Here is a 144,179-nt window from a genome sequence, read left to right as displayed (position 1 = left end):
CAGGGCCTCTGGCTCCCCAGGTCGACTCGCTACTAACCACTCAGCTATGCCCGCCATTATTGTTTGAGTATGGTTTTTGCGATTTTAGTTTGATCGTCTTTCATCTTCGGTTTGACAAAACAATGTGTGTTGGTAGTAGGTATACGCTGAAAAATCCTACGTGTTAAAGCTTCAATCTGTAAGTTTCCATGTCCTAGACTACCTCAGGTTCATGAGTTTCAAATGTAGTCCCACTCCTGCCATGTTGGGGACCAACACAGGTGTTTTAATGTGTCTGATAACTCTGATTGGTGTAGAACTAACACACCTGTTGGTCCCCAACATGGCAGGTATGCGTGTATCAAAACATGGGTAAGGCAAGACCCGCCTGCGGAAGCTTCTGATTGGCTGAACCGGAGGTAGGGATTTCTCTGCTGTGTTCACTTGGATCCGAAAGTCGGGGGGGAAGAAGATTTACTATTCTGGCCGCCTGGTTTACAACTTGTAACGGCGCTGAGTCGGCTCATGAGACCTTCGCAATCGCTCACTCGGCGGTGTCTCACGTGGATCAAGGTCGCCTGAGACGGCGCGCCTCCGTCGTCATCACCGAAAACAAGTGCTCCTTTACAAGAACCAGCCTTCACACTACAGATATATAGTTGAACGTTTTGCTTGGTAATTCAATGTAATCTCAATGGAAACCAGCTTTAAAGGCTGGGCGTGTCGGCTCTCCTTGGAATCCAGCCTTTAAAGCTGGTTTCCATTGAGATTACATTGAATTATCAAGCAAAACGTTCAACTATATATCTGTAGTGTGAATGAGGCATTAGCCCTGTTGCTGTTTTGAAACACGTGGCAGGCATTTGAAACTCATGAATACTCATAAGTTTCAAGAGTCAGTCCCTCTTGTCCAGGGGGACTTGTGAGCTTCAGGCAGTACTTACTGGTGTTTTATCCCTGTGTTGTGTTGTTGACAGAGGCAGCTGGCGCTGGACATGTGTGAGGACTCCATGACGTCCCCACTGATGAGCTTCTACCTGTCCACAGACGAGGAGCAGGAGGTTCCCTCTGGGCTGGACTGTGGACTGCAGGGTACGTTGTCACCATGGGGAGACATGGGGAGAGAGACGTTGTCACCATAGACAGACATGGGGAGAGAGACGTTGTCACCATAGACAGACATGGGGAGAGAGACGTTGTCACCATAGACAGACATGGGGAGAGAGACGTTGTCACCATAGACAGACATGGGGAGAGAGATGGGGAGAGAGACGTTGTCACCATAGACAGACATGGGGAGAGAGACGTTGTCACCATAGACAGACATGGGGAGAGAGACGTTGTCACCATAGACAGACATGGGGAGAGAGATGGGGAGAGAGACGTTGTCACCATGGACCGGGGGTCAGCAACCCGCGGCTCTAGAGCCGCATGCGGCTCTTTAGCGCCACCCTAGTGGCTCCCTGGAGCTTTTTCAAAGATTTATGAAAATTGAATTGTTTTAACAATTTTTTTTATCGTCACTGTCGGGCAGAAACCTTGTATCTCCAAGTTTCAAATTTGTATGTTTTTTCCCCCCGCAAAGTAAAGCTCTGCTTCATCATTCAAGACTGACGCACAAAAGTAGTGAAAACAGCAGATCTACAAGCACACAACGCCTCGCGGTGCGAGGCGTTGTGTGCTTGTAGATCGGCTGTTTTCACTAGTTTAGTTCATTTTTTAAATGATAAATACGAAACGAAGTTTTGGACATACAAGGTTTCCACCCGACAACGACAATATATAAGACTTTTATAATTTTTTGCGGCTCCAGACACATTTGTTTTGGGTTTTTTTGGTCCAATATGGCTCTTTCAACATTTTGGGTTGCCGACCCCTGCATAGACAGACATGGGGAGAGAGATGGGGAGAGAGACGTTGTCACCATAGACAGACATGGGGAGAGAGATGATAGTCGAAAGATAGTCGGGATTGGGATTCGAACCCGCGACGCGCTGTCATGCATCAGAGCCTATGTGGTATGCGCCTGGACCGTTAGGCCAGCTGGCGCCCCCATTTTTTTTTTTTTTTTTTTTTTTTTACTGAAGCAAAAGTATCAATACCCTATTGTAGATCAACCATTTTCAAATTACCAAAGTATACATATACTGTAGGTCTGAAGTGGTTTTGTAATAATAATACAAACCAGTTTTCAAATATTTATAGTGGAGTAAAAGTAAAATATTTGCCTTTGAAAAATATTCCAAAACTGGTGAGCAGGCCGTGTTTTTTATAACATTTTTCATCCTTTATTGTACTTACTTATTTTCCATTTTCCCAAAGAATTATTAAAAATAAAATGAAGAGAAAAAAAAAAAGCTATCGAAAAAACACGACCTGCTCACGTATTAGGAGGGTATTGCTTTTAATGAATCTATCATGGTTAAAATGGAGTTTGAAGTTACAATGGGTGTGTATGGGGCTGTCCTCCTGGATAACATTTACATCAAATATCTAAATATTGAATCAAGCAGATTAAAATCGGTTCAGGGTGTTCATGAAAGCCTGATTAGATGATAAAATTACCAAACGTTTTTTCGAAAGTGAAATATCCCTTTAACTACAGTTACAGTAAGGGGGAGAACTTGAAATGTGAGTGTTCCAGAGACCCTGGTGTAATGAGTTGTTTCCCCTCCAGTAGACGTGAACCCCTGCTCCGTCCCTCTGCTGACCCCGTGCAGCAAGGCCGTGATGAGCCAGGCTCTGAAGGACAGCTTCACCGGCTTCCACAAGGTGCAGCGCTGCTTCGGCATCAACAACAGTGAGTCCTTACGCTGTAGTTAGTTTTAGGTCGTTTTGTTAGCGCACAATACAGTTTCAGTAGGTTATTGTTTTTTTTTTGGGGGGGAGGGACATTTCAGTTGAGTTTTTCTTCCAATTCTAGTTTTAGTTATTCCGTCAGTTTTACTTAATGACCCAACTCTAATAACCCATGTTGTTTGCGTAGACCCGCGCAGGTGGAGCAGGCAGCACGTGCAGCAGTGGCTGCAGTGGGCGGTGGGGGAGTTCAGCCTGGCCGCCCTGGACTACCTGAGGTTTGACATGAGCGGACAGGAGCTGTGTGACCTGGGCAAGGAGCGCTTCCTGGAGCTGGCCCCCGACTTTGTGGGAGACATCCTGTGGGAACACCTGGACCAGATGATGAGAGGTAAAGCAGGGATGGGATGGGACCATAACACTTCTGGCGCCAACCCTGAGTTTCCCGAGTTTGGGCCGTTTTTGAAGAAAAAAAATATTTTTCAACAAAAAAAAAAAATCCCAAAAAGTTTTTTGGACCTCCAGAAATGTAATAGGCATGATCGCGATTGCGAAATTGCATGTTTAACCCCCATACCAACCCATTCTTTCAAACATGGCAGCCATGTTTGTTTACATCTGAAGAAAACATAATGGCTGCTAAATCATGAATGCCTGAACGGATTTCCAAGCGGATTTCTTTGTTTGAAAGCTGTGAACAGTGCACACACGTGGTGCATGATCTAGGCATGGACGTGCACGATCCATGCACTATTAATTACATGGAAGTCTATGGAGACCATGGCATCTTGGACCTTCAAAGAGAATAATTCATTGCAACTTAAGTGTTAAGATGTCATATCACGATTATTGTGACCAAAGAAATCGCGATTTACGATATTATCGCGATAATCAAAATATCCCCAACGTGCATTATCCTGGGGCGGAACATTTGCCAAAAAAAATAGCAGATCTACAAGCTCACAACGCATCGCAACGCAACGCGTCGTGAGCTTGCAGTGCATGACCAATGCATGGCGGAGGACGATTTCACGATAAATTAAATCTCCACACTACGATTGTCGTGAGTGTTTTTTATCGCGATAAACGATAACATCGCTTATCGTCCCATTCGAGTAAGCAAAAAAATATATATATTTACAGCACTGGCTTCTCAACATGCCTTTTGAGAATATCTTTTGAGTTGTAGTCTTCCATTTAAGCACCGAAGATCGCTCTTCAGCGTTCTCACCACCCCCCTGCGTTCTTTATTTTGGCTGAGAAGCAGTGGTCTAGCTTTATATCAACTTTTATTTTTTAAACAAAGTTTGTTCTCTGTGATAACAATGGTCCTTCTGCAGGTTGCCAGGAAACTGTGGTGAACTCAGAGACGCTCAGCTGTGTCGTTCCTGATCTGATGAACTGGATGAGCTGTGCTGGTGAGAACAGGCCTACAGAACCTTAGACTGCATTTACACTGATCCATCCAGAACCTTATTCTCTACATCAGTGGTTCTCAATCTTGTTTGGCTGCAGTACCCCCTTACACTGATTTCCATTGCCAAGTACCCCCTTCCCCTGACTACAAGTACCCTCTTCCCCTGACTACAAGTACCCCCTTCCCCTGACTACAAGTACCCTCTTCCCCTGACTACAAGTACCCCCTTCCCCTGACTACAAGTACCCCCTTCCCCTGACTACAAGTACCCCCTTCCCCTGACTACAAGTACCCTCTTCCCCTGACTACAAGTACCCCCTTCCCCTGACTACAAGTACCCTCTTCCCCTGACTACAAGTACCCCCTTCCCCTGACTACAAGTACCCCCTTCCCCTGACTACAAGTACCCTCTTCCCCTGACTACAAGTACCCTCTTCCCCTGACTACAAGTACCCTCTTCCCCTGACTACAAGTACCCCCTTCCCCTGACTACAAGTACCCTCTTCCCCTGACTACAAGTACCCCCTTCCCCTGACTACAAGTACCCTCTTCCCCTGACTACAAGTACCCCCTTCCCCTGACTACAAGTACCCCCTTCCCCTGACTACAAGTACCCTCTTCCCCTGACTACAAGTACCCCCTTCCCCTGACTACAAGTACCCTCTTCCCCTGACTACAAGTACCCCCTTCCCCAGACTACAGCAAAATGTACATCAAAAGTCCAGTTCCAATACCAATACGTTCAAAATAAAATAGCATAAATGTCAAATAAACATTGCTCTCTATTCAATAACAGCCACTACTAGTCAAGTAATTGATGTAATTTGGTTTAGAAATCTACAAATGAGCAGGTTCACACCATCTCTGTCAATGTTTTATCATTAACCATAACAGTAAAATACATGTTCCCATTTTCTAGTTTTTCCTCATGTACCCCCTGCAGTACCCCCACATACCCCTAGGGGTACAAGTATCCCCATTTGAGGAAAAACTGCTCTACATCATGCATACTGCATACAGGGGAACCTTTGCATTTACAGTATACTCAATTTACCGCAAGGTTACAATGAAGCAATAAGCCTGTGGTTACGGCTGAGAGGCACCACGCCTCTCAGCCGTTAGGTGTCAGGTAGGGATGGGTATCGTCTGCGATACTTTTAATGGTATCGATCGCATGACGTCGATACTATCGGGTATCGGTTCACGTAAAAACGAACGATACCTCGTTCCGATACTCTGGAACGCACCCCTGGCCGGTTGCATCTGTAACAGTTGAGCTACTGAGAGTTTAATGACTGCTTTAGTAGGCTACACTCGTTACTGGGGAAAATAGCCGACAATAGCCTATAATGTTTATTATTATTATGATCAAACGTCTATACTCTCCGCTCCGCCACACTGTGAGATCATCATCACCTCTGCTCTACCGCAGCAGCCAGCGAGTCACCACTCTTTCCGTGTTGAAGTTAAACTTAAATAAAAAGTAGCGAAAATGGTATCGAAAAGGGTATCGTATCGATTCCCAGGTATCGAAAAAGGTATCGTATCGATTCAAAGGTGAACGATACCCATCCCTAGCGGCAGGCGGTGTGTGCTTGTAGATCGGCTATTTTCGCTAGTTTTAAATCATTTAAAAAATGATTAATACAAAACGAACTGTTTTGGACATACAAGGTTTCCACCCGACAACAACAAATGTGTTACTTTTCAATGAGCTTGAAATGGCCTTTCTACCACTTTTTGTGGTCACATGTTCAGATACTGGATTCTGATTGGCTTAAAACAGTGGTAAACCAGTCAACAACCTTGAGTTGGCTCATGGACCCCGCCCACTGTTGTGTTGCAGTTGTAACATTTGCACGTTACAACTGTGTTTTCTTTCATTTATATGGTAGAAGTGGTTGAAAAGCAATTTACCATTCGAGGGTCGTGGGTTGTTTCGCCTCGTGCCACAACCCTGAAACAGTGGTAAATCCGCCAACAACCCACTCCCTCTCATGTAGGGCTGTCACAATTATTACATAATAGTCTAATCGTGATTATTTGACATTATCGCAATTATTTTGTCATAATCGTCATAATTGTGAATGTTGAAAAATGTCCGAAATAGTGGAAATAGCAGATCTACAAGCTCACAACGCGTCGCATCGCGGCGCGTTGTGAGCTTGTAGATCTGCTATTTCCACTATCAAAGTTATTTTTTAAGTAGTAAGTTGTCAAATATGTCAGTAATTTCTTTGTATATTTAGGTTATGTGTCATTATCTACCATGTACAACTTCAAAGCCTAAAAGCCAAACAGAAATGTAATTATCAACGACAAAAACACAATTAAATCGTTAATCGCCAATTATTTGAGTGACAATCAATCGTCACGTAAAATGTCATATCGTGACAGCCTTACCTGTGTCCACAGACAGCCTCCTCCCTGACAGCCAGTGTTCCATGACGGTGCCAGGCAGCAGCAGCAGCAGCAGCAGCAGTCTGCTCAGACAGCTGTTTGAGAGTCCAGAGCCACTGCACCACCCTGAGCACTACACCACCACCACCACCACCTCCACCCCTCTGTCCACAACATGTAAGCACCACCCTGACCCCAGCTAGGGGTGGGCGATATGGTGATAATTATCGTTGAGACGATACAATGTCTCCACGATATGCCTTTTCAGAGGTATCGTATATATCATGATACAATTGAGGGAGCCTTGAGGAAAAATCCTGTTTAATCGTTAATACAGAGATTCATTGCAGAATTCAATTTAAACCTGCATTTTGGTCTCAATCCGTAGTTCTCAAACTTTAAAATGTCAAGGTCTCCACTTAACTCTGACAGTATACAAATGAAACCAAATGAACCCTTACGGGTCCATTTGGTTTCATTTGTATACTGTCAGAATTACATACTTGTAAAGTTCAAATTAGACCTCCCAAAAGGAACCCAGAGAGTCTAGTTTTTGTCAAGTAACTTGAAAAATAACCATAGAAACCAACGTGAAAAAGAATCGTGATAAAATCGTGTATCGTGATACAGCTTGGGAAAATATCATGATATTGTATTTTTCCATATCGCTCACCCCTACCCCCAGCACTACCCCACCACCACTGCTCTGTCCAAAACATGTAAGGCAAGCTTACTGGAGTTCTGCATTTGCATTGGTTTCTTTTTTTCTTCTTTTTTTTCTCTATTTAATACAGATTAGTCTGTGTCAAGATTCAACACGTTCAGAATTAGAAGCTCTATTACAATATGAAAATTAAAGTGAACGTGGCTGTGTGTGTGTAATTGTGTATGTGTGTGTGTGCGTGTGTGTGCGTGCGTGTGTTATAAATATTGAACCAATGACAAGTATGAACAAGAGCTTGAACTACATTTCCTCCTATTGTTGGAACCCAGTTTCTTTTTTACATTACCTTTTTCACAAACAATCTTAAAGTGTCAGTTCTCAATTTAGTTTTGCTAAGAGAGAATAATTGTATAATTATCGGGGTTGTCAAAATGAGCAACTGATTTAAACCATGATTCATTAAAAAAAAAAAAAAATTGAACATTTTGAAACAAGCACGTTTGGCTCTCAAATGATGTCTTTTTTATTTAACCACTTAACCCTATAGGCATATAGTATACTAACCAGGGGCATAGTTCCACCGATTTAAAATGACTCCAATACGGAACTAAAACTTCCTATGATTGGCCGCTAGTTGCGCTGTTTCCCCCCCGGCCGATCGCAAAAAGAATTGTTCTCCATTGGACCCCATTCATTTTCCCCTTTCGTTTTCTAACCTTAATTAACATTTTCATAAATACTTTATGGTTCCTATCGCTAGTTAAAAATTGCCTTTCAATCACGATTAGGCCTATATGCGTTTTGTGAAAATAAGGTCCCATTTATGTTAAAATTGATGATAAAGTTGCGGGGGGCGTGGCCAGCTAAACTAATACCAGCCGGCTGTGCTCTTCTTCGTGTGCTGTATTTCGGGATACTCCGACCACATTCTCCCATGTAGCTCTGCGGTTGCACGTAACCGTTGGCAGCCAATAGCATCCTCCGGTGCCTTTACAATCTATGATGGCAACACCCATGCCAAGGACCCATATTGTGTCATTTGCGCTGCATAGAAACCAATGGCTTCGCTTTGTCCATATCTTTTATACAGTCTATGATACTAACCAGCGTAAAGGTACTAGCTGAAAGCTAAACATCGCATCACTATTATAATCTCTTGCAGTTTCCCTTCCGGATCAGAGTTCGATGGAGAGCGTGGACAGCTTTGAGGGTCTGCGCTCGGACAGCTTTGAGGGTCTGCGCTCGTGGGGCAGCCAGTCGTCCTTGGCGGACATGCAGACGGTCCCGTCCGTCGACGGCTTCGACGACGACTGCAGCGCCGGCACGGCAGCGCCCCTTGGCCTCGGCAAGCAGAAGCGCTCCTTCAAAGACTACGTTCTGGAGAGGAGCGAGCTGCTGGAGCAGGGAAAGCCTGTGATACCTGCTGCTGTGCTGGCAGGCTTCACCGGTAAGATGTAGCGATGAATGATTTATTCATAAGAGCGGATCGCAAGGATGAATCGTGAACGATTCGTTCATTTCCTTAACCCATTAGGCCTAGAATTATGGAAAAATAGCAGATATACAAGCTCACAGCGCGGCACCGAGTGCCGCGCTGCGAGCTTGTATATCTGCTATTTTTGAAAAAGTTGTGAAAATGTGTGCAAATCTTTGACTCTATTAAATCTTTGACTACTATTTTTAAAGCGAACGTTTGTAACTCAAATGTTGCTTCTGGGTGGTCCCTGGAACAAAATATTTTGAGATGGGGGTCCGTGGCCAAATACATATAATTTTGGGGGTCCTTCACATGAAAAAGTTTGAGAACCACTGACATAGTAGTCTCTGAAAAACAGACTAACTCAGCTCCAGTTAAGTGAAAAGGACCTTTTCTTTGATGATGGCTGGCCAGATATTGCTGACATAGAAACACAATCAAAAAACCTTTAAACTGTTTCCTTCACGCTTTCGTTCACACCCCCCTGTCCCCTCCCCCTAATAGTCCCCGGCACACAGGACAGGAGAGTGGGCTGTACGTGCGACGTAATAAAAATGCTAGTATTTTTCACGGTCGTGATATGAACGGTGAACGTGAACGAATCGTTTGAACGGATCATTACCGAGTGTGAACGAAATGATTTGTTCACTGAAATGAACGGGCTTGCCCATCACTAGTAAGTTGAACCCTCTGTTCTGCAGGGATGGGACGATAATTGTTATGATCGTTTATCGTGATTCACAATAATCGTATCATGGAGATTTAAATGTATCGTGATATCGTCCTCCGTCATGCACTGGGATCAATTCACCTTTTATTTGCCGAGTTGCATATCCGGTACCACTTGAAACCTCTATAATTGGTCAAATGGATGTGAAAAACATACTTTTTTCACTTTCTAGTCTACCAAATCTCTTTGCCGAAAAATAGCCGATCTGCAAGCTCACAACGCAACTCACAATGTGTTGCGACGCGGTGTGAGTTTGTAGTTCACCTTCTTTTTTGTTGAAAATGTTCCGGCACAGGATAATGGATGTTGGGGATATTTGGTTATCGCGATAAAATCATAAATCACGTTTTATTTAATATACAATAACCGTGACATGACATTTTCATATCGTCCCATCCCTGGAGCTGAGTTGCACTTGTACTTGAACCACGCTTTTCCTTCTACGCCAAGTTTCTTTAGCGAACAGGGTTTCTCTTTTTAATTTTAAAAGTTAAAAAGAGAAAAACAAAGCCAACAAACACCTTTTACCATGACAAAATACTGTACTGTATTGTTGCACAGGACAGATGGCTTGAAACGGCTGTGCTGCATTGTTATAACCAGGGGCATAGTTCTGCCGATTTAAAATGACTCCAATAGGGAAGTAAAACTTCCTATGATTGGCCGCTAGTTGCGCTGTTTTCCCCCCCAGCCGATCGCAAAAAAAATTGTGCTCCATTGGATCCCATTCATTTTCCCTTTTCGTTTTCTAACCTTAATTAACATTTTCATGAATACTGTATGGTTCCTATCGCTAGTTAAAAATTGCCTTTCAATCACCATCATATTCGTTTTGTCGAAATGTGGTCCAATTTATTTTAAAATAAATTATAAAGTTGCGGGGGGGCGTGGTCAACTAAACTGATCCAGCCGGCTTCGTGTGCTGTATTTCGGGAGGCTCAGACCACATTCTCCCATGTATCCCTGCGGTTGCACGTGACCGTTGGCAGCCAATAGCATCTCTGATGCCTTTACAATTCTATGATGGCCACACCCATTCCAAGGGGTAGAAAGGGCCATTTGCGCTGCATAGAAACTAGGGATGGTCCGATCAGGTTTTCTGGAACCGATCACCGAGCACCGATCACAAAAGTTTGATCACCCGATACTGATCAATCACCGATCCGATCAATTTATTATTTATATATTATTTATATTTTCTAAATGTTAATTTTTTAACTTTAAATAATTAATTCACTCATGAATTCATTTATATATTTGCCTTATAGTTATTTACCAGCATTACTATGTATTTATTATCATAGCAGTAACTAATTATTCCTTCAACACTGTGGAAATCAATACCCCAAAATGGCCTCAAGTGGGCATACTGAACGGCTGGTTGATCGGATGCACCGATCTGATCGGATTGGTGAATTTACCTTTTGATCTAAACCACCGATTATCACCGATCACGCTTTGATCGGCCCGATCCGATCCATTGCCGATTGATCGGTAACATCTCTAATAGAAACCAATGGCTTCGCATCGTCCATATTTTTCTACAGTCTATTGTTCTAACACACGGTAATGAATAACACTTGTTGTGGTCCAGGGAACGGACCCATCCAGCTGTGCTGTATTGTTATAATAACACTTGTTGTTGCCTAGGTAACGGACCCATCCAGCTGTGGCAGTTCCTGCTGGAGCTCCTGACGGACCAGAGCAGCAGCTCAGTGATCAGCTGGACGGGAGACGGATGGGAGTTCAAGCTCACCGACCCTGACGAGGTGTGTATCAGTCATGTCATGAGCTTCTCATCGACTTGTAGCTTTTATTCTTATCACAAATTGAGAGGACGATAAAGAGAGTGCGTACGGGGCTTTTCTTCCCAACATATTCCTTCTGGCGTGAGAATTGGGAGGCATTCCAGGGAACATAAGGGGTTAACCTCACACAAATTGCAACAGAAAGTCTTTCAACTTGTTTTGTTTCATAAATATGTTAGTAATAACATATCAAAAGTCCTAAGAAATCCCAGTGGTGGAACATATTGAAAAAATATGCTGAAAGTTCGGGTCTCATCCACTTACTATACACTATACTATAAAGGAAAAGAATGCCCCCAACAAATCTGCTTTAAGTAGCATGTGAAGGGTCAAACTAGGGTTTTTTTAATGATTCTGAATCCATTGCAAGCATTTGTCACGAACACCCTCTGTAACCCCTGCCTGTACGTGTGTGTGTGTGTGTGTGTGTGTGTGTGTGTGTGTGTGTGTGTGTGTGTGTGTTGTGTGTGTGTGTGTGTGTGTGTGTGTGTGTGTGTGTGTGTGTGTGTGTGTGTGTGTGTGTGTGTGTGTGTGTGTGTGTGTGTGTGTGTGTGTGTGTGTGTGTGTGTGTGTGTGTGTGTGCGTGCGTGCGTGCGTGCGTGTGTGTGTGTGTGCAGGTGGCTCGGCGCTGGGGCCTGAGGAAGAACAAGCCCAAGATGAACTATGAGAAGCTGAGCCGCGGACTTCGCTACTACTACGACAAGAACATCATCCACAAGACGGCCGGCAAGCGCTACGTCTACCGCTTCGTCTGCGACCTGCAGAAGCTGCTGGGCTTCTCCGCTCAGGTGACTGCAGCTTCTGGGATGAAGTTTTGTCTCGTCGCCGTCGGCCAGAAACCTCTCATCTCTGTATTCTAAGCGTTTTTGTTCATTTAAAAAAAAAAATTTTTTTTAGTTTTTTCGTAAATGAACGCCCCACTTGATCACACTACAGTGTCACACAAACACATCAAAAGTAGCAGACCTGCAAGCTCTCTGAGCTTATAGATCTGCTGCTTTCGCTGCTTTTGAATTTGATTCCTGAAAAGTAACAGTTTTGGACATGTGATGTTTCAACCCGATAGAGACGTTTCTTTTTTAATGTTTATTTCATTTTGATTTGACTCTTAATAGTAGTTTAGTTTTTGATTAGTGAAAATACTATTTTTTGGTTTTATTCATTGTAATGTGAGGTAGTCGGGGACAACATTTAATAAGCTCAGAGAAATAGTGAAAATAGCCTCACTTTCTATTTTAGTCTTCAAAACTGCCACAGCTAAATTATGTACGTATGTCTAAAACTATGGACATTTTCTCTACGATCACTTTCTTTTAGTTAGTTTTGTAAAAACACAATACAGTCTGAGTTAGCCATCGTGTTTTTGCAAAGCCAAATTTGTTATTCTTATTTCAGTGATTCCAGTTTGAGTTACTTTTAGCTTATCTATAACTAACCCTAGCCTGGCTCCAGCCAATAGACCCGCCCACTCTCTGAGTGAACTGCATCTCTTGGTCTGGATGTGTCATATGACGTGTCTCTTGCTACCGAAAGCTTCTCAAACCGACCGAAACCGACCAATGAAATCAATGCAATGCGGAGGAGGGGCGCGTCTAACTTTTGAAAATCAACAGAAACAGTGGAGGGAGGGGTGGCTGCGTGGCTCACCAGAGTTCTTAATTGCTCCCTTTGAACTTCAAAAGGGCTCCGAACTGCAGTCATTGATTGAGCCATACAAGTGTTGAATAGCTCGTTAGTGATTCTCTCTAATCAATTAAACATCAAAGACAATGACCTGTTTGGTGCATGTCATCGAGGGGAGGGGGAGGAGGGAATGTTTTGTGTGCAAAAGTCAAACACAACCCCTCCCACCAGATCTCTTGTGATTGGGAATTTCACATTTTAAATCCCCTCCCCTTTTCAATCAAATAGAATGGCCACAAGTTCAGACTCAAGCCTCAGCGTAGAGTCTGAAATCAGGCTAAACTAACCCTGTTCTCTCTCTCCTCTCAGGAGCTGCACACCATGCTGGGCGTCCAGCCGGACACGGAGGACTGAGCGCAGCTCCAGACAGTCGGGACGAGTAGGAGAGAGGAGTCAGCCAGGCGCGGATATGGAGCCACACGGCCTTCAATCCCCCACCTTCTATAGCCACAGTTGTACCAAACACGCTGCACACAGTAAGCCCACCTGATGTATGGCGCTTTCTGGTCAGGCAGGTGAGGAGCCACTGTGAGTCCCTCTGGCCTAACAGATGGACAGACTGATGTCACTTAACCAGCGAGACAGACACTCGCGTCGCTCGCGTTCATTGTAAATTCTTTTGCAACGGGGGGGTGGTCTTTGTGGGGATGCCATTTTGTGAGGGGCTGAAAAATGATCGCGTCCCATGGCAGCTATTGTTTAGCGTCATGGATTGTTAAATGAGCTCAATGGTAATTATGAATGGATTGTTGTTAACGTGCATCTGTCTCAAAAGCAGTCACGGGTGCGGAGTGGTTGAGCGGAGATCAGTGCAGCCCAGCGAGCCGCTGTAGGTCTGTCGCAGTTATTACTTTGTGCCCGATTGCGGTTATTTGAGATGATTGCGGTTATGTTGATCGTTAGAGCGTCTGAGTTGTTTTACCACTGATCTGTACCAAATGCATCCTGTTGAAAGGGCTTTGTCAATTTTCGACAATCGCGATGCACCGTTGTGAGCGTGTAGATCGGCTATTTCTGCTACTTCTGAATGTTTCCAAAGGATAAAATGACCTGTTTTGGGCACATTTTTCATTTTGATTATTGGTAGCGGCCATTGTTATTTCTTTGTGTATTTAAGTTATTTGACATACCTGTCCTGTGCAATTTCTGTTTACAAAGACTAAAGGAAAAGATAAATGTATGTTTTTTTATACCAATGCAAAAAATATATAACACAATTAAATAATTAATCTCAGTTATTTGTATGACAATTAATGGTCAACTACTGTATAATGTCATGATCGGCTAGCATAGCGTTGATAGCACGTTGAGTGGACAGAATTTCTTTAATTATGAGTGTCTGTCATAAGGCATGAGTTAGGAAGGGTGGAAAAAAACAGTTCAAAGCTATTAGCTGTTTTGTTTACTGTTTCAAAGTTCTCATATGTCGTTTGATTGAAAATGCTGGAAGCTGTTTTTTACGGGTGTCACGGTGCCTACTGTAAGCTTATGTGTCGCTACTGTACTTTAAACATCTGGAGAAAATACTATTTTAGATTTGTGTAAGGAGCTTAAAGGTGATACACCATGCATTTAAAAAGTATTTATGTCATATTGTTTATGTCCCAAAAACGTTTTTCAAAAGGTTTGAGACTAAATTACCTGAATAGAGAGCCTCTCATTTTTGAATGGTTCTCAGAGCATTTGCTGAACTGCGCCACCCCCCCAAAATCTTTTTGAAAAAAAAATTGTTTGAAAAAAAAAAAACATTTTTGAAAAAGAAACATTTTTTTGAAAAAAAAATAAATGTTTTCTTCAAAAACGGCCGTCGATGACGTCAGCGACGGCAGCAAATCTGGACAGCCTGTTTTGAGAACCCGTGGGATGCTTTTAACCTCCACCTTCCCAAAACCAGAGAAAGACACAACGGTCTGAAATGGGACTTTGTGAGGATAGAAGGTGCGAGTGGGACCCCAAAAAAAGGTTTTAAAATAGGAAAAGTGAATTTTCATGGTGTATCACCTGTAAGTATACTGTATGCCATGGGCTCGGTTCAGGACATATTGTACTAAAAGCACAGCGAAGGGAATAGTTGTGTGAATGCTGGTGTAATGCTATAGTGAAATCAACATGTTAAATCAGTGATGACATATGATTGTATTTAAAGAATATTTGATACTGGGATTTTGCTGGGATGTTGTTGTATATGATTTATGTATTTTTATTTTTGTATTTTACCAGCATACTGAGGTTTGTCTAAAGCCTAAGAATAGTGGCGTTTATATAGAGCGTTTATAGACATAATGGCAGGGACTTTCAACTGATTGTGAACCAGGGACCACACTATACTATAGGAACTAACCTGGAGACCACTGTTGAGGTGGATATGGGCTAATATGAGTCTTTTTCTTGAGTTGTACAGAGTCTATTCTTGGCTGTAGTGGTGGACAGAGACAGAGTCTTGTGTCTCTTTTCTAGCTCCAACCTTGCCCTCTACTGATTGTTTCAGCTAGTGTGGCAAAAGAACAAAACAAAACCAAAAACAATGTTTTTTTATTTTTATTTTATTTTTTCTGGGAATTGTGCCCTTGTTTCATGCATGTGCCTCTTGTCTGTAGGTCTTAATGAGCTGATCCTCTTCTGTACGGAGTTGATTCCGTCGACTAAAACTATGACTTAAATGTTTGTCGACTGCGTTTTTTTCACTGACGAAAACTAAATAAAAACGTAATAAAGATTAAGCTGTGATGACTAAAACTAAGACTAAATATATTGACAATTTCTTCAAACAAAATTAAAACTAGACTAAAATTTTAAAAAGACTAAAAGGGAGGGACTAGTGGAGAAGAGAGTCATTTTATGTTTGGTTGCTCTCAGGTGTTGCGTGCTGAAAATAGTTGATCTACAAGCTCACAACATGTCTGGCTGCGACGCGTTGTGAGCTTGTAGATCTGCTATTTTCAGCACTCTAACAAGCTTAAAATCAGTCATTACGATGCCATCAAGGCCTGCCAAAATACATTTCAGCTGACTAAATCAACTCTAGATTTAGTCGCCTAAAATCTTATGATATTTAGTCGACTAAAACTAAAAATTTTCAAGTGACTAAATTATGACTAAACTAAATGACATTTTATTCAAAAGACTATGACTAAAACTAAATCAAAATTTGCTGTCAAAAGCAACATTGCTTCTGTATAGGGTTGACAAGCGTCCCTGGGCACAAGGAGGTGTCCCTTTATTTGGAAACTAACGGACGTGTCCCTTATTGAACTGAATAAGGGACGTGCTTTGTTCCTTATTTCTTTCTTACAAGTTCAAACAGCTCATACGCATAATACTACTATAATTATAATACTATAATGCAGGTTGTTAATATACTATACAAAAACTGTACATAATAATATAGAGTGAGATTTTATCTTCAACCCATTAAAACCGGGAAAGCATCCGTGTCGTTTATTTAGATGTTTGCTTTGGCTATTAAAAACAATAGCAGATATACAGTACAATAGCAGATACAGTACAATAGCAGATATACATTACACAGCGCGTCACCTTGTGCCGTGGGGAGAGTGTTTTCTGCTGGTGTTTCAGTCCGAGTGTATCAAAGGGTGCGTTCGGAAATGCGCACCGGGTCTGGTTAGGGTTAGTTTTAGGCATAGTTTTACTGAGGTTATAGGGTTAGGATTAAGGCCCATTCCCACTAGGCCAGATAACAGATAAAAAAATCTCTTTCTCCAGATATGTTTCCATTCAAAGTGGATGGTAGATACAGATAAAAAAAATATCCACCACAGGTAAAAGAAATATCTGTGGCAGATATATTTTTTTATCTGTATCTACCATCCACTTTGAATGGAAAAATATCTGGAGAAAGAGATTTTTTTATCTGTTATCTGGCCCAGTGGGAAATGGGCCTAGGGTTGGGTTTAGGCACTCACTACACTGAGCACACACCCGTTGCGCAATGCGCATTTCCGAACGCACCCTTTGATACACTCGGACTGAAACACCAGCAGAAAACACTCTCCCTTGTGCCGTGCTGCTAGCTTGTACAGTACATCTGCTTGATGTATGCTATGCTTGGAAGATCTTGAAAGTGTGAAAACTATGGATTTAGAAGGCATCTATAGAATGTATAGGTCCCTGGTTTTATGGCTTTATATAATACACATTATCTTTTAATGGGCTTCCCTTATTGATCTTGGAAATACATTCTTATTTGAATTTCAGGTAGTTGGCTTCACTAGGCCTACTTCTGTGGTAGCCTAGTTCCGCTCCAAGCGCAAGCCTCCTCAAACAACCGCTGATAAATGACTTTAATTCTACTCTAAATATCACATTATCTCATATTACACAAATACCAGTTGTGGTCAACCTTTCTCCAAAATAAAATTAAAGTATGGAAAAAGAAAGACATGTAAAGAAGAGCAATTCTTCACTTTCTTACAATACTGAATGCGTGGTCAGTGACCACATGCTATACCTTTATGGACCACCAGTGGTCCGCGGACCACCAGTTGAACACCCTCCTAACACACATACTGTAAAGCATCATTACATTTCTTTGCAGCAGTTGCAGCTGCAGCCACAATGATGCAAACACAAATGATTATTGTTGTCTTTTTAAGCGACTAAAAGAACGTCACAATGTCAATGTGTTAATATGTTCTTCTCGTATTGTTTAACCCATTTAGGCCTAGAATTATTGAATGCTTTAACCAGTGAAAAACAGCAGATATACAAGCTCACAGCGCGGCACCGAGTGCCGCGCTGCAAGCTTGTAGATCTGCTATTTTTGAAAAAGTCGTGAAAATGTGTGCAAATCTTTGAATATTATGTATTTTCAAAGCGAACGGTTGTAACTCAAATTTTGCTTCTGGGGGGTCCCTGGAACTAAATATTTTGAGATGGGGGTCCGTGGCCAAATACATATCATTTTGGGGGTCCTTCACATGAGAACGTCTTAGAACCACTGACATAGTAGTCTCTCATGAACAGACTAACTGAGCTCCAGCTAAGTGAAAAGGACCTTTTCTTTGACGATGGCTGGCCAGATTTCTGACATAGAAACATAGGTTTTTCCAAAAACCTTAGAAGGATTCAAAAGACACTTATAGAAAGCGGGTAAAAATTCAAATTTTCACGATTTTTCAAAAATAGCAGATCTGCAAGCTCGCAGTGAGCTTGTATATCATGCTCTTTTTCAATAGTTAAAGCATAAAATAATAAATAATGTGTACCCATTCTGACAATGGAATTAGGACAATTTCACTGAACAACGTAAAGATGAATTGACTCTTAACTGAGATAAGCCATATTATATCAGTGTGCCTATTTTTTTTCTTTATTTTTTTTCATTTTTTTTACATTTTAATGGCATATATCAGCGGCTCTAAGACGTATAATCACCATGGCAACAGCAGTATGTACTCTGCTCTTTTCACCTTTTGTATTGGCACTGTTGAGATGTTTTGCAACCGAAGCACAATTGTCCAGTTTTACAACGTTTTGAATTACGGTATGTAAAGAATAGTGCATGATTTGTACTCAGTGCTAGCCTTCGTGCTTTACATGAATGCCTTTTAGCATACCTATAGGACCTAAAGCCTGTATATTGCACTGTTCACTGTATACTCATACATTTATATGGTTCAGTGGTGGTTCTCAACCTTTTATTTTTTTATTTCAAGGACCCCCCAGTTTGATGTGCATTAGACCACAGACCCTATGATAAACCCCTTTTTATCTCTGGGACCCCACATCTATAATTCCTCAGTTGTCAATTTAACTCAGTTGTCATTGTCAATTTAACAAATGGACCCGGAAAGGGTCCATTTGGTTCCATTTGTACACACTCTCTGGGTTCCTGACCAATAAAGGGTCACATTTGCCTCAGACCAGACATTGAGAAACAATGTGGTCTTAAACAGTTCATTGTATACTAGGCTACAGTTATATATTGGTGGTAGACTCCTCTGCTTGTTGTATTGTATTCTTTTATTTGAATTAAATGTATATTTGTTTTCTTTTTTTTTTCTCTTTCCTTTTGTCTCTGTGGATGTAATGTTGTGAACCGGTGACAATGACAACGTTGTCTCCTCTGGGAATTAATAAAAGTACTTTGTTATAAAATAAATCATGTTTTTCTTCCTTTCCTTTCGCAGCGAGTTTCAAATAGCTCTGGCAAATCTGTTAAAAAATACAAGACAGGGCTTAAAACCATTAGCCTACACAGTTAAATGGTGTATGTATGAAATATTGACAAAGCAAAGGACATTTCTCTGTGATTTTAGTTAGTTTTGTAAACACACAATACATTTTCAGTTTCAGTGTGTGTGTGTGTGTGTGTGTGTGTGCGTGCGTGCGTGCGTGCGTGCGTGCGTGCGTGCGTGCGTGCGTGCGTGCGTGCGTGCGTGCGTGCGTGCGTGCGTGCGTGCGTGCGTGCGTGCGTTATACTTTACTATAATAACCAGGTAAATCTAAAGGATCATCCATCAGCTTTAAACTTTTAAGTGCCAAGAATCACAAAATGGTAGGAAAGTGGATGTGGTGTTTATCAAACAAAGATTACTGATCAACACACTGGCGACACCTGTTGGGCAGACAGGGTAACGCCTGCTTGCTATTACAGAAGAGGATGAATCTATCTACCGCCATTCATTTGAAATAATCAATTTTTTAATTATAATTGTGTATAATTAATTCGTTTCGGATTATATTCCTAAAGGGCCAGGTCACAATGAGGGAATCCTCCCATAGTAGGCCTACACTATCACTAACAAACAGGGCTGGAATTTCATGGAGGCCATGAAGGCCATGGCCACCGTTGCCCCTCAGTTTGGCCTTGTGCCCCTCAAACCAATGGCATGACTTGAGGCCAGAGGGGTCTTAATGCCCCAGCTGACTGTACAACTTTCTCCTCTGTCTCTTTCTGGTCAATATGTAGACAGTAGACACCGGTGTCTCTTTCTGGTCAATATGTAGACAGTAGACACCGGTGTCTCTTTCTTGTCATGAAGACACCAGTGTGTTTTTTGTTGAGATTCTGAATTCTTAACTCCCCCAGAGTCCCCATCTTTAAACCAATCCAGTGACTTTGATTGGTGCAGGGCTGAGCATGGATCAGATTGTAAATACCATCATTTATCTATTTCACTGCAGATTAGATTATCATCCCTAACCCTTAAATTCAATGAATTCTTTCAATGGAATAAAATCTTGTTCTATGATGGCCCTGGCATTTGGCCTTTGTGCCCTCAAAAAATGGACAGCACCAAAGGCCAAGTTAGTAGAGGCAGTAAGACACATTTTACTTCAAGTCATGATGCAAAGGTCCCCTTTGGTATGGTAGTACCTTAGGGCCATAGGAAAGAATTTATCCAAAGAGACAAGTTAGATCACCCTTCATTTTCTATTTATAGCAATTTTTAAAAAACAGCGACATTTAGAACTAAACGTTGATCTCAAGAATGTTTTTAAAATTATTTTAAGCGAGAAATAGACGACCTAGTATCAGAAAATGGATTCTATCTAATCAGCATTTCCTTGTTTTCCAAGGCGACCGTGTCGCGCTGGGAGGACGCCCAGCGCAACACTTGAGGAACACTTCCAGCCGTCTGTAAACAAGGAAATACTTTGTTTTGTTTTTAGTTTTGAGTAAAAATTATTAATTTTATTTAGTAGCCGGGTAATAAGCGGGATAAATACTGGCTCCTTGGGGGTTGTCCAAATATGACATCCCTTCGAACTGATAACTCCCTCGGCTAGCGCCTCGGGAGTTATCAGGGATGTTATATATGGACAACCCCCAAGGAGCCAGTATTTATCCCTTACATAATTGCCATTACAACTCTTAACCACTTTACAATTGTTTCGGGGTCCCCCAGGGCTTCATGCACCAAATTTCTTTTTGCTGTAAATAACCAATATCCAAAGCTCCACAATACTAAAATAACCAATATCCAAAGCTCCAGAATACTAAAATAACCAATATCCAAAGCTCCAGAATACTAAAATAACCAATATCCAAAACTCCAGAATACTAAAATAACCAATATCCAAAGCTCCAGAATAGGGGAAGCGTGTGAAGGATTTTGGAATCGTTTTGCTTTGCCAGTCAAATCTTTATGAATGTATTTTAGATTAAAGGAGCTATAGTCAACTTTTTCATTGTAGGGCCGACACTTTGTTTACATCCTAGTCTATAGACTAGAATGTAAACAAAGTATCGTTCTGACAATGGCCAAAATGATTATTTTATCATTATTTTACGCTTTTTGTGGTCATTTTTGAATAGAAACACATATATGAAGCTTATTTTTTTATAAAATATTTACAAAACATTATTTTTATTTTAGCAACCGTTTTTCAAGAAAAAGTTGACTATAGCTCCTTTAAGTTAAAGTAAAAGAAAAAAGGAAAAGAAGAAAAAAAAAAGAAATGTATTCTGAAATACGATGAAAGACTGGTTAAAGGACCTACACCATGAATTTTCACTTTTTCTATTTTAAAACCTTTTTTTGGGGTCCCACTGGCACCTTCTATCCTCACAAAGTCCTATTTCTGACCGTTGTGTCTTTCTCTGGTTTTGGGCAGACAGAGATGAAAAGCTTTCCACGGGTTCTCAGAACAGTGCTGTTCTGAGAGTTGACGAGAGTGACGTCACTCTCGGATTCCCGTTTTTTTTTCAAAGTAAAAAAAAACTTTTTTTTTTCAAAACTTTTTTTTTCCATAAAAATGCAATGCAGAGTAAAAAAAACAATTTTTTTTCAAAAAACTTTTTTTTCAAAAACTTTTTTTTTTCAAAAAACTTTTTTTTTTCAAAAACTTTTTTTTTTCAAAAAACTTTTTTTTTCAAAAACTTTTTTTTTTTTCAAAAAACTTTTTTTTTTTTCAAAAACTTTTTTTTCAAAAAACTTTTTCTTTTTCAAAAAACTTCTTTTTTTTCTGGAAAAACCCCACTAGATGCGCCCCTGAGCAAACAGAGGCCGTTTTGGTATTGCAGCTGGTGAGCCTCATTATAGTAGAGCTAGAACAAACAAAAAGAATGGTCAGAGTGTTTTTTGAGGGTTAAAACCTGTCTAAGACTCAATTTTGAGCATATATTTATACAAAAAATATAGTTTTAAAAGCATGGTGTAGGCCCTTTAATACAAATTGGTTCTCATATTATTTATTTGGGAGCAGCATGGGTTAGCACCCCAGCCTGTGTCTTTGTGAGGAAGAAGCCCAACAAACCCACGGCGAGGCCTTTAGGAGGGCCATTCAATATGCCCAGGTGGAGCCTGCAGCACCGCCGATGCCCAGGTGGAGCCTGCAGTACCATCGATGCCCAGGTGGAGCCTACAGTACCATCGATGCCCAGGTGGAGCCTGCAGTACCATCGATGCCCAGGTGGAGCCTGCAGTACCATCGATGCCCAGGTGGAGCCTACAGTACCATCGATGCCCAGGTGGAGCCTACAGTACCATCGATGCCCAGGTGGAGCCTGCAGTACCATCGATGCCCAGGTGGAGCCTACAGTACCATCGATGCCCAGGTGGAGCCTGCAGTACTATCGATGCCCAGGTGGAGCCTGCAGTACCATCGATGCCCAGGTGGAGCCTGCAGTACCATCGATGCCCAGGTGGAGCCTACAGTACCATCGATGCCCAGGTGGAGCCTGCAGTACCATCGATGCCCAGGTGGAGCCTACAGTACCATCGATGCCCAGGTGGAGCCTGCAGTACTATCGATGCCCAGGTGGAGCCTGCAGTACCATCGATGCCCAGGTGGAGCCTACAGTACCATCGATGCCCAGGTGGAGCCTGCAGTACCATCGATGCCCAGGTGGAGCCTGCAGTACCATCGATGCCCAGGTGGAGCCTACAGTACCATCGATGCCCAGGTGGAGCCTGCAGTACCATCGATGCCCAGGTGGAGCCTGCAGTACCATTGCGGCTCAGGATTCCACCACTCCTGAATGAAATGTCTGATGCTGGGAGTCTGGTGCAACACACAGGTCCTGGACCGGGTGAGAGCAGGACTGGACCAGATGAGACATAGGAGGAGCCCGGCCAGGAGTCAACCCACAGAGCCTGGTCTTTCCACGTGCCAGATTGGTTTACCTCCCTGTCTTGGCAGAGTAGTGCCAGACCAGCAGAGTGTGTGGCCCAGGGTTCCAGATTTAAAATGAAGCAAACACAGAACTAAAAGTTCCTATGATTGGCTGCTATAGTTGCGCTTCGGGGGAATAGAATTCCATTCATTTCCCCTGAAGTTTTATATTTGATTTGCTTACCTTAAAGTGCCGCTGACAAGGACCGCTACAGGGGGGCGGCGCCGCTTTTAGAGCACCGCTGCCAGGCGAGCAGGGCTGGATTAACTATTGGGCCGGTGGGGCCCTTGCCAGGGGCCCTTGGCTCTCAGGGGCCCTTGGGGGAACTGGTCCGCGTGGTCATTGACAATTTACTATTAAATGTATACGTTAATTAAAAATCAAACCTCGGTTCGAAGTGAAGCGGTGAACCTTTATTCTATGTGTTCTAGAGTTATGAACTCTGTGATCTATACATCTATAGTTATGGACTCTGTGATCTATTCATTCTTTATATATTCTGAATTCTACATTCTTTATATATTCTGAATGAATATATAAAGAATAGAGGGCCAAATTATCATGTGAAGCTTGACAAATCCTCAAAGTATCCATTCATCAGACCGGGAGGGACACTACACACATATTCTGGACGTACAGGACAGATAAAACCTGTTCATTCTGAACTGAAATGGCCATATATGGACATGGGACTTTTTGAAAAAGCCTATTCATTCTGGACTGATATTCTGGACATACGGGACAGAAAAAACCTATTCATTCTGGACTGGAGTGACCATATATGGACATGAGGTGACATACATTGTGTTTTTGAAAAACCCTGTTCATTCTGGACTGAGATCACCATATATGGTAATTAAACGGACATTCTGTTTTTGAAAAAGCCTGTTCATTCTGGACTGAAATGACCATATATGGGCGTGATACACACAAGGCCACTCATAGGAAGCGGTTTTCACCGCTTCAAAAATCAAAATGTGTGGGCCCCTCCTCTGTTGTCTACAGGTTCTTTCTTGGCCCACAGATGATCATCATGTCTTAAAATCCGAGATGAAATGATCGACCAGGGGCCCTCACAGGGGTTAATCCGTCCCTGAGTGGTCTAATGATCTGACTTTCAGCAGAGAAGTTCCATATTTAAACCCCAGTCTACCTGTAGTTTGATGATGGAGTACTTTGGAATGTTCTCTATAAAGATATGCATCGGTGACTCAAAATGTCTTTGAAAATGCACTGGGCGGCCAAAGTATGTGTTGGAAAAGCTCTTGACTCATCATCAGAAGGTTGTGGGATCAAATCCCAGCACCAGCACCTCTGCTGCTGAGCGATGGACAAACATGGCTTTATTTTTCTCTCCTTTAAATATCCATTGCCATTGACAATGCATTGGGCGCTTAACGTTAAATATTTCAAAAACTGCTAACTGTTTCAAAGTAAAAAATCTCAAGCATGCATGTCCACAGTAAGGTGGAATTTTTGAATTGTGAATCAAGTTGCTCGGTTAAAGTATGTAGGAACAGCGAGGTGCCAAAGTTTTCAGATTTAAGATTTAAAAGTTAAATATCTCCAAAACTACAAAACATTTCAAAGTAAAACGTTCCAAGCATGTGTGTCCACAGTTAGGTGAATTATAAAAAGTATGAATGGAGTTCCTAGGTGAACGTGTTTTTTTAGGTGCACACATCTGCCATTGAGCCCAATGTTAATTTTCAGAATTTTGTAAAGACTATATCTCTAAAACCATGAAACATTTCAAATATTCATTTTCAGGCAAACATTTCCACTGTAAGATGAACATGATAAAGTGTGTACGGTGTTTCTATGTGTAAGTTTGTAGCTCTAGTAGCCTGCAAAAGTTTGTGCTTTTGGCATTAATGCATTGGGCGCTTAAAATTTAATATTTCAAAAACTACAAGTGATATCAAAGTAAAAGTTTCAAGCATGCATGTCCACAGTAAGGTTCAATTTTAATGTGTGATTTTACTTTGAAATGTTTTGTAGTTTTTGAGATAATTAACTTTTAAAACCCACATCTGATAACTTTGACACCTCACTGTTCCTTCATACTTTAACTTAGCGACTTGATTCAATATTCAAAAATTCAACCTTGCTGTGGACATGTATGGTTGAGACTTTTACTTTTACTGAGACTTAAAATGTGCAGTTTTTGAAATATTTAACTTTAAGCGCCCAATGCATTGTCAATGGAAAAAGCACAAACTTTGGCAGGCTACTAGAGCTACGAACTTACACCTAGAAACACCGTTCACACTTTATCATGTTCAGCTTACTGTGGAAATGCTTGCCTGAAAATGAATATTTGAAATGTTCCATGGTTTTAGAGATATAGTCTTTACAAAATTCTGAAAATTAACATGGGGCTCAATGGCAGATGTGTGCGCCTAAAAAAAACACGTTCACCTAGAAACTCCATTCATACTTTTTATAATTCACCTAACTGTGGACACACATGCTTGGAACGTTTTACTTTGAAATGTTTTGTAGTTTTGGAGATATTTAACTTTTAAATCTTAAATCTGAAAACTCTGGCACCTCGCTGTTCCTACATACTTTAACCGAGCAACTTGATTCACAATTCAAAAAATCCACCTTACTGTGGACATGCATGCTTGAGATTTTTACTTTGAAATAATTTGTAGTTCTTGAAATATTTAACTTTAAGCGCCCAATGCATTGTCAATGACAATGGCCTTTTAAAGGAGAGAAAAATAAAGCCACGTTTGTCAATTGCTCAGCAGCAGAGGTGCTGGTGCTAGGATTTGATCCCACAATCTTCTGATGATGAGTCAAGAGCTTTTCCAACAGAGCTATCACAAGTCAGAAGATCTACCGCCCAATGCATTTATAAAGACATGTTGAGTCACCCATCTACTGTATATGTTTGCATAGAAAATTAGAAAAAGTAGTGCATCATTGTACTCTGGGAAGACTGGGGTTTGAACATGGCACCTCTGAGGCGATGATCTAGTCATTAGACCACTATACCACCTCTAAGGCACTCTTGGCATGCGTCTCTTATTTAACATTAACTTTTTTTTCAAGGCTGGAATAATAGAAATGGGAGAAAAAAATAGCAAGCTCAAGACAATGTCCCATGCATGTATCCCTGCGGTTGCACGTGACCGTTGGCAGCCATTAGCATTTCTTGGGTAGTAATGGGTACCATGATGGCGACACCCACACAAGGGCAAAAAAAAGCTTCATCTTCAAAGCATAGAAACCAAAGGGTTCCCACTGTCCATATTTTTATAGTCTATGGCAGGGGTCCCCAATTAGTTTTTCCCCAGGGGCCGAATTATGTCTAGGGTACCAAGCCGAGGGCCACAACATTGCAGGGTTCGACGCTGGCGTTCCCACTACTCCAGCGACAGTTTTCGTCGTTGTCGGGTGAAAATCTTGTATGTCCAAAACCGTTCGTTTTGAATTTATCATTTCAAAACTGATTTAAACTAGTGAAAACAGCCGATCTACAAGCACACAACGCCTCGCTGTGCGAGGCGTTGTGTGCTTGTAGATCTGCTGTTTTCACTATTTTGTGCGACGGCCTTGTATGAATTGTGAAAAAACGTACACATTTGGAGATACGAGATTTCCACCCGACAACGACGATATACTAGTGTTGTTGCTGCTCTTATACCACCATTATTACTGGGGTTGGTGTGGGCCAGACAGTAGCCCCCCGCCGGCCGCAAATGGCCCGCGGGCCGCCTATTGGGGAACCCTGGTCTATGGTGTGGCCCTGTCTTTCTTTCCCTAATGGGACTGATCACGGGTAACTACTGGGTCGTAAAGTCTGCTGGGTCACTTGAGCGAGGGGTATTTGTGGTATAGGTATCCCCATTGACCCATATAATAAAATGTATAAAACCTTTTCCACATTTTGTCACATTTGTTCAAGATATTTTTTAAATAGCGGATGTTGTATAATAGGGTTAAAGGGATATTCCACTTTCAAAAAAACTCCTTTTGCATGAGTCTGCCTCCCCAGGCCCAGGGCTTCTCCGCACACACACCCATTGTAACGTCAAACTCCATTTTAGCCATGATAGATTCATTAAAAACACCCATTATTTTTTTCTGGTGACTCATATTACTCTCCTAATACGTGAGCAGGCTGTGTTTTTCGATAACTTTTTTCATTTATTGTTAATAATATTTTTTTGTATTTAATTCTATCCATTTTCCCAAATAATTATTAAAAATAAATGAAAAACTTTATTGATAAAACACTGCTCACGTATTAGGAGAGTAGTATGAGTCACCAGAAATAATTATGGGTGTTTTTAATGAATCTATCATGGTTAAAATGAAGTTTGAAGTTACAATGGGTGTGTGTGGGGAGAGGCCATGAGCCTGGGGGGGGGGGCAGATATCATTTACATCAAATATCTAAATATTGAATGAAGTAAATTAAAAACTGTTCAGGGTGTTCATAAAAGCCTGATTAGATGATAACATGACCAAAAGTTTTTTTTTTTTTTTTAAGTGGAATATCCCTTTAAAGTGGATATATTGACTTTTGATGCTTTTGCTGGGGACCCCCTGGAACCCCCTCAAGGTCCCCTGGGGGTCCCCAGACCACACTTTGAGAACCACTGAATAGTGTGCTGTGTGGGGGGGGGGGGGGGTGACAGGTTGACGCAGCCAAATAGCTCTGCTGTGTTTTGTCAAAATAGAAGTGTTGTCTCCCTGTGTTGTAACTAGATATACAGTCATTGTTACCACAACAATACCAGAGAGTGGGGCGTTATGACAGCATTCATCTTCTTTCTTTGTTCAAGTATTGGTTCATTCCCTTAGGCAAAGTCTTTTATTGTTGTGAACAGCATTAGAAATATTAACACATTAAGTACTCAGGCATACAGTATGTAGGCCTACGTATAAAAAATAAAGAAAAAAACTTAAAATACAAACAAAAAATGGGCCACAATAAGTATTTGTTATACACCAGCAATAACAGATCTGGATGTTACAGATGATTTTGTCTAGAACCGGTATTGTAAGAAAAAAGGGAAAAAAATAGCCAAATGTAAATGTGTTGCGATGCAACGTGTTGTGAGCTTGTAGATTTGGCTATTTTTCGTAATTTGTCATGCAAGAAGTACATCATTTTGGTCTTTAAGGACGACTTAACCCATTTTCACCCTTATCTTATTTGGACTTCACTCATGCTCATTATAGGATGGCACCATTTCTGTCCACTCACTCTGCGACTGCGTCTCATTGGTGGGTTGGGGAAGTTCAAAAAACGACGACCAATGACATCATTGATGGGGATTTCAAGCTAATAGAAACTCCCTTTCTTTCCCTGGAAAGAGAAGGACCCAGAAATCTATAATGGAAGTCATTGTTCTCATGTTAAATACGATTTTGTAAACCCATTTTTCACCCAGTGTCAATTATCTAATAATGTAATCCTGGACGCTACACAGCCTACACTCCCTCTGCCAACCTGGGGAGACAACGTACTGACCGTCATGCATTCTTCTATGCAAGAGGAGTCCAAGTTGCTTCTTATCACCTGACAGGTGATAGTAGCGTGTGGAAGGAACACGCTATTCCAACCAGTTCCTTTCCCCTCCATTAGGCGGCCCGGCTGGTCAGGGGGAGGCAGTATAGAGACCAGGATTACTGCATGTTTTACTACCTACCCTAGGAGACACGGGGAGAACATGCAACCTCCACATAGAAATGCCCTTTTGCCAACCCCACCTAGGGTGTGGGCGCTGATGACGCGGAGGAGAGAACACGCCCCCCAGCACCCACAGCGTCCCTGACGGCCGGGAATCGAACCCAGGACCTTCTGGCTGTGAGGCGACAGCACTGTGCCACCGTGCCCTCCAACCTTTGAAATCTTGGTAGCATAATTATCATCAGGCGGCATAGCTCAGGGGTAGAGAAACTGGTATTAGAGCACGAAGGGTATAAATCCCGAAGGGTTCCCAGTTCGAATCCGGGCTCCCCCTGAGTTAATGTCGAAGGGTCCTTGGGCAAGACTCTGAACCCCTAATTGCCTTCGGTGAGTAGGTTGGTGCCTTGCATGGCTTCCTCCGCCACCGGTGTATGAATGTGTGTGTGAATGGGTGAATGTAATGCACAATCTATGTAAAGCGCTTTGGATTAAAAGCGCTATATAAATGCACCATTTACCATTTACCATCAGCATTAGTGAGAAGACTGAGAACCAAATGAGGATTGGTTGAAATGGGTGAAGTCGTCCTTTACTAGTTAACATGTCTGAAAAACGTGAGCGTGTGCACATGTGGGGGCGTCTCAGCTTTTTGTCAGATGTTTAAAAATGTTCTCCAGGAACAAAGGAACAGCAGTTGGGAACTACAGCTCCAGAGCACAGGTTGACAAGGATAGGCTACTTTACACTAGGGCTGCCTGGGACTCCATTAAAAAATATAATCGAATTTGTTATAACTTTTTCTTGATTCATACAATGAATGCTTGTTAAAAAACCCAATAAACAAAAGTAAAAAAAAAATATATATATATATATATATATAATCGAATTAGATTGTTTGTAATGAATTAATCAAAATGTATTGCGTGTTTAATCGCATATAAATATTTGACTTGAAAAGCATTTTTTTTTTACGCATTTTGGTGTACGAGTGAGTGAATCAATGAGGGAGTTTTTTTAATCTAAATTTCCCATCCATTGACCAAGTAAAGCAGTCTGATCGGACTGCCCCATTGCGTGAACTGGGGTTTGTTATCTGTTGGTTGGTGCACCGGTATGATCGGTACGCCGGAAACTAGTCCAGTGAGAAAGGTTCTGTGGCGCAAAAAACAAAGCGCAAACAATTTTTCTGTAATTAATTAATCAAAATTAATCTGTTAAAGTTCCAGCCCTACTTTACACGGCTTCTTTTTTTGGCCACATCATACATTATAAAGTCACTTGGGTTCACAGCAACATGACCTGGAAGAATGTGTCCCTGAGGGTTTTAAAGGTCTGAATGAATGAATAACTGAAGGAATGCAAGACACTCTCATTCAGCTTAAAGCTGCAGGTCATTGCAACTTGGACGAAATTTGCATCCCACCTGAAAATGTGTTTTCTATTTATTAACCCATTAAGACCTGGAAAATACCTTAAAATGTATTTTAAATCCTAATGGTTGTCTGAATAACTTTTATGCATTTGACCACGGACCCCCATCTCAAAATGCTTTGTTCTAGGGACCCCAGAAGTAAAGATTTGAGTTAAAAATGGTCGCTTAAAAATTCTTTTTTTTAAATAGCAGATCTACAAGCTCACAGTGCGGCATTGACTAGATAATGGTTAAAGAGCTGGATACCCCTGTTACCATCACAATATAGAGCTGTAACTTTTAACAAAAAGAAAAGAAAAGAGTTAAATAAATAAAAATATCACTTAGAACAACTTTAAATTCTCATTTTCTTGTTCATTAAAATAAATTCAGGATTGCAGTTTCAACTGTCAGCATGGAAGAGTCTTCTTGGCTCTGAAATTACATTATAATATCCCCAGAAAAGTTTGATTTATTCTTCTAGTATTTATTCATTCACATGTAGTACTGTATGTGTGGCAGAAGAATATTGACACATTTCTGCTCCAACAAGTCAATAAGCTACATATTATAGCTTATAGAGGTTGGTTATTTTGTAGGCTATGTACGTCAGGAACAGCCTTTTCCTCTACTGTCTTGTAGGCTGCTCTCCCCATTTCAAGTATCAATAGTAAAACTACTCATTATATTCAAATTTTGTAGAATAGAAATAGAAATGAGCCAATCCAGCCTACAAGCTCACAACGGGACACATCGCGACACATTGTGAGCTTAGTTGTAGAACGGCTATGTTTGAAAGTAAGGTGTAAAAAGAAGGTTGGTCGATGTATGTTTTGTAACAATAATGGCCTAATTTTAAATCTGCAAAGTAATAGTATTCCCCTCTGAGATGTAGTGGATTATGTGTATGAAGTACTTACTATAAGTACTTTTGAGTAAATGTAAGCTACTGTAAGTACTCTTCACTTCACTGACTATGCTGTCAATGAGGTATAGGAATTATAAGCTACTATGCACAGCAGCCATAGTGGGGAGGGTTAGGGTATCTGGACCACACTGTGAGACCCACTGGTGTAGAAGAGTGTTCGCAGTGAGCCAACAACATGCAGAAGGGCATGGTCGTTGTCGGGTGGAAACCTTGTCCAAAACCGTTTGTTTTTATCATAAAAAAAACTAAACTAGTGAAGACAGCCGATCTACAAGCACACAACTGTAGATCGGCTGCTTTCACTACTTTTGTGCAACAGCCTTGTCTGATGAAGCAGGGCTTTACTACGCGAAAAAGCGTACAAATTTGAAACTTGGAGGTACGAGGTTTCCGCAGTGACAAAATGCTTTAATTAGCATCATTGGTAACTCCCCTCCCCTCCAACTGTATATATGTTCCCCATTTTCAACTGTTTTTATTGCATTTGTGATACTTGCTTTGGCAATGTGAACGTATGTTTTCTCATGCCAATAAAGCTCCTTTGAATTGAAATTGAATTGGTAACACCCCAGAAAAGTCCCCAGTCTCCAATATGGCTGCCGCGCACAGAGCCTATACGTCAGGCTCACGTGGGAACGACGTCACTCTTTCTTGTACTCCTCCTCCAGCTTCAGCTTCTCGGCGTTGTTGCTGCTCAGGAGGCCGGCGTCGTTGCTCACCTGCGGAGAATGATAGAGAGAGGCAGGCTCTGACATTTTTAAAAGGGCCTTTTGGTGGAAATACCGAAGATAGACGACCTCCAAGCTCAGAGCTTGGAGGTCGGCTATTTTTGGCGCATGGTACCACACTGAACTAAGCATAATCAAGTCAATACATGGAGATGTGGCGTAACGGCATGGATTTCTGCACAGAGAGGGCAGTTCTTTCAACATGAGATGCTGCGTTCAAGTTCAGGAGAGTTTGGACAAGGCAATTCTCTTTGAATGCCGCCTTTAGGTATGGCGTGGAAAGGAGGCATTTGCATTTCTTTCACAACAGTAACAACTGCATTAGTGGTCTGGAGAGAGGGGGACTTTTTTCCGGACGGATAAAAGGGCAGGGGGCTCGAGCCCCCTTTGATGTCTATGTGTGCATGTGCCTGCTCACCAGTGTTTTCAGCAAATTTAGATTTAGTCTTAGTCTTTTGAATGACACACCATTTAGTCTTAGTCCTGTCTTAGTCTTTGTCTTAGTCTTTTGGGATTACTCTTAGACTTTTTGGGTCTTGGTCTTTTAGGATACGTTTTTAGGCTAAATATAACCACATAACTCTGAACAAGTCATTGTCTTCTACTGCCTGTTACTTGGTCAAAATAAACCATACATAAAAGATGTAGTTGGCTTTAATTTCATTGCAGTTCAGTGTTAATTTAGACTTAGATTTAGTCTTAGTCTTTTGAATAACACAAATAAGCCTTATTCACGGCCCGCCCACTCAACAAATTTCTCAGCATCCCCGGGGTGCTGACATCAATTTAGAAGGGGAAACTATAACAGAAATAGCTGGACTTAAAGCCAACAAATCATTATTTCGAACGGTAAAGTAAATTATAATGCTTTGTGCCTTTTACTATCTTGTGTTCTTGATCATGCTAGCCGTATTTTATACTTTACTATTCGGAAATTGCATTACATTTGCGATTTCTGTGTTAACTCTATAGGCTATAGTAGGATTTTCCCCTTCAAAATGTGACTTCAGCACCCGGGGGATGCTGAGTGGGCGGGCCGTGAATAAGGCTAATAGTCTTAGTCTTCTGAAATTGTTTTAGTCTAGTCTATAGTCTTATCGACAAAATATCAAAATCTTGTCGTCTTTTAGTCTTCGTCTTAAATCGACAAAATGAACACTGCTGCTCACCTGCACCTTGTCGAAGAAGTTGAAGTCGGCCACGTAGCGCCCCCCGGTGGTGCTGAAGAGCACGGGCTTGAACTCGTAGCCCCACAGGATCTCCTGGGGGACGTAGGATGTGCGGCTCTGGCAGGTGGCGGCCGTGGACTCCATGGTGGCGTTGAGCGTCACCAGCAGCTCAAAGTCGCGCGTGTGCAGGTTGTCGGCCGTCAGGCCCGCCAGCGGGCTGCTCTCGTCCAGCACGTGGTAGAAGGTCAGCGGCAGGATGAGGAACGGACACTCGCCGCTGGAGTCCATGTAGAAGTCCACGTGGCTCTGGTGCACGCTGGTCTTCTCGCCTTTAGAGAGAGCCATAGTTTGGTTGGTTGATTAATTGATTGATTGACTGATTCATTCATGCATTCACTCATTCATTCATTCATTCGTTGAATACTGTAGGCCTATTAGCAGTTTGCAAAAGGTACAGAGGCACAGTTATACAATAATACAATAGAGGTTATGCACGTGACATCACTGTTGCTGGAAGTTATGTGGGAACACGCCTACTGAGTGGCAAAAAAACTAATTTCTGCCATTGACAGCCCAGACATCCAAACAGAAATGTCCTATCTGATTGTATTAAACAAAGTTAACTCACCAACATTGCAGCTGTACTGAAAGCTTGAATTATCCTCTTTATATCTGCAAAGTTTTTGTTTCATAAAAATTCACCATAGGCATGTTATGGAGCGACTTTCTGTCAAGACATTCTGTGCAGGTTTTTATTTTTCCAAGTGTCAGAGTTTGGAAGCACTTGTTTTCAACAACACAACATCCAGCTGCCTCCTGCATTATGTGCAAATTAGAAACAGGTGGTATGCAGGGCTGTTGAGTGATTTGCAACTAGCACTTCCAAACTCCATGCTGCTCAATGTTTTGCCACTCAGTCTAGATTAGGGGGGCGGGTCCCAGTGGACGTGCATACCCTCTATACAACAATTGACCAACGGTTCAAGTTATATTCCAGTTATACAGTATAGGCCAAAATGTGAATCAGCCTGTTATAGCGCCACCATGAGGCCGATTTGAAAATGTTATGCTTGCATTTCTTGCTTGACCTAGTGGTAACGTGCGTGTAAAGTGTCACGGCAATCGGACGCTGCGTTTATGGTTTGTGGCATTTTGTTAAAAACGGGCCACTCCTGCAAACTTTGGAAGGCTTTCCTAGCCAATCAGGATGGAATATGTCAAATCCGACGGATCAGTTTGGTTTAATGACTATGGAGATACTGTGTACCGAGTCGCGTGATGTTCAGACAAAATCTGTAGGAGTAATATAAAGAAATGTGTTCTGAGAAAAACGGCCTCATGGTTTCATGTTGATCGGCCCAACGGTGCCGGAGATTAGCTGCTCCCAGATGGACAGACAGGGATGACAAATCTTAGATCATTGGTTCCCAAACCTTTTTTTCTCAGGGCACCCCATGAATATTTTTTTTAAATCCGAGGCACCCCTACATTATATATTTTGTCCTTGTATGTCCAAAACCGTTCGTTTTGTAATTATCATCTATAAAATGTACTAAACTAGTGAAAACAGCAGATCTACAAGCACACAACGCCTCGCGATGTGCTTGTAGATTGGCTGTTTTCACTAGTTTTGTGCGACAGTCTTGTATGATGAAGCAGGGCTTTGCTTTACCAAAATACGTACACATTTGAAACTTGGAGATACGAGGTTTCTGCCCGACAGTGACGATATTTTAGTGATTATGTTGCGAGGAAAACGTTGAGATAATAGCCGTTTTGGTTAGAACTGACTGAAAATAACTTATCTCGCGGCACCCCTGGACTGCCGTCGCGGCAACCCAGGGTGCCCTGTCACCCACTTTGAAAACCCCTGCCTTAGATAACATCTCAGCGACAAGAACAACGACAGAGCAGATCGTAACGTAAAAAAAAGGATCTTGCCTTCCTCCGTCACGTTGGGGTGCAGCAGCTTGCCGGCCAGCTGGCACTGGATGAGCAGGCTCTTCCTCATGTTGGCCACGCGCACCATCAGACAGATCTTGCCCTCGTGGCGGCCCACCACCGCCGAGTGGCTGAACTTGATGGTCTCTGCCCGCTTCTTGGGCCGCGCCAGCTTGGCCAGGAAGGCGCCCGTCACGAAGATCTCGGCCAGGCCGGTGATGACCAGCTGGGCCACCAGCGTGAAGATGGCCAGCGGACACTCCTCGGAGATGTAGCGGAAGCCGTAGCCGATGGTGGTCTGCGACTCCAGCGAGAAGAGGAAGGCGCCGGTCAGCGTCTCCACGTTGACCAGGCAGCGCGTGTGGTTGGACGGCAGCTCCTGGACACGAGGGTGGATTGGACGCGATTAGATGAATCGATTAATCGACACGTGCATTGTTTCGTATCATTTGTTTTCTTTTTTATATACCGGTAGGTCAATGAATCGATGGCAATCGATGCAGAATCGACACAAAAACTGATAGTTCTGTTATTTGGCACTTAAGTACTAATTGCACAATTGTTTTGAAAATAGTCGTTCCACAACGCGTCACAATACAGGAGGTCAACGTGTCGCATTGTGACGCATTTTGAGCTCATCGGCTCAAAAAAGCAACATGCTCCCCCAAAATGTATTATTTTTCATTAAAACGTATTGTTGATTTTAGTTTAGTTTTTTATAATCAAATGAAATAAAATACTTTGACTTTTGCACCCTTGCAATACAGACACCCCAAAAAGACAGACGAAACAAGACCAAGAGACCAGAAGTAAGGAATTAGAGGCCGAATCTCTATCCAATATGGCTGCTGTGCATACTGCATAGACCCTATATACAGTATGCGTGATTCCTTAACCCACCAGGATTGAGTTAAGACCCGCCTCGCGGAAACGCGAGGACTTCCAGGAGTGGCTGAAATCCCTGCCTGACACAGGGTGGATAAAGTCAGAGGCATGAAGACTTGTACTTGAGAAAAGCCTGCATTTGCACAATGCACAACTATTAATTTCTCACTACAGTGATCAAAATAAACTGTGCTAAAAAAAAACTTGAAACTGACTGTGCTTAATAAAGGGAAAACTTTGTAACTTTGCTAAAGAGAAAAACGTATGAGAAAGCTATTAATTTGTCACTACTGTGCTCAAAATAAAAACTCTTACTGATTATCAGTTAAATTGTTATGGTTTGGATATGGTTTTGGGCCTATTATGCTGCGTGTATTATTGTAATGGATCAGTAGGTAGTAGGTACTTTGCACTTGAGCGAGCAGCACTAACGTTCATGGGCACTTTCATACTTAAGATTATCGAGAGGAGGCGGGTTTTAACTCAATCCTGGTGGGTTTAGGAATCACGCATACAGTATAGATAGATACCCCAAAAGAGCAGACAACCCAAGACCAAGAGCCCAAAGGACGCAGGCGACAGCCCAGTACCTCCTCGAAGTCGCCGTTGCCCATGCCGATGAAGTAGAAGATGACGCCGAAGATGAACCAGGTCATGACGAAGGTGGAGGCGAACAGCGTGAGCTTGTAGCGCCACTTCATGTCCACCACCGTGGTCCAGATGTCGTGCAGGTACAGCTTGACCATGCCCTCCACGTTGTCGATGCGCACGTTGTTGTGGCCGTCCTTGGACACGATGCGGCGCTGGACCTCCGTCTTCTTGGTCATCATGCCCTTCATCGTCGACGCGCGGCTGGTAGTGCGACGTTAGCCAACCGCAGTACTGAGAGGTGAATGCACACAGTGATATGACTTGCATCAATTATAGCATAATTAACGAATGATATCGAGTGCGAGTACTGAAAATCCATGTGGCAATCGTGAACATTTGTGGAAGTCTTTGAATATTTTGACCCCATTCTATAAATGTCTTCTAAATCCTTCTTCTAAATCAATGGTTCTCAGATTTTTTCATGTCAAGGACCCCCAAAATTACATGTATTATTTGGCCCCCATCTCTCAAAATACAGTATGTTGTTCCAGGGACCCCCCAGAAGCAAATACTTGAGTTACAAATGTTCGCTTTTAAAAAGATATCTTCAAAGATTTGCAAAAGAAATCATGAATTTTCTAAAAATAGCTGTTCTAAAAGCTCGCAGCGCGGCACCGTATATCTCCTATTTTAGAATAGTTAAAGTATAAAATAATGGTTAAAGTGGTTCCAGGTCTTAATGGGTTAAACTGATTTAGAGCCCAGGGAGACTTAACTCCGGCCGAGGGGTCTACGTACAGTCCTTACCATAAACTTGTACTTTTCAAGGTCAACAGTTATGAAAAGACGAAATGAATCAGCATCTCTTTCAGTAAGCCATGTGCGATTGTATTTCTTGTGTTAACTATTGTGTTAACTTTAAATGAAATCCAAGGGTTGCACTCTTTTCATGCCACAGTTATTTGAAAACGTGTTACAAGTTTGTAGATTTAGGTTTATTATAACAATGCATATACTGTACATCCAGCATCCATATTCTGGGGGAAAATAAACATTTGCAAAATACAGGATCTACAAGGTGAGCTATTTTCAGCGAAGATATCTAATGTAGAGTGAAAACAGAAAAGACATTGGTATAGAACCAAGTATAGGGTTTAAATTGTTAATTAAAACCCCAAATCAGACTTCTTCCACGATGGTCTAGCAACCCATTTGCAGGTGTATTTCTCATGTAAATTACTATGTTAACTTCAAATGAAATTGAGTGGAATAGCAGTGTTGATTCTACTAAAACTATGACCAAAGATGTTCATCAGCTACTGTACCTTTTTACGCTGACAAAGTGACGTAATAATGACACAAGTATGACTAAATATACAGACAAGATCATCAACTAATAAAAAACTAAATGAAAATGTTCCAGTAGAGAGATCTAAGACAAGCTTGTTTTATGCTTGGTTGTAGATCTGCTGTTTTCGGCATACAGCTAAGTAACCAGCCACATCACGGCCTGTCAGAATAGAACGACTAAATCAACTGTAGCTTGAGTTGACTAAAACCGTGTGATATTTAGTCAACTAAAACTAAAACTTAAGACTTAAAAAAACTTTTAAAAAAATGTCTGAAAACTAACATAATATGACTATTCATTCAAAAGACTATTGGACAGAAACTAAATCAAAATGTGCCATCAAAGCCAACACTGTTCTTTTTTTTCCTGGTGATATCTACTGCATAGTACTGCGTTCTATCTGTCTGTCATTCAATGTTATATGAGTTAAATATCTATCATAGTACTGCGTTCTATCTGTCTGTCATTCAGTGTTATATGAGTTAAATATCTATCATAGTACTGCGTTCTATCTGTCTGTCATTCAATGTTATATGAGTTAAATATCTATCATAGTACTGCGTTCTATCTGTCTGTCATTCAGTGTTATATGAGTTAAATATCTATCATAGTACTGCGTTCTATCTGTCTGTCATTCAATGTTATACGAGTTAAATATCTATCATAGTACTGCGTTCTATCTGTCTGTCATTCAATGTTATATGAGTTAAATATCTATCATAGTACTGCGTTCTATCTGTCTGTCATTCAATGTTATACGAGTTAAATATCTATCATAGTACTGCGTTCTATCTGTCTGTCATTCAATGTTATATGAGTTAAATATCTATCATAGTACTGCGTTCTATCTGTCTGTCATTCAATGTTATATGAGTTAAATATCTATCATAGTACTGCGTTCTATCTGTCTGTCATTCAGTGTTATATGAGTTAAATATCTATCATAGTACTGTGTTCTATCTGTCTGTCATTCAATGTTATATGAGTTAAATATCTATCATAGTACTGTGTTCTATCTGTCTGTCATTCAATGTTATACGAGTTAAATATCTATCATAGTACTGCGTTCTATCTGTCTGTCATTCAATGTTATACGAGTTAAATATCTATCATAGTACTGCGTTCTATCTGTCTGTCATTCAATGTTATACGAGTTAAATATCTATCATAGTACTGCGTTCTATCTGTCTGTCATTCAATGTTATACGAGTTAAATATCTATCATAGTACTGCGTTCTATCTGTCTGTCATTCAATGTTATATGAGTTAAATATCTATCATAGTACTGCGTTCTATCTGTCTGTCATTCAATGTTATACGAGTTAAATATCTATCATAGTACTGCGTTCTATCTGTCTGTCATTCAATGTTATACGAGTTAAATATCTATCATAGTACTGCGTTCTATCTGTCTGTCATTCAATGTTATACGAGTTAAATATCTATCATAGTACTGCGTTCTATCTGTCTGTCATTCAATGTTATACGAGTTAAATATCTATCATAGTACTGCGTTCTATCTGTCTGTCATTCAATGTTATACGAGTTAAATATCTATCATAGTACTGCGTTCTATCTGTCTGTCATTCAATGTTATACGAGTTAAATATCTATCATAGTACTGCGTTCTATCTGTCTGTCATTCAATGTTATACGAGTTAAATATCTATCATAGTACTGCGTTCTATCTGTCTGTCATTCAATGTTATACGAGTTAAATATCTATCATAGTACTGCGTTCTATCTGTCTGTCATTCAATGTTATACGAGTTAAATATCTATCATAGTACTGCGTTCTATCTGTCTGTCATTCAATGTTATACGAGTTAAATATCTATCATAGTACTGCGTTCTATCTGTCTGTCATTCAATGTTATATGAGTTAAATATCTATCATAGTACTGCGTTCTATCTGTCTGTCATTCAATGTTATATGAGTTAAATATCTATCATAGTACTGCGTTCTATCTGTCTGTCATTCAATGTTATACGAGTTAAATATCTATCATAGTACTGCGTTCTATCTGTCTGTCATTCAATGTTATACGAGTTAAATATCTATCATAGTACTGCGTTCTATCTGTCTGTCATTCAATGTTATACGAGTTAAATATCTATCATAGTACTGCGTTCTATCTGTCTGTCATTCAATGTTATACGAGTTAAATATCTATCATAGTACTGCGTTCTATCTGTCTGTCATTCAATGTTATACGAGTTAAATATCTATCATAGTACTGCGTTCTATCTGTCTGTCATTCAATGTTATACGAGTTAAATATCTATCATAGTACTGCGTTCTATCTGTCTGTCATTCAATGTTATATGAGTTAAATATCTATCATAGTACTGCGTTCTATCTGTCTGTCATTCAATGTTATATGAGTTAAATATCTATCATAGTACTGCGTTCTATCTGTCTGTCATTCAATGTTATATGAGTTAAATATCTATCATAGTACTGTGTTCTATATGTCTGTCATTCAATGTTATATGAGTTAAATATCTATCATAGTACTGCGTTCTATCTGTCTGTCATTCAATGTTATATGAGTTAAATATCTATCATAGTACTGTGTTCTATATGTCTGTCATTCAATGTTATATGAGTTAAATATCTATCATAGTACTGTGTTCTGTCTGTCTGTCATTCAATGTTATATGAGTTAAATATCTATCATAGTACTGCGTTCTATCTGTCTGTCATTCAATGTTATACGAGTTAAATATCTATCATAGTACTGCGTTCTATATGTCTGTCATTCAATGTTATACGAGTTAAATATCTATCATAGTACTGCGTTCTATCTGTCTGTCATTCAATGTTATATGAGTTACATGTCTATCATAGTACTGCGTTCTATCTGTCTGTCATTCAGTGTTATATGAGTTAAATATCTATCATAGTACTGCGTTCTATCTGTCTGTCATTCAATGTTATATGAGTTAAATATCTATCATAGTACTGCGTTCTATCTGTCTGTCATTCAATGTTATATGAGTTAAATATCTATCATAGTACTGCGTTCTATCTGTCTGTCATTCAATGTTATATGAGTTAAATATCTATCATAGTACTGCGTTCTGTCTGTCTGTCATTCAATGTTATATGAGTTAAATATCTATCATAGTACTGTGTTCTGTCTGTCTGTCATTCAATGTTATATGAGTTAAATATCTATCATAGTACTGCGTTCTATCTGTCTGTCATTCAATGTTATACAAGTTAAATATCTATCATAGTACTGCGTTCTATCTGTCTGTCATTCAATGTTATATGAGTTAAATATCTATCATAGTACTGCGTTCTATCTGTCTGTCATTCAATGTTATATGAGTTAAATATCTATCATAGTACTGCGTTCTATCTGTCTGTCATTCAATGTTATATGAGTTAAATATCTATCATAGTACTGCGTTCTATCTGTCTGTCATTCAATGTTATACAAGTTAAATATCTATCATAGTACTGCGTTCTATCTGTCTGTCATTCAATGTTATATGAGTTAAATATCTATCATAGTACTGCGTTCTATCTGTCTGTCATTCAATGTTATATGAGTTAAATATCTATCATAGTACTGCGTTCTATCTGTCTGTCATTCAATGTTATACAAGTTAAATATCTATCATAGTACTGCGTTCTATCTGTCTGTCATTCAATGTTATATGAGTTAAATATCTATCATAGTACTGCGTTCTATCTGTCTGTCATTCAATGTTATATGAGTTAAATATCTATCATAGTACTGCGTTCTATCTGTCTGTCATTCAATGTTATACGAGTTAAATATCTATCATAGTACTGCGTTCTATCTGTCTGTCATTCAATGTTATACGAGTTAAATATCTATCATAGTACTGCGTTCTATCTGTCTGTCATTCAATGTTATACGAGTTAAATATCTATCATAGTACTGCGTTCTATCTGTCTGTCATTCAATGTTATATGAGTTAAATATCTATCATAGTACTGCGTTCTATCTGTCTGTCATTCAATGTTATACGAGTTAAATATCTATCATAGTACTGCGTTCTATCTGTCTGTCATTCAATGTTATATGAGTTAAATATCTATCATAGTACTGCGTTCTATCTGTCTGTCATTCAGTGTTATATGAGTTAAATATCTATCATAGTACTGTGTTCTATCTGTCTGTCATTCAATGTTATATGAGTTAAATATCTATCATAGTACTGTGTTCTATCTGTCTGTCATTCAATGTTATATGAGTTAAATATCTATCATAGTACTGCGTTCTATCTGTCTGTCATTCAGTGTTATATGAGTTAAATATCTATCATAGTACTGAGTTCTATCTGTCTGTCATTCAGTGTTATATGAGTTAAATATCTATCATAGTACTGCGTTCTATCTGTCATTCAATGTTATATGAGTTAAATATCTATCATAGTACTGCGTTCTATCTGTCTGTCATTCAGTGTTATATGAGTTAAATATCTATCATAGTACTGCGTTCTATCTGTCTGTCATTCAGTGTTATATGAGTTAAATATCTATCATAGTACTGCGTTCTATCTGTCTGTCATTCAATGTTATATGAGTTAAATATCTATCATAGTACTGCGTTCTATCTGTCATTCAATGTTATATGAGTTAAATATCTATCATAGTACTGCGTTCTATCTGTCTGTCATTCAATGTTATATGAGTTAAATATCTATCATAGTACTGCGTTCTATCTGTCTGTCATTCAATGTTATATGAGTTAAATATCTATCATAGTACTGTGTTCTATCTGTCTGTCATTCAATGTTATATGAGTTAAATATCTATCATAGTACTGCGTTCTATCTGTCTGTCATTCAATGTTATATGAGTTAAATATCTATCATAGTACTGCGTTCTATCTGTCATTCAATGTTATATGAGTTAAATATCTATCATAGTACTGCGTTCTATCTGTCTGTCATTCAGTGTTATATGAGTTAAATATCTATCATAGTACTGCGTTCTATCTGTCTGTCATTCAGTGTTATATGAGTTAAATATCTATCATAGTACTGCGTTCTATCTGTCTGTCATTCAGTGTTATATGAGTTAAATATCTATCATAGTACTGCGTTCTATCTGTCTGTCATTCAGTGTTATATGAGTTAAATATCTATCATAGTACTGCGTTCTATCTGTCTGTCATTCAATGTTATATGAGTTAAATATCTATCATAGTACTGTGTTCTATCTGTCTGTCATTCAATGTTATACGAGTTAAATATCTATCATAGTACTGCGTTCTATCTGTCTGTCATTCAGTGTTATATGAGTTAAATATCTATCATAGTACTGCGTTCTATCTGTCTGTCATTCAATGTTATATGAGTTAAATATCTATCATAGTACTGCGTTCTATCTATCTGTCATTCAATGTTATATGAGTTAAATATCTATCATAGTACTGCGTTCTATCTGTCTGTCATTCAGTGTTATATGAGTTAAATATCTATCATAGTACTGCGTTCTATCTGTCTGTCATTCAGTGTTATATGAGTTAAATATCTATCATAGTACTGCGTTCTATCTGTCTGTCATTCAATGTTATATGAGTTAAATATCTATCATAGTACTGCGTTCTATCTGTCTGTCATTCAATGTTATATGAGTTAAATATCTATCATAGTACTATGTTCTATCTGTCTGTCATTCAGTGTTATATGAGTTAAATATCTATCATAGTACTGCGTTCTATCTGTCTGTCATTCAGTGTTATATGAGTTAAATATCTATCATAGTACTGCGTTCTATCTGTCTGTCATTCAATGTTATATGAGTTAAATATCTATCATAGTACTGTGTTCTATCTGTCTGTCATTCAATGTTATACGAGTTAAATATCTATCATAGTACTGCGTTCTATCTGTCTGTCATTCAGTGTTATATGAGTTAAATATCTATCATAGTACTGCGTTCTATCTGTCTGTCATTCAATGTTATATGAGTTAAATATCTATCATAGTACTGCGTTCTATCTGTCTGTCATTCAATGTTATACGAGTTAAATATCTATCATAGTACTGCGTTCTATCTGTCTGTCATTCAATGTTATACGAGTTAAATATCTATCATAGTACTGCGTTCTATCTGTCTGTCATTCAATGTTATATGAGTTAAATATCTATCATAGTACTGCGTTCTATCTGTCTGTCATTCAATGTTATACGAGTTAAATATCTATCATAGTACTGCGTTCTATGTACTGCGTTCTGTCATTCAGTGTTATATGAGTTAAATATCTATCATAGTACTGCGTTCTATCTGTCTGTCATTCAATGTTATATGAGTTAAATATCTATCATAGTACTGCGTTCTATCTGTCTGTCATTCAGTGTTATATGAGTTAAATATCTATCATAGTACTGCGTTCTATCTGTCTGTCATTCAATGTTATATGAGTTAAATATCTATCATAGTACTGCGTTCTATCTGTCATTCAATGTTATATGAGTTAAATATCTATCATAGTACTGCGTTCTATCTGTCTGTCATTCAGTGTTATATGAGTTAAATATCTATCATAGTACTGCGTTCTATCTGTCTGTCATTCAATGTTATACGAGTTAAATATCTATCATAGTACTGCGTTCTATCTGTCTGTCATTCAATGTTATATGAGTTAAATATCTATCATAGTACTGCGTTCTATCTGTCTGTCATTCAATGTTATATGAGTTAAATATCTATCATAGTACTGCGTTCTATCTGTCTGTCATTCAATGTTATACGAGTTAAATATCTATCATAGTACTGCGTTCTATCTGTCTGTCATTCAATGTTATATGAGTTAAATATCTATCATAGTACTGCGTTCTATCTGTCTGTCATTCAATGTTATACGAGTTAAATATCTATCATAGTACTGCGTTCTATCTGTCTGTCATTCAATGTTATACGAGTTAAATATCTATCATAGTACTGCGTTCTATCTGTCTGTCATTCAATGTTATATGAGTTAAATATCTATCATAGTACTGCGTTCTATCTGTCTGTCATTCAATGTTATACGAGTTAAATATCTATCATAGTACTGCGTTCTATCTGTCTGTCATTCAATGTTATATGAGTTAAATATCTATCATAGTACTGCGTTCTATCTGTCTGTCATTCAATGTTATATGAGTTAAATATCTATCATAGTACTGCGTTCTATCTGTCTGTCATTCAATGTTATACGAGTTAAATATCTATCATAGTACTGCGTTCTATCTGTCTGTCATTCAATGTTATACGAGTTAAATATCTATCATAGTACTGCGTTCTATCTGTCTGTCATTCAATGTTATATGAGTTAAATATCTATCATAGTACTGCGTTCTATCTGTCTGTCATTCAATGTTATATGAGTTAAATATCTATCATAGTACTGCGTTCTATCTGTCTGTCATTCAATGTTATACGAGTTAAATATCTATCATAGTACTGCGTTCTATCTGTCTGTCATTCAATGTTATATGAGTTAAATATCTATCATAGTACTGCGTTCTATCTGTCTGTCATTCAATGTTATACGAGTTAAATATCTATCATAGTACTGCGTTCTATCTGTCTGTCATTCAATGTTATATGAGTTAAATATCTATCATAGTACTGCGTTCTATCTGTCTGTCATTCAATGTTATACGAGTTAAATATCTATCATAGTACTGCGTTCTATCTGTCTGTCATTCAATGTTATACGAGTTAAATATCTATCATAGTACTGCGTTCTATCTGTCTGTCATTCAATGTTATATGAGTTAAATATCTATCATAGTACTGCGTTCTATCTGTCTGTCATTCAATGTTATATGAGTTAAATATCTATCATAGTACTGCGTTCTATCTGTCTGTCATTCAATGTTATACGAGTTAAATATCTATCATAGTACTGCGTTCTATCTGTCTGTCATTCAATGTTATACGAGTTAAATATCTATCATAGTACTGCGTTCTATCTGTCTGTCATTCAATGTTATACGAGTTAAATATCTATCATAGTACTGCGTTCTATCTGTCTGTCATTCAATGTTATACGAGTTAAATATCTATCATAGTACTGCGTTCTATCTGTCTGTCATTCAGTGTTATATGAGTTAAATATCTATCATAGTACTGCGTTCTATCTGTCTGTCATTCAATGTTATACGAGTTAAATATCTATCATAGTACTGCGTTCTATCTGTCTGTCATTCAATGTTATACGAGTTAAATATCTATCATAGTACTGCGTTCTATCTGTCTGTCATTCAATGTTATACGAGTTAAATATCTATCATAGTACTGCGTTCTATCTGTCTGTCATTCAATGTTATACGAGTTAAATATCTATCATAGTACTGCGTTCTATCTGTCTGTCATTCAATGTTATACGAGTTAAATATCTATCATAGTACTGCGTTCTATCTGTCTGTCATTCAATGTTATACGAGTTAAATATCTATCATAGTACTGCGTTCTATCTGTCTGTCATTCAATGTTATACGAGTTAAATATCTATCATAGTACTGCGTTCTATCTGTCTGTCATTCAATGTTATACGAGTTAAATATCTATCATAGTACTGCGTTCTATCTGTCTGTCATTCAATGTTATACGAGTTAAATATCTATCATAGTACTGCGTTCTATCTGTCTGTCATTCAATCTTATACGAGTTAAATATCTATCATAGTACTGCGTTCTATCTGTCTGTCATTCAATGTTATACGAGTTAAATATCTATCATAGTACTGCGTTCTATCTGTCTGTCATTCAATGTTATACGAGTTAAATATCTATCATAGTACTGCGTTCTATCTGTCTGTCATTCAATGTTATATGAGTTAAATATCTATCATAGTACTGCGTTCTATCTGTCTGTCATTCAATGTTATATGAGTTAAATATCTATCATAGTACTGCGTTCTATCTGTCTGTCATTCAGTGTTATATGAGTTAAATATCTATCATAGTACTGCGTTCTATCTGTCTGTCATTCAATGTTATATGAGTTAAATATCTATCATAGTACTGCGTTCTATCTGTCTGTCATTCAATGTTATATGAGTTAAATATCTATCATAGTACTGCGTTCTATCTGTCTGTCATTCAATGTTATACGAGTTAAATATCTATCATAGTACTGTGTTCTATCTGTCTGTCATTCAGTGTTATATGAGTTAATTATCTATCATAGTACTGCGTTCTATCTGTCATTCAATGTTATATGAGTTAAATATCTATCATAGTACTGCGTTCTATCTGTCATTCAATGTTATATGAGTTAAATATCTATCATAGTACTGCATTCTATCTGTCTGTCATTCAATGTTATACGAGTTAAATATCTATCATAGTACTGCGTTCTATCTGTCTGTCATTCAATGTTATATGAGTTACATGTCTATCATAGTACTGTGTTCTATCTGTCTGTCATTCAATGTTATATGAGTTAAATATCTATCATAGTACTGTGTTCTATCTGTCTGTCATTCAATGTTATATGAGTTAAATATCTATCATAGTACTGCGTTCTATCTGTCTGTCATTCAATGTTATACGAGTTAAATATCTATCATAGTACTGCGTTCTATCTGTCTGTCATTCAATGTTATACGAGTTAAATATCTATCATAGTACTGCGTTCTATCTGTCTGTCATTCAATGTTATATGAGTTAAATATCTATCATAGTACTGCGTTCTATCTGTCTGTCATTCAATGTTATATGAGTTAAATATCTATCATAGTACTGCGTTCTATCTGTCTGTCATTCAGTGTTATATGAGTTAAATATCTATCATAGTACTGCGTTCTATCTGTCTGTCATTCAATGTTATATGAGTTAAATATCTATCATAGTACTGCGTTCTATCTGTCTGTCATTCAATGTTATACGAGTTAAATATCTATCATAGTACTGCGTTCTATCTGTCTGTCATTCAATGTTATATGAGTTAAATATCTATCATAGTACTGCGTTCTATCTGTCTGTCATTCAATGTTATATGAGTTAAATATCTATCATAGTACTGCGTTCTATCTGTCTGTCATTCAATGTTATACGAGTTAAATATCTATCATAGTACTGCGTTCTATCTGTCTGTCATTCAATGTTATACGAGTTAAATATCTATCATAGTACTGCGTTCTATCTGTCTGTCATTCAATGTTATATGAGTTAAATATCTATCATAGTACTGCGTTCTATCTGTCTGTCATTCAATGTTATATGAGTTAAATATCTATCATAGTACTGCGTTCTATCTGTCTGTCATTCAATGTTATATGAGTTAAATATCTATCATAGTACTGCGTTCTATCTGTCTGTCATTCAATGTTATATGAGTTAAATATCTATCATAGTACTGCGTTCTATCTGTCTGTCATTCAATGTTATACGAGTTAAATATCTATCATAGTACTGCGTTCTATCTGTCTGTCATTCAATGTTATATGAGTTAAATATCTATCATAGTACTGCGTTCTATCTGTCTGTCATTCAATGTTATATGAGTTAAATATCTATCATAGTACTGCGTTCTATCTGTCTGTCATTCAATGTTATACGAGTTAAATATCTATCATAGTACTGCGTTCTATCTGTCTGTCATTCAATGTTATATGAGTTAAATATCTATCATAGTACTGAGTTCTATCTGTCTGTCATTCAATGTTATATGAGTTAAATATCTATCATAGTACTGTGTTCTATCTGTCTGTCATTCAATGTTATATGAGTTAAATATCTATCATAGTACTGAGTTCTATCTGTCTGTCATTCAATGTTATATGAGTTAAATATCTATCATAGTACTGCGTTCTATCTGTCTGTCATTCAATGTTATACGAGTTAAATATCTATCATAGTACTGCGTTCTATCTGTCTGTCATTCAATGTTATATGAGTTAAATATCTATCATAGTACTGAGTTCTATCTGTCTGTCATTCAATGTTATATGAGTTAAATATCTATCATAGTACTGAGTTCTATCTGTCTGTCATTCAATGTTATATGAGTTAAATATCTATCATAGTACTGAGTTCTATCTGTCTGTCATTCAATGTTATATGAGTTAAATATCTATCATAGTACTGCGTTCTATCTGTCTGTCATTCAATGTTATATGAGTTAAATATCTATCATAGTACTGTGTTCTATCTGTCTGTCATTCAATGTTATATGAGTTAAATATCTATCATAGTACTGAGTTCTATCTGTCTGTCATTCAATGTTATATGAGTTAAATATCTATCATAGTACTGTGTTCTATCTGTCTGTCATTCAATGTTATATGAGTTAAATATCTATCATAGTACTGAGTTCTATCTGTCTGTCATTCAGTGTTATACGAGTTAAAGAAAAGGATCTCAATGTAAATAAGCCTTGGCTTACCTGAGTATCCTTTTAGTTGACCTTGTCCAAATGAAACTGTACCTTTGCCTACGCAAACTTCTAATAAATACTTCAATCAAAAATCAATCAAAACACTGGTGAATAACAGAGCACGTTCTGACTCACCTGCTGTGTGCGGTCAGACGGTAGAAAGTAGAGTCAACAGGTGTGTGTTGTTGGTGTGTCCCTCACCCAGTGTGTGTGTGTGTGTGTGTGTGTGTGTGTGTGTGTGTGTGTGTGTGTGCGTGCGTGTGTGCGTGCGTGCGTGCGTGCGTGCGTGCGTGCGTGCGTGCGCGTGTGTGTGTGTAAGATGAAACGTCTTAATAGCACCCTAACTAACACCCAGCCTCACAATGTGTGTTCTCATTCTATTGTCCCACGGGGGCAGAGAGGCTGAACTTTGTCCCATTGGTATTCAGGACAGCCTGGTGAGAACCTGGACAGGCCTGTTGTCTTGCTGCCATGTGATGTGGGTCGACTTTGATTCCATCTTCACAACAATACCACACCTCCTCTTTGTCCGCTGTTATTGACCAAAACATGGCTGTGTGTTGTTGGTCCTTTTGCTGCGGTTGTTGGGGGTGTACACACACACAGTGTGCAAGCACACGCACGCGCGCACACACACACACACACAGTGTGCAAGCACACGCACGCGCGCGCGCACACACACACACAGTGTAAGCACACGCACGCTCGCACACCCTCATTTACCGTCTTGCTTCATGTCATGTTCTGAATGACATTGTAAAGCAGAGTTTCCCAATGTTTTTATTGGTCATGAGGAAATGTCCCGTCTGTTTTATTGAGTTGTCGTTATGCATCTTTCCTACTACTTTTTTTTCATTTTCAAAGTATTTTCAGAAATAAAACAAATCTTTTGTGTGTGTGTGTGTGTGTGTGTGTGTGTGTGTGTGTGCGTGTGCGTGTGCGTGTGTGTGTGTGTGTGTGTGTGACCTTGAATGGAGCTGATATGAGCTCCTTCTGTTTGCTATTAACCAGACTGAAGACCTGTGTGTACTACTGGAAATACACTCTGAGATGTGTGTGCGTTTTCTTTTTTTTTCCTATCTTACATTTTTATCCCACGAACACATTTTTCACCCAGTGCCAAATGCCTAAGCTGTAATCCTGGGCGCTGCTCTCCCTCTGCCAACCTGGGGAGAGCCCTGAACTGAGCTCAGGCTTCCTTCAGTGCATGAGGAGTGATCAGGCCGCTTCTTATCATCTGACAGGGGGAGCGTGGAAGGAACACGTTATTCCAACAAGTTCCATTCTCCTCCATCAGGTGCCCCGGCTGGCCAGGGGGAGGCAGTATAGAGACCAGGAAAAATCAGGATCAAATGTTTTGACGTGACCAAAATAGGTGTTTAAGACCCACCAAATTGAGGCCCATTTATAGAGGCCCATTTATAGGGGTCTTAAACATAGAACTTCAAACGCTATTTGGGGAGGTGTCCAAAGGCTGTCATAGATCGGGGTGCCTGCTTGCTTCGCGGTCCAGGCGCCGTGTCGCGGGTTCGAGTCCCGTTCCCGACGACCTTTGCAGCGTGTCTCTCCCCATTTCCTGTCAGTCTATGTTCTATCAATAAAGCCATAAAAGCCCCAATCATACTGTAGATACTCAACTGTTATAATTGATAAAATAAATGTATGACAGTCTTGATCCAAGGACGGGTTACCTCATGCAGATAACAACATGACTGCATGAAAAACACAGCTTGTAGAGCTGCTATTTTTTGAGAAATTCTAAATGTAATATTTTAGAGAACAGAATAGGATATAGTCTGGACTGGAGGCATAGGTTTTCCTCTTTTCTTTTCCATACTTATCGAGACATGGAAGTCACTCAAATGAAACACCATACTGTAATTTTCCATACTATCCATGCTGCGTAGGAGGGAATTTGAATCCGGAAAAGTCTGAGGTTTCCACCCGACAGAGACGGTATAGCCAGGGTTCAAGTGGTTAATAGATTGGTTAAACTTTCTAATCGATCTGAAAGGTCCATTGAGGAGGATCCATTCACTTAACAACACAATGAATCACTGTCTTGACACACAAATCACTCACTGAAATATTAAACTTAGGGGAGAGAGAGCAATGTCCAAAGCCCACGGGCAGATCATTCACTGAAAATCGTCAGTGTGGAATTTAAATGACTCAGCCATATAAGGGTCCATTTGGTTCCATTTGTACACTCTCAGAGTTCCACTGGTAGAACCTTAGATTCCAGTGCTGAAAGGAGGCGGTAGCGTCCAGTAATGACAGCGTAAACTAATGGCCCAAACCTTTTCCAGTATGTTTCATATCTAAATAGCAGATATGCAGCTCAAGTGTCCATGTTATTATAATAACATAGCACCTACTGTCATATTGCTCTTAACCCTATACACACCTACTGGCACAATAGTAAACACCTACTGTCAAAATGCTCTTAGCCCTACTCTAGCACCTATGGCAGGGGTCCCAAATTAGTTTTCCCCAAGGGCCGAATTATGTCTAGGGTACCAAGCCGAGGGCCACAACATTGCAGGGGGCGACGGTGGCGTTTCCACTACTCCAGCGACAATAACGATATACTAGTGTTGTTGCTGCTCTTATACCACCATTATTACTGGGGTTGGTGAGGGCCAGACAGTATCCCCGCGCGGGCCGCAAATGGCCCGCAGGCCGCCTATTGGGGAACCCTGGCCTATGGCATAATGCTCTTAGGTCAACTCAGGCACCTACTGTCATAATGCTCTAAGTTAGCCCGTTTACTGGCATAACAGTCGGCCTCTGGGGGAGAGAGGAGCAGACTAGTTGATAAAATTAGCCTGCCAAAGCACTTTGATGGGATGATAGAGTGTGGTCCAGCTGACACCAACTCTGGACTCCTGGATCACTAGGACAACCTACTAGTCCAATTACTGGGACAAAAGTTGTACTGACTCTGACCTCTAAGTACTTTCCCAGAGGCTTAAATGCTGGATGCTAAATAATAGCTGTGTTTAATGCTAAAAGGTGAGGCAAGAGAAATGTACAAACAAGCCAGATTACCACACACTTAGGCAGAGAGATTGCATGCTGTGATATAGAGACACATGGGGGAAAAGTACTGGGCCATTACAAAATCACAGGGGTGTTGAAGCAAGAGGAACTTGGACGCGTATAGAGTTGCAGATCTAATGCTGGACATGATGAAAATCTATAATTATATGAATAAATAATGTAAGTTAATCAACAGTATTGATCGTGTTTAAGGATGAAATGGACTAAATGATACAGTATGTGTACAATATCTGTGATGAAATAGGATATGTAGTATTTGGTTGTTGTTAAGGGATAGAGATGCATTAATTGGGTGAAGGGTCATCTGAAATGACAAACAACAAATGCAGAAGTAACTTGGTCACTCAGCAGACCACAGTGATGGGGAAATTAATCCAGCCAATAACGCAATAGTCTCGTGTGAAAAGGAAATCTAAATCTAAATTCGCTGTCAAAATCAACGTCCTGTTCGCACAGAGTGACCTCTTAGCAAAATGCAAGCAAGCCATTCCCGATGAAGCCGGTCGATTTGACAAAGGCCTGGGACACAGCGGAGTAGCACAGCCAAAATAGTCAGGCCTACTATTAGTCTAGTTGCCCTTATAGGGCAACTAGACTAATTAGCTGCTAGTTGTGTCAAATGTTTTTTGGCTTTACCAAGGGAATGCTAAACATTATTATCCCAATCTAACCTTTCCTATGTGGATATACTGTAGGTATCTGACAGCAAAATGTTCATGTGTTTGTAAGATTGTTTCAATGTAACACAGCTCTGTTTTCGCATTCCTTTATTCCCATTTATTTGCACATACATTGTTTTGTTTTGATCGTTTCGTTCCACTTTTGCTTTGTCGACGTAAACGTGTTTTAGTTTTCTCATGCTAATAATTGAATCATAGACCTATACTTATGGTAATGACATGGTAGCATTGTCTTGTGTTGGGCTGTTCCATTAGCAATAGAACCTGTAACTAATTACACACAATTAACAATGTGATTCATATATTCAAAATATATTCGAAGAATTGAGTACACAGGACCCCAATGGAAATAAGCCATATAGGCTTTCTTGGAAAAGTCCTTTTAGTCCAAAACTGTTATAAATAAAACATGTGGCAGAGCTGTCCTCTTCTCTAATAGTAGATGTGTTTCCCTGTCCGTCCACCAGGTGTCACCAGTGTGTTGATTACTCTGTCCTCTGCATATAGCTCAACATGGTCCTCTGTGTTATTTAACATTTATTTATACAGGTAATTGTAGGCTCTACAGCAGCTTTTATTGGAAAGAAATTGAACCTCTCCCTTACTTCCTTCACAGCAAAACAGGTGTTACCAATGATACTAATGAAGGCTCTGTTCCATTCTGCTCAAACAGAGTCAGGGTGCTGATATTGTGCATGTCGGCTCACTGGAAACACTCTGCTACACCAGTGGGTCTCAACAACGTGGTGTCCAGAGACCCCCATGGTTCCTTGAGGGGGTCCCAAATGGCCCCTTATGAGTGTGTGATTCTGAACCAAATGGAGCCGTAAGGTGGGGGTCCTTGAAATTAAAACGTTTGAGCAACACTGTGTTACACTAAATGGAACAGAGCCTTCATTATTAGTATCGATGATTGTTGATAACACCTGTGAAAGAAGTAAGGAAGAGTCCCGATTTCTTGAGACCTAAATCTAATTCTCAAGAGGTGCCTAGTTCGGAGAGCAGCAACAATCACACAATTTGAATTCGAATGGCTGTCAATGATTTTATGGTTCATGTTACAGCAGTCAAATCATCAGGGTGTGGCTGTTAAAAGTCTGACAAAGAGAACGATAACACGTCAGGTGATTTTCTCTGCACGTCCCTGCAACAGAGTTCAACTAAACTGTTGTGTTGTGTGTGCACCGATATTCAATGAACTCTCCCTTTCTAAATATGGTGCATGCCACCTAGAGTGAACCAACTTGGGGTCTTAACTGTTCATGAACTCGTCTAAATGATATTGTTACTATCATAGTCGTTATAATTGAGATTGTGTGGATTTTTATGATGACACATTTATCCTAATAGTTATCGTTCTTGGTGTGAACCGGCCTTTACTCCACATTTAGTTGTGTTTTGCATGTTTTGAACAGAGACGGATTTTCTCAGCAATGCCCCATATGTCTGCCATCAGGAGCGGGGCCGGGAGGGGACTGGCAGGGGCCACCAAGGTGACCAGGAACTATTAGTCCACAGGGACCCTCCCAGGGGCCCCAGATAAAAGACAGCCTATACGGGCCTCAGAAGGAGAACATTTGCCAGAACAAGTCCTCCTCCTCCAGCACTATCAGAGTGCAGTGATCTGGACTTCATCAGCAGGCTGTTCAGAGAATCACTGCTGGAGAGTTGAAGGGGGACAATTAGCTATTGTTTTCCTTAAGCAGACGCTGTGCGCGTGTGCGTGTGCATGTGCGTGCGTGTGCATGTCTGTGCGTGCGCACGTGCTTGCATAGCTATACGCTTGACGGCCAAATGTCCACAAGTATAGTAGAAATAGAGATATAGACGTTGTGAAGACCATTTTCCCTTGAAAAAACATTGTTTTATGGTTAATAGAATATGTTTAGAGATGCCTTGACAATTCTAAAAAAGATCCCGGTTGGCGTTAGTTGTTAGGATTAGGTATTCATATACGTTTAGGAATTAGAGATAGACTTATGCCTGACCAATTCTTTGACTGTAGAGAACTGTAAAATAAATACAAAAAATGTAAAATAGCATTCATAGAACTACTCTCTTAAAATGTTGATATGCATATAGTAATACAAACCTGTGCATGTGTGCATGCTTGCGCACATGCATGCGTGCATGCATGCGTGCAGCGTGCGTACATGCATGCATATTGAGCACACCAATATAAACATTGTCCTCATCACGGATCTAAGAGTTCTGAAAGACAGGAGCAATTTATCCGCCTCTATAATTCCACTTTGCCTTAATCCGTCTGCAGTTTGAACGGCTCTTTGGATGCAGGCTCACAGTACACTCTGTATGTGCAGAGAAAGAGAGAGAGAGACAGACAGACAGACAGACGGACAGACAGACAGACGGACAGACGGGCAGACAGACAGAGAATGAACAGACATGTGTTGCATGTATATTATGCGTATGTAATATTAGCCTGTGGTCCATGTCTGCAAGGTTAAGTAAGGCTAATTAGACAAGTTGTGTGTGATGGAGGTGAGATGGCTTCTTGGCAGAGGCTTTGCAGTTGGATTTGTACAGGATTTCCACACTCTCAGCTGCAAATGGCTTCCATATGGGCCTTCAGTCTCCCAGCATAACGCTCAGCTGCCGTGGCCGTCTCTCCCCATGCACACACATATAGCTACGGCTTTCTATATGTCATTGTGTTATACATTATGCATAGCTTCAAACATATTTAAAACATACATAATAACGTTATGGAAAAGGCTGCAGCAAGTGGTTCAAATTTAAATTTAAATGTGCGTTTATGGTTGTGGTTTGATATTTGATAGGGATTCATGGGTTGTTTTCGGTGGTTTTGTATTTTGGGAGTTAATGTGACGTACTGTGTGTGCTTAGTAATTTATTGATGCATTAAATCTGTCATTGTGTTGCATTATACTGTGTGCCTGTCTGCCATAGTGTTACATTATATACCTGTGTTGCATACATTGTAACTGCCATTATTGTGTCGCTTTATAAGCCTTTTGAATGTAAGTAAGTACAAGTCAGAGTGGTTCAATGTCGGTGTCAGACCAACAAGGTGTCTGTTCCCTTTTCAAGGCACTGACAAGACCCCTGGGATTAATGTGCTTACCATCAGCTCCCAGTACTTAGAACAACACCTACAACTTACAACTTCTACCATCAGTTCCCAATACTCACAACACCTACCATCAGCTCCCAGTATTCTTACAACAACCTGTCAACGTCTATCAGCTCCCATTATTTACAAAGGTAATCAGAACAATCAACCCCAGTTTTTCCACGGATCGCTCGCCTCCAACGGTTCTTGTATTCTTGTATTCGTTTGGTTATAGTTTTACTGAGGTAATGTTTTGCCATAAGGTTAGGTTTAGGCATCATTTTACTGAGGTTACGTTTAGGAATACCTTGTGGCGACCGTTCCGAAGTTGCTGGATTTGAACTTTACTTACAACACCTGCCATCATCAGCTCACAGTACAACAACACCTACCATGCTTGTACTTACAACAACACCTACCATCAGCTCCCAGTACTCACAACAAAACCTACCATCAGCTCCCAGTGGTTACAACAACACATACCATGATCAGCTCACAGTACAACAACACCTACCATGCTTGTACTTACAACAACACCTACCATCAGCTCCCAGTACTCACAACAACACCTACCATCAGCTCCCAGTGGTTACAACAACACATACCATCATCAGTTCACAGTACAACAACACCTACCATGCTCGTACTTACGACAACACCTACCATCAACTCCCAGTACTTACCGCACAACTGCAGACTGTCGTCACATAGCCTATATATTATATATTATATATAATATAATATATATATAATATATATATATATATATATATATATATTGAGTCGCATGGTTTTTAAGCAGCCTGAACAGAAAAACAAAACCACATGAAACAAGTTGCTTGTAATATTGATAGTTGGGGGTTGCAGAACTTGCAGTTGCAGGCTTATCGGCTTGTATTATTTAAACCAGTGGTTCTCAAATATGTTCATGTCATGGACCCCCAAATTAATGTACTTGTCCCTAACCCTCATCTGAAAATAGTTTGTGCCAGGGAGCCCTGCACCAGATTTTCGGAAAATAGCAGATCTACAGGCTCACAACGCATCACATTGTGACATGTTTTGAGCTTGTAGATTGACTATTGTCAAATAGCCGGTGTATGTATACAGTATAGGTTTAACGTGCTCATGTGCTATAGCTGCTTCTTTTGGGCTTGTTTTTCCTAGACCTGGTTGCTTATTTCTCTCACAGGTCAGATTTAGGCTGGATTTATTTGGGCTGCCAGTTTGAACTAGCCGGGGAGCCACAGGCCCAAAAGCTCAAAGAATAGGGTTTTACCTGTGACGTCATGACATACTTTTTATTTTTGTTTTTGCTATTAATTTGGTCATTAAGGTACACAGAATGAGAGGCCAGCTCTGTCGGAAACATTGCGAAAAAAAAGTTATGGCCATTTGTATCACTGTCCCATCGACTTCACTATACAGGAAAGAAACACACCAAAATAAATAGGCTTTAAGTAGCATGTGAGGGGTCAAACTAGGGGTTCTTGATGATTCTGAATCCATTGCAAGCATTTGTTTTGCATGAAAAACATTCCTTGGGCTAGAAAACGGACCAAAATAACGGTGAAAAGTGATGGCTCATCACTTTTCACAGGTTTGAGAGGCTGAAATCTAGCCCAAGGAATGTTTTTCATGCAAAACAAATGCTTGCAAGGGATTCAGAATCGTGAAGAACCCCTAGTTTGACCCCTCACATGCTACTTAAAGCATATTTTTGACCAAATTAATAGGGAAAACAAACATTTTGAGTATGTCATGACATCACAGGTCTTCTCTCATTTTGGCACAGTGGCTCCCCGGCTAAACAGGGCCGGTAGTCCCTCTGCCATCCACACCCCAGCTACTCCTACATTCACACCCCAGCTACTCCTACATCCACACCCCAGCTACTCCTACATCCACACCCCAGCTACTCCTACATCCACACCCCAGCTACTCCTACATCCACACCCCAGCTACTCCTACATTCACACACCAGTCTCTGCTCGGCTAAATGAACAGGATAGGTCATAAATACAGTGCTGTAGTGCACACCACTTAGCTCAGTAGATGGTCCTAAATGACCTATTTAACGCTTCGAAAAACAAACGTGTGATTAGTTGTTCCGAGCACACACACACACATCCCATTAGAAAGCCATTAGGTTAATAGGTAAGCATGCATCTTCATAAGGAACCAGTGTGCATGTGAGAGCCTCGCCGTGTAGGCTGCCTTGTTGCGCGATTAGAAAAAAAATAGGCTACTTTAACTCTCACTAAGAATCTGAACTTAAATACATCAATAACACAGTTAAAAAGGAATACATTAAAATGCCTAGAGCTTAATTGCCTGAGGTGATTCCAAAGAAAACAGAATACTTTCATCCCATATTAAATTATCATAGTTTTAATATGGGACTCCGACTCAAACCTTTCCTTGTTTTGGTTGTTACTTCATAATAAGAGCGCTAATAAGGGATAAGGCTAGTAGATGTGAATTTAATGTGATTGTTTTAAATGCTGTGATGTGGAAGTGATTATATGTTGGGACAACATTCCCAATATGTCCACTAGGAGGCACCCTTCCCAAAGGAGATACATGCATACATTATCTCTTCTCCTTGACCAGTGGTTGCCAAACGGTGGTCGACTGGAGGCACACTGGTGTAATGTGAGATGTATAGCACATCTACAATGCCTTGCACTGTGATACTTGTATCTTGTAGATCTGCTGTTTTCATTATGAATACAGGAATAGGCCTGACAGAGAGTTTGGCTTGCCCATTGGTGTGACTTGGTCACAAAATGTTAGAAAACGGTCCTAGATGATGTAGACCGCCCTGTCCAGAGAGACAAAGTGAAAAACAGATCCACAACCTTCACAATCACAATCGATTGATTGATTGATTGATTGATTGATTGATTGATTGATTGATTGATTGATTGATACATTCATTCATTGATTAATTCATTGATTACGTTAAGGCTACCTTATTTACATTATTGTTTAGTTTAGTTTAGTTTATTAAGGATCCCCATTAGTCTACACCGTAGTGGAGACTATTCTTCTTGGGGTCCAAGCACAAAACAACATCACAATACAAAAAATCACACCCAATGTGAAGTGAGCGGTGGTCGTGCTTGCATAACATCTTCAGACTTGGATTTAAGTCTAGGATGTACAGGCTATGCTACACACACACACATTTTGCTATGGCAAAACGCTGAGGAAAAAGGCTACAGACATACGACATATGACATCACTAGACAAACATGATGCTACGCACACACATTTTACTATGGCAAAACGCTGAGGAAAAAGGCTACGGGTGCACGCAAAGCTACAGACACACACACATTTTGCTATGGCAAAACGCTGAGGAAAAAGGCTACGGACACACGCACAGCCACTAGGAGCGGTTTGCACCGCTCAAAATAAGATGCAATACAGTATTATATTAAATCATATACAGCCTTTCCATGATGGACTCTGCATGGCAGGGGCGTCCTCCTCCCTGAGCCAGGCCTAAGCCTGACCGCATACCAAAGTTTCCATTGTGCTCCTATGTAGGCTATGGGGCTTTTAAGCCGTGACATCATTTTGTAGGCAGAGGAGAATCTGCCCCCAGAGCATTTTCTGTCCCTCGCTATTTTCAACAGATCCGAGACAAAAATAACGACTAAAGTATAATTCTAACACTTTCCTTTCAACAACAAAGAGAAGAAAAATGTGTAAATAGTAAAAATAGTAAAAAGATTCACGGAAACTGGGGGCAGAAATGCTCCTCTGCCTACAAAATGATGTCATACTTAACAGCCCCATTCAATTCACCAACAACCCAACTATAATGGTGTCTAATAATTCATGGGTTGCATTAAGTAGTCCTAAACGGCCATGTTGAGGGCCAACACAGGTGTTTCTATTTGAGCTTGTAGATCTGCAATTTTTGCTTCTTTTGTATGAGATACTAGAATGACTAAGCAGGACGTAGCAATAAGCAATGTGGCCCTCTGGAGTGAAGGTGGAAATATAGTGGCCCTCGCCATCAACAAAGTTGCCCACCCCTGATCTATGGCCTGTCCTTCCATCCCTATTATGTCCTATCCTTGTGAACATAATATCTCATTATCATTTAGGGGATGTTCTTCATATTTTGCTGAAATATTCACCGGGACTGAAGGAAGAAACCGAGCCTCAGTTCCTGAGGTCAAGGTCAAAGTAACAGTAAACCTCGCAAAACACATTTTATATGGGATAACTCACATTGCGGCCAAACATCCACAACACCCTTTGTTAAATGCATTTTAGTGTGTTCTCTATTTAGCCTGAACTTAATTATGCAGCAATTGAAAAATGTAAAATAGATGCATCTGCTTCCAAGCAAGTTGGTAGGCCTGCTCACCAGTCGGCCAGTCAATCAATACCTAAACTGTTTCATTCTCAAATCTTATCTATGAATGCACAGAATTTCTGAGAAATTAGAAACACACACACGCACGCACGCACGCACGCACGCACGCACGCACGCACGCACGCACGCACACACACACACACACACACACACACACACACACACACACACACACACACACACACAAAGAAGAAGGAGAGTAATTGAAATATACCCAATTTAAGCCCCCAGTAGCCATCATGGACACCATCTTGAAAATGACGCCAAGTTAGATTGCACTGGATTTTGAGCATGCCCAATAGTAACAGAATCCAGTTACGTATCTTTTGTATTAACTTTTGTGCGATGGTTTTTAAAAGCCTTATGCCCATACCTAAAACACCAGGTGCCCAATCTTTAAGATTTCTCACATAACTTGGTTCTTATTAGGTCACAACTAAGCTGTTGTTACTTTTCATTGATTCAATATTTATAAACCCCAGAGACACATGATGCACCTGACCTCAACCTGGCCTACCCATGCATTTTGAAATGTTTCCAAATTTGTCAAAAAAATGTAACATACAAAAGATGGAATGTGGAGATTGCCTTTGACTCTCCCTTTATTGATAATAAACATAAAAAACACATGCATTGTTACAACGACTAGAGCACCTGGTTGGTATTAGGGGTACCGCACTGGGATGGTTCGAGTCCTATCTGTCGGACAGATCTCAGTTTGTAAACGTTAATGATACATCCTCATTACGTGAAAAGGTCAGATACGGAGTCCCACAAGGCTCTGTGCTTGGACCAATACTATTCACCCTATATATGCTTCCTCTGGGTGAAATCATTAGAAAACATTCTATACACTTCCATTGCTATGCAGATGACACTCAATTATATCTGTCAATGAAGCCAGATGAAACGGATCAACTGGCTAATCTGCAAGCATGTCTCAAAGACATAAAGAGTTGGATGACCAGTAACTACCTACTCCTCAACTCTGACAAAACAGAAGTTATCGTCCTGGGCCCTAAGCACCTAAGGGACAAACTGGCAGATAGGAACTTTGCTCTGGATGGCATTACCGTGGCCTCTAAGGCCGCTGTGAAGAATCTGGGGGTTACGTTTGATCAAGATATGTCTTTTCATTCTCACATCAAGCAAACCTCAAAGATTGCCTTCTTCCATCTGCGTAATATTGCTAAAGTGAGGCGCATCCTGTCTCAAAGTGATGCAGAAAAACTAGTCCATGCATTTGTTACCTCTAGGCTGGACTACTGCAACTCAGTACTATCAGGCTGCCCAAGTAAGTCTCTGAACAGCCTACAGCTAGTCCAGAATGCTGCCGCTCGTGTATTGACAGGAGCCAGAAGAAGTGATCATATCACTCCTTCCCTGGCATCTCTACACTGGCTCCCGGTTAAATACAGAATTGAATTTAAAATTCTCCTCCTCACATACAAAGCATATCACGGTCTGGCACCGCAGTACCTCGAAGAGCTCATTGAGCCTCGCAGTACTGCTAGACCGGTGCGTCCACAATATGAAAACATGCTTGTCATTCCCAAAAAAATACCTAAGGCCAGAACAGGAGCCAGAGCTTTTAAGTATCAGGCACCTCAGTTGTGGAACCTCCTCCCAGTCTCTGTCCGTGTGGCAGACACACTTTGTGTTTTTAAGACTAGATTAAAAACGTTTCTCTATGATAAAGCCTATAATTAGGTTCGTTCGTTCGTTCGTTCGTCGCTTGTTCGTTCGCTGCTTCGTTCGTTCGTTCGTTGCTTTGTGTCGATCAATTCGGAGGACTCGCTCCTCCGCGGCTGGGGCGTCGCAGGCTCTCCGGAGCCTTCGTCCCCTTAAGTACAGACCGTTGCTTCGTTCGTTCGTTCGTTGCTTCGTTCGTTCGTTCGTTCGTTCGTTGCTTCGCTTGTTCGTTGCTTCGTTCGTTCGCTGCTTCGTTCGTTCGTTCGTTCGTTGCTTCGTTCGTTCGTTCATTCGTTGCTTCGCTCGTGCTTCGTTCGCTTGTTCGTTCGTTGCTTCGCTCGTTGCTTCGTTTGTTCGTTCGTTCGTTGCCGACTAAATTACCTCCCTCAGGCTGTCCGGGTGCATGTTGGGACCAGTGGCCGGGCTGACAAAAGGCCGTGGCTCTGTGAGACAGCGTACAGTCACTCTTAATCCCAACCTACAAAGTCACTGGGTTGGGCTGAATAATGGGTCGGAGGGGAGGGGGAACCCTCCTCCCTCTCTTCCCCCTTTTGGTTGTGTGGGTTTGTGTCACATCATTGCAATTGTAACTAGCACTGTGCCTGCCATTATAAGGCCTGCCACTAATTCGAACTCCGGGGATCATCCCCGGAGTTTCTTTTCTGTCTCCCACTCCACAGTTCCAGTTCCTGGAAACTCGACAACCTAAATACCTAAAACTCGACAACTCAGCTGCTGGGATTGCTACTAAAACCCGACTACTCAGCTGCAGACCAAGAGTGTGACCCCGGACCAGGCCTCCATGAAGCACACCTGTGGACCTGCCTGGATCTCTCTGTGTCTATCTCTTGTTCTCTCTTTGTTCCTTACTGTCCCCCCGACTCGGTCGAGGCAGCACGGCTGTCCACCCCAGAGTCAGGATCTGCCTGACGTTTCCTCCTCCTTAAGAGGGGGTTTTTCGTTACCATTGTAGCAAATTGCTTGCTCAGGGTGGGGGCCTCGGGCCTGTGAGGTATCCACTCGAGTTCTCTCGGGGGGGTACCTCACAGGTACAGGTTCTGCTCGGGTTCTCTCTCTCCTCCCCCCACCCCCCCTACCCTTACCTCCCCCTCCCCTCCCCTTCCCCTCCCCCTACACACGCGTGCGCATGCAGCGCCTGTGTGTGTGTGTGTGCGTTCGTTCATTCGTTCTTATACATACGCATGCGGGACCTGTGTATGTGTGTGCGTGTGCCCCTTGTTGTCTTCCCCTTGTCTCTCCCTTGTTTCTCCCTCTCTCCTCTCTCTCTCTCATGGCTCTTTAGCCTTTGTAAAGTGTCTTGAGATAACTTGTTATGATTTGACACTTTAATAAAATTGAATTGAATTGAATTGAATTGAATTGTCACACCATTATTGCATGATGTGATGTTTATGTGTTGCACTCAAGTCCCCGCAGACAATGTCGCAAAAAGTGTCCACAAGGACAAAACCATGTATTTAATCCATCTTCAAGGTTACATAGACATACACAAAGAAATCACACCGAGTGTGAAGTGAGTGGTGCTATTTATGAGTTCATTTCATTAAGCGTCCCGTGAAGCTTGGTCAATGTGATCTTGGGCGTACAACACACTTTTAGCACGTTGTGCCAAGATGTAGGCCAGATGTAGGCCACACTTCAGAGCCCGGAATTGTTTGGGGGCGTACAACAAACTTTGAGCGCTTTGTGCAAAGCTATAGCCTATAGTCCAGTAATTTTAGGCCAAAATTAGGCTAAACCTAAAACAAATTGCAATAGTAGCAAACTCAACTGATTTTGTATCCTCAATATGTCCTTAGTGAGGGAAAAAAAAGTCCCAAGGAATCCCATCAGGGGAAAGGTTTGAAAACGACCTAGCTACCTTCACTTACTATACACTACTACACTATAAAGGAAAAAATGACTCCCAAAAAAATCTGCTTTAAGTGGGATGTGAGGGGTCAAACTAGGGTTTTTTAATTATTCTGAATCCATTGCAAGCATTTGTTTTGCACGAAAAACATTCCTTGGGCAAGAAAATGCCCCTCAAAACGATGGTTTAGTGATTTTCACAGTCTTTTGGGGTCCGTTTTTACCCCAAGGAATGTTTTTCATGCAAAACAAATGCTTGCAATGGATTCAGAATAATTAAAAACCCCTAGTTTGACCCCTCACATCCCACTTAAAGCAAATTCTTTGGGAGTCATATTTTCCTTAGTGTAGTGTAAGTGAAGGTAGGTAGGTCATTTTTAAAACTTTCCCCTGATGGGATTCCTTGGGACTTTTTTCCCTCACTAAGGACATAATGAGGATACAGAATCAGTTGAGTTTGCTACTATTGCAATTTGTTTTAGGTTTTTTCATATAACGACTGGACTACTAGGCCAGATGTAGACCACGCGTCTGCGCCCGGACATTTAGTGGGCGTATAACAAACTTTGAGTGCTTTGTTCCAAGATGTAGGCCAGATGCAGGCCACACTTAGAGCACGGACAAAGGCAGATGTTGGAGCTTAGCTCCTTCAAGGGAACGGTGACCCATTGGTTTCTATAGCAGCAAATTCGAATCCACCATCTTGGAACTTGAGGTCCCGAAAAGCAACCGGAAACAAATTATACTGGCTGGAAGTGCAGTGAGGGGCGGGTCTTCACTCGACCAATAAAAGCCCTAGAAGCATACCCTCCCTTTTCATAGCCTCGCGTAGCCAGGCTTACTCATCTCCGAAGAGAAAAGCCTGGTGACAATAGAAGGCAGAAGACGTTCTGGGAGGTGGAGCTGAATTTTTCCCGGAAGCTGTATTTTTTTCACAGTGCAGTGTTCCTGCAAACGTATTCCCTGCACGAAAAAATCTCGTCTACGTCTCCTGCTCCGTCGGTTGCGCTCGCAATAAACAATATACAAACAAAAACATTGATTCAAGCAATGTTACACATATTAAGAGCGAGTTAAGAGCTACAATCTATTTTCGTTTTTTCGCTGGGGAATGTAAACAGACCCGCACCGCATGACGTAACTTCCGTTAACCGCAGAACTTCCGCTAGGAATTGTGGCACACACCGGAAGCCCTATTGTCTACAGGGTGCCCTTTTCATACATTTTAAAATGAACAGGACCATAATTTACTAAAACATTCATCATGGTGATTGGTAATTGAAAAACTACTTTGAACTAGCGATTGAAAACAAAGTATTTATGAAAGATATTAAGTACAGTAATAAAACCTAGCATAAATTCCGGTCGAATACTCATTCTCTAAAGATGCTGTGCCATGATGATTCTTTCCCCCCCAAAACATGATTATCAGGTATTATGATTATACTAGGAGGAAGACTTTTTCCAAAAGAGTGTACAGAAAGAGTTCAAATTAGTTTTTTTATGTGGCCACACCCACCGGTTCATTAAGTATGCCTGGTTGTCATGGTGGTGCATGGTGACCCAGCTGAAGTTAGCCACACCCACAGTGTTGGGTGAATGGTAAAAGGGGAGGGGATGATTATATTATGCCATTTTATCTGTGTTTTTGGATCGGCACTTTTGACCCACAAGGTGACAGCCTCCGGGAAGAAACCCCAAATACAAAGGGAATACAAAATTGCTCATACCAACCACACCAGGGGGTCTAATGAAGTACTGTGACTGTCAACCTCCTAGACACATGAAAACCAGAGAAAAGTACAAAACTATGGCACCGCCTCTTTAAATGGAGTGTTAATTCTCCCGCAACCAGCAGGAGGGGAAACAGTGACACCCTCGAGGCCAATCATGAGAACTGCAGCGCTTTTAAACCAACTTCCTCGTTGGCTTCATTTCCAGAACCGGACCTTTGCCGCCTGAGTCAAACCAGAGAGGCCTGTAAGATTTTCCTTATTAGTGCCACAGCAATCTTCATCCATCAACGCTGACAGCCATGCAGAAAGTGATAGCTCAAATGTCACCGCCAACGCAAATAACGTAGTCCCCAAATTACGCCTATAGGCTACTGAGCCTACATGATTATTATATGTGTACAATTAATTATTGTAATTATTCAATGTGCAGGTGATAGATAGTGCTCATGTTTGGCGCACGCATGCACAAACACATGCACGCACATACACACTGTTGTGTTTTTGGAACCAACATGGACCTAGCCTCGCGTAGCCAGGCTTACTCATCTGCGAAGAGAAAAGCCTGGTGACAATATCAGGCAGAGACTGTTCAACTTCCGCCGTGAGAATTTCACCGGAAGACTACAACGCATGATGTAACTTCCGTTAAACACAGCACTTCCGCCACTTCCGCTAGAACCAACCGGAAGTCATATTGTGGCCAGGGTGATATGGACCCAGGTCCATTTGTAGAACATCAGGGTTATAAGTTAAAGGAGCACTTCATACATTTTCAACCGATTTTCATATGCATATAATTGGTCCTCACTGCTCATTACAAGTTGGTACCATTTCTTTCTATGTCACAAAAGAGGGCTGTGGACAGTTCAGAAACCTGACATCATCAGTGTTGAGATTTATTTATTGCGACCGAAGATCGAAGTTTACTATGAGAAATGTCACAACTTGTCCGTGCACACATTTTTCTATAGGGCTAACCCATAAACCGTAAAAATGTGTCATCATGATGTCATCATGCTCTGACGTCACTGTGATGTCAGGGGAACCACTCTACCAGAATGGGTTTGCCGCTCTGACATCACGCTCTGGCTTCACTGTGATGTCACCTTAACAGAATCCCTTTTATGCCCATATATGGAGTTCCCTGATGTCATCAATATTAATGATGTTATAGAGATCCCTGTGATGCCAGGGGGAACAAATCCCTTTTATGCCCATATATGGAGATCAGATCCCTGATGTCCACATCACTGTGGTGCGTTTGTCGCCCAGACTAGTCTTGTCTTTGATTAACGCAAGCAGAAATGCTTCTGTGCATGCCAACATGGTTTGTTTCCATACAGGGAGAGAAAGGCTGCCATTTCCTTTAGCTTGGAACCATCATTGATGATGTCACTGGTAGGTACTAGCTTAGGGGGAGGCCTCTGAACGGTCCTCTGAGACACAGGGAGTAGAGGGACGTTGTTTCATCTTAAACTGAGCCTTTAAGGACCAATTAAAGATCATTTTGTCAATGGCTGAAGTGCTCCTTTAATAACACTGAGGAGGTTGACAGTGCTCTTCTGCTCCTCTCTCTCTCTCTCTCTCTCTCTCTCTCTCTCTCTCTCTCTCTCTCTCTCCTCTCTCGTCTCTCTCTCTCTCTCTCTCCTCCCCCCTCCCCCCCCCCCCCCCCCCCCCCCCCCCCCCCCCCCCACCCCCCCCCCCCCTCCCCCCCCTCTCTCTCTCCTCTCTCTCTCTCTCTCTCTCTCTCTCTGTGTGCAGTCCACCAGTACAGTACACGCCGCGGACTCGGAGCCCCGTATGCATGCAGACTACTAGAGCTCTGGGACTGGCAGATAATAAATAGAGAGCATTCATCTGGTGCAGCTTTATGAATGATTATTCTCCCGTGTCAGTGGATTCTAAAAACAGACGCTCAAAGAGGAGGTTCTTTTTTGTTTTACCTTAACGAATCCACGTCGCATCCCTGGATATCCGACTGAGGTTGAAGTGACGTTGAAAACCATCTGTTGGGTTTATTATTATTATTTGTATTTTTATTATGGAATTGGAAGGTGAGCGGTGAGCGCGAATCGGGACTCCACATGGAGATATATGGTAAGATGTTGACAATCTGACCAATAGACTACTAACTTCTGGGCTTGACTGTTGTCTCTGACTGCTGTCATCATCTTCATCATCATCTAGAAGGTCCTCTGCCTCTGACACACAGATGCTGTCATTTCACTAAACCCTTGGCGCACAGTCACTTTGTGGAGTCATTTTGGATATAGGCATCATCAGGACAGTGTATTGAAGATCATGCGGTCTGAATGGATGACAAAACTCCTTTTGGATTTTTGGAGAGGATGAGAAACCCGCGCATGGATTCTTTTTCGCTATTAAAGGTTCATTGGGCTTAAACGTCCGACTTGTCCGTCCCGACGTTGATGTTGTAATGCGAGGAATTAAGGTCCCATAAAAGTGTCCGTACAGACATGAAGGAGAAATCCAAGAATGCTGCGAAGACGCGACGGGAGAAAGAAAATGGAGAGTTCTACGAACTGGCCAAACTGCTGCCTCTGCCGTCCGCCATCACCTCGCAGCTGGATAAGGCTTCTATCATAAGACTGACCACCAGCTACCTCAAGATGAGACAAGTGTTCCCTGACGGTAAATATATTAAATATAAATATATACATAAATAAATATATCACCAGCTACCTAAAGATGAGACAAGTGTTTCCTGACGGTAAATATAAGAAATATAAATATATACATAACAATAAATATATATTAATATATACCACCAGCTACCTAAAGATGAGACAAGTGTTTCCTGACGGTAAATATATTAATATAAATATATTCATAACAATAAATATATATTAATAAATATACCACCTATAGATGAGACAAGTGTTCCCTGACGGTAAATATATGAATATAAATATATACATAACAATAAATATATATTAATATATACCACCAGCTACCTCAAGATGAGACAAGTGTTTCCTGACGGTAAATATATGAAATATAAATATATTCATAAATAAATAAATACACTACCAGCTACCTGAAGATGAGACAAGTAAATATAAATAGGCCCATATATATATATATATATATATATATATATTCACAAATAAATAAATACTATATAGATGGACCATCAGTTAACTGAAGAAGAGACAAGTGTTGTCTGACGGTAAATATTTTAAATACATTTATAAATAAATATATAGTAAATATACTGAATAGTATTCACAAATAAATAAATACTATATAGATAGACCATCAGTTAACTGAAGACGAGACTCGGTATTCCCTGATATAAATATATAGCAAAATACATGAATAAAATACACCAACCAGCTGAAGATGCCTTCACTGTACATTATAAACACACCACACATGTAACGCTGATATGGAACCGTTTTTTATTCGCTCCTTAAATGGGCAAAAGTTAACGGGTTGTATTATTATTATATTTCTATATATTAATGAATGACACATATTGTGAAAATGAATAGGCCTACATGAGCAGAAAAGTACAAAATGCGTAACTGATGTTGATGTCCAACAGTGAAGTCTCACTCAAAACGTTGTTACTCCATGAGGTTTAAAACTAGTGCGGTCATTACCTTACAATAATATTAATACGAATTATATATATATATATATATATATATATATATATATATATATATATATATATATATATATATATATATAATATTGCATATCATAGGCTATTAATAGGCCTATATAGGCCTACGTTAGTCACAGACAAAACAATTATTGCTGTATATTATTTCAACCCGACGTGGACAAATTAAAAGTTACAAAAACATTACAGTTGTCCGTTCAGTGTCGCATGAAATAAGACCACACTGTATCTAATATTGTTGTCAAAATGTTAAAATAATAAAGGGCTATTCATTCATATTATATTAACGTAGGTGATGAACAGAACAGCAATTAAGAAGGCCATTTTCCCATCTATTAATTAGTAGTATGCGTTTTATTTCAAATCGAAAATGTAATTCCACCGTCGTCCCGGGGCCGCAACACACGTAGCCTAATATTCCTCCATTAAATAATAATGAATAATTATTATTTATCACATGAGTCTTCAACAGGGGGTCCGGTTCATAGAAAGTTTTTTTCTCCTTTTTTATATTAACCACTTGAACCTTAGCGTCCATATTCTGAGAACTTTAGCTAAAAATAGCAGATCGGCTATTTTTATCTGAAAACACAAATTTACATGAATCCAAAATACACGTTCAAACGATGAAACTATATATGGTATCTTATATGGGTTGTGGGGGTCCCTGCTTCATCTCTCTCTCAACTAAGGGGTCCTTGGCCTGAAAACGTTGAAGACCCCTGATTTATCAGATAGTAATAGGCCTACATTTAGCTTTTTGTGTTGACGCGCGACGCGGCGGCCGGCCCGGGGGGGAAAAACAGGCGTCAGTTTTCCAAAATGCCTCCCTCAATCAGCGAGATAAATTATTGAATTAGTCTTTATAAAGAGCATAATATTTGGACAGGTCCAAGGGCCGGGAAAACAAGCTCTTTTCCTTCAGCAGCGGACTGGTCTGTCATCACTCATAAAGTCACTGCGAACACTGGGGGCTTTTTACCCTGCAGCCCACCCTGTTGGAGCACACACACACACACACACACACACACACACACACACGCACGCACGCACGCACGCGCACACGCACACACGCACACGCACACGCACACATACACACTTTCCGCTCCGCGAAAAAACAACAACAATCCTTGTTGTTCTTATCTATATATTCCGTTTCCATGTGATGATGAATGATGACGACATGCAAATAATGTTTTTTTTTTATTTTTATTTTTTAATGATTTATATTTGTTGTCATGTAGGCTAAGATAGATAGATAGATAGATAGATAGATAGATAGATAGATAGATAGATAGATAGATATATTTTCAATTTATATTCATTCAAATCCACCGTTTAAGCTTTATTGCATGATTCTCTTAAATGGGCAGCTCATCATCAAGTACTCACCAGATCAATCCTTCGTCGATTTTTTTTTCTATTTATATATATTTTTTCTTTAATTTCTGAGCCAATAATACCAATATTTAATTAATTGAAGTAAAGTAGTAGGACAATCTGAACACGATTATTGGCCTAATCTATATATTTATAAATATATGGTCGTTTTAAAAAATACTATATTTAAAGGGTTAGGGTTAGGGTTAAGCAGGACACATGCAGTACGCCGTGAGAGTTTATACAAAATGTATAAAAGTTTATAACAAATACATATATTTTAGTTTAGCCATATTTACTTCAATCAATTAATTAAATAAATATTGGATGCAGGAAAAAAATCTCCATGGCGAGTAATTGATAGAGGGGGGAGGGGGGGGGACCACCCCCTTTTAACTCTCTGAGAGGGTGCGCATTTAACCAAATGGACCCGCATAGGGTCCAATGAGCATGCTCTAAATGAGTTGTAATGAATCAGTGTTGTTGTAGTGAATAATGGACTGCTGCTGACCTCATATACAGACATGGCTTAACGCTCCATTACAAACACGCCTGTTTCTGTCCGGTTTATAATGTTCAACGTCTGGCCCGGGGACCTGCCGGGGGGCCGCTGGGGGGCTTTCCACCAGGGACCCCTCCATCCGTGCAGTTAAAAGGAGGAGCAACACTGACAGGCCAATTCATTGTCTGGTTTAATTAATCTGATTTACATTTATTTGAAATTAATTACGAATTAACTGCATGCGTCTCAATGTGGACGTAGCCTAACCTGGCCTAATAGGCCTAGTGTTGAACTTCATGTACGAATATGATGTTATTTTGAATCTGATTTCGTTAAATGGAAACATAATTTCATTCGGGAGTCCCTTTCAGCATGCAGCGGTTGAAAATCGGTGTCTAATTTATTACATGGTCCGACGAAAGTCCATTTTGGTATTTCGTTTTGTGGGTAAAAACCCGGCCTAAAACACACACACACACACACACACACACACACACACACACACACACACACACACACACACACACACACACACACACACACACACACACACACACACACAATTGTATTGCCTCTGGCTCTCTCAGAGCTCACACTGAGCATTTGACTGATTTGACTCTAAATAGCGGCATATAAACGATTAAAAACAATTACAAGGGGAGTTTTTGCCCTGAAGATATTACATATTAGGCCTATCTAAAAAGACAGTCATGGTGTGTTTAGTTTTTTTCCCCCCCGGCCCCCGCAGTATAAAGCAAGGCAATTGAACAAGCCGTAGAGGTCAAATTATGATGATGAATATGAGTTGATTTGGATTTTTTTTTAAAGAGAGAAAAAAAAACGATTTTACGTCGAATTGCGTGGTCATGCGTGTGTGGTCTGAGACTGCATGGTTAACTCGTCCGAGAAAACGTGCCGTTGACACGATAATACGTTTGAATTTAATTGAATCTACTGTTGATTACAATTCTGCACACGTAACCCACTTCTGAGTAGGCCTATACTACATACTAGGGTTTTATTTAAATACCCTAAAAAGAATTGATTATGCTCCAGTTTCATCTATACGAAATGTAGCAGAGACATTCAAGCGGCATCTATTCAACTCCATTCACTAGGCCTGTGGTTCTCAACCTGTGGGTCGGGACTCCCAGGGGGGTCCCCAAATTATTATTTATTTTTTATTTATTTATTTTCAACAGTAAACACACCAACATAAAGTGTGCACATTTCTAAAGTGACAATTTAAGTACGTTTTAATACCTCTAAAATTACAAATTAAACATTAGAGGCAGAAATTGTGCAATAGCAGATCTACATGCTCACCACGCCTCGCAAGTTAAAATATGATTATTTTAGGGGTCGCAGCTTGAAAAGGTTGAGAACCACTGCACTAGGCCTATACTACTATTATCCGTTTACACGGTCTACACATTGCCGTGTCACGTATAAAGCTATTTAACCCACGCCATAATCAGAATTATTAACATGCCTTTGGGTAATTTCTTTCTTTCTTTTTTTTTTCTTTTTTTTTGTACATTTCTTCAAAATGATCTGATGTAGGTCTAAATACAGATCATCTAATTATGAATAGAAAATCGTGATTTGGTCTAAACAAAGCATTTTGATGTATTGACAACACGTGTGCACATATACATTTTCAGTGAACGGTGGACTCGGCGTGTTTGGGGCAGTGTTGGAAACAGTTTATTTATTAAAGGAAAAAAAATGATGTAAACCAATACCAGAATGTATAACATATACTCTGTTACAACTTATAAGCAGACTATACAAGCTACTGGAGTAAATTACAGAATTATTGGCATAAAACGGTAGGCCTACAACATTCTTATTCTTCTTATTTTCCCCCCTTTTTAGAGGTCAGAAACCTTTTATTAAATCGTAAATGTAGCAAACTGTATAGGAAATAGTCTCATCAATTGTGAGTTTGCAGATCCTCTATTTTTATATAGAAAATCCAAAGAATAAAAATGTATATCATGCTTGGTTTATATAGGCTGTGTGTGTGTGTGTGTGTGTGTGTGTGTGTGTGTGTGTGTGTGTGTGTGTGTGTGTGTGTGTGTGTGTGTGTGTGTGTGTGTGTGTGCGTGCGTGCGTGCGTGTATTCTACAAAGTAACTTGCAGCTAAATCTGTCAACTAATTCACATATTTGTCTCTGAGATGTATAGGAGTTGAAAGATAAAGAATAAAAAAAAATGGAAATAAATAAACATATAATTAGTAAAGTACTAGGATATCACTTTAGTTATTTTTCACCTGGTATGGGGAAAAGTGTGACTTCTTCCTAGACGATTAAGTCAATGTTTGTTTGTTTGTTTGCATTTAAATATAGCCTATAGTTATCATATTACAATATTTATTTCTGCATGCAGCCTGAGCAGCTCCTCAACAGAGTTGTACTGACATAATTAATAATTGACTATTGATGATTATAATCTGTGCTCTATGGTTCATTGGTTCTTCACCTTTCAGGACCCCCATATGCATAGAGACCACAGACCCCCATTTGATACCTTTTTGTGTTCATTTAAATGGAACCAATGGAACCAAATGGACCACTTACGGGTCCATTTGGTTCCATTTGTGTACACTCTCAGAGTTACAGGCCTGTAAAGGTCACGTTGAGAAACAGACGTATACAGATATGGATCATTTATCTGTGTCTATTAAATAATCGCATTGTATTGCACATTTGAACCTGTGCATACATGCCTATTTGAGTTCAGATGTGTGTGTGTGTGTGTGTGTGTGTGTGTGTGTGTGTGTGTGTGTGTGTGTGTGTGTGTGTGTGTGTGTGTGTGTGTGTGCGCGCGCGCGCGTGCGTGCGTGCGTGTATGGATATGCATATTCGTTTTATTTTCAGATAACCTTGCATCCGGATGTGCCATTTTAAATATTTGACTTATGAGCTTACATGGACCGCATATTTAACTTTTTAACGGGCATGTATTTACCTCTACACAGGTGTATATTTGAGTTGCATAATATCTATATCACTATCAGACTAGCAGCTCAGTGGTTCGATCACCAGCCAGCTTGGCACTCAGCATCAAGGGTTGGATTGGGGTCAGGGGAGTCACAAGGGGGGGGGGGGGGGGGGGGGAGTGGGACTGAGTTACTAGGGCCCAAGGTGGAGGGGACCTTAATTATTTTATGCTTTAACTATTGAAAAATAGCAGATATACAAGCTCGCAGCGCGGCACTCTGTGCCGCGCTGCGAGCTTGTAGATCTGCTATTTTTGAAAAGTCATGAAAATGTGTGCAAATCTTTGAATATATGTATTTAAGCGAACATTTGTAACTCAAATACCGTATTTGCTTCTGGGCGGTCCCTGGAACAACATGTTTTGAGATGGGGGTCCGCGGCCAAATACATGTAATTTTGGGGGTCCTTCACGTGAAAAGGTTTGAGCACCACTGAGATAGATTTACAGATTTACAAGCCGCGCTGTGAGCTTTTTTTTTTTTTTTTTTTAAAGCACAAATAAATGCGTAATGATGCGTTCCCAGTCTAATTAAATGCGTGCTTACTATCAGACACTGTGCTTTTTGTATTTTTCCGAATAGTTTTAGTATGAAGAATAATGAATGAAGTGAATTTAAGTTGCTGTATATGTTTTTATGTCACCCACGCACACACACAATTCAGGGCCTTTTTTAAAGTACTTAATGGAAGGACTCCTTATAGATCAGTGTAATTTTGTCACTCATGGCGACACTTCTTTTTGAGCGGTGCTAACCGCTCCTACATCTGGCTTTGTCTGTCTGTATGTCTGTCCTGCAAAGCTGGGAAATGGCCAAGCTTCATCAAGTAGGTCGGGAGTGGCTTATTGTCAGTATCAGCCGGTAACACGCGGGAGTCTGTCCCCGTTACAATGCGCTAGACCCCTGGGAGATGGACTGCTGAGGTGGAGCGCCACACCTACCATCAGCTCCCAGTAGGCCTACTTGCCGCACGACTTGCCAAGCCGTGCTACTCATACGCTGAGTTGGCAGTGCCCAGAATCGAACCCATGACCTTGCGGTACAAAGGCGAGAGCTCTACCGACTGAGCTACCCGGGCACATTTAAAGAAATTAACTCATGAACATATCTTTCTTTTAAGATATGTTTTTTGGGGCTTTTCTGCCTTTATTGACAGTACAGGCACTATTAAAGGTGGCATACAGCAAAACCTGAAGTGTTCATTCCACTCTAAGGGTGTAAAAGTGAACCCAACAGATCCACCGTTCAACAGGGTGACCACATTGTGGTCTGTGAAATTAGAGAAAGTTATTCTTTTTTTGAGAAAGTACATTTTCAGGTGGGCTGCCAATCTTATCCTATCGGAAGTATTATTATATACAATATATTATACATTGGCAACCCACCTGAAAATGTACTTTCTCTTTATTAAAGATATGGAGATACAATGGCATGACCTGAGGCCACAGTGGCCTTAATAATCCAGCTGACTGTAGCACTTTCGCCTCTGTCTCTTTCTTGTCATTATGTAAACAGACTACAGTAGCCTAGACACCAGTGTCTCTTTCTTGTCATGAAGACCAGTGTTTTTTGTTGAGATTCTGAATTCTTAACTCCCCCTGAGTCCCCATCTTTAAACCAATCCAGTGACTTTGATTGGTGCAGGGCTGAGCATTGATTCATCAGTTTGTAAATACCATCATTTATCTATTTCACTGCCGATTAGGTTATCATCCCTAACCCAACAATTCAACACATTCTTTCAATGGACTAAAATACAGTTTCATTGTTTTACTGCACAATCATCAGTGTATGTTGAATTCATGTCAACTTGTGTTTTCAGATATTTAACCACTTGAACCGTCAACACTTAATAAACTTGACCTTTCACTCTGTACTTAGTCTGCTCTTTATCCCCTCTACACCAAACCTCTTTGCTGAAAATAACCGATCTACAAGCTCACAACGCCTCGCAGCGCGAGGCGTTGTGCATGTTACAGTGCATGTTGTAGAGTACACTCATCAACTAGTGCTAACAGTAGCTACAGTGCATGTTGTAGAGTACACTCATCAACTAGTGCTAACAGTAGCTACAGTGCATGTTGTAGAGTACACTCATCAACTAGTGCTAACAGTAGCTACAGTGCATGTTGTAGAGTACACTCATCAACTAGTGCTAACAGTAGCTACAGTGCATGTTGTAGAGTACACTCATCAACTAGTGCTAACAGTAGCTACAGTGCATCATGTTGTAGAGTACACTCATCAACTAGTGCTAACAGTAGCTACAGTGCATCATGTTGTAGAGTACACTCATCAACTAGTGCTAACAGTAGCTACAGTGCATGTTGTAGAGCAGGGGTTCCCACATTTTTTTTTGTCTCAGGGCACCCCCATAAATACTTTTTCATTCCGAGGCACCCCTACATTATAATTTCCACTCCCAGCACCTTATATTTATAGCATATCGTTGTTGTCGGGTGGAAACCTTGTATGTCCAAAACCGTTCGTTTTGTATTTATCATCTATAAAATGCACTAAACTAGTGAAAACAGCCAATCTACCTCGCGATTTAGTGCAACAGAGGTTTCTGCCTGACACAGTAATGATATTTTAGTGATTATGTTGCGAGGAAATGTTGAGATAACAGCCAGTTTGGTTAGAACTGACTGAAAATAACTCTGTACTTCATGTCTAAAGTGATACTAAATATAAGTGTCCAAATAAATTCCAAATATTATCAAATTATCTGCCGTCGCGGCACCCCAGGGTGCCCCGTCACCCACTTTGAAACCCCCTGTTGTAGAGTACATTCATCAACTCCAGTGCTAACAGGTTGTCACCATGTTGTGGAACACATTTATCAAAGCACTCGGTTATGCACGACGCTGCTGCTGCTGCTGCTGCTCCAAATGGAGGCCGGCTCGTCTTGAGGAATGTGTTTCCTGTCGTTACCATTGGAGCGGCTCATTTATATGTTTGATTTATATTATATGCTTAAATGCTGTTTTTACCCGGGCCTGTAATTCTCTAGGACGGCACGGCTTTTGATGAATTGTGTCGAATTAAAACACAGAGCATGGGACGTTAGCCTTCTTAGAGTAAAGAATATTGAAAAATGAATAAACAAGACGGGGTCTAATTTAGGCACTGTTTCACAAAGGGAACCAAAGGCACCCGTACACCAGGGGTTTTCAAAGTCTGTGACGGGGCACCCTGGGGTGCCACGATGGCAGTCCAGGGGTGCTGCGAGATAATTTGATAATATTTGGAATTCATTTGGACACTTGAAAAAAATATTTAGTATCATTTTAAACTTGAAGTACAAAGTTATTTTCAGTCAGTTCTAACCAAAATGGCTATTATCTCAACGTTTTCCTCGCAACATAATCACTAAAATAATTATCGTCACTGTCGGGCAGAAACCTTGTATCTCCAAGTTTCAAATGTGATCGTCTTTTGGTAAAGCAAAGCCCTGCTTCATCATACAAGACTGTCGCACAAAACTAGTGAAAACAGCCGATCTACAAGCACACAACGCCTCGCGATGCGAGGCGTTGTGTGCTTGTAGATCTGCTGTTTTCACTAATTTATTACATTTTATAGATGATAAATACAAAACGAACGGTTTTGGACTTCCAAGGTTTCCACCCGACAACGACGATATGCTATAAATATAAGGTGCTGGAAGTGAAAATTATAATGTAACTAGTACATTTACTCAAGTCCTTTCTGCACTTGTGTGTGACATCATCAGTCCTCTGTGACATATCTATGACCTATGACTCCATGTATGGGCAATGTCTCAGGTACCAGAGCTACTCTGTCTCCCATTATAAAATTAAAGTTAAATATTTCAGAAAATATGAAACATGTGTGTGAGGGGGGAGGGGGGGGGGGGGGGGGGGGGGTATGGAAGCACTTCTGCGGCCTACTGGCAGTGTTCACCAGACATTTGCTGATCAGACCAGCGGGTTGCCAGATTAACCCTGGACATGCACGCACGCACGCACACATGCGCGTGCGCAGGGACGTGCTGGCCATTGGGAGAAGCGGGACAACTCCCGAACGGCCGGTTCATTCCCAGCCGGTCCAGGCCGGCCGGCCATTAAGAAACAATTAAAAATAAAATGTCGGCCTTCATTCCATTTTGGGGGCTGGGCGGCCAACAAAGTAAATCGTCACTGTCGGGCAGAAACCTCCAAATCTCCAAGTTTCAAATTTGTAATGTTTTTCGCAAAGTAAAGCCCTGCTTCATCATACAAGGCCGTCGCACAAAACTAGTCAAAACAGCAGATCTACAAGATCTACAAGATCTACGCCTCGCAGTGCGAGGCGTTGTGTGCTTGTAGATCGGCTGTTTTCACTAGTTTAAATCATTTTTAAAATGATAATTACAAAACAAACGGTTTTGGACATACAAGGTTTCCACCCGACAACGACGAAATATAACTCATGTAATTGGGCCACTGGCTTGTCACTTGTCATGATCTGAAATGGCAAATCTTTGAGTAGCAGCAGCGCTATAGAGAGAGATCTCTCTCTATAGCGCGCAATGAGGGCCTCTCCAACTCTTTTTCCCGGGCTGAATCAGGGGCCCAGCATGTCCCTGCGCGTGCGCACACACACATATAGGCAGGCACATTTTATAGATGGTCTGCCTCCTACAGAGCCACACTGTAAAAACAATTAGGGCTACAAAGAGATAGGGAAGATACTGTACATCTTAAATGATGCTTGCCTAACAACCCCTCTGTCAATGTTGATATAGTCCTTATGTCTACAATTAACAGATAAAAAGGTCCTTATAAGTGAACTGATGATACGGATCCTTATGTCTAGAATATGTCTACACTGCAAGACATCTTCTGTGAAATGGTCCTCATCGTTTTGTGACGTCAACATTTTGGGAGGAAAAGGTTACAAGACTTTGTCTATCGTTGAACTCTGGGACACTTTGCTGCTGACCTTTCGTTACTTTTTGTGCCCGATTCGGACGCATCCGATATGCCGTTTTGATGAGGAGGGATAATTAGGCGGTCGCTATGCAACTCGAACTGCGTTGAGTCACCAGAAGCAGACATCACGTCACTGCGTTGAGTCACCAGAAGCAGACATCACGTCACTGCGTTGAGTCACCAGAAGCAGACATCACGTCACTGCGTTGAGTCACCAGAAGCAGACATCACGTCACTGCGTTGAGTCACCAGAAGCAGACATCACGTCACTGCGTTGAGTCACCAGAAGCAGACATCACGTCACTGCGTTGAGTCACCAGAAGCAGACATCACGTCACTGCGTCGAGTCACCAGAAGCAGACATCACGTCACTGCGTTGAGTCACCAGAAGCAGACATCACGTCACTGCGTTGAGTCACCAGAAGCAGACATCACGTCACTGCGTTGAGTCACCAGAAGCAGACATCACGTCACTGCGTTGAGTCACCAGAAGCAGACATCACGTCACTGCGTCGAGTCACCAGAAGCAGACATCACGTCACTGCGTTGAGTCACCAGAAGCAGACATCACGTCACTGCGTCGAGTCACCAGAAGCAGACATCACGTCACTGCGTTGAGTCACCAGAAGCAGACATCACGTCACTGCGTCGAGTCACCAGAAGCAGACATCACGTCACTGCGTTGAGTCACCAGAAGCAGACATCACGTCACTGCGTTGAGTCACCAGAAGCAGACATCACGTCACTGCGTCGAGTCACCAGAAGCAGACATCACGTCACTGCGTTGAGTCACCAGAAGCAGACATCACGTCACTGCGTCGAGTCACCAGAAGCAGACATCACGTCACTGCGTTGAGTCACCAGAAGCAGACATCACGTCACTGCGTTGAGTCACCAGAAGCAGACATCACGTCACTGCGTCGAGTCACCAGAAGCAGACATCACGTCACTGCGTTGAGTCACCAGAAGCAGACATCACGTCACTGCGTCGAGTCACCAGAAGCAGACATCACGTCACTGCGTCGAGTCACCAGAAGCAGACATCACGTCACTGCGTCGAGTCACCAGAAGCAGACATCACGTCACTGCGTTGAGTCACCAGAAGCAGACATCACGTCACTGCGTCGAGTCACCAGAAGCAGACATCACGTCACTGCGTTGAGTCACCAGAAGCAGACATCACGTCACTGCGTTGAGTCACCAGAAGCAGACATCACGTCACTGCGTTGAGTCACCAGAAGCAGACATCACGTCACTCGTTGAGTCACCAGAAGCAGACATCACGTCACTGCGTTGAGTCACCAGAAGCAGACATCACGTCACTGCGTCGAGTCACCAGAAGCAGACATCACGTCACTGCGTTGAGTCACCAGAAGCAGACATCACGTCACTGCGTCGAGTCACCAGAAGCAGACATCACGTCACTGCGTCGAGTCACCAGAAGCAGACATCACGTCACTGCGTCGAGTCACCAGAAGCAGACATCACGTCACTGCGTTGAGTCACCAGAAGCAGACATCACGTCACTGCGTCGAGTCACCAGAAGCAGACATCACGTCACTGCGTCGAGTCACCAGAAGCAGACATCACGTCACTCGTTGAGTCACCAGAAGCAGACATCACGTTGAGTCACCAGAAGCAGACATCACGTTGAGTCACCAGAAGCAGACATCACGTTGAGTCACCAGAAGCAGACATCACGTTGAGTCACCAGAAGCAGACATCACGTTGAGTCACCAGAAGCAGACATCACGTTGAGTCACCAGAAGCAGACATCACGTTGAGTCACCAGAAGCAGACATCACGTTGAGTCACCAGAAGCAGACATCACGTTGAGTCACCAGAAGCAGACATCACGTTGAGTCACCAGAAGCAGACATCACGTTGAGTCACCAGAAGCAGACATCACGTTGAGTCACCAGAAGCAGACATCACGTTGAGTCACCAGAAGCAGACATCACGTTGAGTCACCAGAAGCAGACATCACGTTGAGTCACCAGAAGCAGACATCACGTTGAGTCACCAGAAGCAGACATCACGTTGAGTCACCAGAAGCAGACATCACGTTGAGTCACCAGAAGCAGACATCACGTTGAGTCACCAGAAGCAGACATCACGTTGAGTCACCAGAAGCAGACATCACGTTGAGTCACCAGAAGCAGACATCACGTTGAGTCACCAGAAGCAGACATCACGTTGAGTCACCAGAAGCAGACATCACGTTGAGTCACCAGAAGCAGACATCACGTTGAGTCACCAGAAGCAGACATCACGTTGAGTCACCAGAAGCAGACATCACGTTGAGTCACCAGAAGCAGACATCACGTTGAGTCACCAGAAGCAGACATCACGTTGAGTCACCAGAAGCAGACATCACGTTGAGTCACCAGAAGCAGACATCACGTTGAGTCACCAGAAGCAGACATCACGTTGAGTCACCAGAAGCAGACATCACGTTGAGTCACCAGAAGCAGACATCACGTTGAGTCACCAGAAGCAGACATCACGTTGAGTCACCAGAAGCAGACATCACGTTGAGTCACCAGAAGCAGACATCACGTTGAGTCACCAGAAGCAGACATCACGTTGAGTCACCAGAAGCAGACATCACGTTGAGTCACCAGAAGCAGACATCACGTTGAGTCACCAGAAGCAGACATCACGTTGAGTCACCAGAAGCAGACATCACGTTGAGTCACCAGAAGCAGACATCACGTTGAGTCACCAGAAGCAGACATCACGTTGAGTCACCAGAAGCAGACATCACGTTGAGTCACCAGAAGCAGACATCACGTTGAGTCACCAGAAGCAGACATCACGTTGAGTCACCAGAAGCAGACATCACGTTGAGTCACCAGAAGCAGACATCACGTTGAGTCACCAGAAGCAGACATCACGTTGAGTCACCAGAAGCAGACATCACGTTGAGTCACCAGAAGCAGACATCACGTTGAGTCACCAGAAGCAGACATCACGTTGAGTCACCAGAAGCAGACATCACGTTGAGTCACCAGAAGCAGACATCACGTTGAGTCACCAGAAGCAGACATCACGTTGAGTCACCAGAAGCAGACATCACGTTGAGTCACCAGAAGCAGACATCACGTTGAGTCACCAGAAGCAGACATCACGTTGAGTCACCAGAAGCAGACATCACGTTGAGTCACCAGAAGCAGACATCACGTTGAGTCACCAGAAGCAGACATCACGTTGAGTCACCAGAAGCAGACATCACGTTGAGTCACCAGAAGCAGACATCACGTTGAGTCACCAGAAGCAGACATCACGTTGAGTCACCAGAAGCAGACATCACGTTGAGTCACCAGAAGCAGACATCACGTTGAGTCACCAGAAGCAGACATCACGTTGAGTCACCAGAAGCAGACATCACGTTGAGTCACCAGAAGCAGACATCACGTTGAGTCACCAGAAGCAGACATCACGTTGAGTCACCAGAAGCAGACATCACGTTGAGTCACCAGAAGCAGACATCACGTTGAGTCACCAGAAGCAGACATCACGTTGAGTCACCAGAAGCAGACATCACGTTGAGTCACCAGAAGCAGACATCACGTTGAGTCACCAGAAGCAGACATCACGTTGAGTCACCAGAAGCAGACATCACGTTGAGTCACCAGAAGCAGACATCACGTTGAGTCACCAGAAGCAGACATCACGTTGAGTCACCAGAAGCAGACATCACGTTGAGTCACCAGAAGCAGACATCACGTTGAGTCACCAGAAGCAGACATCACGTTGAGTCACCAGAAGCAGACATCACGTTGAGTCACCAGAAGCAGACATCACGTTGAGTCACCAGAAGCAGACATCACGTTGAGTCACCAGAAGCAGACATCACGTTGAGTCACCAGAAGCAGACATCACGTTGAGTCACCAGAAGCAGACATCACGTTGAGTCACCAGAAGCAGACATCACGTTGAGTCACCAGAAGCAGACATCACGTTGAGTCACCAGAAGCAGACATCACGTTGAGTCACCAGAAGCAGACATCACGTTGAGTCACCAGAAGCAGACATCACGTTGAGTCACCAGAAGCAGACATCACGTTGAGTCACCAGAAGCAGACATCACGTTGAGTCACCAGAAGCAGACATCACGTTGAGTCACCAGAAGCAGACATCACGTTGAGTCACCAGAAGCAGACATCACGTTGAGTCACCAGAAGCAGACATCACGTTGAGTCACCAGAAGCAGACATCACGTTGAGTCACCAGAAGCAGACATCACGTTGAGTCACCAGAAGCAGACATCACGTTGAGTCACCAGAAGCAGACATCACGTTGAGTCACCAGAAGCAGACATCACGTTGAGTCACCAGAAGCAGACATCACGTTGAGTCACCAGAAGCAGACATCACGTTGAGTCACCAGAAGCAGACATCACGTTGAGTCACCAGAAGCAGACATCACGTTGAGTCACCAGAAGCAGACATCACGTTGAGTCACCAGAAGCAGACATCACGTTGAGTCACCAGAAGCAGACATCACGTTGAGTCACCAGAAGCAGACATCACGTTGAGTCACCAGAAGCAGACATCACGTTGAGTCACCAGAAGCAGACATCACGTTGAGTCACCAGAAGCAGACATCACGTTGAGTCACCAGAAGCAGACATCACGTTGAGTCACCAGAAGCAGACATCACGTTGAGTCACCAGAAGCAGACATCACGTTGAGTCACCAGAAGCAGACATCACGTTGAGTCACCAGAAGCAGACATCACGTTGAGTCACCAGAAGCAGACATCACGTTGAGTCACCAGAAGCAGACATCACGTTGAGTCACCAGAAGCAGACATCACGTTGAGTCACCAGAAGCAGACATCACGTTGAGTCACCAGAAGCAGACATCACGTTGAGTCACCAGAAGCAGACATCACGTTGAGTCACCAGAAGCAGACATCACGTTGAGTCACCAGAAGCAGACATCACGTTGAGTCACCAGAAGCAGACATCACGTCGAGTCACCAGAAGCAGACATCACGTCGAGTCACCAGAAGCAGACATCACGTCGAGTCACCAGAAGCAGACATCACGTCGAGTCACCAGAAGCAGACATCACGTCGAGTCACCAGAAGCAGACATCACGTTGAGTCACCAGAAGCAGACATCACGTCGAGTCACCAGAAGCAGACATCACGTCGAGTCACCAGAAGCAGACATCACGTCGAGTCACCAGAAGCAGACATCACGTCGAGTCACCAGAAGCAGACATCACGTCGAGTCACCAGAAGCAGACATCACGTCGAGTCACCAGAAGCAGACATCACGTCGAGTCACCAGAAGCAGACATCACGTTGAGTCACCAGAAGCAGACATCACGTTGAGTCACCAGAAGCAGACATCACGTTGAGTCACCAGAAGCAGACATCACGTTGAGTCACCAGAAGCAGACATCACGTTGAGTCACCAGAAGCAGACATCACGTTGAGTCACCAGAAGCAGACATCACGTTGAGTCACCAGAAGCAGACATCACGTTGAGTCACCAGAAGCAGACATCACGTTGAGTCACCAGAAGCAGACATCACGTTGAGTCACCAGAAGCAGACATCACGTTGAGTCACCAGAAGCAGACATCACGTTGAGTCACCAGAAGCAGACATCACGTTGAGTCACCAGAAGCAGACATCACGTTGAGTCACCAGAAGCAGACATCACGTTGAGTCACCAGAAGCAGACATCACGTTGAGTCACCAGAAGCAGACATCACGTTGAGTCACCAGAAGCAGACATCACGTTGAGTCACCAGAAGCAGACATCACGTTGAGTCACCAGAAGCAGACATCACGTTGAGTCACCAGAAGCAGACATCACGTTGAGTCACCAGAAGCAGACATCACGTTGAGTCACCAGAAGCAGACATCACGTTGAGTCACCAGAAGCAGACATCACGTTGAGTCACCAGAAGCAGACATCACGTTGAGTCACCAGAAGCAGACATCACGTTGAGTCACCAGAAGCAGACATCACGTTGAGTCACCAGAAGCAGACATCACGTTGAGTCACCAGAAGCAGACATCACGTTGAGTCACCAGAAGCAGACATCACGTTGAGTCACCAGAAGCAGACATCACGTTGAGTCACCAGAAGCAGACATCACGTTGAGTCACCAGAAGCAGACATCAACGTTGAGTCACCAGAAGCAGACATCACGTTGAGTCACCAGAAGCAGACATCACGTTGAGTCACCAGAAGCAGACATCACGTTGAGTCACCAGAAGCAGACATCACGTTGAGTCACCAGAAGCAGACATCACGTTGAGTCACCAGAAGCAGACATCACGTTGAGTCACCAGAAGCAGACATCACGTTGAGTCACCAGAAGCAGACATCACGTCGAGTCACCAGAAGCAGACATCACGTCGAGTCACCAGAAGCAGACATCACGTCGAGTCACCAGAAGCAGACATCACGTCGAGTCACCAGAAGCAGACATCACGTCGAGTCACCAGAAGCAGACATCACGTCGAGTCACCAGAAGCAGACATCACGTCGAGTCACCAGAAGCAGACATCACGTCGAGTCACCAGAAGCAGACATCACGTCGAGTCACCAGAAGCAGACATCACGTTGAGTCACCAGAAGCAGACATCACGTTGAGTCACCAGAAGCAGACATCACGTTGAGTCACCAGAAGCAGACATCACGTTGAGTCACCAGAAGCAGACATCACGTTGAGTCACCAGAAGCAGACATCACGTTGAGTCACCAGAAGCAGACATCACGTTGAGTCACCAGAAGCAGACATCACGTTGAGTCACCAGAAGCAGACATCACGTTGAGTCACCAGAAGCAGACATCACGTTGAGTCACCAGAAGCAGACATCACGTTGAGTCACCAGAAGCAGACATCACGTCACTCGTTGCAGGAATGGAGGGTGAATGCAGATGCTTCAGTCTGCTCTGCTGCAGGTTGTGTTTGGGCCAAACCAAATGAAATCACAGGTTGTGTTTGGGCCAAACCAAATGAAATCACAGGTTGTGTTTGGGCCAAACCAAATGAAATCACCTGCAGGTTGTGTTTGGGCCAAACCAAATGAAATCACAGACCAGGTTGTGTTTGGGCCAAACCAAATGAAATCACAGACCGTGGAATAGTCGCACATTCGGAACGTTAAATGGTAAATAGTGCATTTAGATAGCGCCTTTATCCAAGGCGCTTTACATAGATTACATTCACCCATTCACTCTCACACACACACACACACACACACACACACACACACACACACACACACACACACACACACACACACACACACTTACACATTCATACACCGATGGCAGAGGAAACCATTCAAGGGACCAACCTTCTCATTGCGAGCAATTAGCTGTTCAGAGTCTTGCTCAATGACACTAACTCTGGGGGAGCCCGGGATCGAACTGGGAACCTTCTGGTATTGCCAACTCTACCCCTGAGCCACTGCCGCCGTGGAGAGACAGCAGAATTTTGAGTCGTTGCATTGCGCCAACATCCCGCCGATAACACAAATAACACATTATGAAAAGTATGCTTTACTATAATTTGTCCAGAGTCTGGAAATAGTTGTGGTCCAGTCTTGAAACCTGACTGCGGAGTCCGGACTTTGAGAATCATTTTGTCATCAGGGACTCGTGTTTCCTAAACCCACCAGGCTTGAGTTAAGACCCGCCTCGCGGAAACGCCCCTCTCAATAATCTTAAGTATGAAAGTGCATATATGAACGTTAGTGCTCTTAGTGCAAAGAGTACCTACTACCTACCGATCCATTACAATAATACACCCAGCATAATACGCCCAAAGCCATATCAAAACTATAACAATCAATGTAACTGATAATCAGTAAGAGTTTTTATTTTGAGCTCAAGTAGTGACAAATTAGGCTAATAGCTTTCTCAGTACGTTTTTCTCTTTTGCAAAGTTTCAAAGTTTCCCTTTTTTAAGCACAGTACAAAGTAAGTTTCATGTTGTTTTATTTAGCACAGTTTATTTTGAGCACTGTAGTGACAAATTAATAGCTGTGCATTGTGCAAATGCAGGCTTTTCTCAGTACAAGTTTTAAGATTGTCTTCATGCCTTCACTGACTTTATCCACCCTCCATGTGTCCGGCAAGGACTTCAGCCCGTTTTCATCCAGTGCCAATTGCCTATGTAATACTGGGCTCTGCTCTCCCTCTGCCGTGCCTGGGGAGACAACGGACTGACCTCATGCTTCCTTCTATGCATGAGGAGTCCAAGTTGCTTCTTTTCACCTGACAGTGGGGATTTCCCTGGTTTGGCCTGTAGCGCGTGGAAGGAACACGTTATTCCAACCAGTTCCTTTCCCCTCCATCAGGTGCCCCGGCTGGCCAGGGGGAGGCAGTATAGAGACCAGGATTACTGCATGTTTTTGTGAGGGTATCAATAGGAGATACAGGGAGAACATGCAAACTCCACACAGAAAGGCCCAATCGCTGACCCCACCTAGGGTGTGGGCGCTGATGACACGGAGGGAGGAACACGCCGCCAGCACCCACAGCATCCCCCGGCGGGAATCGAACCCAGTACCTCGAGCTATGAGGCGAAGCACTAATCACTGTGCCCCCCCCCCCCCTCAATATTGTTTGTTTTGCCAATTTCTTTTATTATTCTTTTCCACTGCACTTGATGCTTTGGCAATATTGTAATTGTTACAGTCATGCCAATAAAGCTATTTGAATTGAATTGAATTGAGAGGATCACATGTGTGGGAGGGCATGCTGTATACGTATCTGTGGCCATTTCTCGCCCCGACCGCTGGGTGGCTGCAACACAGATTAATGGTGAGTCACGTGTGCACACATTACCGCTTCCGTAACATTTCACTGGGAAAAACATGGAACTGGTTGACAAAACGATCGATTTAAAAAGTATTGTTTCAACACATCGCTTGGATTACCCCCGCCGTTAGAAAAGTAGACATGTGAGAGATGGGTATAGGACCTTTACTTTTTGGATACAATGTTTGGTGAAGGAAAGAATGGTCAAAAACGTGGCGAACTATCCCCCGGAAAAGCTCATATGGGCTTGTTATGAGCAGGAACCTCATCTCGGAGCTGTACTGTACAGCGGAGGGAGAGGTTCTGAAAGGAGCTAGGGGTCCTTGACATGAAAAAAGGGGTTGAGAGCCATCGGGCTTAACCCATTTAGGCCTAGAATTATTGAATGCTTTAACCAGTGAAAAATAGCAGATATACTGTACAAGCTCACAGCGCGGCACCATATCTGCTATTTTTTCAATAGTTAAAGCATAAAATAATGATACACAATAATGTGTACCCGTTCTGAATGGGTTTTAAAACTGAAGCAACATGTGTGATGTTTCCTGTGTGCAGGACTGGGAGAGGCCTGGGGCCAGATCAGCAGGGTCAGTCCTCTGGACAGCATGGCCAAGGAGCTGGGCTCACACCTGTTACAGGTTGGTACAGCAGCACAACATACAGTTAGGAGCTGGGCTCACCTGTTACAGGTTGGTACAGCAGCACAACATACAGTTGGGAGCTGGGCTCACACCTGTTACAGGTTGGTACAGCAGCACAACATACAGTTACACACCTGTTACAGGTTGGTACAGCAGCACAACATACAGTTAGGAGCTGGGCTCACACCTGCTACAGGTTGGTACAGCAGCACAACATACAGTTACACACCTGTTACAGGTTGGTACAGCAGCACAACATACAGTTAGGAGCTGGGATCACACCTGTTACAGGTTGGTACAGCAGCACAACATACAGTTACACACCTGTTACAGGTTGGTACAGCAGCACAACATACAGTTACACACCTGTTACAGGTTGGTACAGCAGCACAACATACAGTTGGGAGCTGGGCTCAACACCTGTTACAGGTTGGTACAGCAGCACAACATACAGTTAGGGCTGTCACAAGTATTACATAATCGTCTATTCACAATTATTTGACGTCATCGTGAGAATCGTCATAATCGTTTCCATGTTAAAAAATGTTTTTTTTAAGTGAACAATAGTGGAAATAGCAGATCTACAAGCTCACAACGTGTATTATTTTGAGCTAAATTTAAATCACTTATCCCTGGTATCAAGACTATCTGACATATGCTCATGTATCTCTGATAGTCTTATCTCTGTATAGTTATTGTCTCCACCAGCCGAAGGCATGGGGGAGAGTATGTTTTCCCCTTCGCCCGGTCCGTCCGTCCGTCCGTCCGTCCGTCCGTCCGTCCGTCCGTCCGTGCGTCCGTCCGTCCGTCCGTCCGTGCGTCCGTGTGTCCTCGCAGTTTGTGTGCACCTAATCTCAGTCGCCGTTAGCCTGGTCGCTGCCAAAGTGAGCACACACATTCCCTGGATGCCAATCTAGAACCTCTGCCCTAAACTTTTCAAATGGGCCTTTTCTAGCGCCACCTAGTGACCGATGTTCGCAAAACACATTTCTGTGCACTACTCTTACAGATTTTGTCCAAAAATCCTACAAATCGGTAGGCAGTATCTCGACAGTCATGTGCGATTTTGCATATTCCATCCTGATTGGCTAAGATTGGCTTCCAAAGTTTGTAGGATTGAGCCGTTTTGAACAAAATGCCTCAAATCCCAAACGCAAAGTACAATTATCATGAAATCGCGCACTCGCGTTCCCACTAGGTTGAGGAAGAAATGCCACTTCAAACTTTTTAAATCAGCCTCATGGCGGTGCTATAACAGGCCGATTTGTGGTTTTACCTATAACTCCACCGATCAGTTTCAAACTTTGTAAGCGCACTCCCTAGAGGCTAAGGATAAACCTTTGCCCTGCATTTTTCACATCAGTCTTTTATAGCGCCACCTTTGGGACGACTTATGTAAAACACATTTTTGGATATTACTCCTTCAGATTTTCTCCAAAAATAACACAAATCAGTACACAGTATCTCTATAGTCATGTGATCAAGTCTGATCAGTCTGATATTTCATATTCCATCCTGATTGGCTAATATTAGCTTCCAAAGTTTGCAGGATTGCTCCGTTTTTGAACAAAATGCCTCAAATCATCAACGCAGCTTGCAATTACCGTGAAATTACCACACATATTCCCACTATGTCAAGGAACAAATGCTACCCTTTTCACATTGGCCTGTTATAGCGCCACCAGCAGGTAGACTTTAGCAAAATACATTTTTGGAATACAATGCTTCAAATCATGCATGCAGCGTCCGATTGCCATGAAAGGCTAAGGTGAAGAACATATGCCAGCCTTTTTACATTGGCCTATTATACAGTAGCACCACCAGGACGCACGGCCTGGTGGCGACCTGTGCTCGGAAGAGCACTGCTTCTAGTTGATACTTGTTTTATTTTATTTAACCTTTATTTAACAGGTACAAAAACACAGTGAGACTGAAGTCTCTTTTACGAGTGTGAACTTGCCAAGAGAAGAGGCAATACACGTTGCACAGCTCTGCCAGTATCAACACATACAGGACAACAACAATGACAGACATGCTGTGACAACCGTAAAAACAACACCCACTACCTGGGAAGCTCAAGGAAAAACTGAATCTACTATAGCCGGTTTTCCATACCACCAAAGTGACCAAGATAAAACTAAGAGAGCAACAACATTTGAGTACCTGAGACAAATAACAGTCTAAAGGTGGTTGCACACTGCTGCGTTTTTCGGGCCGAATATCGGAGTGAATTTCGGAGAACGCAAATAAAAAAATCAACCTCACGTTATGTCAGTCACGTTTGCACACTGCCGCCCGTTTCGCGCACCACTCGGTCCCTTGCTCTCTCTATCTCTCTCTCTCTCCTTGCCCTGAAAAACGCATTTCGCAACGAAAAACGCAGCAGTGTGCAACCACCTTTAGTCCATATTTGAATTTTTTTATATATATATTTTTTTATTTTATTTACCAGACTGTAAAACCACAAACTAGTCATTTTTAATCTGTTTCAATTGTCTGTTTCAATGTTATCTGCTCCCTTTGTCTGCTGGATATTGCTTGTACGGACTTATACTGTTGTTCCACAAACTGTTGGAGATATGCGGTTTTTCCACTTTCCATATATGTCTTATAATTCCTAATATACATGAGTTAAATTAAAATTAAGAATTTAACAGATTAAAAACTTCTAGTTTGTGGTTTACATTCTGGTAAATCCAAAGAATATCTATATTCAAAAATGTAAAATATGCACTTAGACTGTCATTAGTCTCAGGTACTCATAAATGCTGCACATCAAAGCAGGAGCAGTGTCTGGGAAGTGTGCCCATGGCAATCCTTTTAAAACTCACTAGAGGGATCAACAAAGCCAATTTGAGTCGGGTCTAAAGGTCATTCCATGACCAGGGCCCAAAATATGCAAGGTTTTCTTTTTCCATACTCTGTTTTCCATAGATTGTGTTGGGGCTACGACATATCACAGCCAAGCATTAGATCTGACATTGAGAGAGTTTTGGACTTAGCAGACTGAGCAGATATACAAGCTCACTGCGAGCTTGTAGATCTGCTATCAAATTCAGAACAAAGGTAAAGATCTGTGTGCAAAGCCTGCACTTCTCCGTACAATGCAACATACACTGTAACCTCTCAAGAACAGATTCTCTGATGCTATGCATGAGAATGAAAAGGAACAAAACAGAGAGGGCGCCCTTTTTCCCTTTTCTTTGACGATGGCGAGCCAGATTGCATATACTGTAAAGTGCTGAACCTGTAGCCACGGGTGTTGTTAACTCCTTTCAGAACCTGTGTGCTGTATAAAGGTCGTTGCACACTGCTGCGTTTTCTTTTTCCGGACGAATATAGGAGAAATTTCGGAGCACGTAAATAAAGAAATCAACCTCACGTTATGTCAATCACGTTTGCACTCTGCCACCCGTTTTGTATTTATATTTGGGTCTCTTGCTCTCTCTATCTCTCTCTCTCTCTCTCAGCTTTAGTCTGTATTTTCCGTCTGTGCCCGAAAAGCATTTTATTTACCCGGTTGCATCGAGCTTATAACGGCTTTCACACAGGCGCGGAAGATTTGAGACCAAGACTATCATAAATACGTAAGCAAATGTCAGACATGATAAAATGAATCCATGATAGTCTTGATCCAAGGCTACTAGCTACACAATGACACCACAGCTATGGCTGATACATTGGATCAAATGTGGTACTAAAATAGCAACATGTAGGACGTTAATTTGAGTAATATTGTTGAGATGGAAGGATGGAAAACCAGGTGGAAACCTTGTATTTCCAAAGTGTTACTTCTCAGGAAACGATCAAAAGAACAAACCTGTGTTCCAATTAACAAAGTAGGCATTTAGCCTCCCTGCAAGCCTCCCTGAAGGTTGTAGTTTGGCAGGTAAGGAACGTGTGTGCAAAATTTGGCATGGATCGGGGCAACGGTTGCGGAGATATGAGCGTGTGAGGTGTGACAGACAGACTGACGGACTTACACTTTGTGCAGGGTTGTGTGACAGACAGACTGACGGACTTACACTTTGTGCAGGGTTTGATAGTAAATGCGACCTACGGTCGCAATCACATTCAGTACATTTGTAGTCAATAGATAACACATCTAACAACCAAATACATAAGAACAAGTAACCTAGATAGAGCTGCAAAGTACACAAGCATCAAGAAGGGATACATGGAGTAAAGCGTAAGGGGGAGAAGGAATCTGAAGAGGTGAGTGCTAGAGGGTGAGGTGGAGTCTGAAGAGGTGAGTGCTAGGGGGGTGAGGTGGAGTCTGAAGAGGTGAGTGCTAGAGGGGTGAGGTGGAGTCTGAAGAGGTGAGTGCTAGGGAGGTGAGGTGGAGTCTGAAGAGGTGAGTGCTAGGGAGGTGAGGTGGAGACTGAAGAGGTGAGTGCTAGAGGGGTGAGGTGGAGTCTGAAGAGGTGAGTGCTAGAGGGGTGAGGTGGAGACTGAAGAGGTGAGTGCTAGAGGGTGAGGTGGAGTCTGAAGAGGTGAGTGCTAGGGGGGTGAGGTGGAGTCTGAAGAGGTGAGTGCTAGAGGGGTGAGGTAGAGTCTGAAGAGGTGAGTGCTAGGGAGGTGAGGTGGAGACTGAAGAGGTGAGTGCTAGAGGGTGAGGTGGAGTCTGAAGAGGTGAGTGCTAGAGGGTGAGGTGGAGTCTGAAGAGGTGAGTGCTAGAGGGTGAGGTGGAGTCTGAAGAGGTGAGTGCTAGGGGGGTGAGGTGGAGTCTGAAGAGGTGAGTGCTAGAGGGGTGAGGTGGAGTCTGAAGAGGTGAGTGCTAGGGAGGTGAGGTGGAGACTGAAGAGGTGAGTGCTAGAGGGGTGAGGTGGAGTCTGAAGAGGTGAGTGCTAGGGAGGTGAGGTGGAGACTGAAGAGGTGAGTGCTAGGGAGGTGAGGTGGAGTCTGAAGAGGTGAGTGCTAGAGGGGTGAGGTGGAGTCTGAAGAGGTGAGTGCTAGGGAGGTGAGGTGGAGTCTGAAGAGGTGAGTGCTAGGGAGGTGAGGTGGAGACTGAAGAGGTGAGTGCTAGGGAGGTGAGGTGGAGACTGAAGAGGTGAGTGCTAGGGAGGTGAGGTGGAGTCTGAAGAGGTGAGTGCTAGGGGGGTGAGGTGGAGTCTGAAGAGGTGAGTGCTAGGGGGTGAGGTGGAGTCTGAAGAGGTGGGTGCTAGAGGGGTGAGGTGGAGTCTGAAGAGGTGGGTGCTAGAGGGGTGAGGTGGAGTCTGAAGAGGTGAGTGCTAGAGGGGTGAGGTGGAGTATTCAGATTACGGAGTGAGTCTGGAGTGAGTCTGCAGTCCTGACTACAACAAGGAGTTTATTCCACAGTTTGGGAGTCAGGAGAGAGAAGAGTCTAGGATGTGTGGAGCGTTGTCCCTGGTGTTTTAGGGAAGGGAGAAGAGTCTAGGACGTGTGGAGTGTTGTCCAGGGTGTTTTAGGGAAGGGAGAAGAGTCTAGGACGTGTGGAGCGTTGTCCAGGGTGTTTTAGAGAAGGGAGAAGAGTCTAGGACGTGTGGAGCGTTGTCCAGGGTGTTTTAGAGAAGGGAGAAGAGTCTAGGACGTGTGGGGCGTTGTCCAGGGTGTTTTAGGGAAGGGAGAAGAGTCTAGGACGTGTGGAGCGTTGTCCAGGGTGTTTTAGGGAAGGGAGAAGAGTCTAGGACGTGTGGAGCGTTGTCCAGGGTGTTTTAGAGAAGGGAGAAGAGTCTAGGACGTGTGGAGCGTTGTCCAGGGTGTTTTAGGGAAGGGAGAAGAGTCTAGGATGTGTGGGGCGTTGTCCAGGGTGTTTTAGGGAACGGAGAAGAGTCTAGGACGTGTGGAGCGTTGTCCAGGGTGTTTTATAGAAGGGAGAAGAGTCTAGGACGTGTGGAGCGTTGTCCAGGGTGTTTTATAGAAGGGAGAAGAGTCTAGGACTGTTGGAGCTGATATACTGTAAGTGAGCAGGAAGTTTCAGAAGTTAGCTTGGATCAGGTCAGAAGGTATGGGGATGCTATGCCTTTGATGGCCTTTATAGGCCAACATCAGTATTTTGTCAGTATTTTAGCTGGTTCAATATTTTTTTCTGGTGACTCATACTACCCTCCTAATATGTGAGCAGGCCGTGCATATATGGAGGGAGTTACAGTAGAGTCAAGCTTTGAGATGAGTGAGGCCTGGATAAGGAGCAGGGCAAACTCCTGAGGAATAATCCTCCAGACAGAGCGCTGTAATGTTGGGCCTTGAAGGACAACATTTTTGATAGATTGATTGAATACTTTAAACCACAGACACACACTTGCACTTTCTACCTGATGTTTTGGGCAGGTCATTATAGTTGAACATTTAAAAAAAATATATATACAAATTCTTCAAAAACTTTAGAATTTAAAGGTGATACACCATGAAAATGCACTTTTCCTATTTTAAAACTTTTTTTTTGGGTCCCACTAGCACCTTCTATCCTCACAAAGTCCCATTTCAGACCGTTGTGTCTTTCTCTGGTTTTGGGAAGGTGGAGGTTAAAAGCATCCCACGGGTTCTCAAAACAGGCTGTCCAGATTTGCTGCCGTTTGTGACGTCATAAACGGCAGTTTCAAAAATGTTTTTTTTTTTTTTTTCAAAAAGATTTATTTTTTCCGCAGTTCAGGCCAAAGGTGGTACTGCAGCTGAAAATGCTCTGAGAGCCATTCAAAAATGAGAGGCTCTCTATTCAGGAGTGGTAATTTAGCCTCAAACCTTTTGAAAAACGTTTTTGGGACAAACAATATGACAAATACTTTTTAAATGCATGGTGTATCACCTTTAACAGCTTTGTGCCACGTCAAGAGCATTGTAGATCTGTCTTTTTACGCTACTTTGTGTGAGAGTCACAACAAAGTATAGGATAGGCGATAGGGCATTCATGCTTGGTTGCGTGCGTGCGTGCTTGCGTGCGTGCGTGCGTGCGTGTCCGTGATGTGCAGATGAATACAATATGAATAAAATGTGACGGCAACTAAAGGGAATACATAAAGAAATGCTGTTGTTTTCAATAAATAAACAGTGGGAGCATTTCTAATAATGTACAGAATAGATCATGCTTTTTGTACTTTTGGACCAGTCTTGTGTGCGTGCATTATCCTTAATTAGCCCTAGCTCTGTGGTCCAAGGATGTGAACCACGGTGGCTTCTGTCTGATGATGTGTCTGCTCTCTCTCTCTCTCCCTCAGACTCTCGACGGCTTCGTTTTTGTCGTCGCATCTGACGGCAAAATCATGTACATCTCTGAGACGGCGTCTGTGCATCTGGGACTGTCCCAGGTACGTTTTAAAGGAGTAACGAACAGTCCACATGCAATGCAACCTGTCCTAGGTACGTTTTAAAGGAGTAACAGTCCACATGCAATGCAACCTGTCCTAGGTACGTTTTAAAGGAGTAACAGTCCGCAATGCTCCCAAAAGTGTCTTCCCTGTGCTCTTGACTTTGACTTGAGTCAAAGTATAGGTGCTCCTACTCAGATATAATGGTAACCGGTAGAGTCGCCAGAAAGAAACTCACAGAGATTTGTATTCTTGTATTTGTTTTACTGAGAATAAGGTTAGAAATAACTTTAGGATTACGCATATCTTTCTGAGGTTAAGGTTAGGATTAGGAATAGGGTTAGGTTTAACCTTTTAGGCATAGTTTACAGAGGTATATAAGGATATTAAAGATCTAATGGAAAATAACAGATAAGCCTTGCATTACCTTATCTTTTAGTTGACATTGTACCAGTGAACTGTACTGTCGTGAAACTGTACCTTTTCCTATCCAAAACTTCTAATAAATACCTCAATCAATCAATCAATCAATCAAAAGGCATGAACCATCAGCCCAGGCGAGTTTCTTTCCGGCGACTCTTCTGGTATTCAATATAATTATCTCATGTGTCCAGACTGTTGCCTCAATAGTTGTCTGGTTACGCAAGACAAGATTACTCAACTCTCCAGTAGGAGCGAGATCATTTAGCGACCTACAACCGGGTTGCGACGTGGTCGGTAGTTTTCAGCGACGGGTCGCTAAATCGAGCGACCGGGTCGCTAAATCACCGACCGCGCCGCTAAATCGATCGACCCGGTCGCTAAATCTACCGACCTGCCTGCAGTTTTAGGTCGGTAGATTTAGCGACCCGGTTGGTACATCTAGTGACCTGGTCGGAAGATTTTGCGCCCCAGTCGGTCGATTTAGCGACCCGGTCGCTCGCTTTAGCGGCGCGGTCGGTGATTTAGCGATGCGGTCTGTGATTTAGCGACCCGGTCGGGAGGTTGCGTGGCAGGTTAGCCTAACTGAGGTAAAATTAGTATACACTTGTAGGCTACTGTATGTTGGTTTGTTTACTGTTGTGTTGAGTGAGAAAACAATGTTGCTAATCACCTGGGGACCCGACAAAAGATATTTGGCGACGCAGTTTGGGAACCACTGACCTACAGTAATAGCCTAGGCCTACAACTATCTTGGACCAGACAAATCTGCCATTGCAAGCACAATTTGATCATATCCACGCAGTGTGATATAGTCTGGCAACGCGAGGCTAACAATCTCACCATGTCTTGTTGCAGTACAATTGTCGAGGAGATGGAAATCTCTCTCCCTCCCCCCCCTCTCTCTCTCTGCCTCTGTGTGTGTGTGTGGGCTCGTGAACGTTATTGCTCATCAGCGTGCAGGACCCTCACATAATCACCGTTTTAATTATGATTACGGTTATGTTTGGAGTGAACCAAGTGTCAGGAGCTACAGGCGTGGCTGTAGTTGTAGGCGTGGCATGCAGCAGCAGACACATGCAGGGGCGTCACAAGGGGTAGGAAAGTGGGACTGAGTTACCAGGGCCCAAGGTGGAGGGGCCCTAGTAACTTTATCTATTGAAAAATAGCAGATATACAAGCTCACAAAGTGAAAAGTTGTGAAAATGTGTGAAAATCTTTGAATATATGTATTTTTAAGCGAACATTTCTAACTCAAATTTTGCTTCTGGGGGGGGGGGGGGGGGTGTCCCTGGAACTAAATATTTTAAGATCGGGGTCCGTAGCCAAATACATATCATCTTGGGGGTCCTTGACATAGGTTTCTTGCACACATTTTCACGATTTTTCAAAAATAGCAGATCTACAAGCTCACAGCGCGGCACTCGGTGCCGCGCTGTGAGCTTGTAGATCTGCTATTTTTCAATAGTTAACATTCATGGGGGGCCCGCAGTGAATCCTTGTACCCAGGGCCCAGAATTTTGTGTGACGCCCCTGGACACATGGCACTGGGCTGGGATCCCAGACACGCTGCCTGTTCCACTCTCCATTCCACTCCTCCTACTCTCTCCATCTTGTCTCTTGTCACTAAGACTGCACCCCATCAACTCCTGCCATTGTTTTAACCACCTCAATCCTGGCCTCAACCACCTAACCCCAGGGGTCTTCAACAGGGGGTCCGGGGCCCTTAGGGGCTCCTCAGAGTTACTACAGGGGGTCCACCAAATCTTCCAATCCTTTTTATATTAACAACTCGAACCCTAGTGTCCATATTCTGAGAACTGTAGCCAGAAATAGCAGATCTACAAGCTGTAGATCGGCTATTTTCGGCAAAGAGCTTTGGTGAAGAGGGGAAAAAGAGCAGACTAAGAACAGAGTGAAAGGTCAAGTTAATTAGGTAATGACAGCTCAAGTGGTTAAATATCAGAGAAAACACAAATTGGCATGAATCCCAACTGTTGATTGTGCTGTCAAATAATGAAACTATATAGAATCTATGAAAAGGTTGTGGGGGTCCCTTCTTCATCTCTCTCTCAGCTAAGGGGTCCTTGGCCTGGAAACGTTGAAGACCCTGCCCTGACCTAACCTGTTGAAACAGGGAAAGCATCTGTGTCATTTTAGATGTTTGCTATACTGTATAGTGTATATATATATAGCAACACATTTCGTCGTTTAAAAAAAATAGCAGATCTACAAGCCCGTACTTGCTTAGTATTACATCTGCTATTTTTGAAAATATTTAAAAAATCTTGGTTAATTTCTTCTTTTTTTTAACACAAATCTTTTCTGGGGGTCCATTGCACGAAACGTGTTCAGACTGGGGGTCGGCAGGGCCAAATAATTACCATTGTGGGGGTCCTTGGAACAAAAAGTTTGAGAATTACCGGTTTAGAAGGCATTATTTTGTAGAATTGGCCTCAGGTGTTAAAGGGTTGTTAAAGTGAATTTATAGTCTGTATTATGACTCATTTGGATCCTTCCGTGGTTGTGAGGAGACGTGAAAATGTGACGCGTCATGAGGTGTTGTGCATTAAATCAGGGGTCTTCAACGTTTTCAGGCAGAGGACCCCTTAGTTGAGAGAGAGATGAAGCAGGGACCCCCTCACAACCTGTTCATAGATTCCATATAGTTACATCGTTTGACAGCACAAATATTAGTGTATTTTGGATTCATGTTAATATGGGTTTTCAGATGTTTTAACCACTTGAACCGTCAAAACTCGACATTTCACTCTTAGTACTTAGTCTGCTCTTTTTCCCCTCTACACCAAAGCTCTTGGCCAAAAATAGCCGATCTACAAGCTTATAGATCTGCTATTTTTGGCTAAAGTTCTCAGAATATGGACGGTAAGGTTCAAGTGGTTAATATGAAAAAGGCGAGAAAAAGAAAATAGGTTTCTACCACGCAAAGATTTGGAGGAGCCCCTGTAGCAACTCTGAGGACCCCCTAGGGGTCCCGGACCCCCCTTGCATTAAATTACTGCCATGCCGACAGACAACCCGTTTACTGTACAACACAACACACCAGGAAGTGTTATGAGGTCACATAGGGCTGTCACAATTATTACATAATCGTCTAATCGTGATTATTTGACATTATCGCAATTATTTTGTCATAATCGTGAATGTTGAAAAATGTCCGAAATAGTGGAAATAGCAGATCTACAAGCTCACAACGCGTCGCATCGCGACGCGTTGTGAGCTTGATGCGACACGTTGTGAGCTTGTAGATCGGCTATTTCCACTATTAAAGTTATTTTTTAAGTAGTAAGTTGTCAAATATGTCAGTAATTTCTTTGTATATTTAGGTTATGTGTCATATCTACCATGTACAACTTCAAAGCCTAAAAGCCAAACAGAAATGTAATCATCAACGACAAAATCGCCAATTATTTGAGTCACAATTAATCGTCATGTAAAATGTCATATCGTGACAGCCCTAAGGTCACATGCTCACATGGTATCAACACCATAGAACAGTGTTTTTGGTTGGGACAGCGGTTTCCAAACCCTTCAAGGGCGAGACCCAAAAGAGAGACAAGCACACAAGCTTGCAAGCTTGCAGCTCGGCTATTTTCACTACTTCTTAAAATATATATATATATTTTTAAATGTATGGAATTTCGTAGATGTGGGATTGTTTTGTTTTAACTCAAATAATTGTATTTCTAAACACACACACACACACACACACACACACACACACACACACACACACACACACACACACACACACACACACACACACACACACACACACACACACACAGACACACACACACACACACACACACACGGTGACCCATACAAATTGGTCTGTGACCCACGAACGGGTTCCGACACACTGTTTGCATGTCATATCAGCAAAGTTTCTCTTTAATTGAGATCGTAGTTCTAATCATTAAGGAGGACATATTAATTGATGCACCATATGCTGTACTGTACAGAAGATACACACGTTACAGTCGTTTACACAACGCCTGATGCCTAATTTATCATTCATACAAAAATAACGTAATTACAAAATATTGCTCTGATGAAGGCTCTCAGCTGAAACGTGCTAGTTTATTGGTGTGTGCCAGTGAAAAAGTGGAAATGTGAGTAGGCCTCTTGAAATGTGTGATTTGCTGCCTTTTGGGGATTTTCTATTTTATTTTTCAATTCCTATTTTTTTCTTTTACAAAAAATGTTTTCATGACTATTTTTCCAAAAATGTTGGTACTGCTATTTTCTGAAAATAGTAGTTTTACAACAATATTGCTCTTGCTATTTTTGGAAAGAGCACTTTTACAAAATACAGCTACTACAAAATATCCAAAGTAGCAATTTTACAAAATATTGATACTGCTTTTTTCCCCTGTTTTACAAGCTCACAACATGTCATTACAAGCACATTTTTGAGCGGGTAAAACTGCTATTTTGGGTGCAGAACAGCGAATATAAATCACACTCAACGACGGTCCTGATTTTGAGGTACAAGGAAGAAAACCAGAGACGTGTTTGTTCTGGACGTCTTCAGGCCAGAAGAACTTTTTTTTAATTTTATTTCCATCTACGTTGCTACAATCTGTTTCTGTCTGCTGTAAACTCTGAGAGGGAGGAATAAGTGAATTCTAATTCCTTTTGTAAACTGCATGTTATTTCCATACGTGTGTGTGTGTGCGTGTGTGTGTGTGTGTGTGTGTGTGCGTGCGTGCGTGCGTGCGTGCGTGCGTGCGTGCGTGTGGGCCTATAGTAGAATATACTACCGGTATATGGGATATAAATGGTCTCATAAGGAAACATTTTTGGGTCCTCATGATAAAAATGGTTCTTATATGGTTGAAAATCTATTTTTAGAGATACGTTTACAACCAGATAAAGTTGGGGCACCCGCTGGCCTAGCGGTCCAGGCAAATACCACATAGGCTCTGATGCCTGACAGCGTGTCACGGGTTCGAGTCCCGATCCTAACGACCTTTGCTGATTGCTGTGTTTACCTACTACGTTATTGTGCTATCGATAAAAACAGAAAAGACCACAAAAATATCAAAAAAGAAGGAAAGATTCAGGTTGGTGCTAGGATTATAGGATAAAACATTTAGATGTCAGCTTCAGGATTTGGAATTAGAGTAACATAATGCGCTGCACTGCAACGCACTGTGAGCTTGTAGATCTGCAATTCTTCGTCTCTCTGTCGGTTTACAGTAAAATATGCCAGAAAATGTTAAGAATTACATCAAAAAGGGGTCTAATTACCTTTCCATTCCATATAGCTACTCTTAGTCTATCGATAAATGTGTGCAATCTCTGTGTTCATGTCAAGGTGCAGGTTTATCCATATGTGTTGAAATATAATGTCCTTGTATTTGCTAGAGAATCACAGCGCTTACTTATTTATATCCATAATAATAGATTTTTGACACGTTTCACACAGATTTAATTTCTTTGCTAAATAGTTACTATATCGATTTTAAATCATTGAATCGAATCGCAACTTATCGACATGAACCATTATCGTCCATGTATCGTATCGTCAACCATGTATCGTAATGCGTATCGTATCGTTGTTAAAATGTATCGTTACACCCCTAGTTTCTGCTGTACAGTACATTGAGAATGTAAAAGTGGTCTGCAGATGTTGGTAGATAGAGTGAGGGCCAGTCATTAGTCAAGCTCATCAAAAACAATTACAAGCTAATGTAATGTTCTAGGAGCACTTTTCTTTTCTTTATTTCTTTCTTCGTAGAGATACTCTGTTGCAAGACAGTAAATTTTGATTTAGTTTTAGTCATACAAAATGTCATGTAGTATTTGTCATCTGCCATCTGAAATGTTCTACTTTTAGTCTAGTTTTAGTTGGCTAAATATAAGATTTTAATCAGGGTTAAATCTAGAGTTGATTTTAGGCGACTAAGCTGTATTTTGTCGTAATGCCTGATTTATATTTAGCTGTGTGCTGAGAATAGGTGATCTTCTCATTGTTATAGCGTGTTTGTTTGGTAAAAGGGGTCTCCCATTTCTCCAACTCTTTAATAAGCAGAAACTATATTTTCTGCTTATTTATTTTTTCCAACTTAGCTGTATGCCCAAAATAGACGATCTACAAGCTCACAACACGCTGTAAGCTTGTAGATGGACTATTATCAGAGCCCGCACACAACCAAGCATAAAATGGCTTCTACTTGATCTCTTCTCCACTCGTTCCCCCCTATCACTGTTGTTTAGTTGGTTGTCAAAATTGTATTTAGTCATAGTTTTAAACGTCATAGCTTAGTTTCTAGTTTTCGTCAATGAAAAAAGGTAGGCGAAGAACATTTTTTGTCATAGTTTTAGAAATTGAGCACAGCTTCCAACCACTGCGTTACGGTTAAGAAACATTCTAGGACAGGGCTGCCCAAAAGGTAGATCGTGATCTACCAGTAGATCACCAAGGGTGTGCAGGTAGACCAAATGACATGCCTCTAAAATATATAATTAAAATATAAAAAGAATATGTCAATATGACATCAAGAAGGGCCTGTCAACTCCCTTCATGGCTTCTAAAGTAGGCAAACCTCCAATGCAATACTGTGTTCAATAGTCAGTAGCATTACAAAGAACCCCAAAACCTACCACTTCCATACAGAATGGGATGAAGACATTTATTCCCCCAGTATTTCCCATTTATTTCCCCCTTACAGTAAGTGTGTTTGTCTAAAATGTAACGCCAGTGCTGCTATTCCAAAGCCCCCTTCAGGCCCTCAGCTAAAACATTTTGGATGGGTAGATCATGTTGAGCTAGTCATTTTAAAAGTAGATCTCACGTCAAAAAAGTGTGGGTACCCCTGTTCTAGGAGCTGGCGGTTCAGATCTTTACAAGGCGCGTACAGACGTAAAAATTGTTAAAGGAAAAAAAAAAGAAGATTGGCTCTCCTGTCCACAATGTTCTCTTTGAGCTGATCTCTTGTTCTTTTTGGAGTATTAACCCTGGCCAGCGTCCAGCTCACTCACATCTGGACGGGCGACGACAGAAAGGCCAGCATTCATGTGGAAACAGAGTTTTATGTGTGTGTGTGTGTGTGTGTGTGTGTGTGTGTGTGTGTGTGTGTGTGTGTGTGTGTGTGTGTGTGTGTGTGTGTGTGTGTGTGTGTGTGTGTGTGTGTGTGTGTGAGTGAGTGAGTGAGTGAGTGAGTGAGTGAGTGAGTGAGTGTGTGTGTGTGTGTGTGTGTGTGTGTGTGTGTGTGTGTGTGTGTAATATGTGCTATGATGGGCTGTTTGGCGATCGCTGTAACCGACAGAAATGCTGATACCCCGAACGGCTCACCTGACCCGGCAGCGCTAGACAGACGGACACTGTTGAGCCTGATTCACGCTCTGTCGTACGGTGGTGCCGCGGGCTGCACGTCGCTAGCTTGTAGATCTGCTATGTTTTTTCAGCGTGCAAAACTATCGTACGACGGATTAAGATTAAGAATTAGTTGCACTACATTTAGTTTAGTTTAGTCTATTTTGGTCATGAGCCATAGGCTATACTTATGACATCTCATAACATAAAAACTAGGGCTGGGATGCGATTACATTTTTTAATCTAATTAATTACAGGCTCTGTGATTAATTAATCACAATTAATCGCATTTTAATCGTACCTGAGAAGCATTTTTTTTTTCAAGTAAAACACATTTTGTTGTACAGGGGCAGCATAGCTCAGGGGTAGAGAACCCGTTATTAGAGCACGAAGGGTTCCCAGTTCGAATCCGGGCTCCCCCTGAGTTAATGTCGAAGGGTCCTTGGGCAAGACTCTGAACCCCACATTGCTCCCGGTGAGCAAGTTGGTGCCTTGCATGGTTTCCTCCGCCACTGGTGTATGAATGTGTGCGTGAATGGGTGAATGTAATGCACAATCTCTGTAAAGCGCTTTGGATAAAAGCGCTATATAAATGCACCATTTACCATTTAACAAGTGAATCAACAAGTGAGTTTTTTATATCTAAATTTCGCATCCACTGGGCCAAGCAAAGCGCTCTGATCGGCTACTTCTCCCTTTGCCTTTTTTTCTCTTCTTGGTTGGTGCATCGCTTTGATCCGTATGCCTGAAACTGAATGTTCTGTCGTGCAAAAACTAAGTGCGATTAAAAAGCTTTAAAGATTAAAAAGTCACATGCCATCACAAATATTCCTGGGTTTTTAAAGTAAAAACGAGAGAGAGAGAGAATACAAAAAGACTTAAGTGCACTCCGAAAATAGCCGATCTTCAAGCACATGCAACATGTTGCAGCATGACTTGTGAGCTTGTAGTTGTAGATCTCCTATTTTTGGGCATCAATGGTCAAATACTATCTATCTATCTATCTATCTATCTATCTATCTATCTATAGTTATTGTTGTTGTGGGTGTGTTGCAGGTGGAGCTGACAGGAAACAGTATATTTGAGTACATCCACCCGTCAGACCATGATGAGATGACAGCTGTGCTCAGCACGCACCAACCCCCCCACCATCACTTCCTGCAAGGTACGCAAACACTGTCATCACTTCCTGCAAGCGGTACTTGAACCAAAGATGGTTCATTTATGAAGAAACCGCAATAACGAAAGACATCTCCGGTTTACTTCTGGTATCTGTGTGCAGTGGACCTTTTCTTGGAGACATGAAGGTTGGAGACTTGGGGCTGTATTTTGATTGTCTTAAAGGACAACTTTGTTTTTTTACAACAAGGTTTCATATTTTAGATTGTAATTAGAGAAAAGAAAAAGCGAGTATTAAAATGTTCTCATTCGCTTCGTTCTATTGTTTTATCATGTTTACCGTGCTAAAATGTGGGGCATGCGTACGCATGGGGGCATGCGTACAAGTGGCTAAATATGTCTTTTTAGACACAACAAGCCAGCAGTTTCTTTATTGCCATTTACAGTGACACTTCTAGCCCCCATAGGTCACATCCAACCATGAAAGGTTGCATTGTATCTTGGGAATGGGCTTATTCTGCGTAAAATGACATATTTAGCCACTTGTATGCATGCCCCCAACCACTGAAATAATAATCTCTAAAACAATAGAAAGAAGTAAATTAAATAATTTTAACACTCGTCTTTTATATTCTAAAATATGAACACTTGTTGTAAAAAAATAAAGTTGTCCTTTAAGTACCAACTCTTATGACTTAACTTAAAGGCCTGTCCATACTGTCTCCGACCACCAAACCTTTCGTCTGAGAGTTCTGACTTTCCGACATGCTGCTTTCCCAACTCTAATTTGTGGTAATGCTTTTCAGAAGATGCGAGTGACGTCATTTTGTAGTTGAACCGATGAAAAGTTCGGTGGTCGAAGACAGAATGGACAGGTATTTAAGTTAAGGCATAAGATCTGGTACTTAACACAATCAAAATACAGCCCTTGGAGTCTATTCATTCCAATGGGAGGGTGAACGTGAACAAAGCTTCTGATCTAAACCATTCTTTAGCCCCATGGTCACTGAACTAAATATTGGACCCGATTGCCACACAATCTTCCCAAGATCTTCACACTATGGACTTTATTGTTGACCTTTCTCTGTCCCAGCAACATACTCTTGTGGGATCTATCACCAGTAAACACAGGCCGTTCGCGACATCTGCCGCAAAACGGCTCCCACTCAGGAGACCATTTTTAGCGTTTGTGTACCATGGATTTTCACTCCTGTCCCGTCCCACTCCCGCAGAAAAAATCCTGTCCCATCCCAATCCTGGGCCAGAGTAAAAAAAAAAATCCCGTCCTGTCCCACTCCTGTACAATGACTCCTGGTCCCATCCCGCTCCTGGTCAAAATCACTCCCGTACACATCCCCCTCCCGAAATAAATAATAATAATACAATCGCGCAGATGTTTTTCTATTTTGATCCATGTTATATTTGATATCATGTTTATTATTATATAATGTATAATTTTATAATGTTCGCAGTTCAAAGACCTCACTTTCCGGTGCAATTTATTTCTGCGATTCTCTGCATTGATGAACTGGTCTGGGATGATTCCCGCTCCTGCCCACTCCTGTTGATTTTCATTCCTGTCCCATCCCGATCCTGGCATTAATACAAATTTGACTCCTGTCCTGCGGGAATCCCACGGGACCCACGGGAATTCCTGTCAAATGTCATCCTCTATTCTATAGTAGCTCAACATTGGGATGGTGCATCTTTCTAAATCAAGCATCTTCACTTTAACCAAAGATCCTTGTGCCTCGGGGAGTTATCAGTCCGTCGGGCTGTTATATATCGTCATTCACCGCGGAGCCATTCATTATCCCGCGTATTACCCGGCTACTAAATAAAATCAATAATTCGACTCAAAACTAAAAACAAAACAAAGTGTTTCCTTGTTCACAGACGGCTGGAAGTGTTCCACAAGTGTTGCGCTGGGCGTCCCCCCCAGCGCGACACGGTCGCCTTGGAAAACAAGGAAGTGGTGATTAGATAGAATCCATTTTCAGATACTACGTTGTCTATTTCTTGCTTAAAATATTTTTAAAAACATTCTTGAGAGCAATGTTTAGTTCTAAATGTCGCTGTGTGTGTGTTTACATGGCTGACATGTTGGATACAGCACAAGATTCACACAGTGCAGCTTGACTGCAGCAGGTGCTCTGAGTCTTTGATTAGGCAGCGGTCTGTTATAGAGCGGAGCGGTCTGTTATCAGGGAATATCGGACCTCTGATTTCAGCGCTTGACCAATCAGAATCAAGCATTCAAACAAGCCAGGTAATAAAGTAAGATAGCCAATCCCACCACGTACACCTCACCACTAGTATGAAACAATGGCACACTTGTGGTCTCCTAAGAGGGTGTGGTTGCCCCCTCCTCCCCACCCCCTCATCTCTCCATCCCCTTTAATGAACTCAAGCCAATAGTGGGTATTTGTGAACGTCTTGTGCTTCTGGTCTGCTAAGCAGTGGCTCTCAAACATTTTTTCGTGTCAAGGACCCTCATATTGAAATGTAGGCTATTTCCCCCCGGACCCCCATCTCAAATATGTTTTGTGCAAGGGACCAAAGCAAAGCGAAGATTTGAGTTAAAGGTGTTCGCTGTATTCCCCGTCCCCCGTATTGAAACAACTGTAGCAATATCACCTCTTCTACCACTTTTTCTAGTCACATGATCAAATACTGGATTCTGATTGGTTTAAAACAGTGGTAAATGAGCCAACTCCAGTGACTTTCTCAAAGTCCCCGGATGCGTTGTCATGCTAATGAGGCACATGCGCCACATGTTTGCCACTCGCCTGGCGGCTCGTGGCACAACCCTGAAACAGTGGTAAATCAGCCAACAACCCTCTCCCTCTCATGGTAAATGGCTTACATGCAAATCAAACACGTAGTGAGTTGTGTGAATTATCATTTTGTTCTCCTCGTGGGGAAGAAATGTCACGGTCGGGTGGAAACATTATATATATGTTTACTTTTCAGGAAATGAAAACCTGTGTTCCAGTGTATCAATGCATTTTCTGGACTATAAGGCGCACCTGACTATAAGGCGCACTGTCAATGAATGGTCTATTTTCAAACTGTTTTCATATATAAGGCGCACCTGACTATAAGGCGCACATAATAGACACTACCGTTGCGTTATGCATCCAACAGATGGAGCTGTGCTAAAGGGAATGTCAATGTCAATGAATGATCCATATATAAGGCGCACTGGACTATAAGGCGCACTGTAGTTTTTTTAGAAAATTAAAGGCTTTTAAGTGCGCCTTATAGTCCGGAAAATACGGTAATTGTTTAGTCACACGCTCTGGTTAATACTTTTCATTCAATACTCATCAAACCCACGGAAACACTTTCACTTTGAAAACGTTCCAAACATTATGAAAGTAGCAGATTCAGGATCTTGTGAATCTGCTATTTTCACTAAGACCATAAGATTGGCATTCATTTACAGACCAAAAACACTATGGGTTGCAATACCTCCCATTGGAAGCCAATGCATCCAAACCGCCATGTTTACATGTTTTAGGACGGTTGTACACAATCTGCTCACGGCCATCAAACTAGCTTACCTTTGCGAATTTATAGAAAAAATAGCCATCCATTATTTCCTATCGCGGTCTTGTGTACAAGACGGCTTCATCGCTAAGGGAGTCATCAAAAAAAAAAACTCAACATTATGTGAGTTTGCATCAGTTTTCAGACATGAAATAGAGAAAGTAGATCCAGGCTGAGAAAACGCCTAGAGAAGTGATCCCGCCGCCATTGCTGTTTATGTGCGCTGAAGAAAACAGACGAGCATTACGGGAGCTGCTGCTACTGTACACACCCGCTCCACCCCTCATCTGCTCAGACAGGCTGTGGCGGGGAAAAGAACGAATGCTCATAATGGCGTCGGGGACATGCAGAAGAAAAAAAAAGACGAGCGTCCGTTTAGCAGTAAAAGAGTCAAACAATGTCACACTCAGCAACATTGCGGCTGTATGGAAAGCTTGAATTATCCTCTTTCTATCTGCAAAGTGTTTGTTTCATAAAAATCCACCGTAGACATGTTACTTTCTGTCAATAAAGTGCTGAACTTTGGAAGCACTCGTCTTCAGTAACGCATCGTCCCACTGCCTCCTGCATTATCTGCAAGTTAGAACTAGGTGGGAGACAGGACTGTTGAGTGATTTCCCACGAGCGCTTCCAAACTCACTGATTGCAAAGAAACTGATGCATTGGCTGCCAATGGCTGCCAATGAGAGCTATTGCAACCCTAGATTCAACATATTAAAAAAAAAGATCTAGTGTTGCAATATGCGGCTATGGAGATACAAGGTTTGTGCCTGTCAGCAACGCTGTACATTTGTGTTCCAGAGTATGAAATGGAGCGCTCCTTCTTCCTCAGGATGAAGTGTGTCCTGGCCAAACGCAACGCAGGCCTAACGTGTGGAGGATATAAGGTGGGTTCACTAGGTATGTTACAGTCTGTTATGTTATGTTACAGTATGTTATGTTAACGTGTGGAGGATATAAGGTGGGTTCCTCTAGGTATGTTACAGTCTGTTATGTTATGTTACAGTATGTTATGTTAACATGTGGAGGCTATAAGGTGGGTTCACTAGGTATGTTACAGTCTGTTATGTTATGTTACAGTATGTTATGTTAACGTGTGGAGGATATAAGGTGGGTTCACTAGGTATGTTACAGTCTGTTATGTTATGTTACAGTATGTTATGTTAACGTGTGGAGGATATAAGGTGGGTTCACTAGGTATGTTACAGTCTGTTATGTTATGTTACAGTATGTTATGTTAACATGTGGAGGATATAAGGTGGGTTCACTAGGTATGTTACAGTCTGTTATGTTATGTTACAGTATGTTATGTTAACATGTGGAGGATATAAGGTGGGTTCAGCTAGGTATGTTACAGTCTGTTATGTTATGTTACAGTATGTTATGTTAACATGTGGAGGATATAAGGTGGGTTCAGCTAGGTATGTTACAGTCTGTTATGTTATGTTACAGTATGTTATGTTAACATGTGGAGGATATAAGGTGGGTTCAGCTAGGTATGTTACAGTCTGTTATGTTATGTTACAGTATGTTATGTTAACGTGTGGAGGATATAAGGTGGGTTCAGCTAGGTATGTTACAGTTACAGTCATACTAGATCTGTTATAAGGTGGGTTCCTCTAGGTATGTTACAGTCATACTGTATCTGTTACTGTATAAGGTGGGTTCACTAGCTGTGTTACAGTCATACTGTATCTGTTACTGTATAAGGTGGGTTCCCCATGGTATGTTACAGTCTGTTATGTTATGTTACAGTATGTTATGTTAACGTGTGGAGGATATAAGGTGGGTTCACTAGGTATGTTACAGTCTGTTATGTTATGTTACAGTATGTTATGTTAACGTGTGGAGGATATAAGGTGGGTTCACTAGGTATGTTACAGTCTGTTATGTTATGTTACAGTATGTTATGTTAACGTGTGGAGGATATAAGGTGGGTTCACTAGGTATGTTACAGTCTGTTATGTTATGTTACAGTATGTTATGTTAACGTGCGGAGGATATAAGGTGGGTTCACTAGGTATGTTACAGTCTGTTATGTTATATTACAGTATGTTATGTTAACGTGTGGAGGATATAAGGTGGGTTCACTAGGTATGTTACAGTCTGTTATGTTATATTACAGTATGTTATGTTAACGTGTGGAGGATATAAGGTGGGTTCACTAGGTATGTTACAGTCTGTTATGTTATGTTACAGTATGTTATGTTAACGTGTGGAGGATATAAGGTGGGTTCACTAGGTATGTTACAGTCTGTTATGTTATGTTACAGTATGTTATGTTAACGTGCGGAGGATATAAGGTGGGTTCACTAGGTATGTTACAGTCTGTTATGTTATGTTACAGTATGTTATGTTAACGTGTGGAGGATATAAGGTGGGTTCACTAGGTATGTTACAGTCTGTTATGTTATGTTACAGTATGTTATGTTAACGTGCGGAGGATATAAGGTGGGTTCACTAGGTATGTTACAGTCTGTTATGTTATGTTACAGTATGTTATGTTAACGTGTGGAGGATATAAGGTGGGTTCAGCTAGGTATGTTACAGTTACAGTCATACTAGATCTGTTATAAGGTGGGTTCCTCTAGGTATGTTACAGTCATACTGTATCTGTTACTGTATAAGGTGGGTTCACTAGCTGTGTTACAGTCATACTGTATCTGTTACTGTATAAGGTGGGTTCCCCATGGTATGTTACAGTCTGTTATGTTATGTTACAGTATGTTATGTTAACGTGTGGAGGATATAAGGTGGGTTCACTAGGTATGTTACAGTCTGTTATGTTATGTTACAGTATGTTATGTTAACGTGTGGAGGATATAAGGTGGGTTCACTAGGTATGTTACAGTCTGTTATGTTATGTTACAGTATGTTATGTTAACGTGTGGAGGATATAAGGTGGGTTCACTAGGTATGTTACAGTCTGTTATGTTATGTTACAGTATGTTATGTTAACGTGCGGAGGATATAAGGTGGGTTCACTAGGTATGTTACAGTCTGTTATGTTATATTACAGTATGTTATGTTAACGTGTGGAGGATATAAGGTGGGTTCACTAGGTATGTTACAGTCTGTTATGTTATGTTACAGTATGTTATGTTAACGTGCGGAGGATATAAGGTGGGTTCACTAGGTATGTTACAGTCTGTTATGTTATGTTACAGTATGTTATGTTAACGTGTGGAGGATATAAGGTGGGTTCACTAGGTATGTTACAGTCTGTTATGTTATGTTACAGTATGTTATGTTAACATGTGGAGGATATAAGGTGGGTTCAGCTAGGTATGTTACAGTCTGTTATGTTATGTTACAGTATGTTATGTTAACGTGTGGAGGATATAAGGTGGGTTCAGCTAGGTATGTTACAGTTACAGTCATACTAGATCTGTTATAAGGTGGGTTCCTCTAGGTATGTTACAGTCATACTGTATCTGTTACTGTATAAGGTGGGTTCACTAGGTGTGTTACAGTCATACTGTATCTGTTACTGTATAAGGTGGGTTCCCCATGGTATGTTACAGTCTGTTATGTTATGTTACAGTATGTTATGTTAATGTGTGGAGGATATAAGGTGGGTTCACTAGGTATGTTACAGTCTGTTATGTTATGTTACAGTATGTTATGTTAACGTGCGGAGGATATAAGGTGGGTTCACTAGGTATGTTACAGTCTGTTATGTTATGTTACAGTATGTTATGTTAACGTGCGGAGGATATAAGGTGGGTTCACTAGGTATGTTACAGTCATACTGTATCTGTTATCTGTTACTGTATAAGGTGGGTTCTCCTAGGTGTGTTACAGTCTGTTGTTATGTTACAGTATGTTATGTTAACGTGTGGAGGATATAAGGTGGGTTCCTCTAGGTATGTTACAGTCATACTGTATCTGTTATCTGTTACTGTATAAGGTGGGTTCTCCTAGGTGTGTTACAGTCTGTTGTTATGTTACAGTATGTTATGTTAACGTGTGGAGGATATAAGGTGGGTTCCTCTAGGTATGTTACAGTCATACTGTATCTGTTGTGTCTGTTCATTCTGCATTCTCCCATTAAGACCTTGAGTTATTTTACACTTTAGCTTTTGAAAAATAGCAGACATTTGTAACTCAAATATTTGCTTCTGGGGGGTCCCTGGAACAACATGTTTTGAGATGGGGGGTCCGCTGCCAAATACATGTAATTTTGGGGGTCCATGAGTTACACATTTTCACTTATAGCATTAATTACAGTCAAGCGTACCATAAAATACAGTATTTAAAGCCAACTTTTAGATGTTTTCTGCTTGCTGAGCCTTTACGCTGTCCATGGTGCTGAACGCTGCATGTTGGAGTTAAGGTCAATCATAGATTTATACATTGTGTGGCCTTTAGAGTTTAGAGTTTAGAATGTGCTATGGTAAGGTTGAGACTGCATTGGAAAGGTTGGTCTAAGTCGGGGGGGTCAGCAACCCGCGGCTCTATGCCGCATGCGGCTCTTTAGCGCCACTCTAGTGGCTCCCTGGAGCTTTTTCAAATATGTATTAAGGGAAAAAGATAGGGGGGGAAATAGATATTTTTTTGTTTTAATATGGTTTCTGTAGGATGACACAAACATTCTTAACGCTTTCCAATGCTGTAAAATGTGTAGAATAAATATTAAATGTAATGCAGCCTACTTAGTCATTTTGACAGTAGGCTAATATTGCTAATATAGACTTTTAATATCGTCACTGTCGGGCAGAAACCTTGTATCTCCAAGTTTCAAATGTGTATGTTTTTTTTTTTCGCAAAGTAAAGCCCTGCTTCATCATACAGGACTGACGCACAAAAGTAGTGAAAACAACAGATCTACAAGCACACAACGCCTCGCGATGCGAGGCGTTGTGTGCTTGTAGATCGGCTGTTTTCACTAGTTTAGTTCATTTTGTAAAAGATAAATACAAAACAAAGTTTTGGACATACAAGGCTTCCACCCGACAACGACGATATACAAGGCTTTTATAATTTTGTGCGGCTCCAGACAGATTTGTTTTTAGTTTCTTTGGTCCAATATGGCTCTTTAAACATTTTGGGTTGCCGACCCCTGGTCTAAGTTGTGTCAAAGCATTATTTATGTTGTTTTTAAAGGTAAAGATTGTAAGTCTATAGTTGAGATATTAGAGTAATGTGAGTAATCCACGCCATTGTTATTATTTTTACATTCTTAAAGTCATACTGTGTAAACTTTTCAATTAAAAGATTTTATATAATCTCTAAAACAGATTCAGCTCCAGTGCAAAAAAATAAAAAATAAAATCTTTCTACATAATTGTGTTTTTGGCAAATTCTCTTGACACTATTAAAGAGTAAACACAAGTGTCTGCCCAGGACACTCGCACCAGAATGGTTCAAGCACCAGCATTTAATGTTAATAAATACTTTTTCTGACAACATGTTGTTGCGCTCCAAAATATACTCTGCCCGCAGCAGCACTTCTGTACAGACAAACGCTGTAATGGCACAGAACTACCAGAGGCCAAAAATGCCTACTAAAATGCATGTTACGCAGTTTCAAACTGTTGGTTTGTGTGTGTTGTTTCCCAGGTGATCCACTGCAGCGGCTACTTGAAGATACGTCAGTACATCATGGACATGGCGCTGTACGACTCCTGCTACCAGATCATCGGCCTGGTGGCTGTGGGCCACTCGCTGCCCCCTAGTGGCATCACAGAGATCAAGCTCCACAGCAACATGTTCATGTTCCGCGCCAGCCTGGATTTCAAGCTCATCTTCCTGGACTCCAGGTACGGATGTGGGCGTGGCCAAGAGCAGCGGTTCTCAACCTGTGGGTCAGGGCCATTAAGCCCCCAGAACCTGGAACGGCAGTTAAACGCTACTGCGCGTGCGTATGCTAATGCTAATGCTACTGCGTACCCTTAGTGCGCCTGCTCGTTGCTTAACACTTCCGTGACAAATATTGGCCTACTTTTTTAGGCCAATTTTACTTCTACTGGCAGTCTTCCGGGTGCTTCAAGCGGGGACTGAGCATTGGTCCCACCAGGTTAACATTCACCAGGTTAACATTCACCAGCATCGGCAGGTTAGCATTTCACCAGGTTATCATGGCACCGCTTCAAAACGCCACTGAGAAACAGCTGGGGGCGGGACGGTCCACCCTCGTATGGACAGGGCCCAATGTGCAAGTTCACAGCACATTGTGTTGTTATGTGTCGGATGTAAATTAGAATCTTGGCTAAATCCGGTGCATTTACATTGAGGTAATGTTCGTTAATAAGCATTGTCCCGTCTAAATAAACAAATAAAATAACAAAGTCGTGTTGTGAACTTGTAGGTTGGCTATTTCTTTCTTTGAAACATTATTATTTGTGGTTAAATGCAATACATTTCAGTGTAGAACTATGTGTTTTCACTTTTTTTTAAAACATGGGTCAAAAGAATGGGTGAATTAACCCTTTGTTAGCCTTCTGGTTGGTCCCTGACTGACCAACCAGCAGGCTCTATCTGCCTTACCCGCCCTGGTTCTGCCTTTTTTAAGTTGAATTTGCTAAAACATAAATGTTAGGGAAATAAAAACATTAAAAAACATGCTGAGTCACTATGCTGCCACTGAGTAGCTCCATTTTACTGAAACCAAGTTTGAAATTAGAATTGAACACTCAGAATAACAATACGAAGCAACTGAATTAAAATTGTAGTGGATGGAGTGTCCCACCAAATGTCCCACCAAGACACAGCAACCAATGGGTGTGAAGAGGGGCGGGACAACGGGTGGGACTTGACAAAGAGTGAATTGACGGTCTAGGTCTAGGACTAGTTGGACCAATGCTGTATAAAATGACTGCTGGGTGAATGGATGGTTAGAATGATTGTCAACACCTGGGTGTTGTGTGGGGAGGCAGGGTGGCTGAGTTGACGGGCTACGAGCCTCAGGACCTGATAGAGAAGACCCTGTATCACCACGTCCACGGCTGTGATGTGTTCCACCTGCGCTTCGCCCACCATCTGTGTGAGTACAACCTAAATCACATCTACAGTATGTGAGTACATCCTACACTAGTAAGACGCCTCAGGGCGACATGCGACCAGTCGTGCCAATTCTTGGTCATCTGGCTAGTGATGTATACCGGACCATATATGGAGATCCATGTACTGTATAGTATATCCCTTTTATGCCCATACATGGAGATCCCTGTCTGAACCAGCCACACAGACATGGGCTGTCTTCCTCCATATATGGGCATTCCCATATGAAGTCCTGTTAGATATGGGCTTAATATTGATGACATCAGGGATCTCCATATGGGCATAAAAGGGATTCTGTTAGAGCGGTTCCCATGACATCACAATATACAATATCTTTTATGCCCATACATGGAGATCCCTATCTGAACCAGCCACACAGATATGGGCCATGTCTTGGCCATCTGGCCAGTGATATATATCGATGACATCAGGGATCTTCATATATGGGCATAAATTCTGGGGAATACCTATATATGGACTTTTACACAGGTGATGTCACCTGTGATATCACCTGTGATGTCACAGTGATGTGTCAAGGGAACCACAGTGTCAGGCGTGTCCTTCAGATACACGGATACGTGGACAAGATGTGCCGGACATCACAGTGACATCAGAGCATGATGTCAGAGCGGCAAACACATAGAACGTAAAAATGTGCACACGTCAACACGTCTACACGAGGACAAGCTGTGACATTTCTCACAGTAAACTGTGACCTTCTAATAGTTAAGATGGGCTAAACGCAGGACACAATTATTTCCAGGTGTGTCCATGCATAATGACAAATATCACAACAACATAAATCACATGTTTCTCCCCTCTTCTTGTGCCGTAGTGCTGGTGAAGGGCCAGGTCACCACTAAATACTACCGCATGTTGTCCAAGCACGGAGGCTGGGTGTGGGTGCAGAGCTACGCCACCATCGTCCACAACAGCCGCTCGTCCAGACCACACTGCATCGTCAGCGTCAACTATGTCCTCAGGTGAGCACAGGCCGCACTGCATCGTCAGCGACAACTATGTCCTCAGGTGGCCACATCCCGACACTCAAACTCCCATCCTCGCGTTCCGCCTTAGCGCTGCGTCTGATGTGTCAGGCAGCCAGATCACTCCGGAGCCCAGTTAAAGGTTGTCATTGGAGGAGGAGGAAAAAAAGGAAAACCAGTATCCATACATGTTTGCCTGGTGTTGCCAGCCTCTATCACACTCTTTGGGAAGAGATTCTGGGATTTCAGAAAGAGCTTTCATTTCTGGGGGCTAAAGCCTAGTGACGGGAGCCCCAAACCACATGCCCCAAGCATACAACCCTGATTGGCCAACCCTTGAAGCTGGTTGAGGAAATAGAATCTCAATGGATCGGTTCCAGACCGTACACCACTACCGCCAGGGGGTGTTGTTGTGTTCGGTCTGGTTTATTAACCAGGCAACATACATGTCACACATTCCAATGAATAAACCTCTGCTAATAGACATGCAGGATACACATGTGTTCTCCCTTATCCTCACTCCAAGCGGCTTGAGGAGGCTGCTCTCTCCTTGCTCAAATGAACATTTGGGATGTGATTTCCAGGTCCTTATAGCAGGAAGGAGAGACTTTACACAAGTGGCAAATGGCAAACCGACGTCTACTTTTTGAGTGATGATATAGGAGCTACGACAGAGTAGAATAAGGGACGCAGGCACTGAAATGGATTTGAAGCTATAGACGTACTGTTGGCGATGCTAGTAGACGTGTTATTGTCTGTGTGTCTTTCTTCCCTCTGCATCAAATCTCTGCGCCAAAAGAACCAAACACTAGAAAAATGTGTCTCTGCGCCAGATAGGAGCATGCGCCAGGCACAGCGTACCACAGGAAAACAATAGCGTTGCTATAGCAGAGCGTTTCTATTAAACAAGTATAGGGGCGTCGATCGCCCCTTAACGTAAGAGACAAGCTATGCTTCCTTTATTTAGATAGTTATGCTTAATTTATACACCATCGTACAAGAGTAAATCAAACTTTAGACACAACGCACACGTAGTGTAGGCCTATGTAAGTGAAGGTGGGTGCATGTGGAATTTAATGTGAGGTCCTCATACAGTAAATGTAGCTTATCACAATCATATGTGTGTGTGTGTGTGTGTGTGTGTGTGTGTGTGTGTGTGTGTGTGTGTGTGTGTGTGTGTGTGTGTGTGTGTGTGTGTGTGTGTGTGTGTGTGTGTGTGTGTGTGTGTGTGTGTGTGTGCGTGCGTGCGTGCGTGCGTGCGTGCGTGCGTGCGTGCGTGTGCAGTGACATAGAGTACAAGGAGCTGCAGCTGTCTCAGGAGCAGAGCCGCAGCAGTAAGTCCTCTCTCAGCTATAAGAGCAGCCCGGCCTCATCTCAGGACCGCAAACAACTCAAGACCAAGACTGTCAAGATAAAGAGCAAGCTGAAGACATCACCCTATCCACAGGTAGGAGCAGATTATACTAACTATTAAGATATACATGCATATAAGCCAAAGCTCTTTGTCTACCGAGCAATCTTCGTTCCTACTCTCACCTATGGTCATGAAGTGTGGGTCATGACCGAAAGTATAAGGTCGCGGGTGCAAGCGGCCGAAATGGGTTTCCTCAGGCGGGTCGTGGTCAAATACATATAATTCTAGGGGTCCTTGGTCCTGCTTTTAGGTACTCTGAGAAAGCGCATCTCCCAACCACCATAGGGACTCTGAATCCCCCGTACATAACCAGCAGATCCAAAGGACTAGGACTAGGTGGTGGAGGGTGTGAGGGTGGTGGAGGGTGTGAAGGGTAAAACCCTGCTAAAAGCACATAGAGTTAACACAGAAATCGCAAATTTAATGCAATTTCCGAATAGTAAAGTATAAAATACGGCTAGCATGATCAAGAACACAAGATAGTAAAAGGCACAAAGCATTATAATTGACTTCACCGTTAGAAATAATGATTTGTTGGCTTTAAGTCCAGCTATTTTCTGTTATAGTTTCCTCTTCTAAACTGACGTCAGCACCAGGAAGTTGCTGAGAAATCTGCTGAGTGGGCGGGCCGTGAATAGGACTAATAGCGACTTTAAGCTTTGAGACGGCTACGGCAGATGACAACGGTAACCGGAAATGATCAGCTCTCGATAGATAAACCTGCCGCCGGCGCGGCCGTCTCTACCATGGCAGAGGCTACCTTTCCACGTAGTGGCTACAACGTCTGCGGTGTAGACGCGTCGCCATGGGAACCAAAGAGTTCAGCGAAAGGGGTGGGACCCCGTCGCCGACGGCTGTTTGCTAAACGATTTGGACCGCAACGGTGATTGCGTCATAGCAGCCGTAGTCCCGCCTCACGTCGCGGTAGTAGAAACGGGCCGCTTAAACTGCCTAATGTTTGAGCAGGACAGCAGTGCTGAGAGCATCAGCAGCAACATGACATGCAGCATAAGGAGAGCAGGAATGAGCAGTGAAAACTTCCAGTTTAAATAGAGCAGTCTGCTTTGAAATTAGTGTGTGATTTGGCCAACGCAGACAACACAATTGAAAATAAAAGGATATCTGATACTAAGTGTTTTGAGAATCACTCTAGACAGATATACAAACGCTTGCACTTGTTCAGACCTGTAATTAATTTGCTCTGTGATCTCTTCCTTTGGGTACATTCATTGGGCATACTGTGCGTGTACTGCTACCTGTGAAATGTAAACTAGTTTAGTATTTAGTGTACATTCTGTATTTTTGGAGTTCTTAGGTATCTGTTTGTGTATCATGGATGTTCTATTTTTTTGTTGTGATGTCTTGTATGTAAGCAAGGATTGTGTAATTTTTTATTTCTGCCTCTTGGCCTGGACACACTCGAAAAAGAGATCATGTCTCAATGTGTTTTTATGTGGTTAATTAAATAAAGGTTAAAAAAAAAAGTGCTGCTAGGAACGTTGCGAGCTTCGTGTTTTCGCCTTCCTCTGCCATATTGCCGAGTTTCATAAAAAGCGACTGCACGGTCAAGCCACGACAGAAAAAGTGGCGGAATAATGAGAAAGTACAATATCAATGAGTGGATTTTGCCACTTTGTGGCTTTGCCACTAATAATGGTGGTATAAGAGAAGCAACAACACATCTAGTACATCTGAACTGTCGCTGGAGTTGCTGGAGTTGTTGTTAACAACATAAATCTTGTATGGGGGCACAATATGTTTTCAGATGGGACTGAGTGGCCAAAAAACATTCATTTGTTATGTCCTCTGCATCTGTTTCTCAGCCAACGTAACGGGCGTTTATGTCTTTCTTTCCACCACCAGCAGGGCGGCGCTTCATTCCAGGCGGACAAGCCGAGTGTCTCCCCTCAGTCCTCAGGCGTGTGGAAGGACCACCCACCATACCCGCTGGCTTCCTGTAAGGACCACCCCCCATACCCGCTGGCTTCCTGTAAGGACCACCCCCCATACCCGCTGGCTTCCTGTAGAGAACAGAGCTACGGCTCCACTCAGGAGGTGGGCGACGTGTCCTGCAGCGCCCCCTACAGCCTGCCCCTGCCCTACCCCTACAGCCACATGCACCTGGAGCCTCAGATGAGGCTGCGCAGCACCTTGAGCACCTCGCCGGGGGGCTCGCTGCCGTCCCCCACACAGGTTAGTACGGTTTAGTCTCGCGTAGCCAGACAACTATTCCATAATCTCCGAATGCTATATAGAGTCTGGAACGGCAGCTCCCGAACGGGGAGTATCGGAAGTAGCCACTGCTGCACTGAACTGTAGTCCCACTGGAAACATAACAGAAACACACTCGCACAGACAGAGTCATTCGAGCGGCATATTCTTGTAATGAGTGAATAGTTTAAGAAAACATTTGAAAACATTATGGAAGTAACACCAACAACACCAGAGAAAGACAAAATAACGGCCCAACAAAGGAGACATAACGCTTCCAGTAGGACTTGTTATTGCTACAGCACCAAGGGAGCGGTTGCGTCACATCCACTCTATCTCGCACTCATCGTTTCTATTTCCGTGCCCCAGACTGTAAGCCGGGAGCATTTGCAAATTGTCTGGCCACGCGAGACTAAGTACAGTTTAACATGTTAAATGTTAAAACATTTTTCTTTTGTTTAGACGTCTTAGTTTTGATTAGCTTATGAAGTGGGTTTGCTAGTTTAGTTTAATTGAAACTTTAATTGAAACTCTATTATTCTTCCGCCCCTGTTCGCAGTTCTGGCTTAATCATGCAGTCGTTCTTTTAACAAATATGTTATCTTCATTATTTATCTATCAGTCAAGTTCTCCTCGACAGTACAAAGGCAGGGCCCTTAGCCAATGAGGTGCAGCCAAAGGGTAGATCTTTGTGCCCATATATGGTGTTACATGTGAACCCACACTGTTTCGTAGGAACAGTATTTCTAGTTTTTTAAGAAACTCTGCAATATGGTAGAGGGCGTTTGAAAATGTAAACTTTAAACATGCATAGGCCATACCTCGTTTGGCCTAAAGCCATGCAACTAGCTTACACATGTGCCTTGACTCATGAGGAACACATCAGTCTCTTTGACCAGTAAGCTCCGCCCTTAGATCGTGTCGACGACAAGTGTAACCCATGTTACCTTTGCTCAGCAGCAGGCAACGGTTCGGGTCCTGCTCGCCACGCCACCAGCAACGCTGGCAGCAACTGCACCGAGTTCCCTGACAGAACTATAGCTCTGCGCATGTCTGTGCCAACCGCAACACACATTATTTCTCAGGGATTTCAGTTAGTATTGTAAACAAACAATGCATTTTCTTGTAAAGTCTCGTTTACATTTTTATTTCAGTTAGCTGAACTGAAATGTTTTGCCAATAGAGGGTATGCGTATGCATAAAAAGTGAATGGCAAATCGAGTGGCAAAGTGGCAAAGTCAGTTTAACATTGTTTAACATCGAATAATGCAATCAGATAGGACTTTTCTGTTTGGATGTATGGGCTTAGCCTGGCCAGCCAGACTCATACTGTGCATTCACTCACTAGTTCATTCCCACAATATATGTCTAGGCTTTGGGCTATAGGCAGCTTGAAAAGTGGGCGGGAGTACTTGCCTTGACAGACAGACTCCTCTGACCAATCAGCATAGCAAAACATCTCTCAGCCAGTCGGAAGAACGGCAAACAAACACGTCTTTTTGGCCGATGAACTCCGCTAGCGCATACTGTTGTTCCTTTTTAATAGTTGTAATTGATTCCAACTCTGAAATAACTTCACGTATTGCTTGTTTTATTGTTTCAGCGTTAACTGTTACACTTGTTGCATCGAGGGCAGCCATGTTGTTTTGAAAATGCTGCAGCAAGCATCTACGTCATCATCTACACATGGACCAATCAGGGGAAGCTTTTCACTTGTTGTGCGGACAGCAGTTGAAACGCAGTCACTGATTGGCCCTGATCAGAAAATGATCGGGGCCAACTTGTCATACTCGGTACCTCTCTGCTGAAGTCCAGACCTCATACTGTGGGAAGGAGGAATGAGTGAACGCAGTATGAGGGATGGCCCGCCAGGCTAGTATGGGCTGTCAAGGCCAGAAAGTATTTTTTTGCCACTCAGTAGGTCCCGTCACACGCATACCCTCTATTCTAGTTTTGGTGATGTCATTAGTGTTAGTGTACTTTGATGACCCATGTCTCCCCTGCACCCAGCTGGCCCACCAGCTCATCAGCTCCCTACAGAGCAGAGGCTCCGACGGCCGCTGGAGCTACGGAGCCTCCAGAGCCCACCACACCCACAGCCTCAGCCCCTCAGCACCCAGCACTTACACAGGTACAACCATGAGCATACTGCATGCCCATACACACTTACATAGGTACAACCATGAGCATGCATGTCCATACACACTTAGACAGGTACAACCATGAGCATACTGCATGTCCATACACACTTACACAGGTACAACCATGAGCATACTATGTCTATACACACTTAGACAGGTACAACCATGAGCACACTGCATGTCCATACACACTTAGACAGGTACAACCATGAGCATACTGCATGTCCATACACACTTAGACAGGTACAACCATGAGCATACTGCATGTCCATACACACTTACACAGGTACAACCATGAGCATACTATGTCTATACACACTTAGACAGGTACAACCATGAGCACACTGCATGTCCATACACACTTACACAGGTACAACCATGAGCATACTGCATGTCCATACACACTTAGACAGGTACAACCATGAGCATACTGCATGTCCATACACACTTACACAGGTACAACCATGAGCATACTATGTCCATACACACTTAGACAGGTACAACCATGAGCATACTGCATGTCCATACACACTTAGACAGGTACAACCATGAGCATACTATGTCCATACACACTTAGACAGGTACAACCATGAGCATAATGCATGTCCATACACACTTAGACAGGTACAACCATGAGCATACTATGTCCATACACACTTAGACAGGTACAACCATGAGTATACTATGTCCATACACACTTACAAGGTACAACCATGAGCATACGGCATGTACACACACACTTACACAGGTACAACCATGAGCATACTATGTCCATACACACTTAGACAGGTACAACCATGAGCACACTGCATGTCCATACACACTTAGACAGGTACAACCATGAGCATACTGCATGTCCATACACACTTAGGCAGGTACAACCATGAGCATACTGCATGTCCATACACACTTACACAGGTACAACCATGAGCATACTATGTCTATACACACTTAGACAGGTACAACCATGAGCACACTGCATGTCCATACACACTTACACAGGTACAACCATGAGCATACTGCATGTCCATACACACTTAGACAGGTACAACCATGAGCATACTGCATGTCCATACACACTTACACAGGTACAACCATGAGCATACTATGTCCATACACACTTAGACAGGTACAACCATGAGCATACTGCATGTCCATACACACTTAGACAGGTACAACCATGAGCATACTATGTCCATACACACTTAGACAGGTACAACCATGAGCATACTGCATGTCCATACACACTTAGACAGGTACAACCATGAGCATACTATGTCCATACACACTTAGACAGGTACAACCATGAGTATACTATGTCCATACACACTTACAAGGTACAACCATGAGCATACGGCATGTACACACACACTTACACAGGTACAACCATGAGCATACTATGTCCATACACACTTAGACAGGTACAACCATGAGCATACTGCATGTCCATACACACTTAGACAGGTACAACCATGAGCATACTGCAAGTCCATACACACTTACACAGGTACAACCATGAGCATACTATGTCTATACACACTTAGACAGGTACAACCATGAGCACACTGCATGTCCATACACACTTACACAGGTACAACCATGAGCATACTGCATGTCCATACACACTTAGACAGGTACAACCATGAGCATACTGCATGTCCATACACACTTACACAGGTACAACCATGAGCATACTATGTCCATACACACTTAGACAGGTACAACCATGAGCATACTGCATGCCCATACACACTTAGACAGGTACAACCATGAGCATACTATGTCCATACACACTTAGACAGGTACAACCATGAGCATACTATGTCCATACACACTTAGACAGGTACAACCATGAGCATACTGCATGCCCATACACACTTAGACAGGTACAACCATGAGCATACTATGTCCATACACACTTAGACAGGTACAACCATGAGCATACTGCATGTCCATACACACTTAGACAGGTACAACCATGAGCATACTATGTCCATACACACTTAGACAGGTACAACCATGAGCATACTGCATGCCCATACACACTTAGACAGGTACAACCATACAACCATGAGCATACTGCATGTCCATACACACTTAGACAGGTACAGCCATGAGCATACTGCATGTCCATACACACTTAGACAGGTACAACCATGAGCATACTGCATGTCCATACACACTTACACAGGTACAACCATGAGCATACTATGTCCATACACACTTAGACAGGTACAACCATGAGCATACTGCATGTCCATACACACTTAGACAGGTACAACCATGAACATACTATGTCCATACACACTTAGACAGGTACAACCATGAGCATACTGCATGTCCATACACACTTAGACAGGTACAACCATGAACATACTATGTCCATACACACTTACACACTTACAACCATGAGCATTATGTATGTCCATACACACTTACACAGGTACAACCATGAGCATACTATATGTCTATACACACTTACAAGGTACAACCATGAGCATACTATGTCCATACACACTTACACAGGTACAACCATGAGCATACTATATGTCCATACACACTTACAAGGTACAACCATGAGCATACTATATGTCCATACACACTTACACAGGTACAACCATGAGCATACTGCATGCCCATACACACTTACACAGGTACAACCATGAGCATTATGTATGTCCATACACACTTAGACTGGTACAACCATGAGCATACTGTATGCCCATACACACTTACACAGGTACAACCATGAGCATTATGTATGTCCATACACACTTAGACAGGTACAACCATGAGCATACTATGTCCATACACACTTAGACAGGTACAACCATGAGCATACTATGTCCATACACACTTAGACAGGTACAACCATGAGCATACTATGTCCATACACACTTACACAGGTACAACCATGAGCATACTGCATGTCCATACACACTTACACATGGTACAACCATGAGCATACTGCATGTCCATACACACTTACACATGGTACAACCATGAGCATACTGCATGTCCATACACACTTACACAGGTACAACCATGAGCATGTATGCCCATACACACTTAGACAGGTACAACCATACAACCATGAGCATAATGCATGCCCATACACACTTACACAGGTACAACCATGAGCATACTGCATGTCCATACACACTTACACAGGTACAACCATGAGCATACTGCATGTCCATACACACTTAGACAGGTACAACCATGAGCATACTATGTCCATACACACTTACACTGGTACAACCATGAGCATACTATGTCCATACACACTTAGACAGGTACAACCATGAGCATACTGCATGTCCATACACACTTAGACAGGTACAACCATGAGCATACTGCATGTCCATACACACTTACACAGGTACAACCATGAGCATACTGCATGTCCATACACACTTAGACAGGTACAACCATGAGCATACTATGTCCATACACACTTACACTGGTACAACCATGAGCATACTATGTCCATACACACTTAGACAGGTACAACCATGAGCATACTGCATGTCCATACACACTTAGACAGGTACAACCATGAGCATACTGCATGCCCATACACACTTAGACAGGTACAACCATGAGCATACTGCATATGTCCATACACACTTACACAGGTACAACCATGAGCATACTGCATGTCCATACACACTTAGACAGGTACAACCATGAGCATACTACATGTCCATACACACTTAGACAGGTACAACCATGAGCATTATGTATGTCCATACACACTTAGACTGGTACAACCATGAGCATACTGTATGCCCATACACACTTACACAGGTACAACCATGAGCATTATGTATGTCCATACACACTTAGACAGGTACAACCATGAGCATACTATGTCCATACACACTTAGACAGGTACAACCATGAGCATACTATGTCCATACACACTTAGACAGGTACAACCATGAGCATACTATGTCCATACACACTTACACAGGTACAACCATGAGCATACTGCATGTCCATACACACTTACACATGGTACAACCATGAGCATACTGCATGTCCATACACACTTACACATGGTACAACCATGAGCATACTGCATGTCCATACACACTTACACAGGTACAACCATGAGCATGTATGCCCATACACACTTAGACAGGTACAACCATACAACCATGAGCATAATGCATGCCCATACACACTTACACAGGTACAACCATGAGCATACTATGTCCATACACACTTAGACAGGTACAACCATGAGCATACTGCATGTCCATACACACTTAGACAGGTACAACCATGAACATACTATGTCCATACACACTTACACACTTACAACCATGAGCATTATGTATGTCCATACACACTTACACAGGTACAACCATGAGCATACTATATGTCTATACACACTTACAAGGTACAACCATGAGCATACTATGTCCATACACACTTACACAGGTACAACCATGAGCATACTATATGTCCATACACACTTACAAGGTACAACCATGAGCATACTATATGTCCATACACACTTACACAGGTACAACCATGAGCATACTGCATGCCCATACACACTTACACAGGTACAACCATGAGCATACTATATGTCCATACACACTTACAAGGTACAACCATGAGCATACTATATGTCCATACACACTTACACAGGTACAACCATGAGCATACTGCATGCCCATACACACTTACACAGGTACAACCATGAGCATTATGTATGTCCATACACACTTAGACTGGTACAACCATGAGCATACTGTAAGCCCATACACACTTACACAGGTACAACCATGAGCATTATGTATGTCCATACACACTTAGACAGGTACAACCATGAGCATACTATGTCCATACACACTTAGACAGGTACAACCATGAGCATACTATGTCCATACACACTTAGACAGGTACAACCATGAGCATACTATGTCCATACACACTTACACAGGTACAACCATGAGCATACTGCATGTCCATACACACTTACACATGGTACAACCATGAGCATACTGCATGTCCATACACACTTACACATGGTACAACCATGAGCATACTGCATGTCCATACACACTTACACAGGTACAACCATGAGCATGTATGCCCATACAGTTTACAGTTTACAGTTTAGGCATTTAGCAGACGCTTTTAATCCAAAGCGACTTACAATAAGCAGATACAACATCGCAATAATAAACAAGATAATAGGTCAGTACATTAACAGCAATATAACAATGTAAATGGATATCTATCTAGAGAAAAACACAATATAATCAAGTTCTAAAGAAACCTAACAAACAAATGCTTCATGTATGGTCATTGATTTTACTGTAGTGCTAAGGGTTTAGGTGGAGTCTGAAAAGGTGAGTTTTCAGTCCACGGCGAAAGGTAGCGAGTGAGTCCGTTGTTCTACACACTTAGACAGGTACAACCATACAACCATGAGCATAATGCATGCCCATACACACTTACACAGGTACAACCATGAGCATACTGCATGTCCATACACACTTACACAGGTACAACCATGAGCATACTGCATGTCCATACACACTTAGACAGGTACAACCATGAGCATACTATGTCCATACACACTTACACTGGTACAACCATGAGCATACTATGTCCATACACACTTAGACAGGTACAACCATGAGCATACTGCATGTCCATACACACTTAGACAGGTACAACCATGAGCATACTGCATGTCCATACACACTTACACAGGTACAACCATGAGCATACTGCATGTCCATACACACTTAGACAGGTACAACCATGAGCATACTATGTCCATACACACTTACACTGGTACAACCATGAGCATACTATGTCCATACACACTTAGACAGGTACAACCATGAGCATACTGCATGTCCATACACACTTACACAGGTACAACCATGAGCATACTGCATGTCCATACACACTTAGACAGGTACAACCATGAGCATACTATGTCCATACACACTTAGACAGGTACAACCATGAGCATACTGCATGTCCATACACACTTAGACAGGTACAACCATGAGCATACTGCATGCCCATACACACTTACACAGGTACAACCATGAGCATACTGCATGTCCATACACACTTAGACAGGTACAACCATGAGCATACTGCATGTCCATACACACTTAGACAGGTACAACCATGAGCATACTACATGTCCAAACACACTTAGACAGGTACAACCATGAGCATACTACATGTCCATACACACTTAGACAGGTACAACCATGAGCATACTACATGTCCATACACACTTAGACAGGTACAACCATGAGCATACTACATGTCCATACACACTTAGACAGGTACAACCATGAGCATACTATGTCCATACACACTTAGACAGGTACAACCATGAGCATACTACATGTCCATACACACTTAGACAGGTACAACCATGAGCATACTACATGTCCATACACACTTAGACAGGTACAACCATGAGCATACTACATGTCCATACACACTTAGACAGGTACAACCATGAGCATACTACATGTCCATACACACTTAGACAGGTACAACCATGAGCATACTACATGTCCATACACACTTAGACAGGTACAACCATGAGCATACTATGTCCATACACACTTAGACAGGTACAACCATGAGCATACTATGTCCATACACACTTAGACAGGTACAACCATGAGCATACTGCATGCCCATACACACTTAGACAGGTACAACCATGAGCATACTATGTCCATACACACTTAGACAGGTACAACCATGAGCATACTGCATGTCCATACACACTTAGACAGGTACAACCATGAGCATACTATGTCCATACACACTTAGACAGGTACAACCATGAGCATACTATGTCCATACACACTTAGACAGGTACAACCATGAGCATACTGCATGCCCATACACACTTAGACAGGTACAACCATGAGCATACTATGTCCATACACACTTAGACAGGTACAACCATGAGCATACTGCATGTCCATACACACTTAGACAGGTACAACCATGAGCATACTATGTCCATACACACTTAGACAGGTACAACCATGAGCATACTGCATGCCCATACACACTTAGACAGGTACAACCATACAACCATGAGCATACTGCATGTCCATACACACTTAGACAGGTACAGCCATGAGCATACTGCATGTCCATACACACTTAGACAGGTACAACCATGAGCATACTGCATGTCCATACACACTTACACAGGTACAACCATGAGCATACTATGTCCATACACACTTAGACAGGTACAACCATGAGCATACTGCATGTCCATACACACTTAGACAGGTACAACCATGAACATACTATGTCCATACACACTTAGACAGGTACAACCATGAGCATACTGCATGTCCATACACACTTAGACAGGTACAACCATGAACATACTATGTCCATACACACTTACACACTTACAACCATGAGCATTATGTATGTCCATACACACTTACACAGGTACAACCATGAGCATACTATATGTCTATACACACTTACAAGGTACAACCATGAGCATACTATGTCCATACACACTTACACAGGTACAACCATGAGCATACTATATGTCCATACACACTTACAAGGTACAACCATGAGCATACTATATGTCCATACACACTTACACAGGTACAACCATGAGCATACTGCATGCCCATACACACTTACACAGGTACAACCATGAGCATTATGTATGTCCATACACACTTAGACTGGTACAACCATGAGCATACTGTATGCCCATACACACTTACACAGGTACAACCATGAGCATTATGTATGTCCATACACACTTAGACAGGTACAACCATGAGCATACTATGTCCATACACACTTAGACAGGTACAACCATGAGCATACTATGTCCATACACACTTAGACAGGTACAACCATGAGCATACTATGTCCATACACACTTACACAGGTACAACCATGAGCATACTGCATGTCCATACACACTTACACATGGTACAACCATGAGCATACTGCATGTCCATACACACTTACACATGGTACAACCATGAGCATACTGCATGTCCATACACACTTACACAGGTACAACCATGAGCATGTATGCCCATACACACTTAGACAGGTACAACCATACAACCATGAGCATAATGCATGCCCATACACACTTACACAGGTACAACCATGAGCATACTGCATGTCCATACACACTTACACAGGTACAACCATGAGCATACTGCATGTCCATACACACTTAGACAGGTACAACCATGAGCATACTATGTCCATACACACTTACACTGGTACAACCATGAGCATACTATGTCCATACACACTTAGACAGGTACAACCATGAGCATACTGCATGTCCATACACACTTAGACAGGTACAACCATGAGCATACTGCATGTCCATACACACTTACACAGGTACAACCATGAGCATACTGCATGTCCATACACACTTAGACAGGTACAACCATGAGCATACTATGTCCATACACACTTACACTGGTACAACCATGAGCATACTATGTCCATACACACTTAGACAGGTACAACCATGAGCATACTGCATGTCCATACACACTTAGACAGGTACAACCATGAGCATACTGCATGCCCATACACACTTAGACAGGTACAACCATGAGCATACTGCATATGTCCATACACACTTACACAGGTACAACCATGAGCATACTGCATGTCCATACACACTTAGACAGGTACAACCATGAGCATACTACATGTCCATACACACTTAGACAGGTACAACCATGAGCATTATGTATGTCCATACACACTTAGACTGGTACAACCATGAGCATACTGTATGCCCATACACACTTACACAGGTACAACCATGAGCATTATGTATGTCCATACACACTTAGACAGGTACAACCATGAGCATACTATGTCCATACACACTTAGACAGGTACAACCATGAGCATACTATGTCCATACACACTTAGACAGGTACAACCATGAGCATACTATGTCCATACACACTTACACAGGTACAACCATGAGCATACTGCATGTCCATACACACTTACACATGGTACAACCATGAGCATACTGCATGTCCATACACACTTACACATGGTACAACCATGAGCATACTGCATGTCCATACACACTTACACAGGTACAACCATGAGCATGTATGCCCATACACACTTAGACAGGTACAACCATACAACCATGAGCATAATGCATGCCCATACACACTTACACAGGTACAACCATGAGCATACTATGTCCATACACACTTAGACAGGTACAACCATGAGCATACTGCATGTCCATACACACTTAGACAGGTACAACCATGAACATACTATGTCCATACACACTTACACACTTACAACCATGAGCATTATGTATGTCCATACACACTTACACAGGTACAACCATGAGCATACTATATGTCTATACACACTTACAAGGTACAACCATGAGCATACTATGTCCATACACACTTACACAGGTACAACCATGAGCATACTATATGTCCATACACACTTACAAGGTACAACCATGAGCATACTATATGTCCATACACACTTACACAGGTACAACCATGAGCATACTGCATGCCCATACACACTTACACAGGTACAACCATGAGCATACTATATGTCCATACACACTTACAAGGTACAACCATGAGCATACTATATGTCCATACACACTTACACAGGTACAACCATGAGCATACTGCATGCCCATACACACTTACACAGGTACAACCATGAGCATTATGTATGTCCATACACACTTAGACTGGTACAACCATGAGCATACTGTAAGCCCATACACACTTACACAGGTACAACCATGAGCATTATGTATGTCCATACACACTTAGACAGGTACAACCATGAGCATACTATGTCCATACACACTTAGACAGGTACAACCATGAGCATACTATGTCCATACACACTTAGACAGGTACAACCATGAGCATACTATGTCCATACACACTTACACAGGTACAACCATGAGCATACTGCATGTCCATACACACTTACACATGGTACAACCATGAGCATACTGCATGTCCATACACACTTACACATGGTACAACCATGAGCATACTGCATGTCCATACACACTTACACAGGTACAACCATGAGCATGTATGCCCATACAGTTTACAGTTTACAGTTTAGGCATTTAGCAGACGCTTTTAATCCAAAGCGACTTACAATAAGCAGATACAACATCGCAATAATAAACAAGATAATAGGTCAGTACATTAACAGCAATATAACAATGTAAATGGATATCTATCTAGAGAAAAACACAATATAATCAAGTTCTAAAGAAACCTAACAAACAAATGCTTCATGTATGGTCATTGATTTTACTGTAGTGCTAAGGGTTTAGGTGGAGTCTGAAAAGGTGAGTTTTCAGTCCACGGCGAAAGGTAGCGAGTGAGTCCGTTGTTCTACACACTTAGACAGGTACAACCATACAACCATGAGCATAATGCATGCCCATACACACTTACACAGGTACAACCATGAGCATACTGCATGTCCATACACACTTACACAGGTACAACCATGAGCATACTGCATGTCCATACACACTTAGACAGGTACAACCATGAGCATACTATGTCCATACACACTTACACTGGTACAACCATGAGCATACTATGTCCATACACACTTAGACAGGTACAACCATGAGCATACTGCATGTCCATACACACTTAGACAGGTACAACCATGAGCATACTGCATGTCCATACACACTTACACAGGTACAACCATGAGCATACTGCATGTCCATACACACTTAGACAGGTACAACCATGAGCATACTATGTCCATACACACTTACACTGGTACAACCATGAGCATACTATGTCCATACACACTTAGACAGGTACAACCATGAGCATACTGCATGTCCATACACACTTACACAGGTACAACCATGAGCATACTGCATGTCCATACACACTTAGACAGGTACAACCATGAGCATACTATGTCCATACACACTTAGACAGGTACAACCATGAGCATACTGCATGTCCATACACACTTAGACAGGTACAACCATGAGCATACTGCATGCCCATACACACTTACACAGGTACAACCATGAGCATACTGCATGTCCATACACACTTAGACAGGTACAACCATGAGCATACTGCATGTCCATACACACTTAGACAGGTACAACCATGAGCATACTACATGTCCAAACACACTTAGACAGGTACAACCATGAGCATACTACATGTCCATACACACTTAGACAGGTACAACCATGAGCATACTACATGTCCATACACACTTAGACAGGTACAACCATGAGCATACTACATGTCCATACACACTTAGACAGGTACAACCATGAGCATACTATGTCCATACACACTTAGACAGGTACAACCATGAGCATACTACATGTCCATACACACTTAGACAGGTACAACCATGAGCATACTACATGTCCATACACACTTAGACAGGTACAACCATGAGCATACTACATGTCCATACACACTTAGACAGGTACAACCATGAGCATACTACATGTCCATACACACTTAGACAGGTACAACCATGAGCATACTACATGTCCATACACACTTAGACAGGTACAACCATGAGCATACTACATGTCCATACACACTTAGACAGGTACAACCATGCAACCATGAGCATACGGTACGTCCATATAGACAAGCTTGTCTGTGGCAAATTTGAGGTGGCGGAAAAACATAAAAGGATGAAATGTGATGATAAAGTTTCTGTCTGAAAGCAAAAATATGATATATTACTTCAGTGGTTCTCAACCTTTTCCGGCTGCGACCCCCCAAAATAAATAATCATATTTGAACTGAGGAACCCCCCAAAATAATCATATTTGAACTGGGGACCCCCCAAAATAATCATATTTGAACTGGGGACCCCCCAAAATAATCATATTTGAACTGAGGACCCCCCAAAATAATCATATTTGAACTGAGGACCGCCCAAAATAATCATATTTGAACTGAGGACCCCCCAAAATAATCATATTTGAACTGAGGACCCCCCAAAATAATCATATTTGAACTGAGGACCCAGCCCACCCTGACAAGCACTAGCGGAAATGTACTAGAGTTGAGGCTTTACATTAGGTTTGACTCTGTTCCAGATTAAAAGTTTGAAAATAACCTTTCTTATTTTATTTGTCAATTTGGTGATTTTTTTTTACCAGTTTTTATAGTATAGTTTGTTGATTACTTTTGATGCAGTAATGGTATTTTAAATTTTAGGTTTTAATTTAGGACGCATCATCAGTAGTGTTCCTCCAGGTCTTAGGGTGTTTCGGTCATTATACACTAGCCTATACACCCTCGCCGGAGGCTGCCAGCTCAGGGAGATCAGTCCCGAACTTGCGTCATTTCCGATTAGTCATGAGAGTATCGTTCATCTTATGGATGGCAGACTTATCATGGGACTGTGCAAGGCAGGGGCGTCCTTTTCCCTGAGTCAAGCCTATAGGCTGACCGCATACCTCCTGGCTCCAGTTAGGCATTTAGCAGAAGCTCCCAATCCAAAGCGACCCACAACAAGCAAAGCGATACATACATCAACCCAATAAGCAAGGCAACACAACAATCAATGTGATCAGTCATGAGAGTATAGCGTTCATCTTATGGATGGCTGACACTTCTCATGGGACTCGATCAACATCAGTACATCAACTGCATAGAGATATCAATCCAGAACAAGGAAGAACCACTTAGAGCATATACATTTCCCTCTGCAGCGCCATACAAGCTCAAAACGCGTCGCACTGTGATGCGTTTTGAGGTTGTAGATCTGTTATTTTCTTTATTGTTTTTATTTGAATACGTTTGAATAAATTTAATTTCAAATGCATGTACATGTTCTTATGTTACTTCTTACTTTATGAACTTAAAGGGGCACTCCACCACTTTTCAACCTATGTTCATATAATTGGTCCTCACTCAAAAATAGCTTTTTTTCTTTTTCTTTTTCTTTTTCTCAGAGGAGGGCTGTGGGCAGGTCAGAAACCCATCGTCTTGTGAAATCATCGATTGCCAATCCAGCTTATAGAAACTGCAGGCTTTCTATTCCTGAAAAGTTGCAATTTTAAAGTGGAAGCCATTGTTCTCGCGATAATAAAAATCTAAATATTCTTTTCAAAAATATTGATTACATTTTTTGGGGGGGAAATGATGATGTCACAAGACGATGGATTCTGAACTTCCCACAGCTCTCCTAGGAGACTTGGACTGAGTAGAAAAAATGTTGATATTTTATCATGAACATTAGTGAGGACCTATTATATGAAGACAGGTTGAAAAGTGGTGAACTACTCCTTTAAGTTAAAAAAATGCGTGATATTGAAACGTAACGGCATTGCCGCAAGCCACGCCCCGGACTCATTTTTGAAGCTTGTGATTGGCTGAACTGGACGTAGGGAGCGCTCCGTTGTGGTCTCTTGGACCGCGTGAGGTGCACCAAACCCCAATTATCATTGCGTTTATCGTGTGCTTGCGCAGGCCTTACGGCCTGGGCATAAATAGAACGATTGCATTCACCACGGCTTCGTAACTCGCGCGGCCGGCCCTGGACCAAGGTCCGCTGGCCTTCGCGCCGCTTGCAGTGTCGTGGACAATAACTGTGAAAACGAGCGCTCTATGCGGCAATGCCGTTACGTTTCAATATCACGCATCCGGAATCAATGGGGGTAAATTTACTCGAATCAAATTTTTGTCTTAGGAATGCGACAAAAAACAAAAAATATTATTGAACTCTAGTCTCCATGGCATGAGTAATCAATAGAAAAAAAGTCATTTTGGGGGTGAACTACTCCTTTAAGTGAAGATGGGGGCCGCATGTGGCCCCCGGGTCGCCAGTTTGTCCATGTATGGTCTTAGCGGTAAATGCGGCGTCTCTCTCTCTCTCTCTCTCTCTCTCTCTCTCTCTCTCGGCAGGCCGTAGGCTTCCTGAGGACCCCCACGGTGATGTCCACTGCGCGGCCCCCTCGCGGCCCAGCAGCAGGTTCAAGGAGGAGTCCTCCTCCTACGAGCAGCACAAGGCGGCGGGCGCTCGCTCACATCCTCCTCCTCCTCCTCCTCCAACACAGCAGCAGCAGCACGTCTCCACCAAGGACACCAAGCTGCCTCTGGGCCAGGACGTCTTCTACAGAGCCTCTACTGCAGGCACGTGCTCACATAGGGCATTCACCAAATATTCGAATATCAAAGTCACTATTCGACATTGTTCACCCACCAACGTTGAATATTCGCTTTTTCTTTTTTTTTAAAATATATATAATGGTTTATAAAGCTTGGCTAGATAGGAAGTCATAAGAATGAGTCGTCAATGCCCCTGGTGGATTAATTTGTTAATGCTCTATACCAGCATTAACAAGGGGTTCTCAAAATCTTTTAGGCCGTGACCCCAAAATAAACATAATACTGGGGACCCTCACCCTGACAAGCACTTGGAATTGTAGATATTACATTTAATGTGACTCGGTTCCGCAGATAAATATTGTGAAAATAGCAGATCTACATGCTCACAATGCCTCGCAACACAATGTTCGCCTCTTGCTTACTTAATATTTGACAGTTTGGCCAGTCCTGTCGAATATTCGACTATTCGAATACTTTGAGGTCGAATAATTCGAATACTAAAAATCACTATTCGTGAATACCCTAACACATAGACATCAAAAGGGGCTTGAGCCCCTGCCCTTTCATCCGTCTATGAAAAGTGCCCTCTCCAGACCATGAATGCAGTTTTTACAATGGTGAAAGAAATGTAAACGCCCTCTTTCCATGCCATACCTGAAGGCAGCGTTCAAAAAAATTGCCTTGAACGCAGCATCTTATGTTGAAAGAATTGCTCTCTGTTTAGAAATCCACGCCGTTACTCCAGTATTGACTTGATTATGCTTAGTTCAGCGTGGTTATCAACACCGAAAATAGCCGACCTCCAAGAGGCCCTTTTAGAGATTTCAGCACCTGCCTCTCTAACATTCTCTGCACGTCCCTGCTCCACAGGCACCGGCAGCGGCGGTGGTGGTGGTGGTGGTGGTGGCGGTGGTGGTGGCGTCGCTAGCAGGACCCGTCCGCTGCTGAGTGCCGGCCTGGTGCTGAGCAAAGGTAACATGGGTTTAATTTTTCTCGTCGACACGAGTGTCATTTGCAGCGGTTCCCAACGTGCGTGCCATGGCATAGTGGCTGTGGCAGTGGCTCAGGGGTAGAGTGGTAACAGGGAATGGAATGAAATAGGCCACCATAAGGGAATTATAGACAGTACAAAGCAGTAGCAGCAGAATTATAGACAGTACAAAGCAGTAGCAGCAGAATTATAGACAGTACAAAGCAGTAGCAGCAGAATTATAGACAGTACAAAGCAGTAGCAGCAGAATTATAGACAGTACAAAGCAGTAGCAGCAGAGCAGCAAGATGGCAGAGCAGCCGCAAAACGAATGAACTGTGAGCAGGGAGGTTTAAATAGCCACGGCCCAATCAGATCAGAGAGAGCATGTGACCAATCAGCCGATCAGGACAGGAATCGACGCTCCTTGGAGTTGTCTGCCTGTGCTATTAATATCTCCGCAGGCATCGCATCATTCATGATATTTCTGTTTCCGCTTTCTCTCTTTTTGCACTCTTTTTCCACAAAGGTGGCCGCGACCAGCCCCAGCCCCACCACCCCCCCAGCGCCCACCACCACCACCACCATGCCACCGCCGCGGGCCAGCCGGTCCCGGAGCAGCAGAGGAGGGGCAGGCTGGGGGGCGGGGCCATCCAGAGCCCCCCGTACGGACACCCAGAGCCGCCGCACGCCGCCGGATACCACCACACCCACCACCACCAGCAGGAGGAGGAGGCGGAGTCTGGCGAGGAGCAGGAGGAGGGCAGGAAGATGTGGATCGGCATGGGCATGGGGGTGGGCGTGGGCGTGGGGGTGGGGCTGGGCGTGGGCCTGGGGGTGAGGCTGCCCGGCGCCCAGGCGCCGTACGCCGTGTCTCTGAACCTGCACCAGGTGGTGGGGAAGCACCACGCGTCGGCCGCCGCCGGCGCCGCTCTCAAGGCGCCGTCCTACGCCGCGCTGCACGGCCACCACGGCTACCACGGTTACCACGGCTACCACGGCCAGACGGGCTCGGCGTACGGCGGCGGCGGCGGCGGCGGCTACGGCGGACAGAGCCCCGCCTCCGGCCCGTCCAGCCCGGAGGGCCACAGGGACGTGCCGCACTACATCGGGACGTCCGTCATCATCACCAATGAGAGGTGACCGATGCCAACGTCTTTATCAACCAGGCACGTGCACACATAGACTTCAAAGGGGGCTTGAGCCCCTGCACTTTTATCTGTCTGTGAAAACTGCCCTTTCCACACCATAAATGCAATTTTTATTATGGTGAAAGAAAGGCAAATGCCCGCTCTTTCCAGGCCATACCTGAAGGCAGCATTCAATAGAATTGCCTTGTCCAAACTCTCCTGAACTTGAATGCAGCATCTTATGTTGAAGGAATTGCCCTCTCTGTGTAGAAATCCATGCCGTTACGCCACATCTCCAGTATTGACTTGGTTATGCTTAGTTCAGTGTGGTTTCACACACCGAAAATAGCCGACCTCCAAGCTCACAACGTGTCGCAGCGTGACGTGTTGTGAGCTTGTGAGCAGTAACCCACTATTTTCTGTATTTCCTATTTTCTGTTTACTAAAACGTGGACGCGACAGGCACACCCATGTTACTGAACAAACACTATACCAATGATTACTATCACAATATAGAGCTTAAAAAACACTTGCAGCACCTTTAAACCTCAAGCGCTTTCTCAAGCAGATCAGGACTGGACAAAAGGCAGAGTTCATGGAGAAGGTGAAATGTGGACCGTGTTTGAAACTAACCCAACTCTACTAAAGACTTTATAACACAGTGCAGGCTTTTCTCTGGAATACTTACTTGTGGTATTAAAATCGACTTTTAATATTTGATCATATTTTCATATGATCCCAAATGAATAAATGCTTTGTTTGATCATGTAAAACTAATGTTAGACACTTCCAAAGAGTACGGTCTGCTGAATACAGTATAATCTATTTTTGCCTACTACTATTAATTTCTTTTCCCGTGTGGGTTTGTGTAAGACATGCATTGGAAAGACATTATTGAGATGAATCTTGTGGGGGAATGTTGTCAAGAAGCATTCATGCATACAAGGTGAATCTACAGATTATGATACATGTAATTATCATCATGTTTGTTAGCATAAAATGTGCCTATTTATTGTTTGTTTTACTGGGGGGAGGCATTTTTTCAGTTGATCCAGGTTGGGCTCAGCAGACATAGAGATATGTAATGATCTCAATAAACAATGCTATACATTTCAAATAAATAATATTTCACTTTGGTGCATTTTAATAGGACAACCATCTAATCTGGCACGCACTGTTCTTGAATAAGTGAATATTTTACTAGAGGGAATTTTACAGAACAATTAAAGCAAGCAGCATCACCACAGCAAGAATCACGTTGAAGCAACAACAGTCTGGTAAAGGTCTCTGGCTCTGACATCAAGCTCTGGCTTCGCTGTGATGTCACACCAACAGAATCACTTTCATGCCCATATATGGAGTCCCCTGATGTCAGAAATATTGCAAACACACTAATCATCAGTAATATGTCTTGGAGTCAGTTCTACTACAACATCAGTGTGATGGTATTCTAACCAGAACTCTCCACAAAAGGGGGGCTATCTGTCCAACTTCATATTGTGTCTCTACCACCTACAGTATTTAAATATAACTACTGTGTCTGTATGCATTGTTACGGATGTATAAACATACACAGCACTAGAGCTTACAGTAAGTAAATGCACATGTGGATCAGTTACAGTAGTAAGTAGTAGCATAATAAGGTAATTAGGCCTACATGTAAAGTATAACAGGGAGAGGCAATTACATCATTATGTGTAACAGGGAGAGGGTAATTGTGTCTGCATGAACTCCAACTGGAAAACACATCACTGCACTATTCGGATTAGGGCATTCACGAATAGTGATTTTTAGTATTCGAATTCGAGCTCAAAGTATTCGAATAGTCGAATATTCGACAGAACTGGCCAAACTGTCAAATATTAAGTAGCAAGAGGCAAACATTGTGAAAATAGCAGATCTACATGCTCACAACGCCGTTGCGAGGCGTGAGCATGTAGATCTGCCATTTTCACAATATTTGTCTGTGGAACCGAGTCACATTAAATGTAATACCTACAATTCCAAGTGCTTGTCAAGGTGGGGGTCCCCAGTTCAAATATGATTATTTTGCGGTTCACAGCCTAAAAAGGTTTGAGAACCCGTGGTATAGAGCATTAACAAATTCATCCACCAGGGGCATTGACAACTCATTTTTATGACTTCCTATCTAGCCAAGCTTTATAAACTATAGAGAAAACGATACAAAAATAAAAATAAGCAAATATTCGACTTCGGTGAACAACATCGAATAGCGACTTTGATATTCGAATATTCTAATATTCGAATAGTTGGTGAATGCCCTCATTCGGATCCATCTGTAACACTGCATACTCAGTAGTTCATAATAGTAGGCTTTGTTTCTGTTTATTATACACAGGGGAATGTTATGAGATCTACACGCAGGTATTGTGTGCGGGGGGACATTAAATAAAATACGAGAGGTTGATTTTAAATGATGCTTCTTTAGGTCAATTATAACTTTTTTAGAATCTTTTAAGCGGTGCTAGCCTCTTCTACAACTGACTGCGTGTGTTCATACAGCATGTCTCCATGAGTGTGGCACAAACAACAAACAACTGAAAGCTGACACCAATTACATTAATTTAGCACAAACAGGGTGGCACAGCATGCCTTGCATACACACTTATAAACGCGCGTGCACACACACACACACACACACACACACACACACACACACACACACACACACACACACACACACACACACACACACACACACACACACACACACACACACACACACACACACACACACACACACACACATTTCAATCATTGATTTATGTCCACATAAGAGATACAATACGAGGACACAAATATTACAAGGTGCTGTAAATAATGTACAGTCGTCAAATCTTGGACAAATATCCAACACCCACACACCATTCAAGGGTACAAGTAACAACACCTTCGCCATATTTGGACGACTACCGATAGTAGAAGAGATTGTACTGAATTTTGCACGCTGTTTTAGCTGCATTTTTTGGCATCCCATGTTGTTGGAAGCCTCTTACAACCAACCTATGTATGTGTACAAGGCTGCCAAAGATGAACACAAATAGACACGCACACAAGCGCGCACGCGCACACACATGCACGCACACGCACACACAGCAGAGAGAGGCAGTGCACATGCAAACACAAGCACAACATGCATGCACTCAAGCCGCAGATTCAAGTAACAGCCTATCGTTCGATATTTAATTTGCAGTGCCTGGGTGTGATTTGCTTCAAGTGGCGCTGATGAGAAGCCTGTGGAAATGAATAGAAACACATTGTGCCTCTACAGTAGTAAACTAGTAATACAGTATACTGTAGCTCAATGAGATAAACTCATCCTACTGCTTAATTCACACTTGTTGATGTTTTGCTCAAACTTAAACCATAGGTATTATTAAGACCATATCTTCCTTTGGGAAACATATAGACAGTACAGTTATTTGAATCTAGGGACTGAGTTACCAGGGCCCACGTTGTAGGGGCCCTAATTATGTTATACTTTAGCTATTGAATCGGTGCCGCGCTGTGAGCTTGTAGATCTGCTATTTAATTGATACTCCATTGTAGGGGAGTTGTTGCACACCAAAAATAGTCCATCTTTCAAGTCCTGAAAATGTGTGCAAATCTTTATGTGCAACTCAAATTTTGCTTCTGGGGGGGGGGGTCCCTGGAACTAAATATTTTGAGATGGGGTCTGTGGCCAAATACATATAATTTTGGGGGTTCTTCACATGAAAACGTTTGAGCACCACTGACATAGAAACAGAAGGATTTGAAATATTCAAATATTTCATCTTTCAAAAATAGCAGATCTATAAAGCTCGCAGCGCGGCACTCGGTGCCACACTGTGAGCTTGTATATCTGCAATTTTTCAACCGTTAAAGCACAAAATAACGTGTAATAATGTGTTCCCAGTCTAAATGGGTTAAAAAGCCTCTCCCCCTATGAAGAACATTCATGGGGGGCCCGCAGTGAATCCTTGTACCCGGGGCCCAGAATTTGGTTGCAGCCCCATATGGTGGTCATGTTTGCACCGTTAAAACAAACCTAGTATGTTCATTTAACTCAAGAGACTGAAGAGTGTGTGCAAATGGTCCCTCGCATACTGTGTGTGTGTAACATGCTACCATGGATACAGAGAGAGGAGAGAGAGGAGAGAGAGAGAGAGAGAGAGAAGGAGAGAGAGAGAGAGAGAGAGAGAGAGAGAGAGAGAGAGAGAGAGAGAGAGAAGGAGAGAGAGAGAGAGAGAGAGAGAGAGAGCGGATGGGAGACTAGCATTGTGTCCGTCTCAGTGGGGGACTGATGAGGTGTGTAAGATGGAGGCTCTACATGTTGGGGATGTCGGGAGGGGGGGGGGGGGGGGGCTTTGGGGTGGGGGGGTGGGGTTGCTTGTGATGGTTGTGGGGGGCAGTGGTGTAAAGTAACTAAGTACATTTACTTAAGTACTGTACTTGAGTAAAGCACAAATACCTCAAAATTGGACTTGAGTATTTCCAATTTGCAGTACTTTTACTTCTACTCCACTTACATCGCAGACGCAAATGTTCAACTTTTACTCTACTACAATTTGTTTGACAACTTTAATTACTTCGTCGATTTTTATTATCAATACAAAACACACATTAACCATTTAGGCTCTGTATACATTTCGGCCATTTTTCAAAAGATTTTTTTTTTATATTTTTGAAATGTTTAAATTGGACATTCTGAATAATGGGTGCTTTTTAATCCAATTCTTTTGTGCTTAAACTCTCGTCAAATGTTTGAATTCCAGACTTTCACTTGTAACAGAGTGTTTCTACATTGCAGTATTGATACTTTTACTCAAGTAAAACATGCAAGTACTTTTTCCACCACTGATGTTTGGGGGGAAGGGGCCGGGCCGGGGTAGGAGGGGGTAGGTGGGGGTAGTTAGGGGGCCGGGGCAGGGGGATAGGAAGGGGGTATTTCCATTTCTTTGTGGTTGATCCCAGCCCTCCTTGATGGCACATCATTTGTCCGGAGCACCTCAGCCTCCTGGGCGCATCATCATCATCCCTGCAGATGAAGTGAAGGTATGAACACCGGCAGCACGCAAGCCTCGCAAAAAATTGGATGCAGCCTTACAGTCAGACAGTTATTATATGCTGTATTATTGTACAGTAAAGTCCAAGCCCCATTTACTGTAGCAGGTTCTACCTACAGTATACTGGATTGAACACAGTTTGACTTTGAGGTAAAAGAGTTCATTTACATGTGAAACTGTCCTCCTTGCTTTGGGACTCATGTAGCTCTGGTCCATACAGCAGGTTGGCCAACACTCCTGAATGTTGACCCCATCTCCTGCCATGCTCCTGAATCGTAAACTCTCCTGACTTTCTCCTGGATTTGCTATCAAACTCCAAAATCACCAGAACACAGGAAATTACATCTACTATGTTCAGACCCCTTGTGTGGGAAGTGCATGCAATCATACAGAGAAATTCACTTACAGTAAGTAGTGAATATTAGTGCAGATGGGTCCTACATTGCTGCAGTTAACAAATTGTATCCATCAATTCATTTTCCATTGCGAGTAAAGCAAAGCAAAATGAACAATATCGCAAAATTCACCAGAACACAACTACTCAGTCCTAGCCTCGGAAACCCAGGCTTCATTAGGCGCTCAGTCCAGACCCGCTCAGGGAGTTCTAACAATATTGGTCTGGTGGTGGCACCGCTCAGTTGTGATTGGATTTCACTCCCTCCGAAGTTGCGGGAGAACCAATCAGTACACAGTGACAGTGATAGTCCGCAGTAGCCACTCCTTCGTTTAATGCAATGATGTTTTGTCATTTCAAGGAGCCACACTTTGACACAGATAAGCCACGGCCCACGGACCATTATTGGTTTACGCCAACTGCACGCAAGTTGTGTTGATGTTGAAATAAAGTGTTGAAAAGCTCAACATCAGATT

General features: G+C 42.2%; 3 protein-coding genes across 3 annotated transcripts in view; 2 read left to right on the top strand and 1 right to left on the bottom strand.

Annotated features, from left to right (window-relative positions):
• ets2 (v-ets avian erythroblastosis virus E26 oncogene homolog 2) overlaps nucleotides 1–16,611 on the top strand; it is a 24,992-nt gene extending 8,381 nt beyond the window's left edge. The window contains exons 3-12 of the mRNA XM_080748418.1: nucleotides 957–1,071; nucleotides 2,660–2,779; nucleotides 2,966–3,166; nucleotides 4,116–4,193; nucleotides 6,608–6,769; nucleotides 8,419–8,703; nucleotides 11,114–11,232; nucleotides 11,889–12,059; nucleotides 13,264–15,591; nucleotides 16,145–16,611. Of these exons, the coding sequence (XP_080604544.1) occupies nucleotides 957–1,071; nucleotides 2,660–2,779; nucleotides 2,966–3,166; nucleotides 4,116–4,193; nucleotides 6,608–6,769; nucleotides 8,419–8,703; nucleotides 11,114–11,232; nucleotides 11,889–12,059; nucleotides 13,264–13,308 (1,296 nt within the window). The 3' untranslated portion in view covers nucleotides 13,309–15,591; nucleotides 16,145–16,611. The remainder of the gene's footprint in view (nucleotides 1–956; nucleotides 1,072–2,659; nucleotides 2,780–2,965; nucleotides 3,167–4,115; nucleotides 4,194–6,607; nucleotides 6,770–8,418; nucleotides 8,704–11,113; nucleotides 11,233–11,888; nucleotides 12,060–13,263; nucleotides 15,592–16,144) is intronic.
• A 15,057-nt stretch (nucleotides 16,612–31,668) lies between these two features.
• On the bottom strand, nucleotides 31,669–36,580 carry kcnj15 (potassium inwardly rectifying channel subfamily J member 15; the record flags this gene model as incomplete). Its single annotated transcript, XM_080749670.1, has 4 exons — nucleotides 31,669–31,746; nucleotides 32,925–33,253; nucleotides 34,866–35,244; nucleotides 36,341–36,580. The coding sequence occupies 4 exons, from the start codon at nucleotides 36,578–36,580 to the stop codon at nucleotides 31,669–31,671; spliced, it is 1,026 nt and encodes a 341-aa protein (XP_080605796.1).
• Nucleotides 36,581–68,061: 31,481 nt separating this feature from the next.
• On the top strand, nucleotides 68,062–138,253 carry sim2 (SIM bHLH transcription factor 2; the record flags this gene model as incomplete). Its single annotated transcript, XM_080749549.1, has 15 exons — nucleotides 68,062–68,236; nucleotides 88,417–88,499; nucleotides 95,678–95,767; nucleotides 104,589–104,697; nucleotides 109,005–109,090; nucleotides 113,766–113,965; nucleotides 115,082–115,188; nucleotides 116,041–116,188; nucleotides 117,476–117,638; nucleotides 119,469–119,798; nucleotides 121,827–121,947; nucleotides 135,937–136,164; nucleotides 137,011–137,112; nucleotides 137,640–137,832; nucleotides 137,878–138,253. The coding sequence occupies 15 exons, from the start codon at nucleotides 68,062–68,064 to the stop codon at nucleotides 138,251–138,253; spliced, it is 2,511 nt and encodes an 836-aa protein (XP_080605675.1).
• Between the last annotated feature and the right edge of the window lie 5,926 nt (nucleotides 138,254–144,179).

The sequence above is a fragment of the Nannobrachium achirus genome (genome assembly GCF_963921795.1).
Source record: "Nannobrachium achirus genome assembly, chromosome: 19".
Lineage (NCBI taxonomy): Eukaryota > Metazoa > Chordata > Actinopteri > Myctophiformes > Myctophidae > Nannobrachium > Nannobrachium achirus.
Note: the sequence above shows the minus strand (reverse complement) of the source record. Positions and strands in the feature narration are given on the sequence as shown.